Source organism: Choloepus didactylus, chromosome 15 (assembly GCF_015220235.1).
Source record: "Choloepus didactylus isolate mChoDid1 chromosome 15, mChoDid1.pri, whole genome shotgun sequence".
Classification (NCBI taxonomy): Eukaryota; Metazoa; Chordata; class Mammalia; order Pilosa; family Megalonychidae; genus Choloepus; species Choloepus didactylus.
The window spans coordinates 30,073,889-30,194,140 of NC_051321.1; the positions used below are offsets into that span (position 1 = coordinate 30,073,889).

The following is a 120,252-nucleotide window of genomic DNA, read 5'->3' on the forward strand; positions in this document are numbered from 1 at the left end:
AAGCCAGGCTGCCAATGTCAGGACCGGGGCTCAGTCAGGCAGGAGTGCAATGGGGTGGGGAGAAGAAAGAGACAGACAGACAGAAAGAGACAACAACCCAGAGAGAGGGACAGAGATGGAAAGATCCAGAAAGAAGAGAGAAGGACAGAAACACACAGTGAGGGACACAGAGAGAGAGATACACACACATATGGAAAGACAGAGTTAGACAGAGGCAGGATGTGAAAGCTAGAGAAGAACAGGCAGAGAGGGCAGGGACAGGGCAAGAGGCCAGCAGAGAGCAGATGGAGCCAGAGACAAAGTGAAGGGGGCCTGAGCATCAGCATCATGGAGAACACACACCCGCTGTCACTCACTGAGTGCTTGGCACTGTGCCGGGTACTGCAGAGAAAAAAAAGTGCAAGTCAGGGTCCCTTTCCTTGCAGAGTAGGGACAACGTAGTTGGGAGATCAACTCCACTCACCCGTGAAGGGTTAAAATGGGCTGCGGTGACTTTGCAAGGGCAGAATGGAAGGTAGAGCTTCCAGCAGAGCTGAAGTCACTAAGACTTGGCAAAAGGGCCCCATGTGAGCTGGCCTCTGGAGCGGGCTGGTGGGGGCGGGGGGGTGGACCCTGGTTTTTGAAGGGGAGGACGGTGTGAGCAACTCGCGGAGGTGGGAAGACACTGAGTGAACGCTGAGCTAAAGAGGCTGCGGGGACCACTAGGCACACCTGAGCAGGGGAGAGATGCAGGCAGCTGTGCTTCAGGAGCTTGGTGGCCAGACCTGGAGGGCATCCACTGACCCCGCCAGCCCCCTCCCCGACTCCCCCATCTGACGCTTTACACTCCAGCACCCCCAAACCGCTGGCTTCTCACTCCATGCCTTTCTCAGTGCAGTAGCCTCCGCCTGGAAGGCCTTCCCCTCCCACAGTCCTTTCACGGGCAGAGGATAACACACGGTTTAAGACTCTTCTCAAGTCTCTCCTCTTCCAGGAAGCCTTCGGGCAGAGTTAGGCACTCCTCTTGCTTCTTTGCAAATGAAAGTCAACACGAAATCTCCCTGGGTTAGGCTGAGTCGAGTCATGTTTTTGACCAAGACCAGAAAAATATAACTTGGCCCCCATCGGCATCTTTGCCTCACCACACCCAGGATTTGTAGGTCCCCTGTGGGAAGTCCCACCAGAGAGCTGGCCTGGGTGTGCAAACCCTGAAGAAAGGAGGGACTGAGCTGGGAGAGGAGGGCTGACCGGGCAGAGCCCATTTGCCTACAGATGCTTTGGGCTGGCCGGTCACCGAGCAGTGACTCATTCCCCCAGAGAGGAGGGGAGTGGCTTGGGGGACAATCAGGCTGGGCCGGGGCGACTGACTTCATGACGAGAGTCTGCCTCTGCCTTAAGTCCTCTGCTGGACACTGGGAAGAGAAGAAAGAACCTCCTGTGGACCCCAGGCTCGTCCTGGAGCGTGGCCTTGTGTCGGCCAGGGAGGGCACTGAGCCTGCTTGCCGCTGCCCACCCACCCACCCACCCGGGCGGGAGCCATGGATAAATTCCGCATGCTTTTCCAGCACTTCCAGTCCAGCTCGGAGTCGGTGATGAACGGCATCTCCCTGCTGCTGGCCATGGTCACGGTCAAGCTGTACTCCTCCTTCGACTTCAACTGCCCCTGCCTGGCACGCTACAATGCCCTCTACGGCCTGGGCCTGCTGCTCACACCCCCGCTTGCCCTTTTCCTCTGTGGCCTCCTGGTCAACCGGCAGTCCGTGGTGATGGTTGAGGAGTGGCGCCGGCCCGTGGGGCACCGGAGGAAGGACCCTGGCATCATCAGGTGCGGTCCCATACCGACCAGCTACCCACAGGTATTGTTAGGGCTCCCACCCCCACCCACCCCCATAGGCATTGCCAGGTGTACCCCCAAACCCTGACCGCCCCCCCCCATGGGCATTGTCAGGGAATCCCTCCCACACACTCCCCACACGAGCACTGCCAGTTGTGACCCCTCCTTCCCCCGGGCATCACCAGCCCACAGAGACCCATCCTCCAGTTCCCACTCCGTTCCTGCCATTTGTCACCTTTCCGTGGCCAGGGTTGTGGATGGTCCAGGCACCTGTGACACATGGATGTTACGGGATTCCTGAGAATTAGCAGGTCACATCTGCCATGCTGGCCATGAGATAACTCACCCCACCAAGGGAGGGCCAGCCCGTGACATGTGCAGCACAGTTCTTCAGGTAGTTAGGGGTACTGATCTGAGTTCTGGCTGTCCCCCCTCTCCTGTGGGCTCTCCAAGAGCAAGGACCTCATCTCTCAGCACCACCATGTCCCCAGAGCCCAGAGCGAGGCGCTGCTGTCTATCAAAATCAGGAGATGTTGCTGACCAGTCTGCAGAGTTCAGGGCCAACCCTGGACACCGACCGTGTGCCGAGCTCTATGTTAAGTGCTTTATGTATACGGCCTCTCTGAACGCTCGCCTCAACCCAAGCCTGCTCTTTTATTGGACCCGAGGCACAGAGAGGGTAAGTAACTTGGCCAGGCTCCCACAGCTAGGAAGTGGCAGCACTGGGATGCAAACACAGGCTGTCTGACTCCACAGCCCATGTCTGAACAGCTGCCCTAAATGTTTTGGGAAAAATATCTGAGTGCTCAAGGTTCGTGGGCAGTGGCAGGAGCGGCTGGTGGGCATTAGCCCACTCATGATCTCCTCCCTTTTCCTATTCTTTGATAAGGACAATTGAGGTTTTCTCAGGCTGACATAATGTGCCTTCACGGTAAGTCCCCCGTTCCACCTTCTGACCACATTGCTCTCCATGGAACATATTTACCACATAGTTATAACGCACCCCTGGGTAAGTTATACTCTCTCCCTCACCCACCCAGCATATGCCGTGTTATGTTTTGCATACAGCCCAACTTAGAAACAACACCTGTGTCCCAGGCACAACAGCCTCTGGTTTGTGCTCCACGGAGGTTACACGCTCCCTGCGAGTCGGGCCTGCAGGGTGGGTCACGTGCTCTGTGTGTGCCCTTTGCCTTTTCTTCTGAAATCCAGTGGGTGCAGCTCCACTGGGCTCCTGTTCCATCACCAACATGCAATCCGGGTTGCTAGCGGGGCAGAGCCGGTCAGGAGGGGCTCTCGAGGCCAGGCAGAGGGAGGGCTCCGGATGCTCGGGGCAGGTGTTTGAGGGGTGCCTTTGGGGGGGTTATTGGATAGAGCTGTCTCAGTTTGGCTCCCCCCAAAGCAGACCCTGCAGAGAATGTGATAACCTGTGGATTACTTCTGTGGCAACGGGGGCTCAATCCTTCTGGGGATCCTCTGAGAGAATGTGTAGAACACCCCTCAGAATTGTCCCACCTGGGTCGAGGAAGCTGGGTACCCACCAGATCCCACCCCTCTTGGGTTGAAGGTTGATTTGGGGGTTGTAGACTGCCAGCACTTCCAGCACACCCCGCTCTTGTGCAGAGAAGGAACCAAAGCCCCAGGCAGAAAGCCGCAGGTGCTTGAGGCCCACCAATAGGAACTATCATGCATGGCTTTTGGGGCCTCTGTCATGGGCAGGCCCCCACAGGGCCCAGGAGAGGAAAAACGCCAAGTGCCCGGTGTCCCAGCTCTCCTTCCCCCTGCCCTCTCCTGGTGAAGGCAGGAACCTCTGGGGGCTGCAAGAGCTCCTTCCATATTCCCAGACTGGTACATCCCAGCACTCCTCTATGTGAAGTCCATTCTTGGCATCACCCCATAGCCTTCGTGCTGTAGCTGAATTCTGACTGCCCTTCGTGACCCCTCTCTCCTCGGTTCCCAGGTATATGTGCTCCTCTGTGCTGCAGAGAGCGCTGGCTGCCCCTCTTGTCTGGATCCTGCTGGTCCTCCTCGATGGGAAGTGCTTCATATGTGCCTTCAGCAGCTCTGTGGACCCTGAGAAGTTTCTGGATTTTGCCAACATGACCCCTGGCCAGGTGCAGCTCTTCCTGGCCAAGGTGCCCTGCAAGGAGGATGAGCTGGTCAGAGACAGCCCTGCCCGAAAGGCCGTGTCTCGCTACCTGCGGTGCCTGTCACAGGTAACTCAGACCCGGTCACGGCTGTGATTGCCCTCATTGCCACTGGTCAGTGATGGAGCCCGAGGCCGGGGGGTTCAGGCCCGATATTCCCTTCTCCTCGGTCCCTGGGCCCCTGACTGCCTCCCCAGCCTTGGCAAAGATCCTGCATTGGCCCCAAGCGGGGAGGAGGTGTGAATGATTTCCTGAGGACCCTCCCCACTGCTGGGGACAACTAAAGAGCCTGTGGCTCGGGTTGGGGTGGGAGGGTAAGGAGCATGATCCATGCACAGGACAGGGCTGGGCCTTAGGGAGGGGCATTTCCCCATCAAAACTGACTCACCCCCAAGATCTCTACTGCTCTGTTCTGCTCCCCACTTATATACACCTTCTTCCCACCCTTCAGAAATCACAATTGCCATTTATTGGACATTTATGCATCACATACCTGTTAAGCATTTCATGTGCAGTACTTCTTTTAATTCTCAGAACCACCCTATGAGGTGGAGGTAATCATTTTTCTCATCCTATTTTGCAGGTGAGGAAACTGAGGCTCTGAGAGTTTAGCTCCCAAGACCAAAGTCATACAGCTTATATGAGGCAGAGCAGGGATCTGAATGCCTGTGTTATTACCCCAGACCTTCTTAGCCACCTCCCTACACCCCAAGTGCTTTCCCCACAGGCCACCAACTCCATTACCCTGGGGGCAAACCTCAGCCCCAGCCCCAGCCCAGACTCTAAATTCCACCATCACCACCACCCCTAGCATCCTAGCTCAGAACTGTGTCCACTGGAAGGGATTTATGTGAACTCATTATGGAAAGAGCATCACCCAGGGCTACACATAATAAAGACACAACCTGTGCCCTTTGGGAAGCTGAAACACGCTCCTAGGACACGCAGACCCATGGTGCGGTGGGGAGAGGACCAGCACCCAGGACACACTTCATTCCGGCCCAGACTGAGGCCTTGGCCAAGTCACTTCCCCTTCAGGGCCTCAGTTTCTCCTGTAAAATAAAGGAGAGTTCTGTCTCTCCACCTCAATGAGGCCTACAGGCCTAAACACTCTGTTCTCACCAGTTCAGTGGAAAAAGCGTGGAATTTGCAGGATTTGAATCCCAACTCAACTGGTAAATTATCAGTCACGTCAAGATTAGCCAGTTGTTTAGTTTTTTGCTCCTTAGGTGCAGAATACCCACCTTACAATTTCAGGAGGTTGGGGGAATCTTGATAGAGGCCAAATGAAAGAGCTTTGTAAATCATAGAGATCACATCTACAAATGATAAAGATTCAAAGGCTTTTCTTTGGGGTTTAGATGAGTGACGTCTGCTCCAGGTCCATGTATGGCTCCAGGTCTCCAGCCGGGCCTTGAAGAAGCTATGGCTTTGGGGGGGTAGAACGGAGGGAGAGGAGTCGCCAGGTGTGGGCTCCCACTCAGAGCATTGGTCTGGAACGCTGGCCCCTGTGGGTATCAGGTCTCAGCTTAAATGCCACCGTCTTTCCTGAGCCCTCAGTTCAGGCTGGGTGTCCTGCCTCTGGATTCCCCTGACCCCCTCATGGCACTGGGCCAGCCATCACCTACTTAATTGTCTGTTTCCCCCACTAAAGTGTGAGTTCTGTGAGAGTAAAGATTGGGTCCTCAGTGCCTAGCACAGTGCCTCCCACAAAATATAGGATGGATGGATGGATGGATGGATGGATGGATGGACAGATATGAGGGTGGGTGAAGGGCTGGGAAAAAGATAATAGGATGGTTGATAGGTGGATGGATAGATGGATGGATAGATGGAGGAAGGGTGGGAGGCTGGATGGATAGGTGGATGGATAGTTGGATAGATAAGAGGAAGGAAGGATAAGCGATGGGAACATGAATGGACGGGAAGACGGAGAGGAGGATGGATGACAGAGGATGGTTGGGAGAATGGACAGATAGGAAGACGATGGATAGAGAGTCAGATGAGAGGATGTATGATTGGGTGGGTGGGTGAAGAGAAGGTTGGAAGGAGGGAAGATGAGTGGAAGGGAGACTTGAATGGAGAGGAGGATGGATGGAGGGACAGGTGAGAAGATGGTTGGGAGAATGGATGATTGAATGGGCAGATGGATAGATTTGAGAAAGTGTAGGAGGAAAGATAAACAAAGGGAGGGACTTCAGAGCCTCCTTGCCACACGGAGCAGCAACCTCGTCCAACCTTGTGCCTCCCGTCCCCAGGCCATCGGCTGGAGTGTCACCCTGCTGCTGATCGTGGCGGCCTTCCTGGCCCGCTGCCTGAGGCCCTGCTTCGACCAGACAGTCCTTCTGCAGCACAGGTACTGGAGCAACTATGTGGACCTGGAGCAGAAGCTCTTCGACGAGACATGCTGTGAGCATGCGCGGGACTTTGCACACCGCTGCGTGCTGCACTTCTTTGCCAGCATGCAGAGCGAGCTGTGGGCAAGGGGGCTGCACCGGGACACAGCAGGCAGCAGAGACACCGAGCCCCCTGAGTTGCTGGAACCCCCAGACGGTCTTGACGGCAGTGGCGGGAAGGCCTACCTGCGTGCCATCTCCAGCAGGGAGCAGGTAGACCGCCTCCTGAGCACCTGGTACTCCAGCAAGCCGCCCCTCGACCTCACATCATCCTCTGCACTCCGGGGTGGTGGCCTCAGCCACCGTGTCCCCACGGCAGCCCCAAGCACCAGGCTGGCCCAACATACCAATGTGTAGGGAGCCTGCTAAGCCTGACACTGGCAACGTCCCCATGTGGAAAACTGCAATGAAATGATCTGGGGTCTTCCCAGTCTGTGGGGACTACCAGGCAGGATGGCCTAAGCTACTTTCCCAAATAGCCAATCTCTTGCCTCATTTCTGGGTGTGGCCTCCCCGGTGCACTACAGCAATGCTTCACAAAAGTTAATGTGCCCACGATTCAGGGCATGTTAGTAAATGCAGATTCTGATTCAGTGCATCCAAGATGAGGTCGGAAATGCTGCATTTCTAACAAGCTCCCAGGAGATACTGATGCTTCTGGTCAGTGGGCAACACTTGGAGTAGTAAGTGTCTAATTAGATCTGCAGTGAGTTCTGAATTTCAAATAAATAATAATAATAATAGTAGCAGCATATGCTTATATGGTGCTTAACATTTGTCAGACATTGTTCTAACTTCTTCAAATATATTAACTCACGTAATCCTCATAATTACCTTTTGAAGTAGATATGATCATTGGACCCCTTTTTTATGAAAAAAAATGTCATAAAAAAGTTAAGTTGCCCAAGTTCACATAATGTAAGAGGTAGAATTTGAGCCCAGGGGGTCTGACTCTGGAGCCTGCTCTGTCTGAGTTACTACATCAGTCAGTCTGCTCCCTACTTTATTTTGTTTGTGTGTTTGATTTCAGTGTTCTGGTTGGGTTTCCTGCAGCTTTTACCAAGGTTATCTTAGTAATTTCTAGAAAATGCTGCTTGTTGATGTGGAAAACAGTTTGATAGTTCCTCAAAAAGTTAAATATAGAATGACCATATGACCCAATAACCCCACTTCTAGGTATATACCCAAAAGAATTGAAAGCAGGGACTCAAATAGATATTTGCACACTGATGCTCATAGCAGCATTATTCACAATTGTCAAAAGATGGAAGCAACCTAAGTGTCCATCAACAGATGAATGGATAAACAAAATGTGGTGTAAACATTCAGTGGAATATTATTCAGTCATGAAAAGGAACAAAGTTCTGATACATGCGACAACATGAATGAACCTTGAAGACATCACGTTGAGTGAAATAAGTCAGACACAAAGGGGCAAAGATTGTATTATCTCACTTATATGAAATAATTAGAATAAGAAAATTCATACAGTCAGAAACAAGAATGTACGTTATCAGGGGCCCAGGTAGGGATAGGGAATGGAGAGTTAATGCTTAATGGGCCCAGAGTTTCTGTTTGGGGTGATGGAAAAGTTTTGGTAATGGATAGTGGTGATGGTAACACAACATTGCAAATGTAAGTAAAACCTCTGAATTATATGTCTGCATGTAGTTAAAAGGAAGTTTTAGGTGGTATATGTGTTGCTAGAATAAAAAATTAAAAAAAAAAACTATAGGACTGTACAACACAGTGAACCCTAATGTAAACTATAGACTATAGCTAATAGTACAGTTATAATAATATTCTCTCATCAATTATAACAAAGGTCCCACCCTAATGCAAATCATTAATATTGGGGGCAGGTACATAGGAACTCTGTGTTTTCTGTATGATCTTTCTGAAAACTTACAACTTCTCTAATTTAAAATTAAAAAAAAAAAAGAATTAAAAGAAACCTCTGCTTGTTGAGTTCCTCCCCAAAGTCCTAGGTAGTACCTTTTGCTGGCTACTGCAGCAGATGAGTACTTTTACATTTTCCTGTTGGGGGTAGTTTTCTGTTTTTGAATGTCAAAGTGCTGATGCTCCCAGCTGCCATCTTCCCAAATCCCATCAATTCTGTTTCCAGCCAGCCAGGCTGAGCAGCCCGGCCTGGTCCAGCTCTATTCTCCGCCCAGCCTTGGTTCACCCCCTTAGACCGCAGCCGTGGCCTCCACTCCCCACCCTCCCCACCTCCAGCCTGGCTCCTTTCTGAGGCTGCTCCCTCTCCAGCTGTGTCTCGGGATCACCCCCTCCTCCCGGCATTCCCAAAGGTATCTACCTGCTACTCTTTGCAAGAAATCGGCACCGTAGTGAGGTGTCCACAGGTGTGCAGTCTGTGGACCAGATCTGCCAAATCAGAGTGAGGGGCCAGACCTAGATATCTCCAAGCTTAACAAGCCCCCCAGGGGATCCTGTATGCTCCGGTGTTTAAGAACCTCTGGACTAAGTAAGTGCGTGGGGTTCAGCTCAAGGAGGAAACTTCTGAAACAATGGGGTTAAATTGGCTGGAAAATTTGCCACTCAAAATCTGGCAGCCCAAACAGGAAGGATTTGGGGGAAGATGGGCCTTTGAGTTCCTCTAGGCCTCTGCCCCACCCTGATGACTCACTCACCACACCACACACTCAGAGGGACACACACATCCATCAGCGCAGATGGCGGCCACAGTCGTGCAGCCCTGGGCTTGCTCCGTGCCTTTCTGGGCCTTGGGGCCTGGGGGGCAGCACAGGGGCTCCTGGACACCCCCCGTAGCCCAGCCACCTCCATCAGTCAATTGCAAGCTCTCTTGGGCTCTTGCCAGGGGGCCCTGTGAGACTAGCCAATCCCTGCAGCTCAACCTCCTTGCACCTGCCAGCTGTGGTCAGGCCATGCAAATAGCTTTAATGGCACTGAGGTGTGGCAGATTTAGGCAAAGTGTTCGCAGTGACTGGGTGGGGAAGGAGGAGATCTTGGATGGCTCAGTCAGCACTGATGAGCTCCCAGCCTGGGGAAAGGAGGCTTAAGGACCCCACTTTTGGCTGGAAGGAAGCTAGCCGCAGTCAACACTTTTGCCTTCTTAAAATGAGCGCTAATGAGGTTGTACTGCATAGAAAGCACTGCGAAGGATTATGGAAGGGAGATATACAAATGACCTGCCCCTTCCCTCAAGGAGCTCATTGCCTAAGGGGATTGGGGAGAGGACAGAGATGGGTACAGAAACAATTTTAATCCGAAACAAAGGGTGTAAATGCTATAACAGGGACAAGGTCACATGCCACAGAGGTTCAGAGGGGACAATAATGGCTCCAAGTTGAGAAATCAGGGAAGGCTTCATGGCAGAAGTGCCATCTGCGTGGGTCTTGAAGGATGGGGAGGGTCCCCCCCCACATTTATTTATTTAGAAATAATTTCAAACTTAAAGGATAGTTGCAAAAATAATACCAGCCCCATAAAGAGAACTCTAACATACCCCTCACCCAGAAAAGGATGGGGAGGGGTTTTGCCAAGTGAAGATGGATGGAGAAGGAGAGTCAAGGAACCCTTGCAAAACTCTTGTTTGCAAGAACAAAGTCATAGATTAGGAAAGGGGCAGAGCGTATTTTATTTATTCATTCAACAAACATTTATTGAATGTCTAGAGCACCAAGAGAGCAAGACAGACATAGTCCTATCTTAACCGAGCTTCCAGTCCAAAAGGACATGAGCAAGTAAACAAACAATAAAATGCAGGATGGGCAGTCCAGCCTGACAAAAGCCAAAAAAAACCCTGGCCAGAGGGTTGAAGAGCCCACTCTAAAGAAGTCTCACTAATCGACACTCCCTGGGCCCAGCACCTGTAACAGTTTTGGGGTCCTCTGCCCTTGACAGCCTTCAAATGCATGAAGACATCTGCCTCCTGCCCTCACCCCTCTCTCTTCTCCAGGCCAAGCCAGCTTCCTCCTTTAACCATTCCCCAGATAATGTGGACTCAAACCCCAAAACCTCTTTGCCATCACCATCCTCGTGCTGTTTGTTCACATCCCTCTGAGAATAAGATGCCTGAGCAGCATGTGCCACCCTGTCCAGGAGTGAGGGACATGGGTGAGAGGCTCCCACCTGGCTCCTAGAGACCCTCCCATTCTAGGAAAGCAGCCACTCTGGGGGCCCCAGCTTATCCCCCAAGCCTCGGCCAATTCGGGTTATGGCCGGGCTGACCCGGTTCTATACCTGGGAGCTTCTCTTCTGAGAGATGCAGTTGCCAGCTGGGCAAGCCAAAAGCATCCTGGAAGTGACGGCGCTGACTGTATGAGCCCCCTGTGATGCCTGGGCAGCTGCAGACCCCCCTCTTCCAGTTCTGCATGAGGCGGGGAAGATGGCAGGAGCCTTGAGGTTTTCACTCTGGGTTTTGGACTTTACGTGCAGGCGGCTGGGGATGAGAGGCAAGTGCTTGGAGGCAAGGTCAGGAGGAGGGAGATATTGGGGATTGGCCCACATGGAGGTGATGCCTGAAAGCTGCAGGGATGAATGGGGTCATCGAGAGAGAGAGGCTCGCATGAGAAGAGGAAGGCCCCAAACCTTCAGAGCTTTGGAGGAGGAAGAGGAGGCAGCAAAGGAGAGAAACAGAAGGAATCACGGAGTCCAGAGCAAGGCCCAGGGAGGAGAGTTTTTTGTTTGTTTGTTTGTTTGTTTATTAAATTCAGTTTTATTGAAATACATTCACACACCATACAATCATCCATGGTATACAATCCACTGTCCACAGTATGATAACATAGTTATGCGTTCATCACCACAATCTATCTCTGAACATTTTCCTTACATCAGAAAGAACCAGAACAAGAATAAAAACTGAAAGTGAAAAAAGAACACCCAAATCATCCCCCCATCCCACCCCATTTGCCCTTTAGTTTTTATCCCCATTCCTCCACTCATCCATACACTAGACAAAGGGGGTGTGATCCACAAGGTCTTCACAATCACACTGTCACCCCTTGTAATCTACATTATTATATAATTGTCTTCAGGAGTCCAGACTGCTGGGTTGGAGTTTGGTAGTTTCAGGTATTTACTTCTAGCTATTCCAATACATTAAAACCTAAGAGGTGTTATCTATATAGTGCATAAGAATGTCCACCAGAGTGACCTCTCAACTCCAGGGAGGAGAGTTTTAAGATGAGGGAAGGAGGAGCAACAAATCCAGTGTTTCAAAGAGACCCAGGAGGAGGAGGATTGGGGGAAAACCACTTGCTATTGGGAACTGCCCGTGCAGGGGACTGCTCCCCCAGGAAGGTGGGCCAAGCCAAGCAGACGGGTGGGTTTTTGTAGAATTCATAGAAATCCCTGGGCCCCGGCCCCACGCAGGGTTATAAAGGAAAGGTGGGAGGTCTGGAGCCTGCCTCAGCTTATGATTTTGATGAGGGGATGGACCCAGCTGCCCTGTCTGGGGAAGGGCACTGACGCCCAAAGGCTACGATGGGGAGAAGGGCGATGGCGTCTACACAACACGCTTCTGCTTCCCAGGGTCTCATAGAGAACGAGGGAGTTCTCTGCTGAGGCCCCAGCTCCATCCAACATTTTGAGGCCAAATAAAATGACCTCCTTGCCTGTGTGTGATCAGCTGTGATGGTGAGAGGCTGGGGGAGGGGTGTGTGTGCGTGGGATGGGGAGGGTGTCCCTGAGAGTCTAGAGAAGAGAGACAGGAGGTGACCCAGGAGGCAGGTGGTGGCAGAGCAGAGATGACAGTGGGCTGCAGGCAGCGGCTGCCACAGCAGTGAATTTTATTCACCCCCGGCCCTGGCTGCTCAACCTTCCACCTGCCCACCCCCTTGAAGGAGGCACCCTCCATCGGCCCTCCCCACACTTCGCGTAGAACCAGTCTGGGGGGAAGCCCGGAACCAGAATGGCATACACTGTTTTCTATTTGTGCCTGAATTCTTGCCTCCCCACTAATTGGTCTTGGTCCAAGGCTTACTCCCTTCTTTCCCGTATTCCCTCATCCCCGCACTCATCCAGGCAACACTTATGGCTTGAGCATCTCCTGCGGACCAGGCACACCACACCATCAGGAACATGCTAGCGAACAAAACAGACGTGGCCCTTAATGGTCCAATGGGGGCCCCAGATATTAAATAGATGCACCCCCAAAATAAAGGTGTGATCAGTGCAGTGGAGGGGAAATACACCCTGGGGCCATGAAAGCTCACATCAGCTGGACCCGCTAAGCAGGCGGGATCAGGAAGCCTCCCTAAAGCCATGACCCTTAGGCTGAGATCTTAGGGATGAGCTGGAATTTCCCAGGTGAAGAGTAGAAGGGAAAGCATTCCAGGAGAAACAGCATGTGCAAAGGTCCTGAGACGGGAAGGGGTTGGCCCGTTTGAGGAACTGAGAGCAGGTCAAGCAGCAGGAGAGAAGAGGTCAGGGGGAGAGTGACCCCAGGGAGGGGAGCACGGGGAGGTGGGGAGGCAGCTCTCCCTGGATCACATGCACCGTGTTGAGGGTTGTGGGCTTCAGCCATGGGAGGGAATTAAGTAGGGGGTAATTTAGTCAGATGTTCACTTTTCAACACTTAGATTGCATGGGCTGCAGCCTGGGACTGGCTTGATGGGGGTGGGGTGGCAATGTGAACTGAAGCACCTTGAATCACAGCTGTGATGGGAAGCGGAGGTCAGAGGTGTTCGGGAGGTAGAATGGAGTCTGGCTGCTCTTGTCTCTCAGTATTCTGCTTAAAGTGTGATGTATAGTGCAGACCACATTGCATTAGTCAGGTCAGGCTGGGGCTGTAAAAATAAAATGCAGTAAAAATAAAAGCAAAATGTCTGTGGCTTAACACAACACGAATGTATTTCTCCCTCAGGCGGTGTCTGAGGATGTTCCTGGCAGCCATTTGGGGACCTGGCTGACCGCGTTGTCACTGTTTCGTGACGCTGCCATCGACACACCTGGTATTCCCCAGAAGCAGATCTGAGCAAGGATGGGAGTGTGAGTAGGTTATATGGAAGGCATTCCCAGGGACACCAGCAGGGAGGAAAGTCAACGGGGCGTACAGGAGCCAGTCAGTCACCACCGTGGGCGACAGGAGCCCAGTCCCACTCCGGGGCACGACCGAGGAGTCAGGAAGATGGAGAATTTATTCATGAACCTCCGTCTGTCCCTGGTTGGGGCACTGACCATGGTGACCCTGCCTAGCTTTGGGCAAAAGGTAACCCCAAAGGAATATAATCCCAGGGCCAGAAAAAGGGCCTCCAGGGAGGAAATCTCAGTTGTTCCCAGTGAGCAGCCTTGGAGTGGAGGGGTGGGCGCTGAGGGTGATGGACGTGGCTTCCAGGGTCAGCCAGGCAGGGAGGGGAGAGGGCAGGGGCCGTAGTGCAGGGCTGGGGGGAGTTGTGCCAGACCCAGATGTTGAATTCAATCACATGGCCCCGGATCTACCTGGAACTGAGGCCGGGAGTTGTAAGGAAGCTCATGGGATGTTTGCTGAGCACCACTGCTTCTGCCACAGGATATTACCCCCGATATGAAGAAGAGAATGGCCCTCCATCCTTCTTAGGTGAAGAGTTACACCCTGATAACACGGCCGAGGGTCCTGGAGCTGTCTTGGCAGCCATGTCTTGCTGTTGGCTCCTGCCGCCTCCACTACCCTGTTCTCTGGATGCTCCAAACAGCTGCTTGAGTACCAAAGGCTCATGTTCTCCTACGCAAATTGGGCATTTTCCTAAAGGCCCAGCGCCTGCTGTCCCGGGAGCCCCCTTTGCATGCTGCTTTTCATGACACCCTCAGCTCCTCCACGCCAGAGGGGACTCGCCAGCACGGGAGTGGGTGCCAGGACAGCGCTCCCAAGGGGAGGAGGCAGAGGGGCCGGTGCACATCCACAGTGGCGGCTGCGGGTGGGTTTGCTGACAGCGGTCTGGGAAATTTGAGGGGGGCCGGGACATCCTGCTTTCCCTTCCCACCACTCAGTGCTGTGCTGCAGGAGTTACAGAGGAGAGGGGGAGAGGACACAAACCCTACTAATGCACGACCGAGTGGACAGAAGAGCGGCCCAGAGCCTGTGGATGCCACTGTACACAACAAAGGGATTTTGCCCACGTGATTAAATTAGGGATCTTGTGGAGCATATCCCAGATTATCTGGATGGGCCCAGTGCAATCCCAAGGGTCCTTGTCAGCGTCAGAGAAGGCAATGTGGCGACAGAAGCAGAGGTTGGAGTGGTGTGGGGCCACGAGTCAAGGGATGTTGGCAGCCTCTGGAAGCTGGAAAAGGCAAGGAACCAGATTCTCCCCGATGCCTCCAGAAGGAACCTGGCCCTGTCTTGACCCGCTTAGGGCTTTTGCCCTCCAGAACTGAAAGAGGATACCTTTGTGCTGTTTTAAGCCACTACATTGTGGGTAACTTGTTGCAGCAGCCATAGGAAACTGATACAGATTTTCTACATGCTCTGCTGAAGCTGAGGAGCAGAGAGGACAGTTTTTCCTACGACTGTATTCTGACGACCACTTACCGAGAGCTCACTTGTGTGCCTGCCACTGCACTGAACTCTCCCGCATCACCTCACAGAATCCTCCCAACAACCTGAGAGGGAGGCTCCAGTGTTCTCCCCATTTCACGGAGGGAAATACTGAGGCCCCCGAGGTTACGTTACTTGCCTAAGGTCCCTGGCTAGTATGTGGCAATGTTTGGACCCGAATCCAGGCCACTGTCAAGTTGTTTTAACCACCCTGAGACCCAGCTTCTTGCTAAGACAAAATTTGACTCTTCAGTGAATAAAATCCCAAGCAAACATGCTGGGCTGGGAAATGAACTTGTATGGGCAGTGTGCGGGGAGATGGCGGTACAGGGAGGGGACAGCACAAGTAAAGGGGCAGTGCCAGAAACCCACGCCTCCCCGTGCGGCCTAACAGCGAGGCCCCTGCCCCACCCCCATCAACCCAAAGAGCACCGGCACCTGCCCTCCCCCCATTCAGAGACAGAGCTCCCCAAACTTCTTCACTTAATGGTGCAGAGACAATGGGAACACTGGTCTATGACACTGGGGCAAATGGGGGGTTTGGAGGCATCTAATTGGGGCCTGATGAAAAAAATGATTACATTTTCTTTATCTTATATAATTATGGTAAGAAAAGTAAAATGCAAAGTACCAGGAAAGATATTAAATGTTGCATTTGTATAAAACATCCAGTTGAAATTGCCAGATTTTTTTAAATGGAAAACTTGAGCTTTGCTCTGATAAGCACAACTTTTTAATTCCAGATTTTATGCATGAAAGGACCGTCGGCAATTCATACTCAAGGCTCTTTAATGATGATCTCTTCAAATATTTGCTAAACACCACCCACAAAAAACTTTGCCTGAGTAGATATTAAACTTGAAACTAATTTTTACAACCATTCGAAAATTTACAATTGTTTGAACAATATTTAAAGACTCTTAACAGTCCTCCTTGATTTTCAGAGACCAACGTAGCCAAAATTTTTATAATGATGAGGACAAGGGATTTTGAGTCCAATTGAACTGTTTTATTACAAGTATTTAAAAACAATGTTGAAGTTAGAATATGCAGAGTGTGCATGCGTGGTTAGAGCAAGTACCCTGGAGCCAGCTTGGGCGCCATCAAAAAGGAACATCAGCCACAAACAGGGAGCTGTGTCCAATATAGGACGGATTCCAGGCAGCCCCCCGGAGCCTCCTGGCCTCCCTGCACTGCACCCCATGCCAGCCCACCCACCACACCTGGGGCTATGTGCTAGGCTCAGCAGCAGCTCAGCCCCCTTGTCAGGATGTGCATGGAGGATGCTGCAGGAGACATCCAGGGCTTACACCCCTTGGCTGGACCCCATCCTGCCCTTGCCTGTGGGCACCCGCTCGGGAGCCTCTAACAAGGGTCCTTCAGGGGCCACCAGCCTGGGGGCTCCAGTTGCCCCTGGCCCAGCCGGAAGGATGAAGGAAGCCATATCCTTCCCTGCCTGTATCCCATCTGTGACACACTAGAGTTTCCACCTAGACTTGTAGAACAGGAAAACCTGATTCAGCAGAAAGAGAAGGGCCAAAAAACGCTTCCCTGCCTCCTCTGTCCCAATCCCCACCCTCGTGGTGGGGCTAGCCTGGGTTTAAATCCTTCATCTCCATCTACAAGCTGTGTGACCTTTAGCTAGTAACTTAACTTCTCTGAGCCTCAGTCCCAACCTCTGTAAAATGGGAACCATAGCACCTGTTCCATAGGGTTGTATGAGGACCACAGGAGGTGATTCATGTCAAGTGCCTGGCACAGGGGAGGCCTCAGTAAAGGTCATCCCTTGTAGGTCATAGAGAGGCACACAGACACCAAGACCCCAATGTGGTAACCCGCACATGTGCAAATACAGGCTCAGAGGACTCCAAGCCACAGCGAGCGAGCTCTGGGGCACACACATGGGGATGCACAGATCCGTGAGTCCCACGGAGACCCTCTGCTGGGCTCTGCCTCGGCCCAAGCCCCTTGGCCAAGACAGGAGCCCTGTGGTTGGAGCTGGATCTGACCTGCCCTTCTGGGAGAACCCTTTAAACCCCTCCCTGCTTTGATGTGTGGATGCTGGGGACCCCCGGCCTGTTCCCGCAGGCCACTGTGGAGGCCCAAGTTCCAGGCCTGCAACCCCATTCCTCTCCGCCTCATTTTGATCTGGGGGCAGAGAAGGTAGGAGGAGGGGCCAGGAAAGGGTTTGTCATCCCCAATGCACAAGCACGACACCCTCACTGAGACTCTGGCAGACCAGACACCAAGGCAACCTGCATTGTCCTCACAGGCGCAGCTCCCAGCCTGGCAGGGAGGGGCCCAGCAACCTCTCAAACCCAGACCCTCTGACTCCAAATCCACGGCCCTGGTCCAGTATAGGCGGGCATTAGCTCATCTCCACCACCGCCATCCCCATCACGGCCATCCCTGCTGCCACCACCATCACCATCACCTCTATCAGCATCATCTCACCACCAACGTTATCACCCCCATGACAGCCACCGCCATCACTGTGTCACTACGCCATCCTACCATCACTGTACTGATGGAGGAGCCCCCTTGGATCCTGATACCGCATGGAGGAAAGACCCATTGGGAAGGGCAGAAAGGGGGTGACATGCTTCTGAAGAACCTAGATGACAAGGCCCAGAAGCTCAGGCCTCTGCTGCAGCCCTGGATTCTCAGGCCATGTCTGAGCCTGCCCCTCTCCAGCCCCTTCCTCCCTCCCTCCTCCCCGCACCCACAGAGCCCTGGGCCCCATCAAGTGCAGCCCTCCTTTTTCCCACTGCCAGAGCCACTGTGGAGAAAAGCCCAGGAGGGTGGGGAGGGGAGGGGAGGGGCAGAGCCCTGGCTGCACCCACAGGATTGGGCAGCACCTGGCTAGAAGGTTCCTCAAAGAGACAGTGACCTCAGCCACTGCCCCAAGCCCTGCCCAGCTCAGCCAGGAGGGCCCAAGCCATGAAGCAGGCACCCCGTGGGCAGGACAGGCAGCGGAGGCCATCCCCGAGGCGGTGGTGAGGTGGGAGGGGGCTGCCGGGTGTTGCGGGGGGCATGATGGACAAGTTCCGGATGATCTTCCAGTTCCTGCAATCCAACCAGGAGTCCTTCATGAACGGCATCTGCGGCATCATGGCACTGGCCAGCGCCCAGATGTACTCGGCCTTCGACTTCAACTGCCCCTGCCTGCCAGGCTACAACGCGGCCTACAGCGCGGGCATCCTGCTGGCACCGCCCCTGGTGCTCTTCCTGCTCGGCCTGGCCATGAACAACAACGTGTCCATGCTGGCCGAGGAGTGGAAGCGGCCGGCCGGCCAGCGCGCCAAGGACCCGGCCGTGCTGCGCTACATGTTCTGCTCCATGGCCCAGCGCGCCCTCATCGCGCCTGTCGTCTGGGTGGCCGTCACCCTGCTGGATGGCAAGTGCTTCCTCTGTGCCTTCTGCACAGCCGTGCCTGTGGCTGCGCTGGGTAACGGCAGCCTGGTGCCCGGCCTGGCCCCTCCCGAGCTCGCCCGCCTGTTGGCCCGGGTGCCCTGCCCCGAGATCTACGATGGCGACTGGCTGCTGGCCCGTGAGGTGGCTGTACGCTACCTGCGCTGCATCTCCCAGGTGAGGGGGCCGGCTCATCAGGGTCTGGGTCTCCCCCCACAGACCAGGGCGCCCCCTGGAAGGGCCTGAGTCCTACTCACTCAGATTGGGGCTTCCCCCTCAGACAGAGCCCCCAGGGGCTGGGCATGTTCTCCTGGCTCAGATGGGGGCTTCTGAAGGCAGAGCCTTGTCTTCCTGCAGACTGAGGAAAGTGCCGTGTCCTCTTCAGATGAGGGGCTTCCAGGGAGCAGGCCTGTCCCCCACCCTGAGGTCCCTGGAGTGGACCCAACAGCTCAGTGACCCCACATCCTCTGTCCTGAGCTTTGAGCTTAGAAGCCTGGGGGGATTTGCATCCTTTTCCTCTTCCAGGTGTAGGCAGTGGTGAGTCGATGGGTGGCTGGGCCATTTGGGTACATTTCCCTGGCAAATGCCCCAGCTGATGGCTCCTTGCTCAGGTTGGGGATGGTGGGAGCTGAGAGTCAGGGTGTATCTGGAAGGGAGGGCATGGGTGAGAGATGTGACCTAAAACAGGGCTCATGGTGGGGAAACAGAGTACTAGGTTCTCCCAGCTCCACTCCCACACCCTCTGCATCTCTGGGCCCTCACCTGTCTGAGCCACTTGGGCTTCCCTGGGGAGGCCAGCTTGGGCAATGTGCCCTCACGGCCAGTTGACCAGGGTCTGTCTGGGAGAGAGGGCAGGGGCCTGGGCCCACCCTTCAGGGGCTAGAGGAACACTTCAGCAACTCCAGCCCCCCAGCTCCCTGTCTCCAGCCCAGCTTCTCTCCTGGGAGGTCTCCATCACCACCCAGGCAACCCAGGTTAACCTTATATTCCGGGGGTCCAAAGCCAAACTCTGGCAAACCTGCACCTGCCCTGTCGTCCCAGGCTTCAGAGCTGTCCCCTTCCCCACCCAGAGGCAGCTATCCCTCTGCCAGAACTTAAAACCACCCAGTCTTAAGCTGAAAGTGCTCTCACAGGCCATGGGCAGCCCAGCCTAAATACAACCTTCATTTGGCCTTCAGAGCAGCGTTGAACTTTAGAATTAGTGGGTCACATCTAGAAACCAGAAGACTTCACGTAAAAATCAGATTTCTCATTTCCCTTGAAGTTTCAGAAGCTCCAGCCCCACTGTGCCCACATTTCCTCATTGAGGCCGAGTGAGGGCGCCCCCACCAGACTGAGCCCGTGCTCTCCAGCTCTGTACCCACTGTCTGCTCTGCCACGACCCACCCAGCCCCTCTTGTTGGCATTTGGGTTTGCCCCTTGTCCCCCATCCTGATTTGGCCAAATGCCTCTGTGGGCAGATAGAGGTTTGACACTGTAGCCCAAGCTGGGGGAGCGTCCCGGCCCCACCCCACAGTGGGTCATTGGCAGAACAGAGTTGGAGAGTGTGATCCTTGTCCAGTGTGTCCCTGTGACCCCCTCAGGGCAGCTAGAGTCCAGCAGAGCCTACTTAATGCCTGGCACTCATTTAGTGCCTGGCAAATGAAGGGCAGAAATCTCAGGAGCCAACGGACAGAGACAGAACTTAGAGATTAATGGTGACTGAGGACTAACTATGTGCCGGGCACTGTGCTAGGTGAACTACTGCATTTAGTCCTCAACCTTCTGATAGGTCCTATCACCAGCCCCATTTAATAGCCCAGAGAAGTCAGATTCCTCACTCCCAGGCAACAAGAAAGTAGGAGAGACAGAACTCAAACCCCAGCAGCCTAATTCCCCGGGTCTGCCCATTTAACTCCTGTGCGTCACTCACATGATGGCGTTGACATGAAGTGGGTACATCTGTGCCCATTAAACAGATGAGGAAATGGAGGCTGAGAGGTGGATTCACTTGCCCCGTCAGTGCTGTTTTTCCCAAAGGCCCTGACCACAGAGTGCTTTGTGGGGTCTGGACTGGCTCGGGGGCAGGAGGGCCGTGCCTGGCTGACGCTCTCCCCTGTCCTCTGCAGGCACTGGGCTGGTCCTTCGTGCTGCTGACCACACTGCTGGCCTTCATGGTGCGCTCTGTACGCCCCTGCTTCACGCAGGCCGCCTTCCTCAAGAGCAAGTACTGGTCCCACTACATCGACATAGAGCGCAAGCTCTTTGATGAGACCTGCACAGAGCATGCCAAGGCTTTTGCCAAGGTCTGCATCCAGCAGTTCTTTGAGGCCGTGAACCATGACCTGGAGCTGGGTCACGCCCATGGGGCACTGGCCATGGCCTCCACTGCCCCAGACACCACTGATGGCACCGAGGAAGAGAGGGAGAAGCTGCGTGGCATCACTGACCAAGGCACCATGAACAGGCTGCTTACGAGCTGGCATAAATGCAAGCCACCCCTGCGGCTGGGCCAGCAGGAGCTGCTGATGGACAATGGCTGGGCCGGGGGCGGGCCCCGGCCTCCGCGCAAAGAGGTGGCCACCTACTTCAGCAAAGTGTGAGCTGTAGCCAGCTAAAGAGGCAGGAATGGGGGCCTGAGCCCACAGCCCCTCAGACCCCCAGGTGGATGGGAAAATGAAGGCTGCAGGTGCCGGGCTGTAGGCCCTGGAGCAGATCCACACTAGCTTGCCCATTTGAGGCAAGAAATGGGGATGCAGGAGCTGGAAGGGTCCTCACTCCCCCCGGCTGGGATGTGGCCCTGCATGGCCCAGGGCAGGGGCCATGAGCAGTATTAGCCAGCAGGGTTCAGAACTGGCTTGGGAACCTGGGAGAGATGGCCACTCTAGAGCCACTGGCCTCCTCTCTGGTTCATCGTCTCCTTTCAGGTCTTACGGGGGCCCCTGCCCACCCTTGGCTGTGACGTTTTAGGATCTCTGTTCCCTGATGCTCAGGGCTCAGGGAGTGGGCGAGCTACCACCCTCTTTTGATGGAGGAACTGCATGACTTTGGCCAGAGTCTGCTGAGTGAGGCTGAGTGGGCTGGCCCCAAGGTGGGCAGTAAGGACATGACATGCAGCTTCACCTGGTGTGGCACGACTAGGGTGACAGGTGATGGGACAAGATGCCAGAGGCTGGGTTCATGCCGCAGGAGCCAGGGTGTGTGGCTGCCATGGAAGTCACCCGACGACTGTCAAGGTGGACTGCACGGTCACTTAGCACCAAGCACAAAGGGCTCCCATTTGGAAGAACCAGGGAGGGTCCTTGAAGACCACCCTAACAACCCCCTCATATCCAAGTAGCCATCTCAGGGGGCAATCAGACCACCCCCAGGGCTTGAGAAGTTGGAAACAGGAGCTTTTTCTCACAGATCTTTTTCTCAAAGACCCCACCCAGCCCCTGGGGACGGGGCTCTAAAGGGCTGAAAGGCTCTGCTCTGAAGTGGGGATGAGGGTGGGCCGGCAGCAGGAGGGAAGCTGCCTAGAGTAGAAACCACTTGGATTCCAGAGGGAGGCAGTGTCTCTGGGCCCGTTGCTTCATTTTCTGTGCCTCAGTTTCCTCATCTGTAAAATGGGGTCGAGGGCACCTACCTCACAGAGCTGTTGTGAGCATCCATGAGGGAAGTGTGCAAGGGAAGTGTGTGAAAGCGCATGCATGTGGGAGGCATTCAGCACCTGGAGGGGAGGTTTCGTGTCTGAGCCTGAGGGTGGGCGTCTGTCTCCCTCCAGATTGGCTTTTCACCACCCTCAGATCTCCTTGAGACATAAGCCCCACCCAGCTTGGAATTTCGTCGTGATCTTGATCTCTGCCTTGTGCATCCTTACCCTATTCCCATGTCTGAGACCCGTCTCCCTCCTCATCATCATTTGGGACAGCCATCCCTGTAGGCCAAGATGGTGAGGGGTGGGGCTCCCCCAGGAGGTGGGACTTGATCTGGAAGTCAGGGAGAGGGAGGGTTCAGGTGAGCAAAGACCAGGTGTGAGTTGGCAGGTGGGGGGCTTCCAGGTGAGGAAACAAAGCCCAGAGGCAGTCTGTGAAGGGAAGAGTCGAGCTTCAGTCCGGCACACCTGGGTTCAAAGACCAGAGCTGTGGGTCCTATGGCAGCTCACCTCAGCCCCCGGAGCCTCTCAGCTTGTCTCTGAAAAATGGGTATTAGAATTTCTGCTTTTCAGGATCATGTAGATAAAGAGAGATAACCTTTGGGGAAGCATCTGGAATGGTGTCTGACACATCACAGGATCTGAATGAGAACACTGGTCCCTATTCCTTCATTCCTGCACATGGCCAAGCCCAGCACAGCGGGGCCAGCGTCTCAGCAGTTCCATTGTTGGGAGCAACAGGCGTTGCAGAGGGTCATCTCCCCTAATCCTAGGGGTCGGCCAGCCTCTGAGTGCTCTCCTCTTCAGCATTCTGTCCCGTGACTCTTCAGCCTCAGCTTGCACACTCCCACAGACGAGAAGCTCATGACCACTTTTGGGGACAGGCAGGGCAGCTTATTGTCACAAAGGGCTTCCTTCAGAAACCCTCCTCTTGTAATTTCTACCCACCAGTTAGAGCTTCAGAGACTCCCCAGTCTCCTGAGTGCACCCGACAGCTCTCCAGAGATTTGAAGCAGTACCTGGGGAGTTGGCTGAACTATAGACAGAAGAACCTGCAAGCGGGGAGGCGGCCATCCCAGCAGTGTGGCAGGACAGGTCTGAGGCAGAAGGGCCAGAAGCAAGGGGGGTGGTCCTGGCGTACGGGTCCTAAGGGTCAGGGTCGGCTTGACCTTGCTTGGGTCTCCTTCTAGCAGCTTCTGTGCAGTGGTGGTCAGGCATGGAAGAGCACGCTGCTGAGACACCCACCCCATCCCCCAAAGGGTCCCACTGGTGTGAGCAAGGTCAGGACTGGGGTCGGACCCAGGGCAGGGCCGGATGGGGAGAGTCAGCGAGCTCAGGGAAGCGCTGACCCTCCAAGCCATGGCAGCCGCAGCAACTGCTGAGCAGGCGCCTCCACTTCCTTTCCTCTCCCCGCCCTCGGCCGCCCGCCCTCCTCTGCCTGGCGCCGGAGGCTGTTTTTCCGCTCACTGGCGCGCACGATCCATCCCACTGTTTCCTTCTCTCTTTCTGGAGTTAAACTTTTCTGGAGACGCCACCAGCCCCGGGCTCCTCTGCCAGCCGGAAACGGAGAGAATAGCGGGAGGGAGCCCTGCACAGGGCCCCGCCGGCTCGGCAGGTGGGGCAGCAGCTCCGCGGGACTGGATGGCCTGTCCTGGAGGCCCACACCGCCGCTCAAAGAGCGCAGCCCCACCAAGGCCAAGGCCACAGGGGCCCACTGCTGGATCCAGGTAAGGGAGAGCTCCAGGCAAGGAAGGACCACCAGTCCCCTGGCTGATGTTGGAGGACGTCCCACTCCAGACTTGGGTGGGGTCCTGCCTGGCCTGCATGGCAGGGACACTAGCTTCAGATGGTGGCCTGGTCCATCCTCTGCTCACTAGCCCCACCCTGCTCAGGCATCCTGCACCCCAAGTTTGTGAACCAGGGATCCCAACCCAGGAGCTAATCAGGAGACTGGAAGCCAGGAGGCTGGAAGAGGAAGGTGGAGATTGGCTTAGATTTGTTATTGGGTTAACTAACATTCATCCCCAGCAAAACGACCAACTCCCTTTCCCAGGAAGGTAGGCTAGAGCCTCTAGCCATGAGTTGGGGGAAGAGTCAGACCCCTCCTCTTCCTTCCAATGCCCCATGTGGCCACGCAGCTCTGCCCAGGCCCGTCTGGCAGCCTTGGCAAATGGGGAGGGGTGGTGGTGTGGAGATGAAGGCACAGAAGGAAATATGGGCCATCTCCCACCTTTGCTTGCTGCCCAACCCATCCCTCCTCTCCCTGGCTCCCTCGGGCCTGAGGACCTTTGTTTTCCATCTCTGATATGGGGGGAAGGACATGGGGCCTAACTCTCAGGCCTGTGTGGGTGGAGCCTGGGAAGAGAGTTGAGCAGGACATCTCTGGAGCCTGAGGTCACAGCTACTTCCTGGCAGGCTGCCTGCACTATGGTTACACAGGCCTCCAGATGGGCTGGTGGGTGCTGCTGAGACTTAGCCTTCATCAAAGCTTCCTGTCACTGGCAGGTTGGGTGGCCCCAGGGCCCTGTGCAGTGGAGCAGCCTGCAGGGGGGCTGCTGGATAGGAGAGGGGCCATAGCTGGGGAAGAGAAGGATGCATCATGGCTTGTCAGGCTCACAGTAAGGTCAGAAGACAGAGAAAATGCAGGGCTCCCCTAGCCCACTCGCTCTTGTCCACTTCCCAAGCCTCATTAGCTCTTGATCCTTGGATGGCTGCAAGCAAGGCACTTGCCCTGTTCAGGCCTTAGTTTCCTGATTTTTGCAGGAAGCAGAATCATGTCCCCTCATCCTGTCTCTTTCAGGAGCTGCCATGAAGATCAGATAGGCTAAGAAAAATGGAGGTTTTCACACATGGGTCAATTACCAAGAATCATTTCCTTTCTTTTCCCTCCAATGCCCCTAGGAAGCAAACAAGGACCAGAATGATTATCCTCTTTTCATAGATGAGGAGATTGAAGCCCAGATAAGTCATGAAGTATGTTGACAGCCAGAATGTCCTAAACCAGTCCAGAGCCTAAGGTCTCCAAAACAAAGCCAAATTTTCTTCTGAACTCTAGGGATGCTGGTGTCTTGCTGCATTAGGCTCACCTTTGACCAGAGGCCCCTTTTGCCTCCTCAACCCTCATCACAGTCTCAAGTCAAGTCCCTTATCCACCGGGACACCCACTCTGGCTTTTGTAGACATGGGGTGAGAGGTCTTAAAGATACACCCCCAAATATTCCCAGGCCCCAGGTTCCTCAGCACATTAGCACTACCTGGAATACCACACTCCCTAATGACACTGGGTCAGTCCCAACCCCTGCCCCTAGCAAAGCTTGTGGTGGTGGGAAGAATGGGCTTGCACCCAGCCCTCCCACCTATATGTGACCCTGGCAAGGCACTCACCCTCAGAGGTCATCCGCCTGGTACGATGGGGACGGTAACAGCTGTCTCACAGAGGTTTGTAAAGTGCCTGACACATGCAGTGAACAGTAGGCACCGTTATTTCCCTCAGGCCCCTGAGCTACCCTGTATCTCCCTTTCTCACCAGCCTGGTCACATTAGCAACCTCCTCAATCCTGGTTTTTAGAGGCAAATCTTTATCAGGCATCTGCTGTTCCACAGGAAGCACCAGGCTGGCTGCTGTAGAGGATAAAGTGGCAAGACTGCACCTGGCCTTCAGGAGCTCAGCAGCCTGGTTTCCCCCTGCCTCCCCTCTGCAGCTGATCCCCCAGCCAGCGTGGCACCATGGCAGCCCTCATCGCGGAGAACTTCCGCTTCCTGTCACTCTTCTTCAAGAGCAAGGATGTGATGATTTTCAATGGGTTGGTGGCCCTGGGCACAGTGGGCAGCCAGGAGCTGTTCTCTGTGGTGGCCTTCCACTGCCCCTGCTCCCCAGCCCGGAACTACCTGTACGGGCTGACGGCCATTGGCGTGCCTGCCCTGGCGCTCTTCCTCATCGGCGTCATCCTCAACAACCACACCTGGAACCTAGTTGCTGAGTGCCAGCACCGGAGGACCAAGAGCTGCTCAGCTGCCCCCACCTTCCTCCTCCTGAGCTCCATCCTGGGCCGTGCGGCCGTGGCCCCCGTGACCTGGTCTGTCATCTCCCTGCTGCGTGGTGAGGCCTACGTCTGTGCTCTCAGTGAGTTCGTAGACCCATCCTCGCTCACGGCCGGGGAAGAGGGCTTCCCACCAGCCCATGCCACCGAAATCCTGGCCATGTTCCCTTGTGGGGAGGGCCCTGCCAACCTGTCGGGCTTCCGGGAGGAGGTCAGCCGCAGGCTCAAGTATGAATCCCAGGTAAGGAGCTGTGCGGAGGAAAGCTCCCCTTCCCCTTCCCCTAGGTGGTGGCTGATGGAAGGTGCTGGGATGGCTGAGGGTTAAAATAGCCTTGGATCCTCAGAAGCTAAGGCTAGCAATAGATTATCAGTATCAGGCGTCAGAGTCAGTCAATCTATGGGTTAGACCTTGGTGGGGCAAAGGTGAATTCCAGTCCAAAATAAACCAGGTAGTTTCAAACATCAAAGGAACATTCTTTTGGCTCAGAGTGACCCTTGATTCCACTCACAGACTAAGCTCCTCACTCCAAGTCACCTAACAAACATTTGCTATGAGTGATAGTGGGGTGTGTTGGGCCTCCTGGGATTAGAAAGGGCCCAGGCCCAGCACTGAGTCAGCTTCAAGTATTGTTGACGTAACCAGAGTCTGTTGGGCTAGAAAGGGTGTTGAGTTAGGAAGCAGCAGTTGCCTGATCCTACCATCAGCTGTGGCTTAGTTCTGAAGGATATACTGCCACTGGGAGGAGTGGATATTGGTTAGCGGGGACAGCAGAGGAAGACAACTGGGCAGGAGCAGAAAAACTGAGCTGCAAGTGTTAAGTTAGAAAAGCAGGGAGTGAGGGAGACACAAGAAAGAGCACAAGATTTTCTAAAAAGTCTCTTCTCTTGGGTACATAAGAAATACAAGTAGATAGAGAAACAGGACTGGAGACAGCATCAAAGGAATTGAGAGATGTTAGAGAAATAGCAAAACTTGTTTGATGCTGATGAAATGCCCACAGACCTCGGTACAGGACCAACTGGGGGAAAAGAAGAACTTGAATATGCTTGCCCTCAACAGGCTTAATTACACCCAAGCAGGTGCTCAAGATCAGCACACAGGTGATCTCAAGGCAAAGCAGTGACGATCTGAGAGGAAGTGGGCCATGGGGGACTCAGGGAAGGCAAGGTTGTTCTGAGGGGCCTTTGAAGACTTCCTGGAGGTGGCATCAGGGCTAGGGATGGCAGTTTGAGCTGGATTTTGACAGACTGAGATGTTTGGCAGGGCACTGGGGCTGAAGGAATGGCAGCAGAAAATGCAGGAGGCCAAGTCCCAGAAAACAGAAAGTATGCAAGTTCAAGGGTATAAGGAAAAAGAGGTGGAGTCAGAGCCAGAAGGATCTGCTTCTCTTCCAGAAGCAGAACATGAAGACAGGGAAGTTACAGAACCAGCTACCAGGGGACTCTGAGGTGTAGGGTCAGCTAAGACCCACTTGACCAGCTCCTTCTTCCACTTCCTCCTGGGGTTGTTGGGGCCTAGGCAGCCCCTTACCCCTCCTCAGCCCTGCCTGTTCTCTGAGCAGCTCTTCGGGTGGCTGCTCATCGGCGTGGTGGCCATCCTGGTGTTCCTGACCAAGTGCCTCAAGCATTACTGCTCACCACTCAGCTACCGCCAGGAGGCCTACTGGGCACAGTACCGCGCCAACGAGGACCAGCTGTTCCAGCACACAGCCGAGGTACACTCGCGGGTGCTCGCTGCCAACAATGTGCGCCGCTTCTTCGGCTTTGTGGCACTCAACAAGGATGATGAGGAGCTGGTTGCCAAGTTCCCAGTGGAAGGCACACAGCCGCGGCCACAGTGGAACGCCATCACTGGCGTCTACCTGTACCGTGAGAACCAGGGCCTCCCACTCTACAGCCGTCTGCACAAGTGGGCCCAGGGTCTGGCAGGCAATGGCACAGCCCCTGACAACCTGGAGATGGCCCTGGTGGCTTCCTAAGGGCCTGTTCCCATGCTCGGCTGCTGCTTCTACAAAGGACACTGCTTGACCCAGAAGGGGACTTTTTTGGCACAGCTTCTTGGGAAAGCAGGCCGGGGAAGAGGAACCCGAGGACATCTGGAGGGAGGCGGGGAAATCCCATAGGCAACATGGTCAGCTCTAACAGGACTTTCAGACCTAAAGAGATGCCCTCCTCTTCTGCCACCAGCCCACTTGGTCAAAGCTTTGGGGACGACTTTCCCAGAACTGATCCTTTAATGAACTATGACATGGATCCTCTTTTACTGGTGGGACTCCAAGGCTGAGGCCCCAGCCAGCAGAGCCAAGGGACAATGAAACTCACCAACAGTCTCCTTGTATGGGATGCCATGCAGTTAATGTGTGTCTAACTGCATGCAGATATTTGTTCTCAGGGGACACAGCTGGGAAGCTGCCCACCAATGTATGCCTCTGACCTCATTTTATATATTTAAAATTTTGATAAAGCTTTTCTTAGTACAAAGGACTAGCCTGGCGTCTACATGTTTGAATGGGCCATGCCACAGCAGATTGGTGGTCTTGGGGACAGCCTAAATCCCAACACCTGTGGGAGGGAATAAAACAGGGAGACTGGGCAGGACTTAAAGGGACGAAAGGGCAGGCAGGGGAACAGGGAACACCAGGTATCACCACACACGGGAAGGCCCTAGGGTCAAAGACACCCTGACAACTGGATTCTGTTATCTGATTTGATCTGAGGAACAGATGGGGACTGGCCCTTTTCAGGGAGCAGCTCAGCTTAAAATTTTACAAGTCAGAAGATCTGGCACTCACTACAAAAAGATTCTCATAACATAGGACTAAAATCCAAGAACCAAGCCAACCCCAGCCTCCCCTGCCCCTGGCTGATCACCTCCACCACCCACTCCTAAAGCCTTTTGACAGGGACACCTGCTTCCTGGCACCTGACACGATCATTTTCCATGTAAAAGCTTTCCAGCTCTCAGGACATTTCAAATTCTGCCAGAGAAACTTTCAATTCTTTTAAGACCAAGCCAAAAAAGAACTGGCTTCATCTAGGAGCTAGTTTGTGCTAGTCTCCAAGAACTTCACAATATTACATCGTCAAAGGTGGTGAGGGCTCTTTCTGGGAATTCTGTACGAGTTGCAGAGAGGTTTGGGGTGCTGGTGGATCCAGTCATGTTTCCTCTTACTCGGGGACTTGAGAACAATCATGAAGCCAATCAATCCACTCTGCCCAGAACCCTCTCCCCAGAGGAGCCATGAGGAGGCACACAGCAAGTCGGCCCTGGATCCGAGGAAGCGATTAACACTGGGTAGCAGCTTCCTACCTGCCAGCCCTGTGGCAGTACATAACATACATTTTCTCATTTACTCCATACAATAATCCTTCTACGTAGGAATTTTTAACTCCATCTTAAAAAATGAGGAAACAGACTCAGAGATTAGGTATTCTGGCCATGGTGGGCCTGGGATGATACACTGTTGGGTTTAAGCCAATAACTGTGGCTCTGCTCTCAGCCACCTGGGTTTCCATTTTCCCTACTGGGCTCTGCCTCCATCTTCCTTCTCCAGCCCCACGGCCTCCACAAAAGGACTCAAGCTGAGTTGAGGCCAAGGGAAAGGCCCAGTGATTCGAGATCAGACATGAGAAGTGGGAGGGGAGTGGCAGGGAGGGGGACCCCACTCCCTGGACCCTGCTGACCCTCTCTCTGGCTGGACTGAGAGCCTGCCAGGGACAAGGTAGGAACCTGACCGTAAGATCCTCAGGAGTCAGCCCCTCCACTTTTTGCCCCCAAGGGACTCCTACAAACCAGACACTCAACTTTTCTGGGAGCCCAAGAGCCTGCCTGCAACTTGAGTAGCCTCAGAAAAGTAAAAAGATGAAATAAACTGGTACTTAGAAGACAAAAAGGAATTAAAAGAAATACCAAATTATTTTTCATCCTCACAGGACTATTCTGAGACTGCTGCAGAAAAAGCAGCACTTTTTAAAATAGAGTCCTCAGGCAAATGAGCTCCCAACAGCCCAGGTGCCTGGGGACAGGCTGGGCTGGGTCCCCTCTGACAGTGGCCCTTGGAGCCAGCCTGTCGCTAGTCCTCCAACACTGAGCTCCTGGACTCCACGTATTCCAGCGCCTTCGCCTTCACTGCCTGCACATCCTTCTCAGTGCCATGTTGCTTCTCGTAGTCCAGATAGCGCTTGAAGAAGAACTTCATTCTCTTGGGGGCCAGGCTCAGATGGATGACCCGCTCAAAGATGTCCCTGTGAAGAAGAGCAAGGCAGCCTTGGCGGCACAGTCCCAGCCACATGGCCCCTGGCTGGTGCTCTCCCACTGGCTCTCTGGCTCTGGAGCCAGGGCCCGCTATTACCCAGCAAACCCACTTCTGTCTTTATTTTCACTACCATTATTAATCCCCATGCTGCCCCTGGCAAGAGAAATAATAATACTCTCTTCTTCCAGATGAGCAGACAGATACCAGAGATGTTAAAGGACTTATACGCCTGAAGTCAATGATTCAGGATGAAGTTACTAGGATGGGGACTCACAGTGAGCTGTGGATCTGCTTAAAACTCACTGAAGGAGCTTGGGTGAAGCACCTATTCTTTCTGGACCTCAGTCTACCCATTTATAATCCTACTGTCTCATGGGGACGCTGAGAACAAAAGTGAGATTATGTCTGTGACAGTTCTCTAATTCTGAGGGAGACCCAATCTCCTGGCTCCCAGGCCAGGGGTCAGGCTACCTCCTGCCCGTGGTTCCAGATACAGACCAGAGGCCAGTCTCTGAGGCAGAAAAAGAAGTTGGAAAAATGAATGATATAGGATCTGATGTGTCATATTTTTCTCTTTTTCTAGATAGATTGAGAGAACTAGGGGGATGCTGGGAGCTGCTGTGGGGATTTAAAAAAAAAAAAAAAAAAAAAAAAAAAAAAAAAAAATCAGCCTGGCCAATGCTACCCTCCTTTTTGCAGGGAACTCCGCCCTAGTCTGTCTTCCCCACTCACCGGACTTCCTTCTGGCTGCCATGCTTGATGGTCATGTCAATGTAGACCGACCAGACATCTGTGCGCTTTGGGTAGGTGCTCAGGGTGTTCTCAAAAATGGCTTTCGCCCTTTCCACATCCCCCAGCTGGAACTCAAGTTGGCCAAACTTGGCGATGATATCCACATCTGCAGGGAGAGGGCAGCTCAGAAACACAGTACGCCCACTAAGAGAACCCTCCCAACAACACAAATGGCTTCAGGGACAAAGTGAGTCTGACTCCCTACTCCTGGGTCCCAAGACCTAGGTTATGACAAGGGGGACAAAGCCCAAACAGGAGAGTAGGGTGAGTTTAGGGCCAAAGGCTAGTGCACAAATGGGTACCACAGACTCTCCACCCTCTAGGCTCAGAATAGGTGGGTCCCAGGGGCAACATAGTGTGCTAATTGTTTTTTGTTCTTCCATTTTTTGGTGTCTGGCATTTAAAATGCAACATGCACTGTTATGTTCATGAGCACAGGATGAATAGATAGCCATGTACCCTCTGGCAACACCAATCCAATCTCTGCTTTAGAAATGTGGGGTAAAGACCCCCAATCCCTATTCCCAGATCCAAGAGCGCCTCGTCTGTTTGGGAATTGGGCAGTTGGTGGGAATGAGCACTCACGCTCCTTGTTAGGCAGGCACTCAAGAGCTCGCTGCAGCACGCGGTGACTGGCACCAGCTTGGCCCCTCCGCAGAAGAAAGGCACCATATTTGATCCAAACAGCTTTCTCCTGCCGGAAACGCTTCAGCATCCGATTGTAGAGTTCGCCAGCTTCCTGTGGGAAAAGACAAGATGAGCTGGGAAGAGTGTGATATTACAGAGGGGCAACAATAGGGATAGCCAGCTCCACTCATGAGAAGCCAGACCTGGGCTCACAGACTCCAAATCAATATCTAGGCTCAATTCCAGATACCCAAGGGGAGCACAATGGGGAGGCAAAACCATCACCTCCCTCATCTTCACCCCACATTTCTAAAGCAGAGGTGTGGGAAATGATTTCTCTCACTTCGGAGATGAGGAAGCCAGGGCTCAGATGTCACACATCAAGCCTGGGGCAGAACTGGATCCAGAACCTGCTGAGACTGCTGCCTCTGTGACTCTAGGAGTTAAGTTCTAGGAGGCCTCCTGGTCTCAGATCCCTACCTGGAATTTCTCTGACTTGGTGTAGATGTCAGCCAGATGGAGAAAGACCTTGAGAGGCTCATTGTATTGCACAGCCCGCTCGAAGACTTTGGTCAGTGACTCCTGTGAGCCGTACATGTTTTCTAGGTTCAGCAGTGCCACCCACACATTCAGCTTCTCCTGCTCCTCTCTGGAAAGAGAACAGTCAGCATATGAGCCCCATCAAATCAGTCCAAAGAGCCCCTCATTCCCATTCAGGGATGTCAACTGGAACTACTTCCTTCTCCCCAGACTTCATATCCATGTCCCCAGTTCCCAGCCCCCAATGCAGGCATTGAGAGGCCCTGTTCCCACCGCAGCTCAGACAGAAGAAGGAACCACTCTCCCCACCCGACTCCTGGATTGGAGGCTCCCTTAGTTTCTGCCTCCGTTCCTGGGAAGGAAAGCTACCAAATCTCAAAATAGCCAGAGGTTCAGGATGGAAGGAGCAGGACCTCGGATTTGATTTTCTCTCCAAACTAAGAGAAGGAAAGCTCACCCTCTCTCTTCACTAGTCTTCAGAAAATGAACTCAACTCCAAAAAATGGCTACCTATAGGGTTTTTATACCCAGGTATATGGAGAGTTGTTTTCCTATTCTACTTTGCTCCAAACTAGGTATCTTATTTAAATGTACGGACTCTTGTAATTGTTACCCTTAGCTAATTCAGTGAAGAAGACTATAAAATATAAATGAGCATAAGATCTATTTCACAGAAGGCACACCTGTGAGAGAAAGCCTGGGAACCCATGGGCCCCTAGTGGCAGCCACCTAAATTGCCGTCAGCCTGTCTAAGAGGAAATGACCTGCAGGAGGCAAACCCTGCAAGCTCAGAACTTGGGAGACATGGTCCTCCCTGTCGAAAGGCCTCTCTCTAGGGCAGGGGGAGGCAAAGCCTGGACCTGAAGGAGATGGTCTTGAGGGCCCTCTCAGCCACAGCACGGGCCTTCTCGATCTCTGTGGCCTGGAGGTGAAAGGCCATGTACTGCAGCCACAGGATGGAGCTGTTGGGGGAGCTCAGCACAAGTCGGTCAAAATCATCTGCTGATTCTGGTTGCCGCCCAGGGTCCATCAGTGCCTCCTCAATGCGGGACAACTCCTTCTCTGCCTTCTGCTTCTCCAACTCTCTCTCCTTCTTGCTTTTCTTCTTCTGCTAGGGAAGGCAAAAAAAAAGTGAGTACTCTGCTCCTCAGTCCCTTGGGCAGGTCCATAGCGGAAGCCAAAGGTTGGCAGGACAGTCCATAGGCACTGTAAATATTTCTTGGCCTGGACTGGGCCCAAGGAAGAGACACTGAGGCCAGGACAGAGATCAGGAGATTGGCACCAAGGGATCCCTACACAAAGGACAAAGCCCTGAAAAATACGACACCGTAGCTTGGTGTGGCTGCTCGTCCTCCTCGCTGTCTGAGCTCTCTCCTCCAGGTGGCAAGGCCGGGGTAAGAGAGTCTAGCCCCACATCCCAAACGAAGCCTGAAGACAGCTGCAGCCGCGGCACATCTGCTGGCTTGGCCTGCTTCTCCTGGAGGATCACAAAGGCGTGTTAGGAAAAGCACTTGGCTCAGGCTGCCCTATCCCACCTGGAGGAGCACAGACTCCTCCCATGCCCAGGTCTTTCCTCTCCTCCCAGTGCCAGGCTAGGCCTGGACCCCATGGGGGAGAGTGTACAGTGATTTAAGTTTTCGTTGCAAATAACTTTATTTTGGTAACAAATTTTTAGAAATTCTGAGGGGAACAGGGATGCAAGTACCCAAAGACAGGGAATCCCAGGTGGAAGTCCTTCCACACCCAATCCTCTCAGTTCAAGTATTACTCCCATTTTTCAGAGGGGGACATGGGCTCAGGAAGGCTAAGCCTCCTCTTTACCTGCCCCACCCCACTAACTTTATTCAGTTGCCCTCAATAAACATTTATTAGAATTTATTTTATGCAGCCTATTCTATGGGTAAAACAGGGTCCCTCGGTTGCTGCAAAGGAGAGGCTAGGCCTCCCTATTGTTGTGCCTAAGAGCCTCCTTCCAAATGCCTCTTTGTTGCTCAGATGTGGCCCTGTCTCTCTAGCTAAGCCAACTTGAAAGGTGAAATCACTGCCCTCCCCCCTACGTGGGATCAGACACCCAGGGGAGTGAATCTCCCTGGCAACGTGGAATATGACTCCCGGGGAGGAATGTAGACCTGGCATCGTGGGACGGAGAACATCTTCTTGACCAAAAGGGGGATGTGAAAGGAAATGAAATAAGCTTCAGTGGCAGAGAGATTCCAAAAGGAGCCGAGAGGTCACTCTGGTGGGCACTCTTATGCACACTTTAGACAACCCTTTTTAGGTTCTAAAGAATTGGGGTAGCTGGTGGTGGATACCTGAAACTATCAAACTACAACCCAGAACCCATGAATCTCGAAGACAGTTGTATAAAAATGTGGCTTATGAGGGGTGACAATGGGATTGGGGAAGCCATAAGGACCACACTCCACTTTGTCTAGTTTATGGATGGATGAGTAGAAAAATAGGGGAAGGAAACAAACAGACAAAGGTACCCAGTGTTCTTTTTTACTTCAATTGCTCTTTTTCACTCTAATTATTATTCTTGTTATTTTTGTGTGTGTGCTAATGAAGGTGTCAGGGATTGATTTGGGTGATGAATGTACCACTATGTAATGGTACTGTAAACAATCGAAAGTACGATTTGTTTTGTATGACTGCGTGGTATGTGAATATATCTCAATAAAATGAAGATTAAAAAAAAAACAAAACAAACAAACAAACAAAAAAAAAAACAGGGTCCCTGTTTTCAAGAAGCTTATGAGCAACTGAGAGAACTAACGGCCCCACTTTTCCCTATTTTATAGAAAACAAGGTGAAAGAGGATGGTACCAAAGACAGCCCAACTTTCAGGAGGGAAACTAAGGACTTCCCTCAACCAGTGCAGCCTTTTATCCTCCACTCAATGTGATCTCTCACCTTGGGCAGCACACTCATCTCTTCTATCTCCTCTTCTCCTTCCCGATAATATACTTCAACACCAATGTCATCTTCCTTTGGATCAGCTTTCCTTTGCTTCTTGTTCACACTTTCCTGAGGTGACAGGTGGGGAAAATGCCGAGCCACCCTTCTTGCCCGGGAGCACACTCTAGCAGCCCAAAGCCAATGCCCGCCTTCTGTTCCTCCTGGCACCACCCCAAGAAGGTCAGGCAGCTGCCTGGCTGACTTTTAAAATACTATCCCTTCCTTTGTTAGGAAGTAATCCTCCCTGAGAACCTTACCTGCTCACTTCCAGACTCCAGGCGCCCCCAACTGCCCTGCCTCTTCACTGGTGGCTTCTTAGGCTCTTTCTTATTGCAGGGCAGCTTTGATTCCAGCTGACCTTTCTGGCTCTTTTTCTCTTTCCCTTTCTGGTTCCTCTTCTCCTCACTCCTGTTTTGATTGCTCTTCTCTGCCTCTATTTTCTTCTCCTCCTGCTCTACAAGTGGTAGTTCTGGAGAGGCAGAAAACACATCCAGCTTCCCAGTATCACCAGGGAGGAATGAAAGCTCCACCAGGTTCTTCTCATAGTTCAGGCTAAGGCAGGGAGACAGGAAGAGTAGAAATGAAGACAACATAAAAAGCACAAAGAGCACCCCAAGCAACCAGGGCTCTCTCTCTCTTGATTAGCCCACAATTCTGCGCCTTACTCCTGCTGCCTTGTGAATCCACTCAGTATTTTTAGGAATGATTAGTACAATTTCCCATGCTTAGGAGGAAAATACAGGGGTGGCTGTGATGCCCTCCTACTCCAGCTCTAATAAAAGGAGCCTCCCACCCCCACCCCCACCCCCTGCCAAGCAAAGTAGCTACATCTACTTTGAGAGGCTGAGGTAGAAGGCCTCAAATAAAGGGTTTCCATTCATTTCAACACTGCATTCACCACTACCCAGGCCATTATTTTTAAAATTTATCTCCCCAGGGCTTCCAGAGAAAGTGGTTTGATTCATATCATAGAGAGAGAAAGTACCCACCTTAGTATCTTGGCTGTGAGTAGCTTTCCTTCGGGGAGGTATCTGTTACAAAGTGCTTTCTTGGACCGGCTATACTGGGAGATGTGGGGGTACCGAGCCAAACCCACAACAGAGGGGCCAAGGCTGAAAGGACAGACAAGGGTCCTATGGTCATAAACACAACAACAGAATCCCAGCCAAGCCTGGTGACTCCACTTTCACAGAGACCCAAGTCGTGACAAGGATTTACAAAGCATGTAAGTTCTTGGCATTCAACAGGGTTTTTTAAACTGGAAAAAACTGTATCAAGCATAATGATGATATGACTGAAGGTTTCTTTGTCTTACATCATAGCATAACAATGTATAAATCACAAACTGCTAGAAAGAAAAGGAGAAAATGAGGACACAAAATAGTAGGGAACGCTGTAATAACTGGTGGTGGATATTATGTGATTTCACAGAACATTTAAAAATCATGACCAAACACAGTATCAAAAAAAATTCAAATTCATTTAAAACTGAAATTTGACATGCTGTATTCTTTGTCCTTATGGCCAAACAAGAAATAATAATTTAAAACTTTTTTTTAAGTATTGAAAAACTTGGAATTTTAAAAACTGGTGGGAACTTGTAGATGTGCCTTCCTGCATATTCCCTTCAAAGAAGCTGACGAGAGATGCAGTGGACCCCAGACTGTGATGGTTCTAGGGAAGGCACTTGGGTCTGGGGCCAGGCCTTTAGGCTCCACCTCACTCACCCCAAGAGCACACCGTGCAGCTGGACGGCCTTCACATAGCCCCTCAAGAGCTGCCCTTCCTTGAGGTCCTTGATGGAGTTAATTTCAGGATCTTCTATTTTGCTTTTCGTCATCGGATTTGTTCTAAAGGAATAAAAGGCTTACACACACTCCTAACCTCCTTTTCCCCACCATCAATACATCTGCAATAATCATACTTTGCATGTAAGAATCCGATACTAGGTCTGTCGATAGGATATACCTTCAGAGATCAACCCTACTCTAGCCTTAAGTTTTGCTAAGCAAGAGGCGAATGTGTGCAAGTTGGCTATGCAGAAATAGAGACAGGCTACCCAAGCTAGAGGGAGGTCAAACCCAAAGCCTGGGCCTAATAAACATCCATTCCTTACCAGAGAGCAAGTCAATCACAGGCCAACTGACCTCATGCCACACCTGACCCAACTGTGGGACCCCAGGGGCTAAATTATCTCTTCTCCAAAGCTATCACTTGCCACCCTGAACACCACATTTGGATCTTTGAACTTTTCCCTGGGGAAACAAGAGTCTGAGCAAATGGGGTTCTTGTAGGAATCTGAATATTCCCAGCTTTTCTGGATAAAAGAGGGGTGGATATAGACTGGATGAGCTGAGAGGAACAATGGGAAGCTCAAAGTTCTGCATCAGATCCATGTAGCCCCCCTTCAGTCCTCTGAGTGGGTTCTCCTCCCTTCTGTCCCCAACACAGACACCCACCTGGACGATCTCAGTGACAAAGTCAACACATGGTCAGCAGTGGACAGGACACAACACCTGAAATGAGGGCAAATGAGGAAGAAATGCTGGATTTTGAGCATCTCAGGAGACAGCAAAGGGCTTCAGCTTCCTCTCCACAAGGCTGACCAATAGGCAAGTGCTATGAAGACATGAAATCTGGATTCTGGTTCTTTACTCTGTTGATGACCTGCTGAGGGACTCTAGACAAGTTGTTTCATCTCTCTGGGCCTTAGTGTACTAGTTGCCAACTAAAACTTTAACACTGCCTACTCTTCCTACCCTAGAAAGGAATTGGGAGAAGAAAATTAGAAGAACCCTAAAAGCCCTTTGGAAGATTCACAGAGCCATGTAATGAGTATTTAAGAGATGAGCTCAGACCTATGTTAGGTCCTAGGAGCTTCTCATCTCAGAGAAACTCACTAGAAACCACGGCCAAGCAGTGACCTGAGTATTACTGATGACACAAAACAGGAGCTCAGAAGACACAGAGCGGTGAGGCGTGAGCATGGGGAGGCTTCAAGGGGTGGAAGCAGGGTTTACTCTCGTTGGATTTCCAAACTTACTGCATCTAAAATGGCAATTTGTACCCAAAGAAGCTACTTAAAACTATAGAATCTTAAAAGTGGAAAGGATCTCAGCAGCAACAGAGTCCAAATTTTCCCACCACAGATGTCTGCCTTTTACAACACGGCATCACAGACCTTAAAGCCAGATGGGGCCTCAAGGGATCCTCTACCTTTAGGCAAGTAATTTATTATCCATATTTCAAGATGAAGGAATGGTAATTTAATGCTACTGATAGGTTTGGCTATAATAAAATGTATTTCGCTAAAATTCACACCCTTCTTTTGTAAGCCTCAAGAGACAAAGCAGAGATGATCTGAGATTTTTATATGACTCATTCTTTTTCTTCTCCCAGACCCTGGATATTTTTGTTATGTTGAGCTCCGCAAAGTGGTTTGAGAAACATTTAGGCAGGTGTTCAGGGCGGCAGGGATATTTGGGATGGAAAGGGCAATTACTATTTTCCCATCTCTGCCTCCTCCAGGTGTCCACTCCAGTGTTAGCTAACCCTAATTCCTAGAAAAGTCCTTATTGTATCAAACTGAAATCTGCTGCTTTAGTGCTAACTTATTCCAGCTACATAATAGATTTTAAATTCTGAAGTGGGTTGATTTTTGTGTATCTGAAAGAGTTCATAAATAAAGCCACTCAACTGCAAAAGGTTCCTTTTTACAGAGAACACCTATGGATCAATAAAAAGAATTAAACATGTGAATGCTCTAATTTAAAAATGATTAAGCAATTTGGACAAGCAAAGAACAGAACAAATTTAAGCAGTCAATAAAACTTGAAAAATAACTAATAAGAAAAATGCAAATTAAAATGAGGTATCAATTTTTGACTTCCCAAATGGCTAAAATTAAAAATTAATAATGTGGGCAGGAGTGTGAGAAATGGACAGTTACAGTCACTGTTAATGGAGATTTAGCAGCCTTTTTGAAGGGCAATTTGGCAAAAGCTATCAAAAATTATGTGTACACATCATCTCACCCATCAACTTTACCTCTAGGAATTTGTTTCACAGATATAATTGTACTAGCATCCAAACTTATGTACAAAGATCCATTTCAACATTTATTGTCCATCAATGGAGAATGGGTTAAATAAATTATGATAAAAAAACACACGATGGAATACTATAAACTTAAAAAAGAGAGAACAAGACAGATTTAGAAATATTAGGATGAGAAAAGAAAAAGTCTATGATAAACTGCTAAGACAAAAAAACAAGTTGCAGAACAGTATATAAAATGAAATTTTATTATTATATAAAAGAAAACCATACTCATATATGGTTAAAGTCTGGAAAGACAGAGAGCAAAGTATATAATGGCAGAAAGTGATGAAGGAAAAGGGGAATGACAAATTTTCATTTACTGTTTTTATATACTTTTTGGGGAGGTACAAAACCAGGTCCACCCTTCTACAGACAGCTGAAAAGAGGAAGAAAGCAATGTCTTACCTGACAACCTGCTGAGGGACGAAGTCTTCCAGGGGTGTCTCAGAGTAAGAGTCACTAACATGAAATATACTGACTCTTCCAATCTTCCCAAAGGGGAAGGAGACAGTCAGCCCCTTATTGGGAGTCACCTTCACAACTCGGCCCATGGCCACTTCCCCTTTCACAAGCTTGTGAGGACCTGGTGGGAGATTGGGAGAGGGAGAGCCTGATTCAAGGAAGAAAAAAGAAACCATGAAAGAAGCTGGAACACTGGTCAAACCATAGGCTGGGGAGGGCAGAGACACTGCCCAGGCTTCAGGTGTCCAGGTTGAATGGACCAGAATGACCATGAAGACTCAGACCACCAGACCGTGCACCCAGGAAACCCAGGGCATGTGGTGAACAACCCTCTCTGAGGAACTTGAGAAAACCAATTGTGTATGTAACAGTGGCTCAGACAGTAACGGAGTAAGAGACCAGAAAGCAGTCCCGAGAGAAGTACTGACAAGAAGGCACCAAACTAGGCTTCCTGAGAACCCGAACACTGAAGGCATCCTTCAACCTGAGCAAAGACTGAAGACCCTTTCTCACACCTTCCCACTCCTACCCTTCCATGACCAAGCACCATTTCATCACCATACCTATGAGTGACAGACACAGGAAGGCCTTGGAGGAATCCGGGCCAACCACAGTTGCCCTCAGGGCCTGGCCAATCTGGAACTTCTTATCTGGATGTTTCAGAACCTGGAAGGACAAGAAAATTCCTCTGATGTTTGAAGAAAGGTCTTTCATTTATCCAAAACCATAACACTTAAGTCTGCACAGGAAGTATCTCCCAAGCCAATACCTAAATAAGCACATGGTTTCTCGTACCCACTTAAACACACAAACCAGACACTGAGTCAAGCTGAGAGAGCCTGGGTCTCCTCGCGGACACTGACCTTAAAGCTAAGAGAAGCGAGCAACAAAGGAATCCTCCCCCGAATGTCCGGAGCAATCTCCACTTCAAGCCATTTCTTAACCACATTGTACTGGCAGAAAAAAACAGAAGGAGAAATGGAATAGGGCAAATACAATCATCCCTTCTTTCCCCTCTGTTAAAACAGACTCTCCTAAGACCACAGAGCTAAAAAAGTCCTGAACTCATCTTTTGCCAAGGGACAGGAATCCACTCCTACACCCTATTGCCCCTGCCCAACTTCCACTTCCCACAGGCTTTGCTCAGAGCCTAGCTCAGACCTAGCCTAGGTTATGCATCCCTCCTGGTGCCTCAGATGATTAGGAGGTAAAAAGGACTTTAGAGAAAGTCCTCAGGCAGTAGGACCAATCCTACTGGCCTCTATACTCTCCTCCAAACTCAACTGTGCCCAGTAATTATTAACTATCTCCAGGGGCCAACATCTTATTTCTAAATCAATTTTGATTGTGACCCTTCGTTGCTCACACCATGTCCTGCCCTGAACACAAACCCCAATTTTCAAGTTAATTCAACAAAAAAATTTACCAAGCAGCCACTAGGCATATGGCATCATAGGGAAGAAAAAAAGTCAGTCCCTGCCTTCAAGAAGATTACAGTCTACAAAGAATAAGTCAAATGAGTATGCAAATAACTAGAGGAATAAGCAATACATAGGAGGTACAACATATTATAAGAATATATAAAAGAGCTAGTAACAAGGGAAGGTTATTTATGCTGAACTTGAAAGGGTGGTAGGTAATGGGAATAGAGGGTACTACAGGTGTAGCAACAAGTGTGAATAAAGACAGGAAGGGAAGAAGATGAGGGAGGTGTTCAGGGCGACCAGCACACAAGTTGCATGAGTTCAGATATGCCTTCTTAAGGAATTTCGGAACACGGATCAAGCATTAGTGACGTGTTCAGACAGATTCCTGCATGCAGAAGAGGAATCTGGCAACAACGAAAAAGAGTTATCACTCAAGGTAAAGCCCAGTCCAGTCTCCTCTACGATATTTTCGCACTGGTACAGTTCACACTGATGTCTTCCTTTTTTGAACTCCTGTTCCACCTGGGTCAAAACATACCATCTAGCACCCAATTACAAATCGTTTTGTACTGCAGTTGAACTTTACGAAAAGTAATAATCTAAAATCCAGTAGTGCACTTACGTTCAATCTTGCCCTATGATATTTGTAAAATCAAAATAACTCGGGTTTAGTTTAAAATCTACAGACGTGTTGAACTCTGAGTTGCTCACTAATTGTTTCATAAGCATATTTTTAGCTCCTCCATTATATCAGAAGTTTTCTAGGAACAGAGGCCATGTACCATCTCCCACAAGCTCAGTCTGGTAGTAAACAAAAAACCGAATGCCCAGGACTAATGGCCTTTGTCTCTGGTTTCTCTCCCTTTTCTTTTGAAAGAAGGATGGCATTACTCACCCTCTTTAAGAAGCAAGTCACAGTCTGGCCAGCCTGGTACTGTTTAATCTTCTCCAGGGGGCTAACAGAGTGAGTGTTGAGAGCGGTGTGGCCGTCCTCCAGCTCACTGTTTGCAGAAAGGCAAGGGAAACAGTAAGCCAACCTCTGGAAAGGCTTCTGGTTTGAAACCATCTCCCCTCAAGTGACCATGGATTGTAACCAGGACTCCCCTATTTGTACACATCCTCCAACTTATTATTTCTCTCCTTAAAGGGGAATGCTTGCTCACAATACTGGCCCGAGGGCAAATCTTTTCCATTCTACTCATCCAGGTATAAACAAGCTGTAAGGTGGGAAGCCTATAGTAATCTTTATAAATTTAAGGAACAATTGTTTTACTTCTTTCATAATACTTTAGCTATTGCTTTACAGTTTACTGAACTGCTTTCACAAATAACTTATCACTGATTCTGACAATCTCATCTATGAATCAGGCAGGATAAATATTATTAAATCCATTTTATGATATGGAGAAGTTGAAGTCAGGGCTTCTGACTGAAAATTCCAGTGCTCTGTCCCCCGATGGTACCCTTTCATCACCTCTTGATGCTCTTTTTTTCTTCTCAGAAAAACAAGGGAGGTCATCTGAAAGTTATCCATCCACAAACCACTTCTAAGGAATCACAGACTTCCTATTCCTTCTACCTATTTTAGCTCGCTAATTCAAATAATTTCTAAAACAAAACTCATCAATAAAATGGTACAAGTAATGCTGGTAAAATTTTAAACTACAATACCAAGCACTAGTGAATGTAGAAATATTAATAAAATTGAAAATGCATATTCCCTTTGACCCAGCAATTCAACCCTAGAGCAATCCCTGCAGGTGTGCACAATGGAACAAGTTGAAGGATGTTCACTGTAGCATTATTTATAAAAGAGAAAACTGGGAACAACTCCAAATGTCCAACACTTTGAAAATGTATGTGGCTGGGCACATTCATAAGAGAGATCTCAGAAACAAAATTTAGAGTAAAAAAAGCAAGTTGCAAAATACTAAGTACACCATACCATTTATGTAAATTCTTAAAACCACACAAACCAATTATTTGGGGATATGTGTGTGTGAGTGTGTAGAATTAAACATAAAAACATAAGCTGTATATACATCAAGTTCATAAAAATGAAGAACTCATCCTTTGGGGATGGAGAGAACAGATTGGGGAAGAGAACATATCTGTAAAACTTTACTTCTTAAAAAACATGAGTATATGTGTTATCCCCCTCTTTTCCCCAAATGATTTTAAATTGTCTCTCCAAAGAGTTACTCCCAAAAAAGAAGGGTTGGCACTAACTGAATTAGTGCTAAGAGAACACGCACTGACCAGCAGGAATTCCAGAGACACACTTTAAGACCTGAATAGCTTGCTCCCTTTACTCCTTCCCCTCCAAAAGAGTAACTGAGTAAGAAGAGCCTCCTCTGGCTTGAGGGACCCTCAGCAACTCTGCACTCAGCTCCTGTACAGACTGCTTGCTCTCTGTGCACAAGATCCCCACATATAAGTGGGGAAAATAAGACTGCATTTCCTCAATTAAGTCAACATCATCAAATGAATGTTTTCCATCCTGACTTCAAAACATTTATTTAAAAATATTGGAGAAATACGGCAATAATATCACTATTATATTAATATTATGTTTCTCAGGGGCTTTAAGATTAAAATAATTATCAATGAAATACAGGTGCAGAGAGGAGGTGGAAGACGTGCTGGGGTTTGTCTGTTATTGATCTGTCTGTCATATCTCCACAATCCCATCTCCTCAATACACCCCCTCATTTCCTGACTCGGCCCACTCTGCTACAGCCAGGTACCACTCTAGCTCATGCTGTAGTCTTGGAAGACAGAAGAGGGAACCAACAACAGCACTGCTAGTGAATGGGAGGTTCTTAACACTCTGAGGCTCAAGAATCATTTAGCATCACAGTGGTTCTTCCCACAAGTTCAGACTCATCCCTTGCAGTATTCATTAACTTAAGATATCTGCCCTTAGCCGGAATAAACTACTTGACCTCAACCCTTGATTGAAACAAGACATCAAAAGTCACAGGTGAAGATAGGACTAAAAGAACTAATATGATGAAACCTTTGTTTTCACAACAAAAGACTGAAGGGAGACCAATCAAAATCTATAAAACTAAGGAAACCACAGATCAAACAAATAGGAATGAGTTCATCCATCAAAAGTCATTATTCTAGAACTACAGGGCTTCCTTTGAAGTTCTGAAAGTGTTGCTGGCATCTGGAACTCATTGTCCCAGGAGTATTTATCTATCTCAGACACACAAATATTCTCACAAATATTCCATTTCTATTCTGATCCTTTTAGGATGTGGATCAAACCTTACCCTCTGAAGGTTACTTCAAAAGCCTTTCTATAACTTCTCTAGGTACATAAGACCTACAACCAGGATGGACCCTGGGGCTCATGCTGCAGAGCTTTTTTTATGGTCATGTGTATCTAGCTTCATTCACTGATAGCAATCAATTCCAACAGCTGGGTTTTCTTATAGAGGCAGCAGAAGCAGATGGGTCCAGGGATTAAAATGCTTAAGATCCTCTGAAAAAAATGACCCCAAACAAACTGGATCCACTACTACATGGAACTACTGGTTCTCTTCCACCTAGAATCCCTAACAGAGCACCCCTCTTTGCTGAATCAACCAGAGCACTACCTGAAATTCCAACTCAGCCTTTAGTGATCAAGCAGTAATCCACAATGAAAGAACAGGTAGTCTTGGCTACATGCTGTTTATTTAGAGAATTACCAAGTTTTAGAAAATTGGGTTGAGGGCAGAAATGTTTCTTTTTGTTAGATGCTGACAAACAGAGCTGCAACTGATACTTAAACTCTGGATAAAGCTTTTACTTTAACTTTCATATAATCCCTCTAACTAGCCCTATGAGGGCAGGACAGATAAACCTGTTAGTGAAATAAGACAACTTGGACACAGGGAGGCGAAGTAAGTCATACGGTGGTGGAATCAAGATTAGAACTCAGATTTTCTGGTTCCAAAGCCCAGTGCTCTTCCCATGAGGCCATGCTGATAAAATTCCTCACCTCGGTCGAATACTCAGCTCCGGGATGGTTCGAATAAATTTGGGGTGACTTATTGGGAGAAATCTGGAGAGACAAATAAGGTCAAATCATTTCTCTTATTCTCTGTAATAGTGTAATCTGGAAATAAGGACCGCACTCTACTCCAACCCAAATCAAGTTTACTTAAAAAAAAAAAAACAACCCATCCTGTTCCACGCCACACCATCCCCTGGTGGGAGACATGTCAGGTCTGAGGGTTTCCAATCTCATCCTTTGCAGTAAACGTTAAGGAGCTGGTTCATCTGGTCCTTTAGGACTGTCACACCAGACCTGGAAAGAATTCTCCTTACAGATTATATACTCCAATTGTTTCAGTTTAATGATGAAGAAACTGAGGTCTAGAGAAGATAAATAACCTACTGAAGAACCCACAGTTAATTACTAAAATTAATTTGCAAATTACTGGCCACACTCTGATTCCTTTTGTTTTTCTGGTTATTCCAAAAACTTCAGAGACACTAATGCAAGCTGTAATTAGATTTAAAGTAAATGAGTACAATTAAGGTGTGCGGTGAAGGATAATAACTGCTGATGTGTACTGAGAAATAACTATGTGCCACACAACCTGGTAGGCACATTACATACTACATTTCTCTTTCAATCTTCTCAACAACCCTACAAGGTAGTCACTACCATTACTCCCGCTTTACAAAACTCAGAGAGTTAAGTGACTATTAGCACATAATTTTAACTGGAAAATCTGGAATTCAAGCCCAGGTCTGACTCTAAATCCATGCTATTAACAACTATACTACAATCCATTAAAAAAAAAAAAGCACCATGCAAAAGGAATCTTTTGTGAATACCTTTTGCTAACTTAAAAGAGAATCCATGGAACTGCACAACAGAGAACGCTGTGTTAAACAATGGACTATAGTGAACTGTACAGTTATAAAAATGTGGTTTCATCAATTTTAACAAATGTACTACACCAATGCAAGGGTGGTATATGGGAACCCTGTATTTTATGCATGATTTTTCTGTAAATCCACAACTTCTCTAATAAAAAAAAAAGAGAGAGAATCTGATTTACACACAACTTTTTGGAACTTGTCAATATTTCCACTCCTTCTCCCACAATTACAACAATCTCCTCTCAAAGCCCCAGGCTGAACAACCTGCGCCAGCCCATCCCCCCAAAAGCCTTCATACTTGAATGTCTTCACATCTCGGCCTCCAATCACCCGGGCAGTGACTGTTTTCCCAACTTTCAGCTTGACAGTAGGAGAGGTGCCCACTGGAACATCATCTAGAATGTGGGAAGCATGGATACAGCCAATGACGCCGTCTTCCAGGGTCACAACCACGTGGGTGGCCTTAATGGACTTGACGGTGCCTGTGACCATGTCCCCAATGGACAGGGTGTGCTTCTTTATAGTCCCTACAACCAGAGGTGGATCCACTTCCTCATCCTCGTCCACTGTCTCAGACTCTTTCCGGGTCTTCCCCATGGTCCTCTTAGCAGCTGGCCCCTCAACAGCCAAAAGAAGACCAGTCACTCCCGGTTCTGTGGTCTTCAGGGTTAGGGAGACACCCTGTCCCACGTGTAACTTCTCTGATTCAAAGCGGAAGGTGTCATTGAGGTGAGAGGTCAGGGAGAAAGCTGCCAGGTGGCCAGTCTCTACCAAGGAGGCAATGGCAAAGGACTCCTCCAAGTGCTGCACAATCGCCTGGTGTTCACTGCCTTTCTTCAGCTGGAAAACAAAAAATCCACTATCTCCATTTTCCTTACAGAGCATGGTCACTCATTCAGGGCCCCACTGAGCAGGTTATAAGCAAGCTTACCTTTTTAGCTTTTCTAGTCACCAAATCCTGGCAAAGGGAAACATGTACTTCCAACTTTAACATATCAACACTTAATATTACAGCCTTCTTTTTCTGCCCAGATTCCACCTCCTGCCCTGCAGTGCAAAATCAAACAAAATGATCACCATACGGAGTAGGTAAGATAAGGTGCTATCTCCAAGAACCCTGCAAGCCCTTACGCTCAAGAAAAGAAAGAAGATGTTTGTCCTGTGTCTACATGGGCCACAGCTAGGGAAACCAAGTTCAAGTTCAGGTGGGCCCTAATTTCTGCAACCTGATATATAAAAATCTATATTTACCCGATTATAACAATTACAGGATTTATACCTAAACCACCATTAGTAGGTCTTGATTTGCATTCACACAAGGTAGGCAAACCAAAACTTGCTATTGAATCAAATCATTTATCTTATGCATTTGGAAATTCTATATCCAGGAGACGGAGCAATGGGCAAAAAATTTCCCCAACCAACCCCAATGGGCGAGAGAGAAGCCACCAGCACTCACCTGCCTGGTGATATCTGCTGGCTCTCAAGACCAAGTCAGGCACTGGGCCCCCACTGAATATCACAGAGCCATCTTCCAACACCTCCTGCACTTCTAAGTCAAGGACCATTCCAGGGATCATCTCAGACAGTCTTTGGATCAATAAAGAGTCTGCCAGAGAGAACCAAAGGAAATAGGGATTAGTAAAATGGAACACTATTACCATTCTTTTCCTCTGGAACTGTACTGCCACCACGGGGGAGAGTGAAGCATTGGAACCACTGTCAAAGTAAAACTATTACTGCAAAACTGTCCAGTATCCATGAAAACTCTAGTCAGAAGCAAAGAGACCTATGATCTCTGGTAATTCCACTTCATCACAATTCATGAAAAAAGCCCACAAATTCAGAAGCACTAGGGTTCACTTGGTTTCTGAATTTTCATTCTTTTTTTTTAGAATCTACCCTCCTCCCAAGTCTCTTGCTCCCAAATCCCATTAGGGTTCCAACAATCCCACACAATGGTTCAAAGTCTAAGATGGTCAGAACAACCCCCCCATGAAGTTTTCTAGAAGTTCCCTGTTCATTTTATCCTCCAATATATATCTGCTGAATACAGAAATGAAAAGTAAAGAGGTGAATGAATTTACAATAAATGCAAAGCTGAAGCCATAGAACTAAACTTTGATTCTGGACTGGGGGATGGGGGATACGTGTAAGAGGAATCTCTGGGATGCAGGGAATGATCTTTATCTTAAGCTGGGCAGTAGACAGGGATGTTCATTTTATAAACATTTAATACACTGTGCACTTAATGATTTGTATACTTCATGTCTTACTTCCATTAAAACAAAAAAAGTTTATCAAGAAGTTCTGTTTTATTCTGGGGAGCTCAGCAACTCATCCCAATAATAAGCAGACATAATTCACAATGCACACTCCCCACTCCAACCCTCATCCTCTGCCCTCCCACCCATCCCTCCCCCAGCCAGGGCCCCCAGGCACCCCACCTCGGTTGCTCATGAGGCTGCGCACACCTTGCAGCTCCTCCAGGCACTGGCTCAGGAGGAGGAGGCTGGTGGTAGCCAAGTCCCCCAGAGCGCAGTCTGACAGCCGCAGAGACAGCAGCATCCGTTGCTTCTCCTCATCCACGTTGGTCACCTTTGCAACCACCGTCTGCCCCTCAACAAAGTGGTCACTTGTGGAGGTCACAAATTTGTCACTCATGATCTGAAGGGAAAAGTGGGCAGAAAATCAGGAAAGGAAAGGAAGTCTCCATTAAAGTCACCCACTTAATGTGCCCAGAAAGGTGTGTGTTGGGGGGTGAGGAGGAGTGGGACCCAGGAAGTTTCTCCCAGCATTTGCTGAGTACAACTCTATTCTCCTGAGGGGGTAACCCAGCCAAAAAGGTACATTTGCCAAGTGGTGTCCTTGAAAGTCTTTCAAAGGACTGAAGTATCCTGCTCCTTCCCACCAACCCTCAGATTCCATGACCCTGGTTCTCTCTCCTCAAGGGGCCTCTGAGGAGTGCCTATTTACATGGAACAGAACTTACAGCTTTGGGAGCCAGTCCACTGAGACCTGAGGGGAACTGGACAAACACACCATACTCCTTGATGCTCTTCACAAAGCCAATGAGCAGCATTCCAGGATGGATTTCTGAGAAGTTCTTGGGGTCCTGACCACCTTCTATTGTGGAGACCAAGGCTGGCTTCCTGCAAAGGAGCTAGTGGTACTTCATCAAGGAATGTTCCAGGAAGGGCAAATGAAATACCCATCTCTCCCATCTCCTTTCTCCACTCTACACCTTCTGCTACTACAGTGACTGAATGTGGTCCACAGACCTGCAGCATTGGCAGCATCCAGAACTTGTTAGAAATGCAAATTCTTGAGCACCTCCCCAGACTTACTGTACTAGAAACTCTGGGAATGGGGCCCAGAATCTGTGTTTTATCAAGCCCTCCTCTCAACACTAAAGTTTGAGAATCACTGTTTTATTCCTTTCCTTATTAACAATTCTCCAGATTACTGGAGGTGACCAAAACGGGAACAGCTCATCTCTGTGGTTCGGCAGCTGAATCAATCCTCCATTGTCCCATTTCGCCTCTTCTGCCTATCTTCACCCTAAGGAGATTTTATTCCAACTTCTGTGGGAGAAGAGGCAGATCTTCCTTCAAAGCACCACACAAAACGAAAGGAAATACTTCTGAGCCTCATATTCTTAAGGAGAGACAAGGAGAAAGGGAGGTTAGCTACTACCTCCAGGGGCAAGCACTGAACACCTCAGGAAAGCTAGAGTTGTTCCCCAACACGCTGAACTCCCACTCACCCAGCTGTTTCTAGATCACTCTGCCCTGACCACCAGCATCTGCTAGCAGCATTTCTTCTATCCTGCTCTTCCTTTCCACCAGGGAAGTAGAATGGAAAGTGTAGGCTTGGTCACTGGTTTGATTTTGTAGAAGTTTTTCTGAGGTCAAATGACAGATTTTTTTCCACTAAGTTTCCAAGTAAGAGCAGAACTGGACCCAGAATTTCCCACCCAAGGGCCCATGACTCCCTCCATTTTCCACTATTCCACAGATATTAGTAAAGGATACAACATGTCCTTCACTCTGGCTCAGACACAAGACTCTGTGGAGAATGTCGCCTGCCTGGAGCCAGTGATACAACAGTGGGCCATTGGCAATGTGGTCTGACAGATGAGTAGTGGGAAGGAAAGCAGGAGTTCTGTGGGGCAGCACAGCCACCTCCAGCCCATCTTTGGTCTTCTCTAAAACCTTCACATCCACCAACTACCCGGGGAAAAAAAAAGACAAAAAATATCACCTGTCTTGAGCCGGAAGCAGCCCAGTCTGGATCAGGCAGAGTTTAGAGGTATCAAATTCCAGTACCAGGGATCACTGAGAGGCCAAGTTCAGAGAAGCAGCTCTCTATAACCCCACCCACAACGCAGCATGCACACACACAGCTCACACATACTGAGTCCCATTTCTGGGCTCATTATCACTCCTCTCCCAAGTCTCTCCACTGGGTCCCAGAGGAAAAACAGATAAGCTGACCCTAGAGACCAGAAAGGAAAGAGGGCCAGCAATGCACTGCTGAAAATACAAACCACACCATCACAGAACCCTCCTCCTTTCCTGGACAGCTTCCATTTGGTCTGGCACCCAAGAAGAACATATATGAGGTCCTCTCTAGCCCCAGAATCTTATCCAGCCACCTCTATCTTTCCCCTCTATGGGCTCCAGTACCCCATGTGTCAGTGGTACCCTGCTCTCTGCCACTGTAAGATAAAATGACTTTGTCTGCAGATGTCAAGGTACCTGCCCAACGTTAACAGCTTTTCCCTTCTTCTGATTCTGTCCCACACGCTCTTTCTTTGGTTCTGGATCACTCAACAGCTTGAAGGATAAGAGCATCCTCTCTCTGGATGGCTCACAGCTCAGCACCACAACCTTCATCACCTGGTGAGAAACCCACACATGCGTGGCTATCTCCTACCCAGCAGGCCTTCCTGGCCCCGAAGTGTAGTACCCTCCACTAGTGCTGCAGAGGCCTTGAGAGATCACCAAGACTTAGATCAGATCAGAAGGGAGCAAGAAGCAGTGTATTGAGAGCTACACAGAACCCTTCCAAGTAAGCTCTCTAGATGAAAGGAAGACATGAATAATTATTTTGGTACAACCCAAAGTTTTAAAAAATCATTTTTCCTAGACAGACCCAGACTCACTGGTGTTATAGCACTGCCCCCTGTGGTGACAGTGGTCTCAGAACAATTTCTGATTATGAAGGACTCCCAGTTTTCATAGGGAGAGACTGATTTCTTCCAGGTTATGGGTCCGAATTCATTAATTTGTCAGCTTCCACTGACAAAAGGTTTCTCTGTTTTGGCTCCCATCTCCTGCATTAGCTGGCTCAGGCCTACTGCCCTTCTTCATTCATTTAAAAAGCAGCCCTCCTCCTACTCCTTCAAATCTGTGTTCATAGGGTCACCAAGAATAGGGATCTGTCCAGTGGAAGGGTTACCTGTCCAGGATAAAAAACCCTCTCTGGGTCAGGGATATACTCTCCACTGAGCTCATGCTTGGGCACCAGGCCCTGAACATCATTGTAGAACTTCACAATGCAGCCACAGTCTTTCACACGGATGATGAAGCCATGAGTCTGCAGACAGGGCTTGGCATCAGCATAGCAGGTAACAGCAGGCAGTTTGGACTCTACCAGGGTTTTCTTCAGGGTCATCATCAGCTTCTTGGCTTCAGGGTCACAAAGCAAAACCTAGGGAAGGGATATGGGCCATTATCAAATTACCCATTATCAAGAGATCCACTGGGCTGGACTCTGCAACCTCCTGAACCCAAAGGCAATTGTTCTATCCCTAAGAACCTGCTGCTTTCTCTTTCCCCAAGAATAATCTCAGTTGTAGATCCCACACTTCCTGCTGGATGAGAATCTAGGGAATACTGATCTACATTTCAAATCTATTTCCTCCAAGAAGTTGCTGCAAACTTCCCCAACCTGGCCCTACAGCAACACACCTTATCTCATCACACCTCCAAAGAGTCCTATGTTGCAGTTACCTATACAGTGCCTTAGCTCCCTCCTGGATGACCTTGCATCTAGACTAACTGATTGGTTGCATCAAAAACTTCCCAGTACTGTCTTTTCTTAGCTACAAACTAAGAAATCTAGCCATCTCTCATCCCTGAAAAGGTCATTCTCCTTCAGGGCAGAGAAACTCCTTTATTTCTAAAACGAACAACACTGCTATAAAATTTTGCACCAATGAGAATTAATACCTTTTGCTGACTCAGTGAGCCAGTTTGAAACTGTTATGGACCCCACAAGAGCCATGATCTTTTAACCGAATCTTGTGTGGAATGTTTTGATTGACGGTTTCCATGGAGACGTGACTCACCCAACTGTGGGTGAGAGCTTTGATTAAATCATTTCCATGGATATGTGACCCCCACCCATTCCAGGTGGGTCTTGATTAGTTCACTGGAGTACTTAAGAGAGCTCAAGAGCCAACATAGACGCTGACGCTTAGAGACCAAATAAATCCCCTTTAAAAAAGCCAATCCATTTCTGATTTTTTTTGCATAATGGCAGCATTAGCAAACTAGAACACTTAATAATAATGAAATAAAGTAAAAATCATACCAGGTTCGATGCTAAGCACTTTACATGTATTGCCACATTTAATCTTCACAACCTGTGAAACTCCTCTTGGGATTCAAACCTTTCTTATAAACCACCCACATTTTGGCAGCTTTGTTTGGACTATTTCTCAAGACGTGGAACACACTCTCTACTCCTCTCTAACCTTCCAAATCCTACTCATCTTTCTCTAGTTCAGGTTCACCTCTGCCAGAAATCTAGAAGGTATTATTGTCATATATGGCTGAATTTGAAAACTGGCTTAGCCATTTACTAGCTGTGTGACCTTGGGCAAGATACTTAGCTTCCCTAAGCTTTCATTTCCTCACTTGCAAAATGAGCAAATCAGTGCATACTTTATAAAGTTTTAAAAAGGTTTAAATAAGATAATGCAGGTCATTTGCCTAGCATAGCAACTGACACAGAGTATGTTCCATGGTAGCTGCTACTGATATAATCACTTACTCTTGCTGCCCCAGCCCACTCTCACCAACCTTTTCTGAAACAAGACCACAGCATTTAGCCTATACCAAGCCATATGGCAAAAGATCACAATGGCTTACTCTCTCTCTCCGTATACGGATATAATGACTTCCAACTATACTATGAGACTCCCAAGGGCAAGAAACCAGTGTTCTCTCCTCAATACCAGGAATAGCACTGAACAAACTGCAAGTGTCAATTACTCATTTTGTTTCAAAAGGTAGAAAAGTCAGCCAAAACCCCAGTAGGACCCCTTCAGACGCTCACCCGGCACTTGACCTCATCCCCAACATGGTATTTCTTCTCTGGATTCTTCATCAGGATATCAGCCAGGTGCATAGAAGGTACCAGGCCTGTGATTTGCTCGCTCACTTTTACCAGCATCCCATATGGCTTTACAGTGTGTACTGTGCCCTAGGGAGTCCAAAGAAAATTTGCCATGATGCCTTAAGAATGATCTTTCTTCTAACTCATACACTAAAGCATGTCATACCTGTCTTTCAAAATCCACCTTGCTAGGTTAACCTTGCTAGGTTAACTATGCTAGGTTAACTCTTAAGGATAAAATACACAATCCACACCCCCCAATCTGGATTTCTAAGAATTGTTTATGGGAATCTTCACATCTTCTTGTGTGAGCATGTACTTTCTGCTTGCCTTACAAGTCTGTACATTCTCTAAAGGAAGGAACTTTGCTTCCTTAGGAACAAACACTTCATATAAAGGGGCAATGCTCAATTAGGGCTAAATGGTTGGACAGGAGAGGGAACAGGCACTGGTTTCTCACTCATACCCCACGTAGCTCAATTATCATAGAACTAACTTTGCACCTGGTCTAATTACCACCATGAAATCCCAGGATTTCTGATCTACTGCCTCTGTGTAGTTGGATGGTGCTAGTAAAATCTTATCCTGAAAATTAATTACAAGTACTCAAATGGGCAAAGAAGCAAGGAACTGACTTTAAATGTGTTAATACAAGGACTAAAGAGATGACAATTAACCTACGAGCTGACAAATGTTTGAAGATGGGTAAGTATGTAATTATATGCTTGAGGTCTTACCTTTACCACCTCCCCAGGTTTAATGTCATGGTATCTAAGGTACTGAGCTTCAATAATAGACCTAGGAAAAAGAAAACTTACAAGAATAAATAAACTATGGCAAACGCTGCCTAAAATTCAAGGCTACAAAAACCATGCTGGTCCCTGAGGATCTGGGGGAAGGTGCGGATGTGTTGGACATCCTCACCTGGACTGGTGTTGATGTTGTCACAAACATTGGGACTGGCGGTTTGATGTGCTGAGCCCTCGAGCATGGGACTTGCCCTTATGAAGCTCATTACCACAGAGGAGAGTCTAAACTTGCATGTAATGGTGCCTAAGAGTCTCCCCCTGAGTACCTCTTTGTTGCTCAGATGTGGCCCTCTCTCTCTCTAACTGAGCCATCTCGACAGGTGAACTCGCTGCCCTCCCCCTACGTGGGACCCGACTCCCAGGGTTGTAAATCTCCCTGGCAATGCAGAACATGACTCCCAGGGATGAATGTGGACCCGGCATCGTGGGACTGAGAGTATCTTCTTGACCAAAAGGGGGATGCAAAATGAGACGAAATAGTTTCAGTGGCTGAGAGATTTCAAATGGAGTCGAGAGGTCACTCTGGTGGACATTCTCATGCACTATATAGATAACACCTCTTAGGTTTTAATGTATTGGAATAGCTAGAAGTAAATACCTGAAACTACCAAACTCCAACCCAGCAGTCTGAACTCCTGAAGACAATTATATAATAATGTAGATTACAAGGGGTGACAGTGTGATTGTGAAGACCTTGTGGATCACACCCCCTTTATCTAGTGCATGGATGAGTAGAAAAATGGGGATAAAAACTAAAGGACAAATGGGGTGGGATGGGGGGATGATTTGGGTGTTCTTTTTTTCACTTTTATTTTTTATTCTTGTTCTGGTTCTTTCTGATGTAAGAAAAATGTTCAGAGATAGACTGTGGTGATGAACGCATAACTATGTTATCATACTGCGGACAGTGGATTGTATACCATGGATGATTGTACGTAGTGTGAATGTATTTCAATAAAACTGAATTTAATTATAACAAAACAAAACAAAACAAAAAAAAACCATGCTGGTAAGAAAAGAAACCTCACCAAGCGAAGCCAGGAGAAACTGTGAATGTGCAATATGGAACACATTTTTACACCCCCACAAGTGTTAATGCCAAACTTACGTCCTCAGAGAAAGACAGGCCATTTGATCCATTTGGCTATAGTCGATAATTCTACACTTGTGAGTGTTTCCTGGCTTGAAGTTCTCAGGATTGAAGAAGTTCTTAGAATTGGAGAGATGGCTGACCTACAAAGTATCGAGTGATTAAGAACAAGGCAAACACAATGGATCCACATCAATCAAACTTTAAAGTAGACCAAATGGCTCAATACATTTATCCCCTACAATAAAAATTATACTTTGCCTACTACAATAACTCCTCTAACTAAAACAACATCACTCTTTAACATCATAAAATCTCTGTAAGGTCAGAGAACAGCCTAGACCAATGGTTGGTAAACTGAAGACAACACCTATTTTTGTAAATATGGGAAAACAGCCATACTCCTTCATTTACATATTGTCTATGGGTGCTTTCATGCTACAACAACAGAGCTGAGTAGTTAGGACCAAGACCATATGGCCTGCAAGCCTAAAATATTTACCATATGGCCCTTTAAGAAAAACTTTGCAAAGACCTAGTCTAGAACCCAACTCATTCTTGTAACTACACCAAATAGAAATCAAACATGGCAAGATGATTCTAAGGCTTTTAACATAATAAACAGACATGGTTTTAGTTCCCTTGAATACTCTGCCATGCCTGGGGACATCTTAAAGTAGAAAACTGATAGCAATGGATGAAGGGAGCAGAAAAGGACCCAGGTATCCCAAAAGTTCTTCTAGTAATAAGATCCCTGATCAAACAAAGTAGCCTCTTTACCCGAGCATAGGCCAGAGCCCCATCCTTCAGCTTGAAGGTGGCCCCGGCCTTTCTGAAAAAGCCCTGGACAGGAACATCATCCAGCACAGCTCCAAGGTACTGGCAGGAGAGCCGGGTTAGTGAGCGCCCAGGTTGCAGGAAGACAGGGCGCAGGCTCAACCGAACAACTCTGGTTCGAGGATGGATACAGAGGACGCAGGCCTTTACCTAGGAAAAGGGAAAGGGCATCATGAGCAAGAGTAGGCACACAGGAGATAAGATACCCTAGAGCAGACGTTCCGAGGCTCTAGACTCTGCATGTATGTAAGTTCTATACACATATATGCCATGTATAAAAGTAGTAAATGTATATACTCTGTACCTAAGTTCTTATATATCATGTCTATAAGTGGTGTAAAATTGACTTGGGCAATTAAGCAGCATGTGGAAAGGTCAAACAAACTATCTGTGAGGGACTGTGTCTAACTAAATCAACCCTTACTCATGGCCAGGAAAAATATACACCAGGAGACTAACACCAAGAGGCTAATGCATATGCAACAGAAACCATCTACCTGTATCAGTAAAAAGCCAAGATTCCCTGGTGTCTCTCCAGGCATTTTCACAGACAGCAGGCTAGTCAAACCCTCAAGAGTATTTAATAGGGAGAAATAAATGAGCCCGTTCACTCATCAGAGACTCATCTAAAACACTCCAGGAAAGCCTGGTCTGATCACAAGGTTAAAACATATAAAATGTCTCAACTATATATGAAACTATGAATACAGGGAAAAAAGAATGACTAGGAACAGGTTCACCAAAATGTTACCAGTGTTATCATTAGGTGGTAGGAAAACAGATTTTTACTTTATTATTATTATTAACACATACTTCTCTCAAATATCCACAATATGCATGCAAAATTGTTTTAAAAAGAGAGAGAAATCATTTTAGAATTAAAAATAAGAAATTCTGAATAACAGATATCGGTATTTTCTTCCCAAATATCCATGTTCATTGTAGAAAATTTGAATAAGACTAGAAAATCATCCAGAGTTAATCACTATTAACATCTGATCGCCTAATCTTCCAGTGTCTTACCCATATGTAGTTTCCCCCCCAAAATATTGGATCCATACTATTCACAGTACTTTTAAAACCTGTTTAGCTATTTAAACATTTATCTTATCCTATGTTAAATGGTATCCTCAAAATTTTTAGTTATAAAAGCAAAATATTCACTATCAAAAAAATCAAGCTATATAGAATAAGAAATAAAAACTAAAAGCTGCCTTCATCACACCTGCTCCTTCTCTTATCTCAGCCCCCCAAAGTAATCATGGTAGTGTTTCTTCCAAAACATTTTCTACTCCCCCACCCCACCAAAACATTTTCTACTCCCCCACCCCATCTCTGCATACCCATACACATTCAGTCTTAGGACCTGCCCTGTAGCTAGCTGTGATACTGGGCAGCTGAACAGGACATAATCAGATTCAAGACAAACAGGTGCAACATTTCTTACTTGCTGGTTTGGGAAATATGTTCCAGTTTTTTTTGGATCCAGGTGCATAAAGTCCACCTGGCCTGTGAAGAACGAGAGGAAGTTTAGCGTAAGGCCAAGTGGAGTCACCTAGAAATTAAAAAATAAACAGCAAGTTAAAAAACATCTCTTGGAAGGACCCAGAAATGTAAGAGATAATGTTCATACTAGATCTTCAAAGGCCAAATATTCAATGCCACATTAACTCTGGTCTCTCCTCCCCCAGCTAACCCTTATCAATCTTTCTTCCTAAGAAATTACATAGCATGACAACTTCAATTTGTTTCTTTATTCAGTAAGCTCGTACCCCTTCCAGTGTTAAAAGGGGACATCAATCCTAACACCCTCTAAGACTCCCCATGGGATGGATGGCTCTTTGCACAAGTATCCTCGGCGAGCCTGACAACAACCTGGACAAATTGTTGCTACACGGTTATTTGCCAGACTACAAAGGTAAAACCCAAATGCTTACAAAAGTGACCATAAGGCAAGCTGATTCACTCTATGGAACCCCCAAAAGGCTAAGGAATTGGAAGTACAAAGGACCTCAAAAGAAAGTAGTGAAATAGGTGACTGAAATCAGGGCAAGTGGTTAAAAGTCTGATTACAAAGTTGTCAGATCCCCAGCTCCTCTCCTTCATCCTACCACCTCTCTCTCTCCATAGAAAATGGGAAATCTGCTCTCTCTGAGAAAACTGCACCAGACTCAAAGCAGAGGAATGAGGATTAACCAAAATTCTGAATATGGTATAGGGAGATATCCAGTCCCCTCTTCCCACCTAGCTTCCAGAATTCAGGCAACCAGACTGATACCTCCTGGGGAGAGATTAGTAGATCCTTTCCGGAGAAATCTAACAATGCCAGAGAAGACCTATAACAATGACATTTAAAGGTTGCTCAAAGAAAGAGACCCGATCACTTTGTAGTGAGTCAACAAGCCCTACCAAGGCATTCAGACTTCTTATAAGATTTTTAGTGCCTCACTCTTAATAGTCAAAGCAAAAACTCAATAGAGAATTGGCAGTTCATGTTGAAAAATTCTTCCACAAAGTAAAACATAGAAAAACACACATACACACCAAAACAAAAAGAGAGTAAAAGATAAGAATATTAAAGAACTGACCCATGAAGTCCAATATTTTACCAACAAGAATTCCAAAAAATAATGTAAGATCTCATAAGGGACTATATCCAGAATATATAAAGAATTCTTACAACTCAACAATAAAGCTAAATAACCTAATTTTTTTAATGATCAAAAGATGTGAACAGACATTTCTCCAAAAAAGCTGTACATACAGCCAATAAGTTCAGAAACAAATGCTCAACATCATTAGTCATAAGGGAAATGCAAATCAAAACTGCAAGATACTAGTTCACATCCACTGATGAGTATAATCAAAATAAAAGAGATAAAAACAAGATACTTCAATTCTTCCAAAGAGAAAAAACCTACAAAGGAAGAGAAATCAAAATAACAAAAGATTTTTTTCAACAGCAATAGAGGCCAGATGACAATGGAGCACTAACTTAAAAATCTGAGTTATTTTTTTATCTAGAATTCTATACCCAGCTTAACTACCGATCACATGTGAGAGCAGAATACATATATTTTCAGATAAGCTAGGTGTGCAAAAAAGTTTTAACAAAACAGACTTGAGATTGCTATCCTTAGAAAGTCCTGCTTGTAAGATCAGCCCTTGGCTGGCATGTAGGAATTTAGGTTTGGGGAGGGTGCCACCATTCCTTAAACTGCTAAGAGTGGTTCACTTTGCCTAAACTGTTTCTGCAAACAATCTTTGCCTAAACTGTTTCTGCAAACAATATAACGTATGCTGAACACTCACTTTCTTTCTGGGAGTCTGGAATTTTGGTATATGCTAGCTGAGAGTCCCTACATGACCAACTGCTAATAAAAACTCTTGGTAATAAGTCTCTAATGAGCTTTCCTAGACAATATTTCACACATGTTCTCATAACTCATTGCTGGAGATATTAAACACATCCTGTGTGACTACTATGGGAAAGGCATTCGAAGCTTATGCCTGGTTTCCTCTGAACTTCACCTCATGTGCCTTTTCCCTTTGTTGATTTCACTTTGTATACTTTCACTGTAATAAATCATAGCCCTGAGTATGAATATATGCTGACTTCCGTGAGTTATCCTAGCAAATCATGAAACCTTGGGATGGTCTTGGGGAACCCCAACACACTACGTTAAGAAATTTAGCTCCTATGTACTTTTCAAGGACGTTTCTGGAGAATGTGCCCCACTCAAATGACAGAGTAAACCAAAAAAAAGAAATACATGGAACCAAAGAAGGTTCCAATTCAGGAAAGAGGGCAAGGGGATTCCCAGGATGACAGAGAAGGGAAGTCCTGGAATATCAGTTATGCAGGTAGGACCCCATAGAGCAACCAGTCCAGACTGAAGCAGGATGACAGTAAAAAGGAGCCCAGGTGGGAAAAAGAACTAAAAGATATAGGAAGAAAGAGTGATAAGTAGGGGAGAGAACTTAGCAAATGACAAAAACAAAGCTGAAATCAATTCCTGAAAAAAAAAACGTTGCTCAAGAAACCTATTATCTAGCTCAGCAGTGACTATAAATTCCTAATAACTTAAAACACTGAATAATGACTTAACCAAAATTATAATAAACCTCTGTTGGGAGGATGGGGGAGGGGAAGAGAAAATTGAGAGAGCCAAATCTTCAACAACCTTGATAAGAAGTTAAAACTCAATGTCTGAAATTGATAAACTGAGAGATAAGAGAAGCAAATTACTTAGAAATATGGAGGCAAATTTCAAAAGATAAGCTAAAAGAGTTAAAGATGAGGATGAAGAGGGGTGAGAGTTCTTCATTATAAGTCTTTTAACACCACTGGAACTTTTAGACCAGTGCGTCCAACAGATGTAACGCAAGCCACATATGTAATTTTAAGTCTTCTAGTAGCCACATTTTTAAATCTAGAAACAAGTGAAAATTATTTTAATAATGTAGTTTATTTAACCTAATATATCCAAAATATTATCATTTCAACTTGTGGCACTAGCCACATTTCAAGTGCTCAATTGCCACATGCAACTTAGTGGATAGCACTAAGTGGACTCTACCAGACAGTGCAGTTTTCGATTATGTGCGTGTTAGTACTCTAATGAAAATTGTTTGTTTTAGGAAATAGTAGTAACAATGAAGGTCTTACCTTCTGCACTTGGGCTTTGACCACCAGCCCTGGCAGCAAATTATTAAGGGTCCAGTTTTGCTCCTCAGTAGCAATGGCAGTAGAAACCTCTGAAGGACCAATAGACAGGCTAACAACTCCTCCACTGCCTTTCACCTCTTCAATGGTGCAGTTCAGGTACTGACCCACCTTCAGTTTAGCACCTGCTAAAAGGAAAAATACCTCTATGAGAAAGACCTTTAACTTGGGCCCAAGCAATATGTGAAGAGATTCATGGCTTAGCTGCCTAGTTACCATCTTATATTCCCCATAGCCTCAATCTCTAAGGAGCCAATTACAAAAAGGCAATGAAGTTACCTTAACTGATCTGGAATCAACCACCCCACAAACAGGGAAATCCTAATAAATCAGGAGGGTGTTCAGAGGCTTTAGGGACTCAAATTTCAGTGAAATCATCTGGATAAAAACTGAAAGGAGGCAATCAACTCTCAGTGAGACCCTGCCACTCCCCAGCCCTTCACACATCTCCCCTTCCCTACTCTCAAGGAGTAATCACTGATTTTACCAGAGCTAAATAGCCTTCACCATTCTATCGTTTTACTCAACAAAGCAGCATTTAAATGTAATCTCCCCAGGGACCACCTCACTTCTTTGTACTGGCCCCTCTTCTCCCCTTCACCTTTGTTCTTCTGTTGGACGTACTCCTGAGCTTTCTGCAGTGGCAGAAAAGCTCTGGCCCCACCAACACCAATGTCCATTATGTAGCCATGGTCTTCCAGGCTGGACACAGTGCCAGTGAGCAGCTGGGGAAAGAAAAAGTGTTCCCAAAAGTTCAAAAGTCAAAGGTAATAGGACACACAACCAAATATCCATTACCAAATGTAATGACCTTCTTTTGACTTTAAACCTCAGTTCCACTAGAGAACTGAAGAGGAAAAAACAGCAACTTTAATTCTCAGGGCTTGAACAGTTGCATGCTTTCCAGGCAGTAAGGAATGTTACACACAGCTGAATTATGACAGAGAGAGGTCTCTCCCCTGGAGACCGTTCAAAAGGTAGGAAACATGTTCATGTTATACAAAGAAGGATGAACCAGACAGCCCTGCAAAGTCACTTCCAGGCCCATGACTAGCTGGAGAATCCAGAACTACCCTTCTAGCTGTCTTCACGTCTTCTCTAAGCACCTCTAAGACATCAGAAAACTCTTGCCAAGCTCCTTTACATTTCATGGGAAGCAGTGTGGTGTTCAAATCTGACTCTGGAACTTACTAGCTGTTTGGTCTTTGGTAAGTCACTTAAACTTTTCTGAGTCCATTTTCTCAAATGTACAAGAGATATAATATACACTTGCCTTACAGAGTTGCTGTGAGAATTTAATCAGATAAAATGCCTAAATCAGCACCCATCACAGAGCAGGCTCCCAACACTTGTGGCTTATTTTTATTCCCCTTTCTGTCCAAGAAAATTCTACCCAACTTTCAGGGCCCCTCTCAAACCCAATGATTCTAGCCAAACATTACAAGATCATACTTATCTTCTTCCTCTTAATTACAAGAGTACTTATGAGTTCAGTTTGCTGTTCTGTACCTATTGAACTTGGAAGCTTTGATATAGGACTAATTTCTCCGGACTCTTCATAGGACTGAGTATCCATTAACACAGCTGACAGACTAACTGACCTGCCTACCCCGTGTCTCACTCTCAGACAGCAGCCCTCAAGCATTCTACACAAACACAAGATGGCCTTTGAAAAAGACTTAAACTGTGAAGAAGTTCTTGGCAAGAAAGGCACTAAAAGGAAATCTTTCCCATTATCAGCAAGTTCCCTAAGACTTCCTGGAGGCATCTTTCTTTGCCACTAGTGAATCCTGGACTTGATTACCCTTTTCCTTTCCAAGGTGATGTGATCCAGTTTAGGTTCAAGGCTTCAATATCCTTGAAGTACCTAGAACACTCTGCTCATATTCCTTTTAGGAAAAGACTCACTCCCATATGTAACAGGCTAAAAGTAAAAGGTGTACTTGACTACACTCCCCAGGAGGCAGGGCAGGAGGGAAGGCATGTTGCCTGTTCCTCTTCCTTGACTCCAGATACATACCATGCCAGGCTTCAGGGCCTCAGCACTCAGCACACCATTGACATTTTTGGGGTTCAGAGACAGCTTGACACTCTTTTTGCCCTTTTTTGTGATGCCCAAACTGCTCACCACACATCTCACCAGCATCCCAGGTGAGAAAAGCTCTGGTAAGCGTACCAAGTCCTGCATAACAAAATGAGAAAGAATTGATACATGCCCTTTCCCTGAACCAAGAATCCAACGAATGCCCTGCCTTTGCTCACTGGTCTCATCCTTACCCCCAAAGCACCTGAAAGGTAGATGAAGAAAGAGAACTTCAGTTACTGCTTTCCCCAAAGGAAGACTAGTCTATGGTCAAATCACAGTCTTAAATTTCAGCATGTCTCCAAATACCTCCACATAAGGGGCAGATATAAAATCACTCATCAGAAGTTGTCTATATTTACCTTCTCCTACTCACTCTTCAGCTCACTCCACCCTTCTGACTCCAGCACTTCATCTCCCAATAAAATTATTAGTGTTGCTATACCAAACAGTCCATTTCATAGTCAGACCTTCTCTTACATGATCTTTACAAAGCACTTAACATTGTTGATCGCTGCTTCTTCTTCTGGCTTCTTTGTTTACTTATTTTTTTTTTTTTAATTTTTTAATTATTATTATTTTTTTATTAAATTCAGTTTTATTGAAATACATTCACACACCATACAATCATCCATGGTATACAATCCACTGTCCGCAGTATGATAACATAGTTATGCGTTCATCACCACAATCTATCTCTCAACATTTTCCTTACATCAGAAAGAACCAGAATAAGAATAAAAAATAAAAGTGAAAAAAGAATACCCAAATCATCCCCCCATCCCACCCCATTTGTCCTTTAGTTTTTATCCCCATTCCTCCATTCATCCATACACTAGATAAAGGGGGTGTGATCCACAAGGTCTTCACAATCACACTGTCACCCCTTGTAATCTACATTATTATATAATTGTCTTCAGGAGTCCAGGCTGCTGGGTTGGAGTTTGGTAGTTTCAGGTATTTACTTCTAGCTATTCCAACACATTAAAACCTAAGAGGTGTTATCTATATAGTGCATAAGAATGTCCACCAGAGTGACCTCTCGACTCCATTTGAAATCTCTCAGCCACTGAAACTATTTCGTCTCATTCTGCATCCCCCTTTTGGTCAAGAAGATACCCTCAGTACCATGATGCCGGGTCCACATTCATCCCCGGGAGTCATATTCTGCATTGCCAGGGAGATTTACACCCCTGGGAGTCGGGTCCCATGTAGGGGGGAGGGCAGCGAGTTCACCTGTCGAGATGGCTCAGTTAGAGAGAGAGAGGGCCACATCTGAGCAACAAAGAGGTACTCAGGGGGAGACTCTTAGGCACCATTACATGCAAGTTTAGACTCTCCTCTGTGGTAATGAGCTTCATAAGGGCAAGTCCCATGCTCGAGGGCTCAGCACATCAAACCGCCAGTCCCAATGTTTGTGACAACATCAACACCAGTCCAGGTGAGGATGTCCAACACATCCGCACCTTCCCCCAGATCCTCGGGGCTGGAGAGGGGGAGGCTGTAAATATGTTTTATTATCTGCCCAAATTACTCTGGGATGTGTCACTATTTCACTCCAGCCTATACTAACCTACCGTATCTCACTTCCTATTCAAAGTTCCATGCATTTACTTTTATGTTAATCAGAAGGCCCTGCAAAGTTGCTCCTACGTCCATGACTAGCTGGAGAATCCAGAACAACCCTTCTAGCTGTCTTTGTGTGTTCTCTAAGCACCTCCAAGACACCAGAAAAATCATGCCAAGCTTCTTTACATTTCATGGGAAGCAGCATGGCATTCAAGTTGCCATCAATCTCAGAGCCCAGACTACTAAAATGGCCCCCTAACTGGCCTTTAGGCAACCACTCACCTCTCCAATCCATTCACTATGCTGTCTACGTGCCACCCAGCCCAATTAGAACATTTCAAGGGCTTCCCATCAATTCTAGAAAAATTAATCTTTTGTGAAAACCTTGCCACTGACACTCCTTTTATCCAGTGTATGGGCAGATGAGTAATAAAAGACAAAATAATACATAAATAATATCATGGAGAAATTAATAGATATGGGATGCTTTGGGTGTTATTTTTCATTTTTATTTTTTTCTTTATTTTGGAGTAATTAAAATGTTCTAAAATTGTTAAATGAATGCACAACTATATGATGATACCATGAGCCATTGATTGTATACTTTGGATGGATTATGGTGTGCCAATGTATCTTAATAAAATTGCATTCTAAAAAAAAAGACACAACCAAAAATTAAAAAAATAAAAAAAAAATCAATCTTTAATATGGTCTGTAAAGCCATGAATGGTCTGGACTCCACCTAGCTCTCCAGGCCCATTCCACATCATTCTCTCCCTTGATCTTCTCTCTAGCACATACCCTGGTCCCTCTGCTTGAACTCCCTTCCCTCCTTTCCTAGATATTTCAATCTCAGCTCAAGCATCACTTCCTGAAGGAAGTCTTCCTGGCTCCACAGACTAATCAGAATCCCCATATTATAAACTCTCATAGCACTTTGTATCTTTCCTTCTTAGCACTTAACAAAGTTGTAATTTTACATCTATTTGTCTATCACATTTCTAGTAACACATCTCACCCAGGTTTTCCTTACCTTCAGAGGTTCTTCATGCGTCACCTGCTCATTCAGCTTTTTGGTGTAGGCATCACAGATTTCAGTCACTTGCACAAACCCCTGGAGGCCATTGGGGAGACTGATCACCAGTTCCAGGTCTTTTACCTCTTTCACACAACCCAAAATCCGCATTCCCTCACACAGAGACTAGAAGAGAAAGGAAATGTACGATAGGGAAGACAACAATGATTAGGGAGGCCAGGGAGTCTGGTTCCTAGTCAAAAGAAACACGTATATGTATATATATGCCAGTAAACATATGAAACATCTGACTGAGCATTTTAAAAATTAGATTATAAAAGACCTAGATTATATAACAGGGTTAACAGTACTAGGGTACTGGAGACATTTTCCCCTTTTACCAAGCAACCCAAACACAAAGCCCTCAGAGACCTGGCAGGCAACACAACAGGTAAGCAGGGCAGTGGAGACAATGGCAATCCGGAGTGTGCACAACGGATCTAAATGGTGCAGCTCCCTGTAACTAAAACATGAGGGAACACTGGCCTTGTGTTGTCAGCACTTTCAAATTTTTATGAGAAGCCAGAAATTATATTTTTATGTGAAATGTCTTAGCTTTCCAAAACTGGCATGAAGTTAAACAATTTCCTTACAAGTATCAGGACAGCAAAATACTCCTATAGGCTGAATCTGGTATAATTCTGGCTTCTTTCCCTTCAAAACTATTTTCATTCTTTCCTTTTTTTTTACAACTAACATATATCAGGATTATAATCTAAAAAATTAAGAAACATAATAAGACCACTTCACTTCTCTGATCTAGTTTCCACATCTATGAAATGAAAGAGTTGGACTAAAGTGATTGCTAAAGTTACTACCAGTTCTAACCCTCTATAAATCTACTAAAACACAGTTCCACGAGGACACAAGCCAGATCAGTGACTTCTGTAAAAAAAAAAATTCAGTTAAAAAAAAAACAAAAAACCATGACCCCAGGCATTGGTTAGTAATCAAAGGAAATAATGTTCAATTCTTAGCACCAATTCCAAGAACCTCTACAGATACATACCCCCCCAAAAAAAAGGAAAAAGGAAGAGGGAAGGTAGAACATATAGAATCTTAAGTAACTGAGGTAGTTTGTTTAAAGTAAAACCAAACTTCAACAAACCTCAACACTAAGGATTTCAAATTTATCTGTTAGAGATTTGTTGCTTTCTCTGTTTTCAATTTTTAACTTTTTCATTGTTGCTGGCCTCTTTTGACTCTTCTTCCGTTTGATGGATTCCTCTTCAGTAGAAATCTAAAGGGAGGGGTAAAAACATAAAAATCCAAAAGAATGAAAAGAGGCAATTCTGTGCCTTTAATTCCTACTCTGATCCCAACTCTCCCATTCTGCTCACAGTGCTCCCTTTGTCCAAGGTCCGAACCTCCTTTGTTCTCAAAAACCCTTTCTCTCCCATGTTCTTCCTCCCCTGACTGGAACGGACATTGGTGTGGAGAGCCGTCTCCCGGGACGGGCATAGCGCATGCGCTGTAAACCTGCTCCAAAGTCCCCCCGCCCATCGAGTGGTGCCAAGATGGCGCCCACATCCTGCTTCCGGCTTCTGATGTATGTAACCACCCGCTGTATTCACCAATCATGCTTGTGTGCGTGGCGTTAGCCCATTGGATACACGCAAGGTTTATAAGAAAGTTCCCGGGCAAAGCTCGGGGAGACAGCCCACAAGGAGCCGTACCTGACGGCCGCATCGAGGTTGTTCTCCCCCGAGGCGCCTCGTCCCGGGTGGAACCTGTGAAGATGATGATTGCCTAGTCCCAATAAAAGTTTATCTGCTTCACCACTGTGGGTCCCGAGTGATCACAAGTGCTCCGGGTAAGATACTGTCCGTGCCCTCTCTCCCCCTGTCTCTCTGTTCCCCATCGCCGGCCGACCGAGGACTCGAGGCGGGGCGGAGAAAGCGCCGGACAAGTGGTGGCCCGTACGGGGAACTCATTCGCGTTCCCCTCGACCCGACGGAGACGTGCTCCCGGGATCCGTGGTTTGACCTCCGCGACTGATCACCGCGAGAAGGTAAGCACCCCCTTTTTTCGTGTGAGGACTAGGGCCCGTGGGCGTTCAGGTAGCCCCGGGGACTCGGAAGAGCTCTCCGAGTGATTAAGAGATAGTGCCGACTGCAAGCATGGGGCAGTCTGAAAGCTCACCCCTATTAACCCCCTTAAAGACCCTTTTGAAACAGCGGGGTATCTCAATTAAGAGAAGTTCTCTCCAGCGATTTCTTGATGATGTGGCCACTTTTGCCCCCTGGTTTCCTTGTTCTGGCAGCCTTAATCTGCCCTCTTGGATGAAACTTGGTCGTGATATAGACCGAGCGCGCCAAACGGGTGTCTGTTTGGACCCGATTCTAGTCCTTATATGGGAGACTGTTAAGGGCCATATCGCTCCCTCCACGTCACAGTGGAAAGGCCCTGACCCGGTGCTCGGCTGGGCCGGAGGCTCTGTTTGTGTTTTTCCCCAGGAACCAGGACGTCAACCAGTGTGGGTTCCGGAAAGACTGGTGGGAACCGTGGCATCACCTGGGGAGGCCGGGGAGCAGCTGTCAGAAACGCCAACGAATATACGGCCTGGGCCATTGGACCAAGCCTCCGGCCTTCAGGGACTTGAGAACATTAGGAAATTGAAGCCTGTTAGTTTCGACCTTTCCACACTGGGCGAGACTGTAAAAAATCTGTGGGACCAAGTCACCTCTTGGTTCTCTTGGCCCAATTTGACTAATTGGATTCTCTTGATGGTGGGACTATTGGTGGGATTAGTCATTGTTAAATCTTTGCTAGAACGCCTGTTTCAAGCGCGGCAGTACCGTGTTACCACTATGATGGCTATGTCCTCCACCTTTGATACCCCCAACAGCGACCATTCTGATGGCCATACCCCATCCTGGCCGCCTCGGGCGGGGCACTCGGGAGCGAGGTTTGTAGCTAAGCGCGCAGCTATGTCCCGGGTATAACGGGCGACGCCAGCAGTCATAATTTTTGTCTCAGGTAGATCCCTAAGGCAGAGTCATAGTTGTGGCCAGACTTGACTCTAGCCAATGCATAGGGACGCCTAGTGACACCTCCGACTCTGGTTAATGCTATCCCTGCCCCCGCCTTTGTCCCCCAGTTGCAAGGCAAAGCACTGCAGGGAGAGTCATGTTGTTTCCAGCTCACGGACTCTCCTGTCTCCATATGAGGTGAGCATTCTGGTCGGTGCTAGAGGCTCCGCCGCTAAATGGCTGAGACCTAGTCCAGACTCCCCAAAGCACCGGAACAAATTGTGAGCCATCTGGGTTCACGGGAGCACACTCATCACTGGGGACACTGGGTCGATATAAATAATAAAGGGGGAGATGTGGAGAGCCGTCTCCCGGGACGGGCATAGCGCATGCGCTGTAAACCTGCTCCAAAGTCCCCCCGCCCATCGAGTGGTGCCAAGATGGCGCCCACATCCTGCTTCCGGCTTCTGATGTATGTAACCACCCGCTGTATTCACCAATCATGCTTGTGTGCGTGGCGTTAGCCCATTGGATACACGCAAGGTTTATAAGAAAGTTCCCGGGCAAAGCTCGGGGAGACAGCCCACAAGGAGCCGTACCTGACGGCCGCATCGAGGTTGTTCTCCCCCGAGGCGCCTCGTCCCGGGTGGAACCTGTGAAGATGATGATTGCCTAGTTCCAATAAAAGTTTATCTGCTTCACCACTGTGGGTCCCGAGTGATCACAAGTGCTCCGGGTAAGATACTGTCCGTGCCCTCTCTCCCCCTGTCTCTCTGTTCCCCATCGCCGGCCGACCGAGGACTCGAGGCGGGGCGGAGAAAGCGCCGGACACATTGGGGTTCCCCAGCATGAGAAGCAGCATGGACCAGTACATTAAAATGGAAGTCAGAGTCACAAAACCCAGGTTAAACTCCCAACTCCACCATAAGAAGCTGTGTGGTTTCAGCTAAACTATATAACTCCTCAGAGCCTCAGTTCTTCATCATGTTATATGTATTCCATTGAACACTTGATAGTATAACTGGAAAGATTACATAAATTAAGCATGACATTCAAATGTTAGTTCATATCCCTCTAACATGTGGAACACAGTCTACTCTAGGTGAAGACCATGAATTCTATTGCAGATTCTGACAAATGTACATGACAAGGACCCCATTCAAAACTCCAATGATCTAACTGCTTCCTCTTCACCCTTAATGAACAAGGCATTGACTTCCTAGAATAAGACACAGAACTTCAAACTCAAATACTAAATGCCATGCTTGCCTCATAGTGGTACAGCCAGTCTAAAAAGTTAAACTTACAGAAGTAGACTTTAAAAAAGAAATAAATTTGGAAAATTACACATTCTCAAACAAGGGCTCATTCTTCATAGGGACACTAGAGAGAAAGATTTTATTGAATTTCACCAAACAAGCAAACCACTTACATCAAATAAGTTGTCTTGTTCAATTGACTGCTGGAAAGCTTTCTCTGATTTGTGGGTCTTTCGTATACCCCCTCGGGGGAAGCTTTCTTCCAGGGTTGCCATGTTTGGGTCTCCTAAAAACAATGCAAAGATTAACAGTGAGATATAGTCTTGGTGGCAGATTTGCTAAAGGTTGGGATCAGTGGACAAGTGATAGAGTTTTCTAGTATCGATGTGCTAGACAACACTCAGGACTAGAACATAGATGGTTTAAATGTCAGACCTAAATGATATATAATTCATTTTTCCAAAGGTCTTGCCTACAAAACCACAAGTCCACTGACCTTCCTCCAGGAAAAGGAGTTACAGATTCAATGTAGTAAGTATTCCTTGAGTAGTTATGATGTGTAAGGCAATTAGGTCAGAGATAGACAAACAAATATATAACCTTCAAGGAACTCACTTTTAGGAAGATAAAACAACTAGGCAAAAAATGTAAAATACAAAGTCAAGATTACCAAGTGTCAACAAAGGAGTAGAAAGTGATTTGCAGCTTCAGTAAAGGAGGCAAGCTTCATAAAGAAGATGTTTTTAATTTCGATTTTGCAACCCACACTTAGTATACTGCAGTGAACAAAACAGTCCTTAAGAGCATCACAATGAATCTGATGTTTGTCAATTATAAAAGATGTTTTAAGCCAACTATTAAGAGATGTATAGGATTTTAACAGGTGGAGAGGGAAATGTAGAGGGAATGTGAGAAAAGGCATAGAAATGGGAAAACCATTATTTCAATAAACATCAGCAATTCACCTGTCAAACTAATGCTCAGAGGCTTGTTGTTTCTTCACTTTGAAGATTTATTCAACTAGAATACAGGAAGAATAATGCATAGTAACTGTAGTTAAATCTTAAAAGACTTTCTGTGGAAGATATTGAATTTGATATGAGTAGTTTATGCTTACTTTGGCAAGTCAGAGACTTAAGTAGAGGAACAGACAGAACAGTAATCAAGAAAAATTAAATATAAATATACTACATGCTGCCATCTTGATCAAGATGGTGAGTGACACACTTCAAGGATCCATCCCCTCATAGCTTTGAACAACCAGCAAGAAGTGGCAGAAACAGCTGTCTCAAAACACCAGAAAACATTTAAAGGACCATAGTTAGAAGGTGAGAGAGTAGTCAAGTCATGCATCCCGGGGCAAGGGATTGCTGGCTGTAGGACATACAGTGCAGTTCCCCAGGAACGTGAGGAAAATGTTTCCTAGGGAAGAAGGGACATTCAGAACCCAGTAACAGAACCAGAACAGGCCCAAGACAAGTCGCATGCGCAGAAAAGATTAGGGAGAACCCTGTACTTTGGCCTGGAGCTATTCTTTTAATTGATCATAGAGAAGCCCTGAAGGAGAGCACTTTCACAGGTCAATCTGCAAAGACTGGGAAAAGTGTGTCCCTGCCCCCACCTCCTTTTTTTTTTTTTTTAGTTCCTGGCATTCAAAGAAAGCTCTGTCATAACACTAGCTGGATACAAGCTTAAGGAACAGACACCTCAGAGTTAAATCCCACAGTGATAACACATTAAAATATCAAAATGTCCAGGTTTCAACAAAGGGTTTCAAAACATACAGAAAAATAGAAAACAATGACCCAGGCAAAAGAAAAGATTAAAGCATAAGAAACCATCCAGAACTAGCCCTGGAACATAACCAGACAAAGACTTTTAAAAATGGTCCAAAATACCCTTAAAGAGCTAAAGGAGGATGAGTGGAGGAATGGGGATAAAAACTAAAGGACAAACGGGGTGGGATGGGGGGATGATTTGGGTGTTCTTTTCTCACTTTTATTTTTTATTCTTGTTCTGGTTCTTTCTGATGTAAGGAAAATGTTCAGAGATAGATTGTGGTGATGAACACATAACTATGTTATCATACTGTGGACAGTGGATTGTATATCATGGATGATTGTATGGTGTGTGAATGTATTTCAATAAAACTGAATTTAATAAAAAAAAAAAGATCAGGAAAAAAAAAAGAGCTAAAGGAAAACATGAACAAAGAACTAACGGAAATCAGGAACACAACAGATGAGCAAAAAGAGAATACCAATAGAGAGATGGAAATTATGAAAAGGAACCAAACATAACTGAAGACCACAGTAATAAAAATTAAAAATTCCCTAGAGGGGCTCAATGGCAAATTGGAGTTGGCAGGAGAAAGAGTCAGAGACCCTGAAGATAAGACCATTGGAATCATTCAGTCTGAGAAGCAGAAAGAACAAAGAAAAGTAAAAAGAGTATATGGGGGAGAAAACATACCTACTGCAAATTAGGGACTACAGTTAACAGTAATTAACCTTAATATTCTTTTATCAACAGTAACAAATGTACTGCACCAATGCCAGGGATCAATGATGGGGGGAATAAGAGGTACAGAATGTTTTCAGTGTTCTCTTTTTTTTTCTATTCTTTTTTCTTTTTTGCCTCCTGGAGTAATGAAAATGTTCTAAAATTAACTGTGGTGATGAATGCACAACTATGTGATGATACTGTGAGCCACTGATTCTATACTTTGGATGGAGTGTATGGAGTGTGACTATATCTCAATAAAATTGCATTAAAGAAAAAAAAAGTGAACAGAGCTTAAGAAATCTTTGTGACACCATCAAGCTTACCTTCTGGGAGTCCCAGAAGGAGAAAAGAGAAAGGGGCAGAGAGAATATCCAAAGAAATAACGGCTGAAAATTTCTCACATTTAACCAAAGACATGAATATGCACATAAAAGATGCTCAACGAATGCCAGAGAGGATAAATCCAAATAGACCCACACAGCAGCATATTGTAATCAAATTGTCAAATGGCAAAGATAAGGAAAGAATTATGAAAGCCACGAGAGAAGCAACATGTCATGTACAAGGGAATCTCAATAAGATTAAGTGCCAATTTCTCATTGGAAACCATGTAGGCAAGAAGAGACTGGAATGATATATATAAAGTGCTGAAAGAAAACAAATGCCAATCAAGAATTCTAAATCTGGCAAAACTATCTTTCAAAAATGAGGGAGAGGGGATCTAAGATGGCGGCATAGAGAGGAGTGGAAGCTAAGTAGTCCCCCTGGAACAACCAAAAAAAAAAACCAGAAACAACTAGTAAATAATCCGGAATAACTGCAGGGGGACAAGCATGACCATCCACTCATCATACACTAACCTGAATTGGGAGGATTACCCGAGATCACAGCATAAAACCTGTAAGTAAGAACTGCGGATCCAAATCGGGAGACCCCTCCCCCACAGCCCGAGCTACAAAGCCTCGTGGTGCCAGAGAGAAGCCTTCTCCCAGCAACGGAATACAGCTCAGCTGAGCTCCAACTGGGGGTTTTAATTAGCGAGTGTGAACTGCTCACTAGGGTACGAATCCCCAATAAGTAGACAGAGGCTTTGGGTGATGACCGACTTTGGAGAGCCAGAGGGTCGCCTCAGACTAGTTCTGTTCCTTTTTCGACTCAGTGGAGAAAGCCTCTGCCATTTTCAGTTCCCAGTTCTGTGGTGTGGCACAGGCAGAGAGAGACCATTGCAATGCTAATGACCTCCCCCTAAGGCGTCTATCTTCTCTAAGAGGAAAGGGGTGGGGCCCAGCTCTACTACCTGCCTTTCATTCAGTCAAGAATTATAGGCTAATCTTTGCATCAGGCAGAGAGCGCCCCTGCATGGCCCGGTGGTCCGGGGCTTCCCTTGAGGGACAACGTGCGCTAGTGATGTAGCACAGCCTTCCCTCAGCAGAGGTCCTGGAAGATCACAGCTGAGAAGGGGGGCAGGCTCAGAAAACCCAGGGACGCTACGTCAATGCTGGTGGTTTGTGCGTCAGTGACAGAGAGGGTCTGGGGCAGAACTGAAATGAAGGCTTAGACTCTTGCAGTGGCCTTGAATCTCCGGGAACACCTGGGAGGTTTGAATATTAAAGCTGCCCTGCCTCCCTGACCACCCAGACACATGCACTACGTTCAGGGAGGACAGCTCCAACAACAAACCCAAACTCAGTTCACCAACTGAACCCCACTAAAATCATTTCCCCACACACCACAGAGTTGGGGACAACTGACTTGAGGGGTATAGGTGACTTGCAGACGCCATCTACTGATTAGTTGGAGAAAGTGTACGCCACCAACTTGTATTTCCGAAAAATTAAATTGGTATTTTTTTTTTTTTTGGTTACAACTTGAAAGAACCCTATCAAGCAAAGCAAATGCCAAGAGGCCAAAAACAACAGAAAATCTTAATGCATATGATAAAACCAGATGATATGGAGAACCCGATCCCAAACACCCAAATCAAAATATCAGAAGAGACCCAGTACTTGGCACAATTAATCAAACAATCACAATCGAGGAATGAAAACATGGCACAGGATATAAAAGACATGAAGAAGACCATGGAACAGGATAAAAGGGACATAAAGAAGACCCTAGAAGAGCATAAAGAAGAAATTGCAAGATTAAATGAAAAAACAGAAGATCTTATGGAAATAAAAGAAATTGTTGGCCAAATTAAAAAGACTCTGGATACTCATAATACAAGATTAGAGGAAGCTGAACAACGACTCAGTGCCCTAGAGGTCCACAGAACAGAAAATGAAAGAACAAAAGAAAGAATGGAGAAAAAAATAAAAAAAATTAAAAAGGATCTCAGGGATAGAATAGATAACATAAAACATCCAAATCTAAAACTCATTGGTGTCCCAGAAGGGGAAGAGAAGGGTAAAGGTCTAGAAAGAGTATTCAAAGAAATTGTTGGGGAAAACTTCCCCAACCTTCTACGCAATATAAATACACAAAGCATAAATGCCCAGCAAACTCCAAATAGAATAAATCCAAATAAACCCACTCCAAAACACATTCTGATCAGACTCTCCAATACTGAAGAGAAGGAGCAAGTTCAGAAAGCAGCAAGAGAAAAGCAATTCACCACATACAAAGGAAACAACATAAGACTAAATTGTGACTCCTCAGCAGCCACCATGGGGGTGAGAAGGCAGTGGCATGACATATTTAAAATTCTGAGAGAGAAAAATTTCCAACCAAGAATACTTTATCCAGCAAAACTCTCCTTCAAATTTGAGGGAGAGCTTAAATTTTTCACAGACAGACAAACACTGAGAGAGTTTGCCAATAAAAGACCTGCCCTACTTCAGATACTAAAGGAAGCCCTACCGACAGAGAAACAAAGAAAGGAGAAAGAGATATAGAGAATTTTAACAGACATATATGGAACCTTACATCCCAAATCACCAGGACACTGATTTTTCCCTAGTGATCACAGATCTTTCTCCAGAATGGACCATATGCTGGGACATAAAACAAGCCTCAATAAATTAAAAAACAACAACAACAAAAAACAATTGAACATATTCAAAGCACAATCTCTGACCACAATGGAATACAAATAGAAGTCAATAATTTTTGAATTGTAACTCCACTATTTACTTCCTACATGATATAAAATACACAAACTCTAATGACAAATCAGTGGTTTTGAACTCAGTGTAAAATATGTAATTTTTGACAAGAACTATAAAAAGGTGGGGGAATGGAGGAGTATAGATACATAGTTCATGTGTCCTATTGAAGTTAAGTTGGTATCAAAGAGTAACAAGATTTTCATGGATTTAAGAGGTTAATTTTAAGTCCCACAGTAAACACAAAGAAATTATCAGAGAATATGACCATAGAGATGAAAAGTAGAGTATGGGCTAAGAGAAATGGGGAAAGGGGCAATGGGGAGTTAAGAAATGAGTGTAGGGTTGCTGTCTGAGGTGAAGGGAAATTTCTAGTAATGGATGGTGGGAAGGCGATAGTATTACAACATTCTAAACGTGATTAATCCCACTAATGGAATGCTAGGGAGGGGGTGGAATAGGAAGATTTAGGCTGTATATATGTTTCCACAATTGAGGGAAAAAAAAAAAAAGATAGTCTAAATAGATGACAATTGAATGCCAAGGATGACCCTGGATGGGATCTGAGGATGGAGGACAGGAGGCTCAAAGGGACACAGCTGAGACATAAGGAAAAGGAAATATAGAATGTAAGCTTTGTATCATTGTTGAATCTCTTGTACTTCTTAGCTGTGCTTAATGGGATTGCATAAAAGAATGTTCATGGGAATTGTATATGTGAATTACAGTGTTTGTTCAAGGATGTGTGCAGCTAGCTCTCATATGTTCAGAAGACAGAGCAATAGATGATGGATGATAGGTGGGGGGGAAGAAATGGTGGTCTGACAACATGTTAAAGTCAGTGGATCGGGGTATGGGGGGGTTCAGGGAATGCTGGAGTTCTGTGTATGGGGTTTGTATTGTTTTTGCAACTGTTCCTATGACTTTGAATTTATTTCAAAATAAAACGTAAAAAAAAAAAAAAAAAAGAGGGAGAGAGTAAGACATTCCCAGATATACAAAAGCTGAGGCACTTCATCACCACTAGACTGGCTCCATAAGAGATGACAAAGAAAGTTCTGCAGGTTGAAAGGACAACAGACAATAGATTGAAGCCATATAAAGAAATAAATATCTCCAGTGAGGGTAATGCCATAGTAAATATAAATGCCAGTCCTACTGAACTTTTGGTTTATAACTCCATTTTCTACTTCCAACAGGAGCTAAAAGGCAAATGCATAAAAGTAATGATAAATCATTGTTTTTGGACTCATATTGTATAAATGTGTAAATTTAAGAAGAACTACATACATGTTGGGGGGCACAGGGGTTCAGGAACGTGATTTGTGTACATTACTGAAGTTCAGCTGGTATCAAAGCAAACCATATTGTTACAGGTTTAAGATATTAAGTTTAAGTCCCATGGTTAACTACAAGGAAAATATTGGAGACTATGCGAGCTCACAGAGACAGAAATTAGAATACAGTTTATCAGGGGCAGGGAATAGGGGGAATGGGAAGTTAATGCATAATAGGTATAGGGTTTTTGTTTGGGGAAAGGGGAAAGTTTTAGTAATGGGAGGTACTGAGAATTGCGCAATATTGTGAATGTGATAAATCCCACTGAATGGTACACTTGGGAGTGGTTGGATGGAAAAATTTCTATTGTATATATGATCTCAGAATTAAAAAAAAAAAACAAAACAGAAACCAAAGAGACACTGACAATTAAAACAATACATGATTCTGGAGGGGATCTAGCAAGAAAGGAGAGAGGCTCAAAGAGACCTTCTTGGGACAGATGAAAGAACTGGAGTGTTAAATTTCTTAAACTTGTTAACTGCACCTCTGTTCTCAGGAATTGTACATCGCGGTATTGTCAAGGAGCACAATGTATACAACCTACTCTCAAGTGTTCAGAAATGGATTGATAGACAGATGGATGGATAGATAGGTCAAATGAAACAGGAACTGTGGGAAAACGTTAAAATGGGTGGATTTGGGTATCTGGAGGGGGAGTAGGGGTATGTTGGGAGTTCTCTGTACGAGGTTCGTATTATTTTGTAAGTGTCCCGTAAGTCTGAAAGTATTTCAAAATAAACTGTTAAATATATATGTATGCATACATACACCAGAGGATACAGACTGAACAGAAAGAGTACTGAAAGCAGGTGAGCCAATTAGAAGGATTCTACAGCAGTACTGAAGAGAAACCATGAGAACCACAACTACGTATAAATGAGAAGGGAAGAAAGGAGAAGCTGATTCGGAGAGACGCTTAGGAATAAGAATCTACAGAGCCTAAGACTGTAGAAGAGGTGACAACCGAGAAGGAGCATAGGATACGGAGTGAGGAATGGCTGTACATTTCTTAGAAATAGGGAAATATCGATGCGTCCAGTATTGCGGGAATTTGACCCTTAATCTCATTTCAGACAAGGGGAAACTGTAGCTTCAAAGAGCATTTAAGGCGAGCCAGAGGCAGAGAAGGGACTTAGGCTGCTTCCCAGAGACAGGTATAGCGGCCGCTCGAGCAGAGTCGGCTTCCGAGCCAGACTCAGGTGGCCGAACCACTCACCAGGCATTGCCGGCGCATGGCAGAGACCTGAGACGCCTGGCCCCTGAGCAGACCTGGAAGCCACGAGATTTCCTCCCTCCCGGTCTCCGCCCTCACTCACCAGTCCCGCGGCCACTGCACTTCTCTGCTTCCGAGACCGCGCCACCAGTCCCACACGCTGGGACCAGTAAACCCACAATATGTGCCGCCGGAAACGTGGGAGGCCTCAACGCCCTACTTCCTTAACTCTACTTAATCCTACAGAGCTGGGGAGGGAATTTTGGGGGCAGGAAGCGGAAGGGCGGGACTTCGAGCCTTAGCCAATCGACATAGAAGACTGAATCGCTGTGCAGGGTGAACGCGTGCGGGGGAGGCGGCTTCTTCCGGCCGGGCCGAGGGATAGCTGTACGTTGAAGGACACGGGTTGCGGAATTTGTGGCTTTGGAAAGGTGGGTGTAGAGGGGAGGCCCGTACTTAGACTTCGCGCCTCCGCTTTGCGGGGCCGTTCTGGAATGTGACCGCTCGTGGTCCTGGAACACTGCGAGGCCTTTTTCTTTGGGGGAGAGGACGATGAGAAACGAATTAGAGAAAACGAGGGCCGAGGCATGAGGGGGCGGGCAGTGGCTGGGAAGCTTCGGGGAGAGGCGGACAGACCCTCCCAAAAGCACCCACCGTCCCCGAAGGCCCATAGACTGCACTGGAGAAAAATGACGCACGCCGCCAAGGGAGTTCCCCAAGGTCACCCAGTGATGCATTATTGGTCGAGGATTCGGGTTTCTGACCCCACCTCTGGTCGAATTAACCTCCTTTGCTCTGTATGCCCGTAGCTGTTTGTTCCTCTTAGCTATGCTGGCCAGCCAGGCCTCCTTTAGCTGCTCTGCAGCCTTTGTCAAAGCTAGAGTGAGTGTGGCCCGGCCCTGCAGTTCGCCAGGCACGCGTAGATTTTCAGTCTGTACGATCAGCCGGAAGGCTTTTTCTAAGAGGTAGCGAAACAGAACTGTAAACTGCTTGAAGTGCAAGAGGCTGTTTCTGGTACCTGCGCGGCTCCCACTCGTCTTTGTCTTCTTTACCTCGTGATATCACTATTCCAGGTAGGTGTCCAGTCAGATGGGAGCACAGCAATATCGAGGACAAGAAAAACTAGCAAGGGCAGCTGGTCATTTTGGGCCTTTTCCGAAATGTCCAATTCACAGGTGGAGAGAGGCATGGAAAGATTATGTTTCACTGCAGTTAACTACTTTTTTAGAAACACATCAAAGCCTCCATCCCTTTTGACTTTCCCATAGGCTACCAATTAACAATATTAAGTCACAATTTTAAATGTCATGTCATTTTCTCCTTCATTAATATGTTTTTCTAAACTTAAGCTTGACTCAAAAGCAGTTTTTGTTTCAATTATTCCACAAAGGGAGCTCTAGCATAAGGGTGCCTTATCTTTGCCCTAAAGGAACCTGCAGTTTCCTGAAGAGCGCAGACCCAAGTGTTCCCAGGTTTTGCTCCAGTTGTTTACCTCACTAGCAGTAACCCCATGCCATCTCAGCCTCTCAAGAGTCCTCATCTTTTTCTGACTCATTCTAATTTTCGGTTCCTATACCATGCTCTTCCTTTCTGTCAGAATTAACCTTACATGGAATACACAGACATCGGTGTTCCTCCCATACTGTGTGTGTGTGTGTGTTGGGGGAGGGGGGCAGATTTTAAGCACCTTAATATTGTTTGATTTGGACACCACATCTTCCCAAAAGTTTTTGTTAGACACAAGGTGGTGGGGAGATGTTTGCTAATGGGTTTATCAATTAATAGTTTGACAAAGTTAAGCCTTTATTTTCTGTAATGTTTCTTCTGGTAACCCTCATACCATAAAAATTCAAAAATGTATCATGAAGGTGAATGAGGAAAAAAGTATGGCTTTATTAAGTTTTGTAAAATGGAACAATTAATATATTAAAAAGGTATATCACAAAGGTTTCTTTTAATGGAGATTTTCCTACTTGGGCTGCACTGGCCAAGGCCTATTAAAATAGAGAGGCCCAACGAAATTTGGCTTTCCTTCATTGCTCCAGTAACATTCTAGAAACTGTTCAGAATTAAGGTCATTTTGTGTTAGAGTTTCATTGCCAGTTTCCACAGCAACCATTCCTCACAGATCTCTCCCTCTTCCACTTCATCAAGAGCCAGTTGAGCCACTGCCACTGCCTACCAACCTCGACCGGACCTCGACCGGCTCGTCTGTGTTGCCAATCGACTCGGCGTGGCGTCGGTCGTGGTAGATAGGCGGTCATGCATACGAGTTTTCATCTGTTGTTTGGTGAACTTTTTTATATGTCTTTGCAATTTTTTTATTACAAAAGAAATACATTCCTTTGTAGAGCACACTGATACTATAAAATAACCCCTCTTAAAAGTTTGTATTCTTCCAGATTATTTTTTTATATAGTTAATACAAATTTAGCTTTCTGTTTCTGTTACTGTGGTGATTTTCAAACTTTAGTGTGCATCAGATTCTCCTGGAGGGCATAATAAAACAGATTGCAGGACCCCAGAGTTTCTGATTCACATATGGGGTAGGGCCTGGAATTTACATTTCTAATAAGTTTCTAGTGTATGCTGTGGTGTAGGGACCACACTTTGTGAATCATTGATGTACTCTACAATATAGTGCTCAGAAATAATTTTCTATATTTAACAAGAGATGGGGACGTCTTTCCATGTAAGTAGATAAAAATCAACTTACATTGTATTTCCTCCAGTGAAAACCGTCATTTATCCTATATTATTCTATAGATGGACCTTTAGATTTTTTTCCAGTTTTTTTACTTTGTAAAACAGTATTTGCATCCTTGAACCATATAATGTGCTTCCACTTCATAATATTTCTAAAGGGTAAATTCCTGAGGAAAAAATAATGAACTTGCTAAATGAAAGGGTATGCTCATTTTACAGTTTGATGGATACTGTCCGATTGCATTTTAGGAAGGTTTACCAGCGTACACTATGGGCAACAGAAGAGAATACCTGTTTGCCTGTATTCTTACTAATACAGCTTACTACCATAAAGGTTTCCCCTTTCCTAAGATGTTTAAAATATTTGCCCATGTTTTCTTCTAGAACTTCTTGGTTTCACTATTTACATTTAAATCTTTGATTTATTTTCTTTTCAGGAGTTAGGATTCCAGTTACCACTACCCTGCCCACTCAGTGGCTAGTATCAACTCCATTTATTAAATGATCCCTTCTCCCCCTCCCATGGAGATCCTAAATTATTTATAACAAGAAAAATTATAAAAATAGGGGTTGCAAGTTGAGCTGTTTTAGTTGATGTTATCCCTGTGAGAAAATTGGAAAAATGGCACAAGCCCCAACTTTCAATTAGTTTTAAAACTGATTGATGTAATTGTACCATGGTGTAGCTAGAGCCAGGAATGAAAACATTAGACTCAGAGGATGGTCTTGGTGACTACTGTGTTCTCTCCCTTTGCTGACTGATTTGACTTACACTCTGGAGTGTTTGTGTAATAGCAACTAAGGTAACATTCCAAGGGGGACTAAGTAGAAAGTCCAAAAGTTCCTTTTGTCAGCAAGGTTTTTTCTACCATCTTTACTGCTGCTGTGTTGGGTGAATCATACCTAAAAATTTATATTTCTATGCAATGAGTTTTCAAGCTTCTAAATTAAAAATAAACTTACTTTTAAATTACATCCAAACTCATTTATTGTTGCTTTCTTTTTTTTTTAAAGATTGAAATCATGGCAGGTCCAGAAACAGATGCCCAATTCCAGTTCACTGGTATTAAAAAATATTTCAACTCTTATACTCTTACAGGTAGAATGAATGTAAGTATTGATGATACCTTTAAGCAGTTATATTTTAGAATAATACAGGTGTGACAGCAACTCCTTTGATGTTTATCTTTTTCTTCTTTTTTCAGTGTGTACTGGCCACATATGGAAGCATTGCTTTGATTGTCCTATACTTCAAGTTAAAGTCTAAAAAAACTCCAGCTGTGAAAGCAACATAAATGGTAAGAAGGTGACATTTAAAAGGTTGTAACTTAACTGTTTTGATTTGGGGTTTTTTCCCCTTCTTTTTTCCTCCTAACTGTAAAAGTAAATTGTTGTCACTGTGAAAAATTTATTGCAAACAAGAAAAACTAAAGAGAAAATATTGCCCTGACAATTTTTGTTAACAGTTCGATTTAGCTTTTTTTTATGTATTTTTTTAATGTATTTTGTTTGGTTTATAATAACTGTGATCATGTCTGTATTTCTGTTTTATAACAAATATAGTCCCTTAATAATTTATATCTGAGTTCATGGAATATGAACCGTTTCACAGACAAATCTGTCCCCTCTTAGAATTTTCTATTACGAATAACAGTACAGTGAACACTTCTGAGCGTGAAGTGTTATCTGTAATCCTCTTCAGCTAAAGTGCTTGTCCAATGGATTGTGATGCATCCAGCTGTATAAGAGGGTGTCTTTTGCCCCAGCTAATGTGGAGTAATTATCAAATTTCTGATTTTTCCTAATTTGATGAGTAAAAATAATTTGTATCTCTTGGCTTTATTAGTGGAGTTGTACATTTTTTCCATTTGTTCACCACTGTATTTTTCTTGACACTATCTCTTGTTCTTATTAACAGGTTTTTCTCTTGATGACTTATGTAAACTCATTATACAATAATTACTAACCAATCTTTCATATGAGTTGCAAATATTTTGCTTGTTTTTTGTTAGTTTACTAGTTTCAGATTTTTACATAATCAATTCTTTTCCCTCAAATCTCCAAAGATTGCATTTTCATCTTTTTATTGTTACCCTAGCACCCATTTGCCCATCCTTGAGTAAATATATTGTGTTGGCAATACAGGGTGTGCAGAAAGCCCAAATTGAGATCTTCATGTAATGTAGCTCTCCTTCAGACAGGATATTTTTCTTCTGCTGTTAAAAGTTTCCCAGTACCAAAACTAGTTACCTTACGGGACTGCATATCCCAGAATGCATTAGCGCATGGCTTATTCCTGACAGGTAGTGTTTTGCCCAGTATTCTATACTAGGTGCCTACCAAATTTGGGAGGGTGATAGTATTCTCATTGTAACAATGAAGAAACTGTGTCTTTGATATTAAATAGCATTCATATCTGTTTTCTACTATAGTTAGGTCCTATATTAGACTTTTCCAGTAGTGTGCCCTTAGGATCATATTAGCTTGTTGGCAGCTATGTTGTTAAAGATGGAGTGTTAAATTGTATTAAGGTAAGAGAAAATATTTTATGAGTTATTGACTCCTTTATAATCTGATGAAAATGTAATTACACAAATTTTGCATTTAGTTTAAGGGGTTCACAGATAGTCCAAGCCTAGTAATTATTGAATGTTTTAAAAGTAGAATTGAATACATTTGTTTCTGAATTGTTTTTGCTTTGTTTGTAGGATTCTAAACTGTACCTCATCCATTAAGTTCTGATGCCTACAGAGCTAATGTCAACTCGTCATGTGACACTCAGTTTGTACAATAAATTATGAACCTGGAAAAGCTGGTTGTCTTTATTTACAAGATATCAAAAATATAAAAACTGTACAAAATGAAACAAAGGCCAAAAAAAAAAAAAACCTGGCAGTGACTTGGTCTAAATCTTTTAGTTTCTCAAAGCAAGGCTCAGTACTGGAGGTAAGCAACTGAAATGTCTGTCTGACTTCAAGTGTACTAGGTTGTATGTAGCTATTTAGCTGAAGTAGAACATGGAATCTAAGTTTCTTCACCTAATTTATGGAGTGTTTAGGTGCACTCAAAAACCAATAGATGCTGTACTTTGTCTAGCGCTTAGAAAGTGTAGTTCACCCTACCCAGTTATATACATTCCACTGATCATGGACTAAGAAAAATGTTAGTGGATCATTTAACATAGTACTTGAGTGCCATATAGTAACTACATTTTTTTTTACAGCAGAAACATACATGCTCTTAGAATTCTTCAGCTAAAATTCAAGGTGGTATTACTCGGTTTGAATCTTGAATTAGAATCAACTGTTGAGATCAATTGATTTTTTTTCCCAAACATAATAAATTAAAATAGCATTTGAACAGAAAATGCATAGTTTCCACACAATCCAGAGCACCATAAATGTCCCCTCCATGAACATAATACCTTATTCAACTAACGGAAATTAGTTAAATGTGGTTGCTATAGAAACGTGGGACTGTCCTGTTCAGATTTTCTAAGCAGCATACTTCCAGATCCATAGACAAAACATTCTTTGTAGCTTAAATATTAATCACTGAGGTATTTGCTTTTAGTCTCCCTTTTTTTAAACAGTAGCTTCCAAAAGGTCTGTAGTACCGATGATTTATTGCGGACTGTAAGCTCCTGCAGCTAGAACCAAGTTTCTTCGAGTAAAATGGAGATGTACAACTGGTGTTGATTTGGTCATGTATGTTCCCAACAATAACTCCTGTGAATTCTCAGGTAAATTTATATGCCCAGTAGCTGTAGTAAAATCATCAGTCTCTAAATCTTCAAATGCTTTGACAGCATCCCACAACCGGACTGTATTATCCATTGAACCTAAAAGAAAGTCGAGGGAAACCATTCAGTAGCATCCATCATGTTTAGATTCTGACATTTTATCAAGTGCACTTAGGTATTTACTATTTATTTCTGGTGAAAATCCAAACTCGATTAACAGCTATTTCTTCTAAAGGAATACTTCAAATAGTAGTTTGACATGAGAAGTCAATATACATGTAGGATGATATTCTCTGGAATCATGGCTAAAGGGAAGCAAAACCTAAATTAGGACTTAATTTGGCAATTGTCAACCTGCAGTTTTTCCTTTATCACAAAGTCATTTTTAGTCATTTACCTGATGCCAAAATTTCACCATCTCTGCTAAATCTAAGTGAACAAACTGTATCAGTGTGGCCTTTTAATTCTCCAACCATCAAACCATGTCCAATATCCCAAAGGAGTACTCTGCCGTCTGTTGCTCCTGTAGCCAGAAATCTCCCGTTGGGAGAAAATGTCAAGGAATGAATTGGTCCCTAGAAAAGAAGTCCATGGAAATAAAGTATGGTTAAGTATATTTAAAAAAAAAAGGATTTTAAAGTTTGGTGGTTTGGATAGTATCTTTAAAATGTATTACTGCTTGCTAATTTAAAAATATTTTTATGTTGAAAGCAACTTTGTATGCTGGAATAATGAAGATGAAAATTACCTTGTGTCCAGTGAAGATCCTTACACAGTTCCCATTCAGGACATCCCAAAGCCGCACAGTTCTGTCTGCAGAGCCCGTAGCAACATAATTAGAGTTTGGATGGAATCTGGTGCAATTCACATCAGCAAGATGGCCAGCAAATATCCTTAAAGGCTGATAGTGGTCTGTAGCCCAAAGCCTTTTTTAGATGTTATTGAAAGCAAAAGATGTTAATTAGTAGTAACTATGAAATGCGAAAATTCTATCCAAACTAAATATGGAAATGTCCATGTGAAATGTTGGCTCCAAATGGGGACCCCCTCACTAGATAAATGAGGGAAAGACGATGGAATGATTGAGACTAAATAAGAAAAACCAAGAGTTGATCTGGTACAAAAATGTTTAAATTCTTTAATTTCCTGTATGTGCCCTCTTCCACCCCAGTTGAGTCTAAATCAAAGAATATTTTCCATAGTTCTGGCCACAACATAGTTTCTAACCTAAGCCACCTCATCCGAAACTTCCAAGTAGATGACAAGGGAATGTCAAGATACAGTCGTTGAAGACTGTGTCTGGGGAGAGACAGAAAGGCAGGACTCTTGGTATAGACATAACTGCAAACATATGGAACCCTAAATGCTTAGTTTGAGTAATAGGGTAGTGAAAGAAAACTGAGAAATGAATATCCTTGCTTATGTAACCTGACCGATTTAATATTCTCAAAAAGTTGATCCCTAAATAATGGAAGTGAGAATGAGTTTGGAGTCTGTAACTCCCAACAAGAAAATATTTTAGTCATTGAATAGGCCCAGTCATAAGATCACAGCGTTCTTACCGAGCTACTCGGTCATGGCCTCCTGACACAAAATAATATCCATATGGAGAAAACTGTGTGTCCCATACAGGATAATTGTGTCCTTTATATCCCACCAAGCAAGTGAATGTTTGAAGACTCCACAATCTGACAGTTCCATCCTCTGAAGAGGAAAGCAGGTAATTCCTGATAGAAGAGAAGGCGATATATTTGATACCCAGAATAACTTGGGGTTACTGGCCCAGTTTCTCCATACATCTGAATATATTAAAAATAGCTAACTGACATACTGTGTCTCTTTTAATTCATACATGGAATTCACAGTAGATAACAAGAGATGAAAGCACTAACCAAACAAACTTTAATCCAAACAGTCTAAATTTCCTGGGTATGTACTGAATGAGATTAGATTATAAAAAACTAAACTATGGTCTACTGGAAAAATACACAGTTCTTAAAAATAACAAGTGGGAATGACAAAAGGTTATGGTCAACCAAGTAAGGTAAACTGAGAAAGGCTTCTAAGAAATGTGATACAAGATTTCACTTAAAATTGGAATACAGAATATACGGTTTACATCAATGTTAAATTTCTTGAAAACTATACTGACAGTGGTTACACAGATGAATATCCTTGTTCTTAGGAAATGTACATGAAAGTATCAAGTGTTCAAGGAGCATGATGTATACAACCCATTCTCAAATGTTCAGAAAAGAGATGGATGGAGTGACAGAGATAGAATGATACAGCAAATGTGGCAAAATGTTAAAAGTTTACATTTAACATTGGATCTGGGTATCTGGGTAGAGGAAATATTAGAGTTCTCTGTATGAGTTTTGGAATTTCTTTGCAACTAACATGTAAGTTTGAAATTATTTCAAAATAAGTTTAAAACTAAAAAAAAAGATGTCACAAACAACAATTTTTTGCACTAAAACAAATGCTATTTTCCTATCCTATATGAGTTATGTAAGAATAAAAAAAAAGTCTTTTCGCCACAAAAGCTAGACATAATAATATTTTACCTTTTTTAGATATAAATAAAAATGTTGAACTACTCAGTATTATGGTTTTCACTGAAATCAGAAGTTACCCTCAAGTAAAAACGTATCATCTGGATAAACTGTTATCAAAGAAATAAAACCTCATTCTCAAAGTTTCTTAACATGAAAACCTTGCTGGCCTGAAAGCTATTACCTATCCATGTACAATACAGATGATATTTTGAATACAAAATACCCTCCCTCCCCCCATTCCTACAGAATGATAGAGGTCAGGAAAAATAGGCAAATACTCAACTGTGGGTTTCAAACTTCCTTTTCAGTATACTCTTAGTTCTTTTGATTATAGAAAGATAAGTCCTCAATTAATAGCTAATTATGCTTTAATATCTACTAACTGGTTATCTGTCTTAAATTTGGGGATGATGGAAGAGAGCAGTAGCCACAAGACACAAGTCAGAAACCCAAAGAAGCAATTCAACCCCTATCAGAGGGTTACGCAAAACTAAAACTTATTTATTAAACTAGTAAAATCTGAAGCTGTGCACCTTGATAATATAAATTCAGGTATACATTTAAGTTGCTATTTTGTATACCAGTATCCCAAGATAAATCAGCAAATGGCAACCTTCAAAGATAATGAATGATAGGGAACCATGAGATTTTTCTAACAGATTTTTTTCTAGCATTTCCATGTTTCCAGTAGTTACCTTTTATAGAAGCTCGACATAATGCAGAAGTATTAAATATTTACTGTTTGTATTTTACCTATCCGGACTGAAGCTGGCTCCATAGACAGGCCCACTGTGACCATACAAAATCTTCAACTCACTTGCTGTTTTCTCATCCATGATTCTTTCTAAGACATCATCTGATTCTTTGTCGATGAGGCTAAGATCTAAAATGGTCCAGAAATATTGATTTTAAAGGTACACTCGTCCAAAACAGTTTCAGGAGAGGAACTAACATCTGAACAGTTCCTAATGCTCTAAATTATGTGATATTTATCCCAGGTGTAAAGGAGAGGAAACTAAGATTAAGAACAATTAATAATATGCCAGACTGCACATAGCTAATCAGTGTCAGAATTAGGACTGAAATTCAAGCACGTTCACTATATACCACAATGTTTCACAAAAATGTAAACTGGAAATATTAAAATCAATTATTTAAAATGCATTTTAAAAAATAATAACAAGAAATTCTCTTTAAAACAAAATCCTGACCTTGTTAGACTTTTTAAGCCAATTTTATGGCTAAAACTGAAAGTACTCTCCCACTATTTACAAGTTTTTGAAAATTCATAACATGTTAGCTTTTTAACCTTAAGAAGTTTTCTAACCTAACTCCCTCATTCTACAGTTGAGAAAACTGAGGCCAATCAAAATGTATCTAGTCTAGTACCCCAGTGTCCTGACTACTACTTCAGTGCACTTTTCACTGTAGCCACTTGAGATAAAGTGAAATCAAGTGAATTTCTGCTAAGATCACAATCTCTTCTGTATATTCCATGGAATCAAGACTTGTACAGAGTAATAAAGAGTGAAATGTTTACACTGTGACAGGTCATCTCAGTTACCTGTTGCTTGTTTCACACTACGAAGCTTTTTCGGTGTCACAGACCATACTCTGACAGTTGAATCAGCAAAGCCTCCAGCAATCAGACTAGAATCATCAGTGACATCCACTGCAGTGAGGCCCTGCCAATAAAAAGTTTTATATTAAACAGCACTGCTTCAGGAAAAAAAATGGCAATCACAGTTTAGGGAATACATAATGATCACTATTTTTCTTATATAAAAGATCATTTGAGATTCATTCTCCTATGATTTTTTAGGTTAAAAACAGTCTGAAGCAATTACTTTGAGAACATGTCCCTTTTACCCCTTTTTTTTGCCCTCCAAATTTGGAATGCATGGTAGGAAACAAATATTAATCATTTTTGCACTTTACTAAATAGTCCTCAGCAGCCTATTATAAAGAATCTACAAAGACATATAAAATTCTTAATGTAAAAATCATGAAGTTTACGTAAATACTTAAACCTAAGTTCAATGGAAATGAATCACACAGTCTCCTCCTTCTCAAAAGCTAGCAGATTTCTGTTCAATGGAACGGGTAAAATATAAGCAAGATTCTGGTACCTGCAAGTTGCTAAAGGTCCTTTAAACACTGCCTTCTATCTTTTCTGAGCAGCATCCAATTCTCCTTTCCTAAGTGCTGTCTTTAAATTATATTTATATACAGAGTTTAAATAACAGTTCTGTTAACAGAACTACTTTTAATTAACACATTTAAATTTATTTTAATGATAAATCACAATTTTACGTGACTCTCCAGGCAAATATTGCTCAATTATTTTACCCACCTGGTAAGCATTGAGGAATGTATAAAAACAGATGGAGGGTAAGCAGTCTGGACCAAGGCGCACTCGTTTGGTGGTTTCTTTCATATTCATTATCTTATCCAACTTATCTGAATCTTTCAACTCAGGAAGAGGGATTCTGTGAAAGATAAACAGACTGGAAATTACCCTTTCAATATTAACAAACTTGAACCCTCTAAAACATATCTTATGTTATAGGTTTTTTCCCCTCACCTGTTTTGAGGTGGAGCATTGGGATCTTGTTTTTTGCTTTTGGATCCAATATTGTCTTTTTTGGGCTTCTTCTTCTTAGGCTTTCCTTCTTCATTTTCTCCTTCTTCATCCTCATCATCCAAGGGCACCTCAATTTCTGGTTCTTTTAATAAACCAAAAAATACCTACAAGTCAAAGGAGTTGGCATTTTTAAAGTTAATTTTTGCTCATAAATACACCCTTTTCACAACTTGATAGGATGAATCCCAATTACAAAATAATAATTTATACTCTGTGGCAGATTCTGCAGTTTTATACCAACAGCCATTCTCCCCTTTTTCCTAACTAACAGAACCCTGATTTTGTTGGAGCAGCAATGTTGCATTAAATCATTTCTGTCCCAGGGTCCCTTGCAACTAGGAATTGTCATACAATATAATCCTAACCAACAGATGTACACAGAAATATATTGGATAGTGTTTTAGAGAAAAACATTGTTTTTCTGATAAAATATTATTTTCCTTCCTAGAATGCAATTGCAATGCTGGAGCCGCAACAACCATCTGTGAACACGAAGAAAGCCGTATCCTAAAGATGGTGGAGCAGCAAAATAATAGGAGGAGCCAGGGTCCGTGATGGCATTGTAGATCCTCCATACCAATCACAGAGGGCCTTCCTCTGGACTCCATTTTATGTGAGAAAAAAACCTTTCTTGTTTCAGCCACTGTAGTCAGGGTTCTGTTAAATGCAATCATTCCCAATCCTCACAAACACGTATCTCATCCTTAGAACATGAAACTTAGTCTTGCCACCATAGTAAGACAGTATAAAATCATTCCCAAACTAGCTACAGAAAAATGTGTAAATTATGTAGATGGAAATGCTACAATTTTTCATAATCTGCATTATATAGTTCTTAGGTTTATTCCCATACCTTTGATTTGTTTGCCTCTCGTTTAGCCTCTCCTGCCAAACTTCCCACCATCGCATCTATCTGTTGCTTACTACGCGGCATCCCATCAAAGATGTCAATGTAGAGGTGCTCCTGAACTATGTTCCATATCTGATTGTTCTGTTTCTCCTGAAGATGCCTCTTCAAGAGTTGGTACGAGTCACGGGAAATACGCAGAACAAATTTACTTGTTCGAAAATCCAACATGGTCTCATTCCCTTTCATGTGTTCCTTTTTGGTAAGACTAGATAATACTCGTAGGTCATCCTGGTAATAACATTCCTGATCTCCATGGAACCTGTTTCAGTGATTTTAAAAAGTCATTTTTCAATGTAATTGTTAAGGGATCGGCCTCTCCCCCCTATAATTATACACCATCCTAGAATATTTTCAGTGTAGTAGTATCAATATTCCTGGACTAAGCTGTAGGATCAGAAGTAACTCTTTTCAAAATAAATCCAAATCAGTTTCTGAATTCATTCTAATAATGACCAATTTAATTCTCCAAAGAAACATATCATAAACATTTTAAGAGAGGAATATGAATAAATAACATAAGTAAATAAAAGATGATATATCCAGCAATGGTAGACATTTGAAAATGTTAGAACCCTTGCTTTAATAAACTTTATGTTTTTTTAACACCCACTTTTTTTTTATTTTTATTATGGAAAATTTCAAACATATACAAAAGTAGAAAATAGTGTCATGAACTCAGGGTACCTATCACCCAGCCTCTCAACACATTATCAATATATGACATTCTTATAAAACTCACCATTTCTAATGAGTTCTTACATCCCTAATTCCTTAAATATCAATACTTTAATATTATCACTAACAAACAAATATTGATACCAAACAATGGGTATTTCCATTAATTCACTATTACCAAAGGCAATTAAGTAAAGCCTTCAGCCTTGATGACAGTTAGTAAATTTAAATGTACATTTGTTTCTACAAATCTTAATTTTCCTAATAAAGTATAATTAAAGATCATATATTTGGCATCCACTGAGAGCAGTAATCAATGCAAAAACATTTAGAAAACAATGACTAAACATACAATATTAAGGCTCTAGCTCTGATAGACACATAGCCAAAAGATTCATAAGCTGTTACCTGTATTACTTTATTATGACTCATCAATACACGAACTAAGGTTTCTGTCCACTGGTGTTTACATCAGTCACATCCCGTAACCTCATCTGGGCATGAGGTCCCAGCAAGGCTATTAACCAATAGAAAAAGAGGTCCCTATGCTGTTCAGCTTCCTGTCTGGGGAAACTGGAAGAGCACGAGGGTTTTTTAAGACATTACTATAAGAAAAATTAGCTTCTAGAGTAGAAATTCTGTCATCATCAGCCTTTCTTAATTTTTTTTTCAAAAACATTTAGCTACAGAACATTTTACTTTATATACTTTCTATTAGACATCATGGTAAAATGAAAAGAGCAATGGCATAGAAGCCAGGAGTCCCAAGGTCTATTATTCCTCTATTATTATTAATTATGTTATCTGACAATCCTTGCTTCAGGCTCTATCACTTGTACTAAACAGCCCTCCTTCAAACTGTTAAGCACTGCCTCCTTTCCCTATCCTTTAGCTCCTATATCTCAACGCTCCCTTGGTTTTCTTCCAACTTCTCTGGCTTCTCCTATATCTCTTCTACTTGGCCATGAAATGTTAGAGTTCCTTAAGGCTCAGACCTAGTTTTCTTACTGGACTCAATTCACACTCTCCCATAGAAAATCTCATCCATATTAATCAGTTTTGCACATGAATTCCAATTTATGGCTCCAGTCCATACCTCTAAGCTCCAGAGTCTTCCACCTATCTACTTGACATCTTTTAGATGAGTCAAAGGGCATATTCAAATCTGAACTCAAGAATATTCCATGACTAACAAACTGGGTCCTCTTCTACAGTTCTGTGGAGGGTACTCCTGTCCAGCTGGGAAAGCCAGAAATACAGGATTATCCCTGACACCTCCATTTCCCTCACCCCCAAATCCAATTCATCACCAACTCTCTCCTAATTATTTCACCAATCTGTCTATTTCTCTTCACAACCATCATTACATCCTAGTCCAGTGTTCCTCAACAGGGGTGCTACTGGCATTTTCGGCAGGACAATTCTTTGCTAAGTGAGATTACCTGTACGTTTGAGAATATTTAATATTCCTAAACCATATGCCTCTCCCCACTAGTGATTCTGATAACCCAAAGCACCTCCACACATTTTCAAAGGACCCAGGAGAAATATCACCCACAGTTCAGAATCAATGCAATGACTTCAAAACTAGTCAACTTTCAGTCACTCCGTCTTACCTACCATGTTCAAACTGCAAATTTAATAACTGACATTATCCTTCAATGACCTCTGCAGCAGATATATCTCATTGTTCCCAAATATCCATTTTATCTTTCTTCCTCCTTAATAGAACCCCTGCATATTAGCTGGGCATACAGACACTTACTACTCTCTTGTAACTAGGTATGGCCACTTGATTGATGGGATACTAAAGGAAGAAGTATATGCAACTTCCAGGAAGGATGTGTACCTGCCCCCCCCCCCGGCTGATGACTAGAATGATGATGTAATGGCTTAGAGACAAAGCCGTCTTGTGCCATGAAGTGGAAGCTACATGATAAGGGTGGTAGAGCAAGAAGATAGAAGGAGTCTGGGTCCCTGATAATCCAGAATTCACCATACCAATCCTGGACTGCCTACTTTTATAAAATAGAGAAAAAACTTCTATCTTACTTAAGCCACTGTTTAGGTTTTCAATAACTCTCAAACTGAATCCTAATTCAACTTCCTACTGCTCTTAGGATAAACAAAGATCCTCAACATTGCCCAAGAAACCCCATTCCAGCACCTAACCAATTCTCCAGTTTTATGTTGCACCACATGCCCATCCCCATTCTCTGCCCCAGCCACAATGGCCTTCTTTCAGTCTCTGTACCTACCATGCTCCCTCCTGCCACAGAACTTTCACACATGCTTTTTCCTCTGTCTGTCTTCATCTGGTTAACTACTACCCAATCTTCAGATCTTCCCTTAAAGCATCACTTCCTCTGGGAGTTTTCCCTGACTTCAACTAGATCAAGCCTCACATTTTAGTCTCTCACAGCACCAGGTACTTCTCCTTCACAAAGTACTTTTTGAGTTGTAATCTTACACATAACATATATATTCATATATTTGTGTAGGTACAGATGTATATACATATATATATCTATAAGTTATATATATATATATACACATAAAATATATACAAAAATTCACATACTTCTCAAAGAATGATTTTGCTTCATTCTCATGTTGATTGTAGACTAGTTCCAAATACATGTGTACAAAGAGAGGATAAAAGAGTTGGGATAACTCTGCCCGATGGCAGTCCAGGGAACATTCAATAAAGTGTTTCAGTCCACTATAGTATTCTTCATACATTGCAGGGTCGCCCTGTTGGTTGTATGCTGACAGCACAGCACTGACATCCGGCTGGTCTTCCACAGCTACACTTCCAACTGTTTAAAAATCAAAAACAAACTTTCAAGAAAATGAACACACATGACTATGGCTGTTTTGCTACATCACAGAGTTATCTGTTTCTTAGATATGTCTGTCCCTCACACAATTTTTCTTCCCCAACACAATCACAGTCTTTTCAAGGGATTTTTCATTTTGTTTCATATACCCAGGCCAAACCCCATTCTTAGCTTGTACATATCTTAAAATAAAATGTTCAAATCAATAACAAAAAAATTTAATATTTTTCCTCGAGCTACTCCATTTTAAATTTGAATTTTGTAGAGGAATGTATGTGCTCATCAAAGAACTATATTAGTCTTCTCTCAAGGCTTTGTACAAATTCCATCTATCCTCCCCACCACTGCCATCACCAGAAGCCATGCCCTGGAGTAACATTTTCTGTCTCTGAGCTATCTAAGTACTTTGTAACTTTCCTGTAACACAGTCTATCCCATGTTACCCTCACATGTGTACAACTACTGCCCCTTGTAAAATGTTACCTGTTTTAAAGGAGGGAAGACCTATGACTTATTTATTATCTCAAAAGGATAGTTAACTCTATTTTATATGCTTAAAGTAAATTTCCATAACCACCATTTCAAGGCAAAAAACATGACTGAAAGTATATTTCTTTATAACAGCAATACCAAACAACAATATATCTGTCAATTGAATCATAGTTTTTGATTGTTGGAAATTTTTAAATTTCAACTATAGCACTGGTGGGCTCTTTACCGCACAAATGTCATAAATTTCTGTTACTCTGATGGCTTCTTTTCCTCATTTCTGATTTTCCAATAATGATCTAAAAATAGGTCAAGTTTCTGGATGAGTGATCATAGCAAGATAACCAACAATATAATGCATCTTATAATTTATTCATAAAATTCTTAATTCACTATTCAGAAAAGATTCCTCTCCACATTTTCACACATTCCTATTTATGGGTTACCATGTTATGTAGTCATACTTCACTTCTGGCAATACTGCAAAGATTAGGTCTCATACATATCGATTAATAAGACTAGAGACTCAGCACTGGATAATTTAATTCAATAAACACACACTATCAGCTCATAATCACCTTTGAGACTTTATATTGTGTATAAATTTTATAATGAACTTCGTGACACCAGTTGTTGTGAGAAGGGGGACGTCAGGTGTGAGGGATGGATGCCTATCAGTGCAGGGATTTCACATATATTATTTCGGATCCTCATAATAACCAATTTAATAGAGAAGGAAAAAATCAACCCTATGAAGAATAACTTAATCAGCACCATTAAAGCTGGAGAGACAGAATCTGAACTCAGGTCTGTCCCATCCCTATTCCTAAACTAATGGTTCTCAAACCTTGCCATACATCAATACCCCTTGGAGGCACTTATTTAAAAATGCAGATTCCCAGACTCCACCTCTAGAGGGTCTAATTTACTGTCTGAAGTTATGACCAGGAATCTACATCTGCAAAAATTTCAACACTAGAGATACTTAGCCCTGATTTTGAGAAACAATGCCTACATTATACTCTATTACTCCCTGATTGTGTGGTCCAAAACAAGTCTCTTGATCTTTCTCAATCTGTTTTCTCCTCTCTAAAATAGAAGTAATATCTACCTCAAGGTGGAACTGTAAGAATTAAGATATGTAAGTTAAAGTTCTTTGTACTCTAATACGGAACTTAGTGTTAATTCAGACCTGCCCAAGGTTTAGGAGCCCCAAAGAGAGGACAGAGACCAAAAGCCTGAAGGCCCCCGCCTCTTTGCGCCCACCTTCCTCATATATCTGTCCCTCAGCTCAACAGCTCTCCTCAGCCTCTAGCTGGAAATGACAGTTCGGAAGAGGGTTTGACTGCGCAGCCGGCGCACGAGAGAAAGGGGCGGGCATGTGGCCCTAGAGGCGGGCTCAGGAAATTCAAAACAAGCCCGCAGAGCTGCAGGCCTGCTAGCCCGTCTTCCCGGCTTGCTCCCCTTCGTGCCGGCCCTGCTTCCCCGGGACCCCGCAACCCACCTTTCCCCGGAGCCGCAGAACCTGAGGCTGAGCCTGAGACTGCGGAGACCCCCGAAGCGCCGGTGCCCGAGGGGTCGGGAGCCGCGGGACCGGGGACCGAGGCGGTGACCCGGCTGAGCAGAGCACTAGCCGCCTCCGCCCCGGCGCCGTCCACCTCTCCTGGAGCTCCGGAGCCCATCACTGCCTCCTCTAGCAGCCGGGCCTCGCGGCGCAGCGCCTCTTCGGCCTCGCGGAGGTTACTCTGCCGTAGGAACTGCAGCACTGCCAGCAGAGTCGGTCGGTCGTGGGGAGCGCCGGCCTCCGGAGCTGCGGTGGGCACCGGGGCCGCCCCCGCCGGGGCAGCGACGGAGACAGCCACTGCGGGCTTGGGAGTCCCGCCATCCCCGCCGGCCGATAACGCTGCCCCAACGTTCCCGCCGCCGCCGTTGGGACCGATGCTGGTAGTGCCACCGCCCCCCTCGCCAGCGCCGTCCCCAGCCTGCGGAGGTAGTAGCGTTGGCGGTCCCTCAGGCTCTAGCTTGACCGCCACCTCCATCTGCTCCTCCGCCAGCGCCGCCATCTTGCGGCTGAGCCACTTCGCGCCGTCAAGCGTGATTGCGTTTTCGCCACATGGAGGAGGGGGAGGAGCGTTTTACGACAGCTTTGGGTGGTAATTTACGGCAGTAGGAGGAGCGAGAAGGGAGGAAAGGAATAGGAGACGGCAATTTTCGAAAGTGAGGAAAAGGCAGGAACTCTGATTTGGGTGACCGCCTGTTCATTTGTCTGATAATAGTTACTGTTTATTGTAGGCCAGCTATATTCAGGCACTGCTGTAGACTTTTTTAATTCTATGAACGCCTATAATTCAGCAATCATATAAAGTACTCTTATCCCCACTTTAAGATCGTTCAAACGAGAAGACCCAAAGAGGTTAAATGACTTGAGCAAGTCACACAAGAAGTGAATGTCAAAATTCGAATCCAGGTCTTTAACTCAAAAGCATATGCCAAAATGTTCAAAATGGGGCATGTATATGGGAATTCTGTTTTTTCTGCATGATCTTTCTGTAAACCTGCAACTTCTCTAATGGATCTTAATTAATTTTCAAAAAAGCATATGCCATTTGCCAGAGGGAGGCTTCTGAGACACTAGTAACGTTTTATATTTTGATGTGGGTGGCAGTTACTTTTGTAAGTGTGTGTGCAATTTTTACTTTAAGATCTGTGAACTTTACAGTATATATGTTATGTTTCAGTAATAAATTTTCCATACCTAAATTGTGTGAATGTAAAATGTGTACATTCTGTATTCATTCTGTCATCCATTATTTTAAATAAACTGCCTAATTGAGTGCCTAAAGTAAAAATATGAGACATGGGGTGTAGGAAAAAGAGAGCATGAACAAGAAAAAACTTGATGCGCATTAGTCAGCACTGGCCAAGAGAGAATCTGAATCTGACAAGTCTCTTGACTTCCATATTTTCATCTTTACCTCTTCCTGACAACTTCTAGAAGAGTTCCTCTACCTGATTTTTCAGTGCAATAATTCATTCTCAGGTTGCATCCATTTTGCTGTATAACCCATTTTTTTTAGTTATTTTGACCATTATGTTTTTTGCAGTATTTTGAATTGGTTATTCTTCATAATTTTTGTTCCAGCTTCATGTAACCAATGAAACAGGGGCATTTGACAATGTCTGGAAACATTTTAGTTGTCACACTACTGGCTTCTTGTGGGTAGAGGCCAGGGGTGCTGCTAAACATCCCACAATGTACAGGACAGCCCCCCACAACAAAGAAGTATCTGACCCGAAATGTCAGTGCTGAGGTTGTGAAACCCGGATATAATCAGCAGGAACTCTTTTCTCTTTGAGGATATGTATTATACTTATTTGAATTCTTTTTCCACATGAGGCATTTGTTCTGGTTCATCAAGTCTAGGATATTCAATTTCTTGCTCCAATGGAATTGCACTCCTTCTACATCTTGTTATTTTTCTCCATGAATTCATATTTCCCTGGGAGTACCAACTACCTTGACTGATACGGGTACCTAGAGTGAAGGGCTGCCGCCCAGCATTGGGAGAAGGTGAGGGGTGCACCACAGGATGAAAAGCCTCCAGTGTTACTGTCTGGGCTCCATCACTACCTGTTTGCCAGCAAAAGCACAAGCGCAAGTGCAAGAACACATGCAGGCACAAACACACACACACACACACACACACACACGCACACATTGCAGGTGTCTCTGACCTCAGAGAACTTTCCTGTAGTCAATTTGTACTACAATTCCTCTAGTCAATCTCTACCCTAGACTTTGCTCTTTTCTAAAAACTGTGTAGTCTCACCTATTCCTTTGTGGGGCAAGGAAGGCACAGTGGATCAGACTGCCCCATTGTTGCCCTCATCCCACCCCCTGCCTCCTTCAGCCCCCACCCCCACCCTTCTTGATTGCTGCTGCTCCAATGTAACCCCACAGCCCCTGGCATCTCTAGGATGATGTGGTTGTTTTACTTCTTTTCAGTGGAAATGGGAGATGAGAGTGGAGTGGTAGAGGAGTGGGGAATGATCCTCCCAGGGTAAGATGGGGAAGAGAAAAACAAACAAAAGATTTTTCCCAGATCAATCCTGTCTGTAGCTCCCTGACTCCTACCACCTGGAGCTGCTATTTCACACACACAAATACATATGCACGGGGAGCCTCAGGTTTCTTACAGTTTTACAGATTTATCAATGTCTGTGCCATCTCTAGGGTGGGGGGTGGCGGGGAGGCAACCCCCAGTGTGAGTTAACCATCTTTTTAGTTTGACTAAAATTCAACATTTGCTGAGCATATGCTGTATGTAAAACCATGTTAAACTGTGCTAGAGAGGAACCCTGGGATAGGGGTGGGAGTGGGGGTGGGGCTGTTGTGCAAAGTTCAGAGGAGAGAGAGCCCAGAGCGTGTTTAGCCCACCGAACAAAACTCTTTATGGGTGGAGCATCAGGTGTAAGGAGGGAGAAGAAAGAGATGAGACTAAAGAGCTAAGCTGGGGTCAGGTCCTGGCATAAAATGTAAAGCCTGTTCAAGAGTTTGGTCTCCATCCCTAAGGTAATATAAGAAGCCATGGGAGTATTTTAAGCAAAGGAATGGGATAGGCAGATCTGGAAAGATTTTGGAAAGATATCTCAAGCTGAAATTGAGACAATGGATTGGAGGGAAGCAAGATGAGATAGAGTTTAGTTGGAAGGCTGTTGCAATAATCTGGCCTGAACTGCGTAACCACAAGCTGAGTGCAGGGAATGTGGCTAGTATGACTAAGATGTTCTCTAAGTGTCAAATACACACTGGATTTCAAAGACTTTGTATGTAAAATATCTCATAAATAATTTTTACATTGATTACATGTTGAAATGATATTATTTTTGCTATATTGGGTTAAATAAAATAGATCATTAAAATCAATTTCAAAAAAAAAAAAAAATCAATTTCACCTGTTTCTTTTTATGTTTGTAATGTAGCTACTAGAAAATGTAAAATTACCTATGTGGCTTGCCTTATGTTTCTATTGGACAGCACTAATCTAGATCAATAGCTTTCAAGCATTTTTAGCTCTGATTCACAGTGAGAAATATGTTTAACATCATAACCCAGTTCTTACCTATGTACATAGATATTTATACATGAAATAAAAGTTTTATGAAATACTATTATATATAATTACCACATGCAATACACTGATATTTGATGTTCTCTTTAAATAAAATATTGAGTACAATCCATTAAATTGATTTTAATTAAGTTTAAGTTAACCTGCAGCTTGAAAAACCCAGACTAAACTAGGTAATTATTTCTAGAGGATAGTTAGAGAAGGAGAAATGAAAAGATTTCTAAGATATTTAGGTTTTGGAGACACAGGACGTGGTATTCGGATTTGAAGGATGAGGGCAAAGATTGTGCTCGGTAATTTCTAGGTGTCTGGCTTGGGTGACTGAGGTGATGGTGATATAATTCCCTGAGAACTGAACCTAGGTTGGGAGGAAGATTATGAATTTGGCATGTTGAGGTACCCAAAAGACATGCCAGGAGAGCTAGCCAGTAAACATATATAACTAGGGAGAAAGGAGAAAAATCTGGGTAGGAGATAGAGATTTGGAAATCAGCATGTGGTTGGTAATTGAAGTCCTGTGAGTGAATGAGACTACACCCTCCTTCCCCCAGTGAATATGTAGAGCAAGAAATGAAGATCTAAACAGAACTCTGAAGAACATACATATTTCAGGACAAATCCAGGGACCTGGGCTTGCTCTTGAAGTTATCTTTTCTCCTGAAACCTTTCCTGCTTCCCTCCTTCCTCTGGCCTCTCCTTGACTCTTCCATAGCTTCGACCTCCTTTTCTTTCTGACTTTTACTTTTTCTCCAGTTTAATTTATTGTAAAACTTTTTAAAATTGACGTAATTTCAGATTTATAGGAAGTTTGCAGGGACAATACAAAGAATTCCCAGGTCCTTCACCCAAATTCCCCAAATGTTAATATTTTGTTACATTTGCTTTATCATTCTTTCTCACTTTGTGTGTGTGTATTTTTTTTCCCTAACTGCTAAAGTAAGTTGTGGACATGATGTCCCTTAACCCTAAGTACTTCAATGTGTATTTCCTCAAACTAAGGCATTCTCTTACATAACCACATTACAATTATCAAAGTCAATAAATTAGTATTCAGATAACACTATTGTCCAATCCATAGACCTTATTCAGATTTTTCCAATTCTCCCACCAATATCCTCTATAACAAAAGAAAATCCCATTACTTAAAAAAAAAAAAGAAGAAGTGTTGGCAAGATGTAGAGAAATTAGAACTTGTGTACATTGCTAGTGGGCATGTAAATAGTGCAACAGTTTGGCAGTTCCTCAAAAAGTTAGACATAGAATTATCATATACCCAGAACTGAAAGCAGGGACTTAAACATATACATGTATACCAATGTTTATTGCAACATTATTCACAATTGCCAAACAATGGAAGCAACCCAAGTGTCCATAACAGATGTGCTACTATTCAGCCATAAAAGGATGGAAGTTCTAATACAGGCTACAACATGCATAAGCCTTGAAGACATCATGCTGATTAAAATAAGCCAGACACAAAAGGACAAATATTGAACGATCTCACTTATGTGAAATAACTGAATATGCAAATTCATAGATAAGAAAGTAGATTACAGGTTATCAAGGGCTGGGGGAAGGGGGAATGGAGGGTTAATGCTTAATGGGTGCAAAGTTTCTGTTTAGGATGATGAAAAAGTTCTGGTAATAAATGGTGGTGATGGTAGCACAATCTTATGAATGTAATTAATACCACTAAATTATATGCTTGAACATGGTTAAAATGGGGAATTCTGTGTTGTGTATGTTACCACAATTAAAAAAAAAACTTAATGTGAATAGTGCTTGACTTCTTCTTGCATAACTTACGGTACAGAGCCAGCATCTTTTCTATGCCTTGGCAAATCCTCATACTCCTTTCTAAGCTTGGATCGGTTTCCAACATTTTATCCCTTGCACTGTCAATGTTGTGAATTATCTCCCCGAGTTCTTTAATGTGAATCATTTTGCTGGCCGTCACTTCCTATGGGACATCTTCATTCTTTTCATCACAACCACTTTCCTCATTTATGTCCATAGGTGTGCCTTCACTAACTCCATTTAAGTTTGATTGAAATTTCACTTCCAGCATTGTCACTTTTCATTTCTTTCCTGCACTTTCATCTTTAATGGCTGATGCCCTCTTTTGATTATCTATTTTTGTGAAATGACACATAAGTTTATCACTGGCAGATAAGGAGACAACACAACTACGGCTTTGCTATCTGTGCATGGACAGAATAACCTAAGTGCTGCGATCAACCAGCCACAGGCTTTGAAAGAAGTGACGTAATCGGTCACTGATCATGATGAGCCTCAGTTACTTCCCTAGAAATTTGTAGATTGAATAGCTGTCCAGGAAGTTTGTACTTTGTGCAATTACTCATTGTTAATATACTATGATAACTGAAATTTGAACCTTGTAATTGCAGGACTGGTGTTATTGAACTAATCTGTGGTAGCTAAAATTCATTCATATCTGAACCGAGCAAACTGAGTAATTTCTGTGCTTTTTGTCTTTAGTCTGAGGGCATATCGTCCAAATCCTGCCCTCAAAAGTAACAGGTTACAACTCAGCAGGTGAACTCACTGTCCTCCCCCCTACATGGTACCTGATTCCCAGGGGTGTAAAGCTCCCTAGCAATGCAGGATATGACTCCCAAGGATGAATCTGTACCCCACATCATGGGATTGAGAAATCTTCTTGACCAAAAGGGAGATGTGAAATGAAACAAAATAAAGTTTCGGTGGCTGAGATTCCAAATGGAGTCGAGAGGTCACTCTAGTGGGCATTCTTATGCACTATATAGATAACCTTTTTTTAGGTTTTAATGTATTGGAATAGCTAGAAGTAAATACCTGAAACTATCAAACTGCAACCCAGTAGCCTTGACTCTTGAAGACGATTGTATAACAATGTAGCTTACAAGGGGTGATTGTGAAAGCCTTGTGGATCACACTCCATTTATCGAGTGTATGGATGGATGGGTAAAAAACGAGGACAAAAACTAAATGAATAATAGGGTGGGAGGGGGGTGATTTGGGTGGTTTTTTTTACTTTTATGTTTTATTCTTATTTTTACTTTTTCTGGTATAAGGAAAATGTTCAAAAATTAGATTGGGGTGATGAATGCACAGCTATATGATGGTACTGTGAACAATTGATTGTACACCACAGATGATTGTATGATATGTGAATATATCTCAATAAAACTGAATTAAAAACAAAAAAAGTAACGGGTTAGCTCTTACCACCATCCCCTTCACAGTGGTTATCTTATTCATTTGAAATATGGCTTGATGCATTTATTTCTGTTTGTATTCAGTTTTAGAGGGTTCCCCCATCCTTGTTGATTTTTTTTTTCGCTTGTGAAAACTTAACATGTTTTCAAAAGTTAGGACTATGCAAAAAGGTATATTCAGAGAAATGTCATATCCATGCCGTCTGTCTTTCCCACCACATTCCAGTCACACCCAGAAGATAACCAATCTCATTAGTCTCTGGTTTATCCTTCCTGTGTTTCTTGTTCAAATGTGCAGATACCTATTAATTTTCTTCATTCTCCTTCTTTCTTACACAAAAGATAGCATACAGTAGAAACTCTTTTGTACTTTGTTTTATTCACTTAACAATATATCCCGGAAATTACAGCATTTTTAAAGAACTTCCTCATAGGTTTTGTTGTTTTTTTTTTTAATAATTTCAAACTTACAGGACAATTGCAAAAATAATACAAAACCCACACAGAGTCCTTTGAAATCACCCGCCCCCCCCAGAGATCCACCAATTTTAATGTTTTGCCTCATTTTCCATATTATTCTATCCATCTGCCTATCAACCTATCCGTCTTATCTTACTTTATTTTTTTGAACCTTTGAATAGATTATACTCCTTGAATAAGTAATACCTCCAAGTACATTTCCTAAGAACAAGGACATTCAATTATGTAACCACCTTAAGCAGTTATCATGATCAAGAAATTTAACATTGACATAGAGCTTACAGTCTATATTCCAAGTTTTTCATATGTCCCCATAATGTCCTTTTGAGCCTTTTCTCCTCCATCATTAGATCCCATCCTGGATCAAATATTGCATTCAATTGTCTTCTCTTTACTTGCTGTCTCTCTCTTTTTTTTTAATCGTGGAAACTTATATACAACATAGACTTTCCCATTTCAACCACTGCTTTTTTTTTTTTTTTAGTTTTTTTATCTCAACCTGCTTTCTTTTTTTTAGTTTTTTTATCTTGTTTTTAATGAAAGAAAATGAATTTAATAGCCCACAAAATATTGATGACTGTGCAAGTAATAAGAGAAATATGTGAAAATTATGTTAGAACTAATTTTTCATAGATGTTGACCTATTTGTACAAGGACAAAAAATTGCATTAGATGAGTTACCATAATCCTCTCCACAGTTAGTATCCAAAAAGAATGTGCTCCAAGTCTTTCTCCCTCTATGTTGTTGCTGACTACTGATGCTTTAAGACTCTTGTTATGTGAAGCAATAAATTCACAGATGTAATTTGCTCCTGTGTTTTCTGTTTTGTTAAAAGAAAGATCTATTATTTACAGAGTAGTATTGCTCTTCAATACATCAGCCAAAAACACCATTCTATTACAAGTTATTTTCCTGCAGCAAACTTCAAGGTAGCATAAACTAGTGTTCAGATACAGTGTATCACATAACTATTTCATACCAAAATTTTTTATATTGTGCTTGCTCATGTGTAGCTCAAGAAGGCAGTGATTTTCTTTTAACATGTGGCCTATATAGACCGTGGACTTCTCCTGTTTGCCATACAGTATAGGACAGTTTAGGTTTATTCCCTTAATTACTTTCTTTGAGTTAGTATTGTAGCAAATCCTATCATACTTTGCATTCCAAGACCACAGTCTCCCGGATCTAATTTCTCTAAGGATGAATTAATTTGCAGCATTACAACAAACACCATTCCACCTTTATTTTCAATCTTTTTTCTAGTCATTCTTGGGTGCTTCAGAGTTAAATTTTTATGTAGCACTATAGGAACCAGTTCTCCACCATCTGATCCAATATCATTTAACATAAGGTTTAAGTAAATGAGAGTAAGTTGTTTCTGAAGCAGTTTCACAGCATAGTATGCACCAGCAGTACTTACAAGGTTATCTCTAACATCCAAATCAATAATATACGAATTTGTCTTTGAAATTCTGAAAAAAAAAAGCCAAAAATCTTCACCTGTTACTCTTTCTACTGGCATTAGGCAATTATTTCCACAATGTTTAATACGATTCCTTTTTCTATTCATGATCATTGGATTATCTGGGTGGCCCAAAGCAATCACAAAGAAAGACAGAGGCAGAAGAGAGAAAACCAGAGATTGCAGCAGCATGAGAAAGATTCAGCCTAATGTTGCTGGCTTTGCAGATGGAGGAAGGAGGCCATGAGCCAAGGATTGCAGGTGGCCTGTAGAAGATGGAAAGGGCAGGGAAGCAGATTCCCCCCAGGAGCATACAGAAAAGAATGCAGCCCTGTTGACACCTTGATTTTAACCCAGTGAAACCCACATCAGACATGTGACCTACAGATCTGTAAGATAATAAATATGGGTTGTTTTAAGCTACTAAGTTTGTGGTAGTCTGTTGTGGCAGCATTAGAAAACCAATACGTTTTGTATGACTGCGTGGTATGTGAATATATCTCAGTAAAATGAAGATTAAAAAAAAAAAAAAAAGAAAACCAATACGTTCCTGAAATTGGTCATTTGTGTCTTCCCTCTCTTTTTTTCTTTTCGGTCAGACTAGATCTTTGTCAATTTTATCGACCTTTTCAAAGAATCTGCTTTTGGTTTCATTGATTCTCTCTATTGTTTTACTGATTTCAACTTCATTGATTTCAGGTCTTAGCCTTTATTATTTCCTTCTTTGAGCTTGCTTTGGGTTTATTTTGTTCTTCTTTTTCTAGTTTCATAAGGTGGAAGCTTAGATTGAATCTCCTCATTACTGCTGAGCTGGGATGGGAGTCCTGGTTCTGCAAATGTTCTCTACTGACACCAAGTGTGTGCATGGGGTTGGGGTGGGGGCACTAGCTACTGACAGGTGGGGATATAAGTTCCAGCTCCCTACTTGGTCTCTGACACTGCTCTGGCAGGGTGTTGGGGTGCCTCATTACAGCCTCCCATGGACAGAAGAGTAGGCTTTCCACCCAGCCTTTGCCCGTCAGGGTAGGGCCACGTTTTTTTCTGTGGTGTTTGGCTGGAGTCGAGTGGTTATTGTCTAAAAGTTTTCTGTCCTGCTGTGTTGCTCCTTTCCCAGTTGTTTAGCTAGAAAGAGCAGGCTGTCACTGGGGACTTTTTGTTTGTTTATTTGTCTCTACTCCATGGTATTTCTTGGATTTTTCAGTTTCTTCACTTCCAACTCTGGTATATAAGAGGCAAAAAGCAAACCCAGGGAACTCACTACTACCACATTGTCTTCTTACATTTATTTTGTATGTAATGTCCAGGGCTTTTAGCTGTATTTAGCGGTAGGAATAGGGAAAAGTATGCCTATTCTATTTTCCAAAAGCACAATTTCTGTTCCATTCGGTGATTTTTAAAATTTCTATTATTGTATTTTTTAGTTCCAGAAATTTTTTTTAATATATCCTATTTCTCTGCTGAGGCTTTCTATCATTCCATTTATTTCAAGAGTGCTGTCCCTTACTTCTTTTTTTTTCCAAGAGATAAGAAAGAAAGGATTTTATTGGCTCACAGAATCATTCTCACCACCATCCCCAACACCATTATTATAATTATGATCTATATTCATGTACTATGTATCCTGTTATCATATTTACATATAATTTCTCTGTTACCCTCATGAAAACCATATGAGATAGGTGATAATATGACTATACTTTATGGTACTTATATCATATTGTTAATCCAATCCAAAATTATACAGAGTGCCAGAAAGTTTTAAAGCATGCATTATAATGCATTCTTAAAAAAGAAATTGCTAAGATTTATTGAATGCTTATATATAAAGGAATTCACTGATACATATAATAAAATCCCTACCATTGGAGGCTTACAATTTAGTTGAGTTAAAAAGTCATATGTATATGCAAAAATTATTATAAATATGTCGATTCATGTTAGTGAATATATAGTGAAGAAAAATATCTTCCTGGATATTAATAAACATTGAAATAATGTTCCCAAAAGAACATTTCATTGCAAGAAATTGTCTACTTTACAGATCACAGAAGTGATTATAGAAAGAAAAGCTTTTAATATTAATTACCTAATCTGACCTATGGTTTCATTCATGCTGGTACCATCCATTCAGTTGATTATCCAGGATAATGTATTTTAGCCCTGGGCATTTGAGTAGCTATCCTTCTCAAATCATTTTTATTTTTTCCCTGTCCCTTACTTCTTAGAGAATGGTTTTTACAGCTGCTTTTAAGTTTTTGTCTGATAATTCCAAAATCTGTGTCATCTCTGCATCAGAGTCTGTTTATTATTTTTCCCCCAGTGAGATGTTGAAATTTTCTAGTTCTTGACCTATTGAGTAATTTTGTAATATATTCTTTACATTTTGAGTGTTATGTTATATGTTTCTGAGTCTTGTATAAATTCTGTGGAGACTGTTGATTTTTAAATTTTATTTTATCAGGTATTGACTAAGTTAAATTCTGGCCTCAGGTTCTACTCACTTTCTGTGGGTTGTGGTTCCAGTGTCAGCTCTTTTCAAACCTATGCCAAAGTATATGAATTTGTCTTGTATATATGTACCGAGGGACCTATCCAGGACCTAGACTGTGGTATAACTTGTAGTTAAGTTCCCAAAGCCTGGGATGCTGTTTAGGGTCAGAACCATGCATATGCAGCTCGGAGACGAGCCCAGAAGGTCACACAATTTTATGGGACCATTTTCTTCATTTCTCAATCCCCCTAATACTTTTTCCGGTCCTCTAGCTAGAAAAGTTTGGTGGGGCAGGGGTGGGAGAGGCTTCAGTTTCACTGCTCTGATGTATACTTCCTGCAACTGCATCTGCCTCCAGGGCCAAGAGGCAAGAGAATAGACAGAGAAAAAAAGCAGTGAAGATCCCCCCCTTGCTCTTGGGATCATAGTTCATCTGGTCAGAGAGAAGGGCGCTCTTCTCTCAGAGTTTTGTGTGCCTGCCTGACTACTGCTGTGGATTTCCCTCACTCTCTATGACCCACAAACCATAAATAGAGGACTTTTCTTGGAGCTCTTTCTGTTTGCACCTGGTGCACAGTTCTGGGTTTGGCCTGGTTTTGAGTTCAGGCCAGCAGATATCAGAGGAAAAATGAAACAGGAAACTCACTGGTGGTTCAGTGGTATTTTGAGTTCTGGTTTCCTTCTCCAATCTACGTGTTACCATTTGCCTTCCAGAATCCTCAGATAGCTGCTCCATGCATCCTGCTCAGTTTTTAGTTGCATTCAACCAAAGACAGTAGAAAAGACAGGATGAAGTGTGCCTACCATCTTGACCAGAACCCAGTAATCTCAGGGTTTGTTTTAACCTGCATTTCTCTTATCACGAATGAGTTTGAACATCATTTCACATGTTTTGGGGGCCATTTAAAAATTATTTCGGGGATTATGTATATTTTTCCCATGATTTTTTATGTTACTTATATTTTAAGTATATTAGCTCTTTATCTAACATATATATTGCAAATATTTTCTCCTAGTTTGTCAGTTATCTTTTTTTAAATTCAGTTTTATTGAAATATATTCACATACCCTACAATCATCCAGTGTACAATCAGTTGTTCATAGTACCATCGTATAGTTGTATATTCATCAAAAAATCAATTTTTGAACATTTTCATTGCTAGAAAAAAATTAAAAATAAAAACAAGAATAAAAATACAAGTAAAGAAGAACACCCAAAAAATCCCATCCGCCTCCATCCCCGTATTATTCATTTAATTTTTGTTCCCATTTTTCTATTCATCTGTCCATACACTGGATAAAGGGAGTGTGAGCAACAAGGTTTTCACAATGGCACAGTCACACCGTGTAAGCTACATAGTTATACAACTGTCTTCAAAAATCAAGGCTACTGGGTTGTAGTTAAAAAGTTTCAGGTATTTCCTTCTAGCTATTCCAATACACTAAAAACTAAAAAGGGATATCTATATAACACAGAAGAATAACCTCCAGAATGACCTCTGGACTCTATTTGAAATCTCTCAGTCACTGAAACTTTATTTTGTTTCATTTCTCTTCCTTCTTTTGGTCAAGAAGACTTTCTCAATCCCATGATGCTGGGTCCAGGCTCATCTCCAGGAGTCACATCCCATGTTGCAGGGAGATTTACATCCTTGTGAGTCATGTCCCACATAGGGGGGAGGGCAGTGAGTTTACCTGCCGAGTGGGCTTGGAGAGAGAGGCCACATCTGTCAGTTGCCTTTTGATCTTGTTCTTAATTTTTTTTCTTTTTTGCTATGCAGCAATGTTTTTTTTTTTTTTTAACCAAATCATATTTATCAATCTTTATTTTATTGCATCTGGGTTTTGAATCATAGCTAGAAAGCCTTTCCCTTTCATCCATGTTAAAGAGGATTCATCCATGTTTTCTTCCAGACCCTGTATAGTTTCTTTTTTCCAGTTAGATCTCTGATCAATGTTGGATTTCCTCTTGTATACGATGTGAGGTTTGGATCTAACTTTACTTTTTCAAATGTGTTTCAGAGGCCCCATATTCTCCCCAAAGATCAGCAATTCACTAAAAGCACTCACAAAGCTCAATATCGTATTATATTGATGAGTAAGTTTATTATGGCAAAGGATACAGAGCAAAAGCGTCAGGAAAAACATATGCATTGGTGGAGTCCAGAGAGGTCAAGCATGGGCTTCTGCATCTTTCCCACCTGGATCTATACAGCACATGCTTTCTCTCTATCAGCAAACTACAGGAACATATGTGGAATATCTGCCTAGGGAAGCCTTTGTGAATTTCAGGGCCTGAGCCTTTTATGGGGGCTGGTCATATGGAAGGCATATTCAACCACACAGTCAGCCATGGCAACCAAAACTCAGGACCCTAAAAATAAAACCAGGTGCATGAACATCTTCAATCTTGATGTTTGTGCAAAGCAACCTGACAAGCTGGCCTGGCATGGTCCACTTCTCCAAGTGTACACAGCAAAATCATCAGTCATAACATAACCATTCCAAGGGTCATATTCCCAGGGATTGATCAAGGGTCAGTCACAGTTCCAGGTTCTGAATGTTTTCTCTTTTCTTGCAAAATGACTACCTTTCCCAATCACCTTTATTTAGAAAATCCATCTTTGCCCCAGTGATTTGAGATACCACTTTTATCATATACTGAAGTTGCTTACGTACTTGTGTCTGTTTCTGGATTCTTTAATTCTATTTCTGATTTGTTTGTTTATTCATGCACCAGTACACACAACATTTTAGTTAGAGAGGTTTTATAAAGTATATTTAATGTCTGATAGGGCTTATCTATTCATTTAGCTTTTCTTTAGCTTTTCTTGCACATTTATTTTTCTGCATGAAGTTAAGCACATATTTGTCCATTTCCATTAAAAATCTTGTTTCTACCTGGCTCTTAAACATTGGAGTTCTTCAGGGTTAGTCCAGGACCCTCCTCTCTCTCAGTATTTTTCACCTTAGGTGATCTCACAGATCTCATGAGATTTAAAATATCAATGATTATCACATTTTTATCTCTAGGCCATGCCTCTTCTCTTATAACTACAGTCTTATATCTCTAATGATTTATTCTACACTTCCTCTTGATGATTCTCAGGCATCTGAAACACAATGTGTCCAAAACTGAATTCTTGATCTACCTTCACCTCACACCTGCTCACTCCCTGCCTTCGTAATTGGCATCACCATCTTCCAGGTTTCTCAAACTAGAAACCCAATACTCATTAACTCATATTCAATCTTCCCACAGACCTGTTTTGAAAATAGATCTCTATTCTGATAACCTGTCTCGCTCCCCACTGCAATCACCCTAGACCAGACCATTAGCATCTATAATCTGGATTACTTCAGTAAACTCCTAAAGGGTCTCCTCACTTCTTTTCTTGCCCCTGTACTAGTTTCCTGGGGCTGCTTAAAATAATAGAATGTATCATCTCACAGTTCTGAAAGTCAGAAGTCCAAAATCAAGATGTTGACAGGGCCATCTCCCTCTGGACACTCGTGGCTGGGTGGGGATTGGGGGATAGGGAGGGGCGGAAACAGATAAATGGATGAGTCATTCCTTGCCCCTTCTAGCTTCTGATGGCTGCCTACATTTATTTATTTATTTATTTGTTTGTTTGTTTGTTTGTTTATTTATTTATTTATTTATTTCAGGATTTGTGTGAACATACTTAAAAAAAAAAAACAGTTTTAGTCACATACCATAAAATCCATCCTAAGTGTACAATCAGTGGCTCCTGGTATAATCACATAGTTATGCAGTTACCACCACAATCCATACGAGAACATTTCCATTTCTTCCAAAAAGAAAGAAGAAAAGAGAAAAAAAAATCCCATACCCCCTCTTATATTCCTCTCTTAACAACATTGAGCTTTGGTTTATTGCCTTTGTTACAATTAATGAAAGAATATTACAATGTTACCGTTCACTATAGATCCTAGTTTGCATTAATTGTATTTTTTCCATATATCATCCCATTTTTAACACCTTGTAATAATGACATACATTTGTTCTCATTTATGTAAAAACTTCCTTATATTTGTACAATTGACCACCATCATTGTCCACTCTGGGTTTTGCTAAGTTATACAGTATCGGTTTTTATCCTCCATCTTTCCTTCTGTTTCCACATATGCCCCTAGCCTTCCTTTTTCAACCATATTCACACTCAGCTTTGTTCATTATACTTACAATATTGTGCTACCATCACATAATATTGTGTTATCCATTTCTGGATCTTTACAATCAATCTTGTTAAACATGTTGTACTCCTTAAGCATCAAATTGCCAGCATTTCTTGACCTTCCTTGGCTTGTGGTTGCATCACTAAAATCTCTTCCTCCATGTTCACATCTGCCTTCTCCTCTGTGTGTCAATGTATTCTTTTCTGCCTAAAATCTCCCTCTGCCTTTCTCTAATAAGGATAGTTGTCATTGGATTTAGTGCCTACCTAGGTAATCCAGGATTATCTCCTCAACTCAAAATCCTTAGCTTAGTCACATCTGCAAATAAGGTAACTTTTTCCAAATAAGGTAGCTTTCACAAATTCTGGGGATTTGATGTGAACATCTTTTGGGGAGATATTTCTTAGACTACCACACTCCTTCTAATCCATTTTCTACCCAGCAGCCAGAGTGATCTTTTAAAATGTAAATTGGATAATGTCACAACTCTGCCTAAAATCTTTCAGTGGCTTCCCACCCTAGTTATAATAAAATACAAATTATTTCCCTTGGCCTACAAGTTCTTGCTTAACTTGGGCCAAGATAAAGGACAGAATTTCAGGAGCCCTCATTTTTTTTTTTCCCATTTTTATTGAGATTGTTCAGATACCATACAATTATCCAAAGATCCAAAGTGTACAATCACTTGCCCCTGGGTATCCTCATACAGCTGTGCATCCATTACACTTAATTTTTGTTCAATTTTTAGAAACTTTTTATTACTCCAGACAAGAAATAAAGTGAAAGATGAAAAAAGAAAAAAAGAAAAGGAAACTCTAAACCTCCCCTATCCCTAACCAACCCCCCTCAGTTGTTGACTCCTAGTATTGATATAGTACGTTTGTTACTGTTTATGAAAAAATGTTGAAATACTACTAACTGTAGTATATAGTTTGTAATAGGTATATAGTTCTTCCCTATATGCCCCTCTATTATTAACTTCTAATTGTATTGTCATACATTTGTTCTGGTTCATGAAGTGATTTCTAGTATTTGTACAGTTGATCATGGACATTGCCCACCATAGGATTCAGTTTTATACATTTCCATCTTTTGACCTCCAACTTTCCTTCTGGTGATATATATGACTCTGAGCTTCCCCTTTCCACCTCATTCACACACCATTCGGCGCTGTTAGTTATTCTCACATCTTGCTACCAACACCCCTGTTCATTTCCAAACATTTAAGTTCATCCTAATTGAACATTCTGCTCATACTAAGCAAGAGCATCTACATTTCTTCCACAAGGCAGGAGGGAGAGTCAAAGAAGGTAGAGAGGCAAAAGAAAGAGGAAACAAAAAAAATGACAGCTAGGAAGCAGCAAAAGGAAAAATAACCTTAAATCAAAGTAGAATAAAGAATCAGACAATACCACCAATGTCAAGTGTCTAACGTGCCTCCCCTATCCCCCCCTCTTATCTGCATTCACCTTGGTATATCACCTTTGTTACATTAAAGGAAGCATAATACAATGATTCTATTAGTTACAGTCTCTAGTTTATGCTGATTGCATCCCTCACCCAATGCCTCCCCATTTTTAACACCTTGCAAGATTGACATTTGCTTGTTCTCCCTCGTAAAAGAACATATTTGTACCTTTTATCACAATTGTTGAATACTCTAGATTTCACCAAGTTACACAGTCCCAGTCGTTATCTTTCCTCCTTTCTTGTGGTGTCTCACATGCTCCCCATCTTTCTCTCTCAACCGTATTCATAGTTACCTTTGTTCAGTGTACTTACATTGTTGTGCTACCATCTCCCAAAATTGTGTTCCAAACCACACACTCCTGTCTTCTATCACCCTGTAGTGCTCCCTTTAGTATTTCCTGTAGGGCAGGTGTCTTGTTCACAAAGTCTCTCATTGTCTGTTTGTCAGAAAAAATTTTGAGCTCTCCCTCATATTTGAAGGACAGCTTTGCTGGATACAGGATTCTTGGTTGGTGGTTTTTCTCTTTCAGTATCGTAAATATATCACACCACTTCCTTCTTGCCTCCATGGTTTCTGCTGAGAGATCTGCACATAGTCTTATTAAGCTTCCTTTGTATGTAATGGATTGCTTTTCTCTTGCTGCTTTCAGGATTCTCTCTTTGTCTTTGACATTTGATAATCTGATTATTAAGTGTCTTGGCGTAGGCCTCTTCATATCTCTTCTGTTTGGAGTACACTGCGCTTCTTGGATCTGTAATTTTATCTTTCATAAGAGATGGGAAATTTTCATTAATTATTTCCTCTATTATTGCTTCTGCCCCCTTTCCCTTCTCTTCTCCTTCTGGAACACCAATGATACGTACATTATTGTATTTTGTTTCATCCTTGAGTTCCCGGAGATGTTGCTCATATTTTTTCATTCTTTTCTCCATCTGCTCCTTTGCGTGTAGGCTTTCAGGTGTTTTGTTCTCCAGTTCCTGAGTGTTTTCTTCTGCCTCTTTAGATCTGCTGTTGTATGTTTCCATTGTGTCTTTCATCTCTTGTATTGTGCCTTTCATTTCCATAGATTCTACTAGTAGGTTTTTTGAACTTTTGATTTCTGCCATATACATGTCCAGTTCTTCCTTTACAGCCTCTATCTCTTTTGTAATATCTTCTCTAAACTTTTTGAATTGATTTAGCATTAGTTGTTTAAATTCCTGTATCTCAGTTGAAGTGTACGTTTGTTCCTTTGACTGGGCCATAACTTTGTTTTTCTTAGTGTAGGTTGTAATTTTCTGTTGTCTAGGCATGGTTTCCTTGGTTATCCAAATCGGGTTTTCTCAGACCAGAACCAGGAGCCCTCATTTTGATGGTAAATCAGCACAAGGAATAGACATAAGAGCATGTAGAAATCAAGCCTAGACCTTGAATAAAATCCCTACTTGGGTTGAAATTTGTATTAGTATGACTGATATAGCATGTACATTTAATGATTTAAAAATGTTTTAGTAATTCTTTTAAAAATGAATATGGATACTATACAGTATTTTTGTTTTAAATTTTCTTTTAAAAATTAATGTTTTTGGTGAACTATTTGTTTAAAAACAAAAAGTACAAGGAAATCATTTCAAGTCCCAAGAAGCATTTACGGATTTCTTGGTTTCCCAACCAGCCTCATCATATTGGCCTCTGTGGACACGTTTCTACTCCCAAAAAATGAATCATCTTTCCTTAAAAATTTGGTGCCCAAAGACCTACTACTCTTCATAGCCAACTTGTCTGCTTTCTCGGATAGTTTTGGGTTGAATTAGTATGAGTATCTTATATAACAATATTTAGATATGACTTTCTGTTTGAAATATCCATTCTCTAATGACACAAGCAAAAACAAAAAAATCAAACCAAAACAAAACAAAAGCTTCTAGTACTGATGTTTCACCATTTCTAGAGCATTTCTCTCAGCGTAGGCATGAAATTTGGAGTACAGTCATGGCTTGTACTAGATCTGCTTTTATTCTTTCACCCCATTCCGCTAAGAAGTTTGCATCCAGGATGAGAGTGAAGTTCTGGCCCAATTTTAGGGCACAACTCAATTTCGGCGTCTTGTCAAAGTTTAAAGATCCCAGACAAGTGCCCAAAATATAACTTGGGGACAGCAAAACACATAGGCTCACAATAGAGATATATGAAATTCTCATTTTATTAAAGAGATGTGTTCTGGAAGACCTCACATAACGTAAATATCACATTATTATATGAATTCCCAGAGGACTGACAAAACCTACAGATATTTATGTTTATAAACTATCTGACACCTCCCAGTAGCAGCAATGCAAGTTAATAATTCACTAAGCTTGCCAACTTTGAAAATATGCAATTCTTGATTACTTGTTTATAATTTGGGGATTTTCAATATTTCACGTTCTTTGCATAAAACCTTATTAATACTTTCTTATGGTGCTTCTTCAAAATTATGTGATTAAAATTCACACAAAATGCAACACCAGTGTACAAGCAATTTTTTTGTCTGGTTGAGATGTTAGAAGCTGTGACTCTATTTAATGTAATTATTAAGAGGGTCTTGTAGACTTGGGCCTTTGTATTAAGATTATCTCATATATCTAGGTCTCTTTCAATCTTTCTTTCTCCTCAACCATGCTCTTCTATTTTTTAATTGAGATTGTTCACAAACCATACAATTATCCAAAGATCCAAAGTATACAATCAATTGCCCATGGTACCATCATACAGCTGTGCATCCATCACCACAATTAATTATTTTTCAATTTTTAGAACATTTTCCTTACTCTGGAAAGAAATAAAGGCAAAAAAGGAAACTCAAACCCCTCCATACCCCTAACCACCCTCCCCCTACATTATTGATTCATAGTTTTAGTATAGTACATTTTTTACTGTTGAAAGAATGTTAAAATACTACTAACTGTAGTATATAGTTTGCAATAAATAGGTATATTTTTTCCTATATGCCTCTCTATTATTAACTTCTAGTTATAGTGTCATACATTTGTTCTAGTTTGTGAGAGAGATTTCGAATATTTGTACAGTTAATCACAGACATAGTCCACCACAAGATTCACTGTTTTATACATTCCCATCTTTTAACCTCCAACTTTCCTTCTGGTGACACACATGACACTGAGCTTACCCTTTCCACCACCTTCACACACCATTCTCACAATGTACTACCATCACCTCTGTCCATTTCCAAATGTTTAAGTTCACCCTAGTTGAGCATTCTGCTCATAATAAGCAACTGCTCCTCATTCTTTAGCCTCGTTCTATCTCTGGTAACTTATATTTCATGTCTATGAGTTTACATATTATAATTAGTTCATATCAGTGAGACCCTGAAATATTTGTTCTTATGTGTCTGTCTTATTTCACTCAATATAGTGACCTCGAAGTTTCTTCATCAACACATTTTTTAAGACAGTTTTGTTCACACACCATACATTCCTAAGTAAACAGTCGTTGGTTCCCTGTATAGTCATGTATTTATGTATTCAGCACCATTGCCACTATCTGTATAAGGACATCTCCATTTCTTCCACAAAGAAGGAGGAAGCATCAAAGAAGGTAAAGGGATAAAAGAGAAAGAAAAAAGAAAGAGAGAGAAAAAAACAAAATGAAACATGACAGCTAGAAAGCAACAAAAGGAAAGACAGCATTAAACTAAAGTAGAATAAAGAGACAACATCACCAATGCCAGGAGTACTGTGCCAGTTTGAATGTATTGTGTCCCCCCAAATGCCATTATCTTTGATGTAATCTTGTGTGGGCAGACGTTATCAGTGTTGATTAGATTGTAATTCTTTCAGTGTTTCTTGGAGATGTGCCCCACCCAGCTGTGGGTAATGACTCTAATTGGATAATTTCCATGGAGGTGTTGCTCCGCCTATTCAGGGTGGGTCACTGGAGCCATATAAATGAGCTGATGGACACGGGGAATTCAGTGCAGCTGAGAGTGACATTTTGAAGAGGAGCTACAGCCAAGAGGGACACTTTGAAGAAAGCACAGGAGCTGCAGATGAGAGATGGTTTGAAGATGGACCTTGAAAGCAGACTCTTGCTCTGGAGAAGCTAAGAGAGGACAAATACCCCAAGTGCAACTGAGAGTGACATTTTTGAGGAACTGCAGCCTAGAGAGGAATGTCCTGGGAGAAAGCCATTTTGAAACCAGAACTTTAGATCAGACGCCAGCCACGTGCCTTCCCAGTTAACAGAGGTTTTCCGGACACCATTGACCATCCTCCAGTGAAGGTACCCAATTGCTGATGTGTTTACCTTGGACACTTTATGGCCTTAAGACTGTAATTGTGTAACCAAATAAACCGCCTTTTACAAAAGCCAATCCATCTCTGGTGTTTTGCATTCCAGCAGCATTAGCAAACTAGAACAAGTACCATACCCTTCCCCTATGTCACATGGTCCTAACCTTCCTCTTTCAACCATGCTCACAGTCATCTTTGTTCAGTGTACTTACACTGTTGTGCTATTATCTCCCAAAATTGTTTTCCAAACCTCTCACTCCTGTCTTTTCCTTTCTGTCTGCAGTGCTTCCTTTAGTGTTTCCTGTAGAGCAGGTATCTTGTTCACAAACTCTGTCATTGTCTGTTTGTCAGAGAATAGTTTAAGCTCTCCCTCATATTTGAAGGATAGTTTTGCCAGATACAGGGTTCTTGGTTGGTGGTTTTTCTCTTTCAGTATCTTAAATGTATCACATCACTTCCTTCTTGCCTCCATGGTTTCTATTGAGAAATCCTCACATAGTCTAATCAAGCTTCCTTTGTATGTGATGGATCGCTTTTCTCTTGCTGCTTCCAGGATTCTCTCTTTGTCTTTGACATTTGATAATCCGATTGTTAAGTGTCTTGGAGTAGGCCTATTCAGATCTATTCTGTTTGGGGTACGCTGCACTTCTTGGATCTGTAATTTTATGTCTTTCATGAGAGATAGGAAATTTTGATTGATTATTTCCTCTATTATTGCTTTTGCCCCTTTTCCCTTCTCTTCTCCTTCTGGGACAACAATGACATGTACATTCCTGCATTTCATTTTGTCCTTAAGTCCCCAGAGATGTTGCTCATATTTTTCCATTCTTTTCTCTATCTCTTCTTTTGTGTGTAGGCTTTCAGGTGCCTTGTTCTCCAGTACCTAAGTCTTTTCTTCTGCCTTTTGAGATCTGCTGTTGTATGTTTCCATTGTGTCTTTCATCTCTTGTGTTGTGCCTTTCATTTCTGTAGATTCTGCCAGTTATTTTTTTGAACTTTCGATTTCTACCTTTGGTATGCCCAGTGTTTTCATTATACGGTTCATCTCTTTTGCCATATCTTCCCTAAACTGTTTGAATTGATTTAGTATTAGTTGTTTCAATTCCTGTATCTCAGTTGAAGTGTAAGTTTGTTCCTTTGACTGGGCCATAACTTCATTTTTCTTAGTGTAGGTTATAGTTTTCTGTTGTCTAGGCATCTGGTTTCCTTGGTTACCCCAGTCAGGTTTTCCCAGACCAGAATGGGCACAGGTCTTAGAAGAGGGCAATAGTATCATGTCTCCCTGAGGGTGTGTCTTAGAAGATTGGTGCACCCTGTGAGGCCTCAAGTCACTGTGTTTTTCTGCCCAGCAGGTGGTGCCTGTCAGCCTGTAGCTCCAGACTGGTGTAAGGAGGTGTGGCCTGTGGCTGTTTTCCCCTAGGCTCTCGGGTCTGGTTCTGAATGGAAGGTGGGTAGTAGAGCTGGGCCTCCCCTCTTTCCTCTTTGGGAAGATAACCCCCCTAGGGAGTGGTCATTAGCATTTGAATAGACTCTCTGCCTGTGCTATCTCCACCCTCATCTGGGTCAGAGTGCTGGGAACTGAAAATGGCTGAGGCTTTCTCCACTGAGCCAAAAAAAGGACAGAAAGCCCCCTTCAGAGCCAGTCCCCAGCCACCCTCCGGCTCTCCAAGGTCAGTCATCACCAAAAGCCTCTGTCTGCTTTTTGGGTATTCATAGCTCATATTGAGCAGTCCACACTTGTTAATTAAAACCCTAGTTGGAGCTCAGTTGAGCTATATTCACCTGCTGGGAGAGTGCTGCTTTCTAGCACTGTGAGGCTTTGCAGTTCGGGCCATGGGGAGAGGGGACTCCTGACTTGGATCTGCAGTTTTTACTTACAAATTTTATGCTGTGATCTTGGGCATTCCTCCCAGTTCAGGTTGGTGTATGATTAGTGGACAGTCAGTCATCTTTGTCCCCTCGCAGTTATTCCAGATTATTTATTTGTTGCTCCTGGTTGTTTATCAGTTGTTCCAGGGGGACAAACTAGTTTCCACTCCTATGCCACCATCTTCTTCTGTCTCCAACCATGCTCTTTTAATACCTCAGTTCAGTTCTCATCCCCCTCCCTTTGAGATCTACATTGGTTTATGTAAGAGGAGACATTCCTTTCCTTACATTCTTTCTTGGATCTTGCAAATGACAGTATCTCGGTCTTGATCAGACTTTGGGGACTGCAGAGGGAAAGAGATTCTGACCCAGGAGCAGTGGGTGCACCAAATATGGATCCGTTTTCCCCAAAGCAAGCATAACAACAGAGTCTTATCTCAAATGTGATCTTTTAAAATGTAAATTGGATAATGTTGCACTTCTGCCTAAAACTCCTCAGTAGCTTCCCACCCAGTTATAATAAAACACAAATTCTTTACCTTGTCCTACAAGCCTCTTGCCTAATCTGGTGATCTTGTGATCTTTGAAATCAAGATAAAGCTGTGAGTTTCAGAAGCCTGTTTAATTTTGATCCCAGCATTGCTTTGTGAAAGAGTATTTAACTTTTCAGAATCTGGCCTGAAAGCATCATGACATTAGTCTGCAAGAATAAGCTATGTCAATTACAAAACTCTCTTCTAATAAAACTGTGGGAAGCAGGGAGATGCATGGGCAGGTCTCAATTCCTGCTACAGTAGATCTCCAATAAATGTTTGTTGAGGTAAATATAATTGACTTTTCTATAGGATGGGGAATCATGGAAGGTCTTTGAATGGGGATTAGATTCACATCTTGTGGCAGTACAAGATATAATTCCCCCAAATAAAAATGTACACCTTTTAAATTAGAAACTTCATACTTCCTAATGGAAATAATCTTGGATGAAGGTGATTTGCCACAGAAGAACTGCATAATTGGTACCCAAATTGAAATCACTATTATTTCACTATTACTTCTAACACAACACCATTTTAGCACTTAGTTCAAGTGCTCTGGGCATAGGTTGATGTAGACAGAACGTCACCTAA

At 44.0% G+C, this 120,252-nt stretch overlaps 6 protein-coding genes and 1 pseudogene across 16 annotated transcripts; 4 read left to right on the forward strand and 3 right to left on the reverse strand.

Moving 5' to 3' along the window:
* The first annotated feature begins 1,312 nt into the window (after nucleotides 1-1,312).
* On the forward strand, nucleotides 1,313-7,575 carry CALHM3 (calcium homeostasis modulator 3). The gene is made up of 3 exons (XM_037804677.1): nucleotides 1,313-1,804; nucleotides 3,774-4,029; nucleotides 6,219-7,575. The coding sequence occupies exons 1-3, from the start codon at nucleotides 1,518-1,520 to the stop codon at nucleotides 6,711-6,713; spliced, it is 1,038 nt and encodes a 345-aa protein (XP_037660605.1). The 5' UTR covers nucleotides 1,313-1,517; the 3' UTR covers nucleotides 6,714-7,575.
* Nucleotides 7,576-17,889: 10,314 nt separating this feature from the next.
* On the forward strand, nucleotides 17,890-20,849 carry CALHM1 (calcium homeostasis modulator 1). Its single transcript, XM_037805396.1, has 2 exons — nucleotides 17,890-18,444; nucleotides 20,376-20,849. Exons 1-2 carry the CDS (start codon nucleotides 17,890-17,892, stop codon nucleotides 20,847-20,849), a joined length of 1,029 nt encoding a protein of 342 aa, XP_037661324.1.
* A 2,018-nt stretch (nucleotides 20,850-22,867) lies between these two features.
* CALHM2 (calcium homeostasis modulator family member 2) lies at nucleotides 22,868-30,803 on the forward strand. 4 transcript variants are annotated; one of them, XM_037804065.1, is made up of 4 exons: nucleotides 22,870-22,978; nucleotides 23,074-23,610; nucleotides 25,487-26,164; nucleotides 27,486-30,803. In XM_037804065.1, the coding sequence occupies exons 3-4, from the start codon at nucleotides 25,610-25,612 to the stop codon at nucleotides 27,900-27,902; spliced, it is 972 nt and encodes a 323-aa protein (XP_037659993.1). In that variant the 5' UTR covers nucleotides 22,870-22,978; nucleotides 23,074-23,610; nucleotides 25,487-25,609; the 3' UTR covers nucleotides 27,903-30,803. The 4 variants fall into 4 exon arrangements, with proteins under 4 accessions (XP_037659995.1, XP_037659992.1, XP_037659993.1 ...); XM_037804066.1 differs by having other exon boundaries at nucleotides 22,917-22,978; nucleotides 23,077-23,610; XM_037804067.1 differs by having other exon boundaries at nucleotides 22,868-23,610; nucleotides 25,585-26,164.
* PDCD11 (programmed cell death 11) lies at nucleotides 29,818-78,207 on the reverse strand. 5 transcript variants are annotated; one of them, XM_037804062.1, is made up of 36 exons: nucleotides 78,067-78,207; nucleotides 69,974-70,086; nucleotides 66,678-66,809; nucleotides 65,528-65,695; nucleotides 62,863-63,024; nucleotides 61,444-61,567; nucleotides 60,786-60,967; nucleotides 57,564-57,671; nucleotides 56,060-56,266; nucleotides 55,298-55,422; nucleotides 54,118-54,178; nucleotides 53,321-53,467; nucleotides 51,437-51,688; nucleotides 50,734-50,874; nucleotides 50,008-50,202; nucleotides 48,966-49,136; nucleotides 48,421-48,640; nucleotides 47,433-47,582; nucleotides 46,905-47,020; nucleotides 46,272-46,813; nucleotides 45,081-45,143; nucleotides 41,982-42,087; nucleotides 40,523-40,612; nucleotides 40,223-40,325; nucleotides 39,603-39,780; nucleotides 37,556-37,612; nucleotides 36,824-36,946; nucleotides 36,086-36,208; nucleotides 35,354-35,648; nucleotides 35,052-35,165; nucleotides 33,466-33,615; nucleotides 32,999-33,246; nucleotides 32,079-32,247; nucleotides 31,557-31,710; nucleotides 30,912-31,077; nucleotides 29,818-30,168 (listed from the first exon to the last, which is right to left on the reverse strand). In XM_037804062.1, exons 2-36 carry the CDS (start codon nucleotides 70,073-70,075, stop codon nucleotides 29,997-29,999), a joined length of 5,616 nt encoding a protein of 1,871 aa, XP_037659990.1. In that variant the 5' UTR covers nucleotides 70,076-70,086; nucleotides 78,067-78,207; the 3' UTR covers nucleotides 29,818-29,996. The 5 variants fall into 5 exon arrangements, with proteins under 5 accessions (XP_037659990.1, XP_037659989.1, XP_037659988.1 ...); XM_037804061.1 differs by having other exon boundaries at nucleotides 32,999-33,249; XM_037804060.1 differs by having other exon boundaries at nucleotides 60,786-60,970.
* Nucleotides 78,208-78,270: 63 nt separating this feature from the next.
* On the forward strand, nucleotides 78,271-83,480 carry ATP5MK (ATP synthase membrane subunit k). 2 transcript variants are annotated; one of them, XM_037804903.1, is made up of 4 exons: nucleotides 78,271-78,394; nucleotides 81,684-81,779; nucleotides 81,875-81,967; nucleotides 83,378-83,480. In XM_037804903.1, the coding sequence occupies exons 2-3, from the start codon at nucleotides 81,693-81,695 to the stop codon at nucleotides 81,962-81,964; spliced, it is 177 nt and encodes a 58-aa protein (XP_037660831.1). In that variant the 5' UTR covers nucleotides 78,271-78,394; nucleotides 81,684-81,692; the 3' UTR covers nucleotides 81,965-81,967; nucleotides 83,378-83,480. The 2 variants fall into 2 exon arrangements, with proteins under 2 accessions (XP_037660831.1, XP_037660832.1); XM_037804904.1 differs by lacking the exon at nucleotides 78,271-78,394 and adding an exon at nucleotides 78,411-79,036.
* On the reverse strand, nucleotides 83,465-96,600 carry TAF5 (TATA-box binding protein associated factor 5). Of its 3 annotated transcripts, XR_005211961.1 has the most exons (12): nucleotides 96,032-96,600; nucleotides 93,780-94,017; nucleotides 90,467-90,782; nucleotides 89,554-89,717; nucleotides 89,323-89,458; nucleotides 88,534-88,654; nucleotides 87,723-87,852; nucleotides 85,974-86,138; nucleotides 85,160-85,337; nucleotides 84,809-84,986; nucleotides 84,595-84,716; nucleotides 84,400-84,510 (listed from the first exon to the last, which is right to left on the reverse strand). XR_005211961.1 is itself a non-coding variant. In XM_037804901.1 (11 exons), the coding sequence occupies exons 1-11, from the start codon at nucleotides 96,588-96,590 to the stop codon at nucleotides 84,293-84,295; spliced, it is 2,403 nt and encodes an 800-aa protein (XP_037660829.1). In that variant the 5' UTR covers nucleotides 96,591-96,600; the 3' UTR covers nucleotides 83,465-84,292. The 3 variants fall into 3 exon arrangements, 2 of the variants coding, with proteins under 2 accessions (XP_037660829.1, XP_037660830.1); XM_037804901.1 differs by lacking the exon at nucleotides 84,595-84,716 and having other exon boundaries at nucleotides 83,465-84,510; XM_037804902.1 differs by having other exon boundaries at nucleotides 84,381-84,716.
* Nucleotides 96,601-98,134: 1,534 nt separating this feature from the next.
* Nucleotides 98,135-104,928, reverse strand: LOC119509860 (annotated as a pseudogene).
* Between the last annotated feature and the right edge of the window lie 15,324 nt (nucleotides 104,929-120,252).

What these genes read in the sequence shown, in the direction of transcription:
- CALHM3 (XM_037804677.1), top strand. Translation starts at nt 1,518, where the DNA reads ATGGATAAATTCCGCATGCTTTTCCAGCACTTCCAGTCCAGCTCGGAG. An exon ending in AAGGACCCTGGCATCATCAG is followed by an intron (nt 1,805 to 3,773) that starts GTGCGGTCCCAT and finishes CTCGGTTCCCAG; the next exon opens with GTATATGTGCTCCTCTGTGC. An exon ending in ACCTGCGGTGCCTGTCACAG is followed by an intron (nt 4,030 to 6,218) that starts GTAACTCAGACC and finishes TCCCGTCCCCAG; the next exon opens with GCCATCGGCTGGAGTGTCAC.
- CALHM1 (XM_037805396.1), top strand. Translation starts at nt 17,890, where the DNA reads ATGATGGACAAGTTCCGGATGATCTTCCAGTTCCTGCAATCCAACCAG. An exon ending in ACCTGCGCTGCATCTCCCAG is followed by an intron (nt 18,445 to 20,375) that starts GTGAGGGGGCCG and finishes TGTCCTCTGCAG; the next exon opens with GCACTGGGCTGGTCCTTCGT.
- CALHM2 (XM_037804067.1), top strand. Translation starts at nt 25,610, where the DNA reads ATGGCAGCCCTCATCGCGGAGAACTTCCGCTTCCTGTCACTCTTCTTC. An exon ending in GGCTCAAGTATGAATCCCAG is followed by an intron (nt 26,165 to 27,485) that starts GTAAGGAGCTGT and finishes TTCTCTGAGCAG; the next exon opens with CTCTTCGGGTGGCTGCTCAT.
- PDCD11 (XM_037804059.1), bottom strand. Translation starts at nt 70,075, where the DNA reads ATGGCAACCCTGGAAGAAAGCTTCCCCCGAGGGGGTATACGAAAGACC. An exon ending in GCCTGTCTTTCTCTGAGGAC is followed by an intron (nt 54,179 to 55,297) that starts GTAAGTTTGGCA and finishes TCTTTTTCCTAG; the next exon opens with GTCTATTATTGAAGCTCAGT. An exon ending in CAGCAGATATCACCAGGCAG is followed by an intron (nt 47,021 to 47,432) that starts GTGAGTGCTGGT and finishes TTTGCACTGCAG; the next exon opens with GGCAGGAGGTGGAATCTGGG.
- ATP5MK (XM_037804903.1), top strand. Translation starts at nt 81,693, where the DNA reads ATGGCAGGTCCAGAAACAGATGCCCAATTCCAGTTCACTGGTATTAAA. An exon ending in CTCTTACAGGTAGAATGAAT is followed by an intron (nt 81,780 to 81,874) that starts GTAAGTATTGAT and finishes TTCTTTTTTCAG; the next exon opens with TGTGTACTGGCCACATATGG.
- TAF5 (XM_037804901.1), bottom strand. Translation starts at nt 96,590, where the DNA reads ATGGCGGCGCTGGCGGAGGAGCAGATGGAGGTGGCGGTCAAGCTAGAG. An exon ending in GAGAGGCAAACAAATCAAAG is followed by an intron (nt 89,718 to 90,466) that starts GTATGGGAATAA and finishes TTTGACTTGTAG; the next exon opens with GTATTTTTTGGTTTATTAAA. An exon ending in GGATCTTCACTGGACACAAG is followed by an intron (nt 84,987 to 85,159) that starts GTAATTTTCATC and finishes CTTCTTTTCTAG; the next exon opens with GGACCAATTCATTCCTTGAC.